General features: G+C 41.6%; 2 protein-coding genes across 4 annotated transcripts; both read right to left on the bottom strand.

The window, feature by feature from the left end:
• Window positions 1-29,696: 29,696 nt before the first annotated feature.
• Window positions 29,697-121,926, bottom strand: camk2a (calcium/calmodulin-dependent protein kinase II alpha). Of its 3 annotated transcripts, none has more exons than XM_010894679.5 (19): window positions 121,560-121,926; window positions 117,613-117,707; window positions 93,388-93,447; window positions 76,942-76,996; window positions 69,123-69,188; window positions 66,950-67,022; window positions 60,473-60,575; window positions 53,453-53,536; window positions 51,895-51,989; window positions 51,286-51,408; window positions 50,931-51,014; window positions 50,294-50,336; window positions 46,503-46,540; window positions 45,377-45,409; window positions 44,859-44,907; window positions 37,802-37,877; window positions 33,980-34,074; window positions 32,856-33,084; window positions 29,697-31,046 (listed from the first exon to the last, which is right to left on the bottom strand). In XM_010894679.5, exons 1-19 carry the CDS (start codon window positions 121,619-121,621, stop codon window positions 31,043-31,045), a joined length of 1,467 nt encoding a protein of 488 aa, XP_010892981.1. In that variant the 5' UTR covers window positions 121,622-121,926; the 3' UTR covers window positions 29,697-31,042. The 3 variants fall into 3 exon arrangements, with proteins under 3 accessions (XP_010892981.1, XP_010892980.1, XP_010892982.1); XM_010894678.5 differs by having other exon boundaries at window positions 32,843-33,084; window positions 121,560-121,909; XM_010894680.5 differs by lacking the exon at window positions 45,377-45,409 and having other exon boundaries at window positions 32,843-33,084; window positions 121,560-121,906.
• Window positions 121,927-122,599: 673 nt separating this feature from the next.
• arsib (arylsulfatase family, member Ib) lies at window positions 122,600-140,569 on the bottom strand. The gene is made up of 3 exons (XM_010894681.3): window positions 139,925-140,569; window positions 136,045-137,419; window positions 122,600-122,734 (listed from the first exon to the last, which is right to left on the bottom strand). Exons 1-3 carry the CDS (start codon window positions 140,230-140,232, stop codon window positions 122,600-122,602), a joined length of 1,818 nt encoding a protein of 605 aa, XP_010892983.3. The 5' UTR covers window positions 140,233-140,569.
• Window positions 140,570-144,179: the final 3,610 nt, after the last annotated feature.

Below are 144,179 nucleotides of genomic sequence, written 5' to 3'. Positions count from 1 at the left end.
TACCCGGATCCTTCTTCTATGCAGCCATGACATTGTAATTGATGCAGTATGTGGTCTGGCATTGTCATTTTGGAAAACGCAAGGTCTTCCCTGAAAGAGACGACGTCTGGATGGGAGCATATGTTGTTATAGAACTTGGATTTAACTGTCAGCATTGATGGTGCCTTTCCAGATGTGTAGGCTGCCCATGCCACACGCACTCATGCAACCCCATACCATCAGAGATGCAGGCTTCTGAACTGAGCGCTGATAACAACTTGGGTTGTCCTTGTCTTCTTTAGTCCAGATGACATGGCGTCTCAATTTTCCAAAATGAACTTAAAATTTTGATTCGTCTGACCACAGAACACTTTTCCACTTTGCCACAGTCCATTTAAAATGATCCTTGGCCCAGAGAAAACGCCTGCGCTTCTGGATCCTGTTTAGATACGGCTTTAGATAATGGCACGGTGGATTGTGTTCACCGACAATGTTTTCTGGAAGTATTCCTGAGTCCATTTTGTGATTTCCATTACAGTATCATTCCTGTATGTGATGCAGTGCCGTCTGAGGGCCCGAAGATCACGGGCATCCAGTATGGTTTTCCGGCCATGACCCTTATGCACAGAGATTGTTCCAGATTCTCTGAATCTTTGGATGATATTATGCACTATAGATGATGATAACTTCAAACTCTGCAATCTTTCTCTGAGAAACTCCTTTCTGATATTGCTCCACTATTTTTTGCCGCAGCATTGGGGGAATTGGTGATCCTCTGCCCATCTTGACTTCTGAGAGACACTGCCACTCTAAGAGGCTCTTTTTATACCCAATCATGTTGCCAATTGACATAATAAGTAGCAAATTGGTCCTCCAGCTGTTCCTTATCTGTACATTTAACTTTTCCGGCCTCTTATTGCTACCTGTCCCAACTTTTTTGGAATGTGTAGCTCTCATGAAATCCAAAAAGAAACAATATTTGGCATGACATTACAAAATGTCTATATTCTACTGTGAATTAAATATAAGTTTATGAGATTTGTAAATTATTCCATTCCTTTTTTACTCACAATTTGTACAGTGTCCCAACTTTTTTGGAATCGGGTTTGTAGTTAATATATTTATTGTAACAAATGTGGCGCAATGCAGAACTTGCAGTAGTGGGTAGAAGGGCTACTTGTGTGTGTTACTGCTAGCAAGCACTTGGGCAGGAGAAGTTAACATGACACTTACTGTCGACAAGCCATATGGTTATTCAATGGACTATGTCATGGACGTATTCTGTGAATGGTTTCTCCCTCTTCCCAATATGATAGGCGGTCTTAATTCATTATTCAATTTGTCTATGCGCCACCTCTTTCATTCTAAACAGGCAGATGTTCATTGGTGCAGGCGCAGGGTTGTCAGCAGCCAGGTTGGCTGCAATATACGAGACATGCTGCAGGGACTTAAGAGCAGGTTTTCCCTTAATAAACGACCCTGTCTTATCGGCCTTCGTCAGGAACATAAAGGGCAATACGTGTCCATTGTCATTATAGTTTTCGACCCATAGAACCTGTTCTTTCCACAAAAACAAAAATGTTCGCATTTGCTTTGCCTCGTACGATATCATATTTGGGTCCTGTTCTAGAATGCACTGTGAACTATGAGCCATCGAATATTATTGGTCAAAAAGAAGACTCCGGTACTGTACCACATCGAGGGGGACAAGAAGCGCTACACACATATTTGAATGCAAGAACAAGTGAAAATCGAAGCAGGAAGAGTGACAAAGATGACAAGCAAACATTTTAATATGATACTTTTAATTTAAAAGGGGAAACAGGCCAGTGACGGTCTTTGGGGAAACGGGCCAGTGATGGTCTTTGTCTACTGGCCCAACATTAAGTCTAACTGCCCCCGGGCCAGCGGGCCATCATTAATGTTAAACACTGTATGTACAGTGGGAAGTGAATATGTGTGCGATGAGGCAAATACAAATGGCAATTCTGACAGTGCATTGAAAAATACTGGAAGTGAGCATGTGCAACTGAGAGGCAGGGATAGCAGCAATGAGGTTCCTGAGGTAGACACATACACATAACAACTGAAAAACCCCTTATCAGACTTTGCAAGTCAGAGTCCAGGAGTACAAGGTCCCTGAGAGGCACTAATAGGCATTGGGCGGTAGTGCCTCTCAGAGGCCTTGTTGCACTACTGAGCATGCTAGTGCTAAAACGAAGAGACCTTTGGACAAGGACAGCAACAAGTCTTTCAAGCCTGGTACTCCAGAGGTGTGGGCAAAGACCACAAGGATAATATGATAAATCCATAATCCATTTCTGCTGCAATCCTTAATCCATTTCTGTGATACATTTCATTGTATCACAATAAATGTGAACAATTAAATAATTAAACTTATGTGCATGCAGTCCAATATGTTTATGACACCCATAATCATTGTTCTATTAATCATTGATATCAGGCCACAAACAACCATGTGGAACAGTTCTCCCATTCCAAATATGCAAAGCAAACAATATCTATATTGATCACATTTGTATTACATTATTTCATGATAAATAGGTTATTTGATGGTACTTACCAGCCTTATATTTGGAATCCTATTGTGCTCCATGTTGTTAGCATTCCTCCTTTGCGTTCTGGAAACTCAGCTATCCAGCATGTGAAAACTGAAAAGGACTATGGCTACATTGAGTAAAAGTGTTTTTACGTTTTGCCATTTTATACTAATAATAATACTTATAAAGCTGTTGAAAACACATACTATCTTTGTCTGTGCGATGTGTTAGCGTGATCTGTTAGCATGCTATGTTAGCATGCTACATTAGCTTACTCCCTCTGCCTCTTTGTGTTCAAGTCACTGAGCACATACAGAAAAAAGAACTCATTATGTCCCATCCCTCATACTGATTTGCTGGAATACATAAGAGTTACCTTCCTCTGATTGGGTCAAAGAAAATATTTTGCATAGCAACATCCTTCCATTGGTCGATTGGGCATTGGATGCTGTCATGTAACAGCCCGTCCATTGGTCAGGTGCACTAGGGGTAGGTTGCATTTGGACTGGATGACGACAACCAGGAAATGCCCCACATAAACAAAACGCATACAGCTCTTTTCAGCGGAATCTCAGGAAAACAGCGAAGAAAAAAAATTCTTGTTATCATAAACTGTTTTGAAGATATTTCATTTTTACGGGAATTTTAGGCATAAAAGTCCTCCCCGGCCCTCAAAAAACCTTATCCTAAGAGTCAAGAATGGAGAAGGTCACACCAAGATCTGGGGCTGATTTGGCTTCTCTGGACTTGGTCGACTGTATATAACCATGAATTGCGAGTTATACCAGGAGATTCTTAAACAGAATGTCAGGCTATCAGACAAGGACCTAATGCTGGTTTAAAAGAAATGTTGTCAGAGACTGATACGTGACTATGAGATGCATTAACTTTATTGCAAACTCTATTACCCCAAAAAACAAGCAAGGTTACACTCTACGAAAATCCTAGACCAAAATTTGTAGATCATCTGGACACTTTTGGTATACTATTTCCAACGCACCATGGTTTAGGACAAAAAATTCTTAAACAAATTTACTTTTTGTAAAATAATTTAATTTAATGATAGTGATCATATGAACCCATTTATTATCACATAGATGTCTCTTTTTTAAATTAAAATGAAAACAGAAATTAACCAAATGGCTCTGATCAAAAGTTTACATATCTTTGAATGTTTCGCCTTGTTACAGACACACAAGGTGACACACACTGGTGAAAATTGCAATTAAAGGTGAATTTCCCACACCTGTGGCTTTTTAAATTGCAATTAATGTCTGTGTATAAATAGGGAATGAGTTTGTTAGCTCTGACGTGGATTCACTGAGCAGGCTACTGAGCCATGGGGAGCAGAAAAGAACTGTCAAAAGGCCTGTGAATTGTTCATGATACAAAGAAAAACCTACAGGAAACCTCAGGAGAAATACAGGCTGCTCTGGAAAAAGACGGTGTGGTTGTTTCAAGGAGCATAATACGATGATACTTGAACAAGTTAGATGGTCGAGATGCCAGAAAGAAGCCTTTAGCGCCAATGCCACAAAAAAGCCTGGTTACAATATGGCCGACAACACCTTGACACGCCTCACTGCTTTTGGCACACTGTAATTTGGAGTGATGAGACCAAAATATAGCTTTATGGTCACAACCATAAGCGCTATGTTTAAAGAGGGGTCAACAAGGCTTATATAGTAAACAGAATACCATCCCTGCTGTCAAGCATGGTGGTGGCTCACTGATGTTTTGGGGGTGTGTGAGCTCTAAAGGCAGCATGAATGCAGCATGTTATCAGAAAATACTGGCAGACAATTTGCATTCTTCTACACGAAAGCTGTGCATACGACGCTCTTGGACTTTCCAGCATGACAATGACCCTAAGCACAAGGCCAAGTTGGCCCTCCAATGGTTACAGCAGAAAAGTAGAGAACCAACTATTTGTCTTTTTTCTCTTAACTCCAGAGTTTTGATTTAAAACAAGCTTGCAGGCAATTGTTCACAGCGACATAGAGAATTGTCATTACAAAAACCAGGCACTGTACAGCAATGTGGGTGAGGCCTACCTAACTGATGCCAGGGTGGTAAATTGATGGTTGCTAACATCTTTGAAGTCCATGCTCTGATACTTCATTTACAGGTGTATCTCAAAACTTTCTTGATATTGTGTATAAGTTCATTTTCAAATCAAAAAGTGACATCTTCATATAATCTTGATTCATTATACATAAAGTAAAACATTTCAAGCCTTTTTTGATGATTACAGCTTACAGCTCATGGAAATCAACAATGCTGTAAAATATTAGAGTAAAATATGTATAATCCAGAAATGTCTACCTGAGAAGACCTTTATTCAGCAAATGTACTCCCTTCAATCTCTCAGTCTGGTTCAGTACACACAACCACAATCATGGGGAAGACTTCTGACTTGACAGTTGTCCAGAAGACACTCATTGACACCCTCCATGAGGAGGGTAAGCCACAGAAGGTCATTGCTGAAAGGGCTGGCTGTTTGCAGAGTGCTGTATCAAATTATATTCATGGAAAGTTGACTGGAAGGGAAAGTGTGGTAGAAAAAAGGTGCACAAGCAACAGGGAACGTGGATGAGTTTCACAAGGAGTGGACTGAGGCTGGAGTCAGTGCACCACCCACAGATGTGTCCAGGAAATGGGCTACAAGTGTTGCATTCCTAGTGTCAATTGTAGATATATTGATTTTATAAGTTAGTGAACTATTGTAAGACAAGACAGAAACCACAAGGGGGCAAGAAGATGTTTGCATTTATCCTTATAAGGGTTAGAACTGGAATTGGACTAATGGCACACTTGCTTTGCTAACTTAACACCTCTATCTTTTGGGCGTAGTTGAAGTATAAAATGCTGTTTTGACAGTTGATCCTTAGACATTGTGCGGCGACACTTGTCTCCAAAAGCTTTTGTAATAAACGGAATATGCGGTACGGTATTTGACCTGACTCCTGGTGTTTTATTCTCCTTTCCAACAAACCAACTCGGGGAAGTGTTGACTTCAACAATTTTGGGGGCTCATCCGGGATTGGAAAAAGGAGAAGGAATTCGATCCAGTCCAGTTAACCTACACGGGATTCACATGTTCCAGCGCCGGCGTAAGCAGAGCCTGTTATATCTAAATCTGCATATTGGCTATGAACTAAATTGTGAACCCGTGGAGATTGTATTGGGACACTGGATTAAATTCAGGAGGTCAGAGGAACGGTCTGTGAGTTAGAGTCTCACTGTAAGTGGGGTTAGAGGCCCTTTAACGGTGTGTGAGTTAGAGTCTCACTGTAAGTCGGGTTAGAGGCCCGTTAATCGTTCTGGGGTTGACTACCCCACACCACTTCCCGACGGGGACGGTGGAGGTTGCGAGTTAGAGTCTTGGCAACCAGTCGGGTTAGAGGCCCGAGGACTTAGGGGCACCTCGAAATATTTAGCGTGAAGTACAGTCGAATAGTTTAGAATGGACAGGGAGTTTGAGAGAGAATTGGACGATAATGGGTGGGGTCCAGGTTCCGGGGGATGGAAGAAATTGGGGATACAGGTGGCAAATGTAATGACAGTTGTAGGCCAGATGGACCCAATACAGAAAGAAAAAGAAGAGATAGAAGAGAAATTGCGACAAGTGGTGAGTGAGGCAGGATTAAGGTTGGAGGAAAGGAGACCATTACATGTTATTCTGTGGAATAAGGAGAAGGATTGTGCCAAAAATCGAGATAGAGTTAGAGACAAGAAGGAAACAGCAAATTTGGTCAAGAGAGGGAGATATAGAGAACAGGAGAAGGAATGGGAAATGCACAGAAAATAATGGTGTAAATTAGCAGTGTGGTGTCAGGGTGTAGACCATTTGAACAAAGAGAAAAAGGAACAGAAAATTAAGGAGGAGAAAAAGGGATAGATAGAGAGATAGAACCCCCAGCATATGAAGATGACCCGGTGTTGCCTAGTACACCGTGTGTACCACTGTATCCAGTGTTATGTTTAGAAAGTGGGATATTGTCTTTAGACCCACAGAACAGCAAGCCCGTAACTCAATTCACAGGAAAGCAAGATAAGAGAAAGTTGAGCAGGAAGGCGGAGTCAGAGAGCGAGACAGACACTGAGGGGGAGGTGAAACCGTTCAAGGCAAGGGCAGAGAGAGAGTACGGGAGGTACGAGGAGAGGAGCGAGAAGGGGAGACAACTAGGAGAGAAAAAACAGGATGAGATTAAAGGGGCCAGAAAGAAAAGGTTAGGCAGTACTAAAGGCAGGTCGGGTCTAAATTCATATATGTAGGCCCTGAAGGGGTAGCGGCAGATGTACAGTTGACAGTTGGCCCTGCATCCTAAACACCAAGCAAAAGACCTGGGGCCCATGGTTAAAAGGGCGGTCGAATGCACTGATTGGACACTCACTCAGGCGCCAAACGTATGGTACTCACCCAGCTGTAAGACGTATCGGTTAAAGGCACCAGGATTGGTTATATTTAGAGCGAATGGAGATAACTCGGGATCATGGGAGGGAAAAGATGGATCACCCTGTAGCCACGGCCAGACTTAATGAGTTACCGGGCTCACTGTGGTCCAAGGGCCCCACGGATGTGGGGCTCACCGATTGCCCACCGGTCACCTTTAAAATCGGACCGGGAGAGCCCATATGGCTGCCCCAATACCCACACAAACCAGAGACAGGGTTGGATGTGACATTGAATGTTTTGTGGCCCACAGGGGTGTTAGAGGAGTCATTACCGCGTGGAACACGCCTATCCTCCCGGTAGAAAAGAAAGGGACAGGGAAATACCGTATGGCCTATGATCTCAGAACTATTAACAACATTTTACTCACACCCACTATACCGGTACCTAACCCGTATGTGGCACTCACTAATTTGACCCCTGATCAAACATGGTTCACCTGCATTGACCTGGCTAATGCTTTTTTCTGTCTCCCATTAGCAGAGGAACTTCTTGATATTTTTTCTTTCACACATAAGGGTCGACAATGGCGATACACGAGACTACCACAGGGGTTTGCGCTTTCCCCTGGTATATTCAACCAGGTACTGAGAGAATCACTGCAGGAATTCTGCCTGCCAACAGGGGTAACTTTGGTCCAGTACGTAGACAACCTGCTGCTGGCGGCCCCAACGGTGGCCGCCTGCATCCAAGCTACAATGACGGTCCTCACCAGACTGGCAGAGAAAGGGTTCAAGGTGTCAAAAGAAAAGCTACAGCTGGTAAGGACGCAGGTCTCCTTTCTGGGCAGAGTAATCTCGCAGATGGGAGCGGGGCTTTCCCCAGCTCACCGCACAACCATCCTCCACCATCCTAAATCCACTACTGTACAGGAAATGTTGTCATTCCTGGGGCTCACGGGGTACAGCTGCAATTACATCCCAAACTATTCAGGGCTCAAAGAGCCACTTAGAGCGCTAGTTAAAGAGCAGGGAATGCGTAAACTTAAAGCCACTCTCAATTGGACTTGCCCGGCCATCCAGGCCTTCATTTTGCTGAAACAACAACTAGCCACCGCAGCTGATCTGGCCATACCCGACTACACAAAACCCTTTTTTCTAGATGTTTCTGAAACAGGACAAGTCATGAACGGGGTCCTGTTTCAGAAAAAAGGGGGAGATAGGAACATCCTTATGTACATAAGTGTAGGATTTGACTAAACCGAGAAAAGGCACCCCACCAGCACACAGCATGCAGCGGGGGTAGCGAGACTCATTCAAAAATGTGCACACATAGTGATGGGGCATCAACTTCAGATACAACACACAGTGTAGTGGCGTATGTAAATTCACAGATGTTCACTATGACTTCCCTCAGGCAACAACACCTAAGGAAAATTCTCGGGGCTCCAAATTTGATTTCCACACATGAAGGGATAAATATGGCAGACCGAATGGGGACAGGGCTATCACATGAGTGCGCGCAAGAGGTAGTGAGGGAGAGTAAGACACGAACCGATCTGGAGGCAGAACCCCTCCCAGGGGCAGAGGACTTCTTCACTAATGGGTGCTGTTTCAGACACGAACAAGATGGGCTGAGGGCGGAGTTTGCGGTAGTGAAACTAACACCAGAGGGTTTAGTCACACTGAAAGCAGAGAGGCTCCAGGGGCTGCAGGTAGCCCAGAGAGCAGAAGTGAGAGCAGTGATAGAGGCCCTCAGGCAGGCCAAGGGAAAGAGAGTAAACATTTACACAGATTCGGCATACGCAGTAGGCGCAGCGCACGTGGAGCTAGGACAGTGTTTAAAAGCTGTGTTTAGAACAGCAGGAGACAAACCGATTAAACACGAGGCAGAGATGAGAGAACTAGCCGAGGCCCTAGACCTGCCCGAAAAGGTAGCCATCATAAAATGCAAAGGACACGATAACTCAAATAATGTAGTAGCTCAGGGAAATCAAGCGACAGACACAGCAGCAAAACAGGCAGCAGGGTACACTCCGCGAGTGATGGTGGTAAGAGCAGAAGAGGAAGTGGGGTGGGGAGAAGGCCCTGAGAGAGAAGAGCTAGTGAGACATCAAAAGGGGGCTTCCCCACAAGAGAGAACAATGTGGCAACAGAGAGGAGCAACAGAGACAAGCGGGCTCTGGAGAGGGCCAGACGGTAGAGTAATACTTCCGCCAGCCATGCGGGGAGATACATTTGCAGAAGCCCATGGGTTGGGCCATGTAGGGCCAGCACAGATGTTGAGGAACTTGTGCCATTGGTGGCACCCGTTTATGGTAGACATGGTACATAACTACACTAGGACATGCACCATCTGCACACCACAATCCAAAACCGACGATCAAACCTGAGATTGGGGTGTTCCCCATGACGACGAGACCTGGACAACAGATAGTGATAGACTACACGGACATGGGGGAAACAGTACGGGGGTGCCGCTACATGTTAGTGTGTGTGGACATGTTCACAGGGTGGCCAGAAGCCTGGCCGGCAAGAAGGGAGGACAGTCAGACAGTGATCAAGTGTTTAGTGAACCAGTACATTCCCAGACACGGCTTCCCAGAGAAAATTAGGTCAGACAATGGGACTCACTTTAAGAACAGTGATTTACAGAAGGTAGAGAGCTTATTGGGCCTTAAACATACACTTATGTATACACTGTATACCATCCACAGTCCCAGGAAAAGGTAGAAAGGATGAATCAAAACTTAAAAAACAAGTTGTCTAAGATATGTGCACAGACTAAATTGAACTGGGTGGATGCACTGCCACTGGCACTCATGACGATTCGATGCTCGTTAAATCAGACCACTGGGTTCACCCCATACGAGCTGCTGACGGGGAGACAGTTTCCAGGACCAGCCGCGGGGGAAATGTGGCCCAAAGATCACAGAGTGTATTTTGATAAATTGCGAGCTCTCATTTCAGAATTCTCCAATAGAGTCGGAGAACGGAGGAACCTGCACCCGCTGGACCAGAACCTGCCCCAGGCGGAGTGGGTGCTGCTGAAGGTCATCAAGCGAAAGTGGTCGGAGCCAAGGTGGACGGGTCCTCATCAGGTGGTGGAGAGAACGAGCCATGCGGTCCGCCTGAGGGACAAAGGAGAGACGTGGTACCATTGGAGCCAGTGTACACCAGCACAGGAGCCAGGGAGGTCGCTGACGGACCTCATCCAAACCGGGAAGGAGGAGCTTTCCCCAGTGTGGATGGAAGGAGGACCAGCACCAGCCGGACCGGTGCCAGGAGCGGACCCCAGGACACTGCGGGAATAGACTCTGTAACAAAAGGGGGTATAGGACACCGAGTGGCTCATACCACTCGTACCAAGATGACAGGGTTACAGAGAAAGGTCTGAGGAGATGAGAATAGAATGAAGTGGTACATGGACATTGGTGGAATAATGATGTGTGTTGTATGTTGTTACAGGTTTCCCAGGTTGGCATTGGGTCTTCATTCCCCCAGCGAAGAGGTTCACGACCCCACCTGAGGACACCTGCTTGAGGAAATTTGGGGGCATTGAATTGGACTATGTCAAGGGGTCACATGCGAGCATTCTGGGATACATAATCCGCTGGAGGAATGGCTGACCTCGATGTTCGGCCAGTGGAAAGGTTTGATAATGTCTGTTCTTTTATTGCTTGCTACATTTGGTGCTATAATGGTTACTTGTGGGTGTTGTTGTATCCCCTGCATAAGAGGGCTCGCCATGAGAGTGATCTCTACAGCCATTGAGAAGGCTCCAGGACCGCCACCAGGGATGCTGATGCCTCTACTGGAGCAGCATGACCCGGGAGAACTGGAGCTTGGCGAATAGGGGTGATCTCTCTGGGGAGAGATCAAAAGGGGGAATTGTAGATATACTGATTGTATAAGTTAGTGAACTGTTGTAAGACAAGACAGAAACCACAAGGGGGCAAGAAGATGTTTGCATTTACCCTTATAAGGGTTAGAACTGGAATTGGACCAATGGCACACTGGCTTTGCTAACTTAACGCCTCTATCTTTTGGGCGTAGTTGAATTATAAAATGATGTTTTGACTGTTGATCCTTAGACATTGTGCGGCGACACTTGTCTCCAAAAGCTTTTGTAATAAACGGAATATGCGGTACGGTAATTGACCTGACTCCTGGTGTTTTATTCTCCTTTCCAGCAGGATTCCACCAACATTACGGGTTACTGGTTTGCTGCCCATGGTACTACTATGCTTGATTGGCCAGCGAACTCACCTGGCTTGAACCCCATACAATGCATGAAAAGGCTTGTTTGGGAGTATGTCCATACAAGTAAACATCTTTGTAATGATGGCAGATAAAAGGCCAGTACAGAGAAGTTGCGATTTATAAAACGATTTCTTGACATTTCTGGAATCTCCTCAAATATTGCACCTGCAAATTAGTTCTTAACACGTCTTTTGTCCTCATTCTAATTTCAATAGATTACACTCAGCAGGCAACCTAAAGTTAAAAAGCAGTATACTTAAAGTGTTGTACTTTTGGACAAAAAATGTTAAAATGTTGTATATAATATAATTTCAATCCAATAAGTGTATCCATTTTAAAACACTGAAATATATATAGTACATTATATGGTTTTAAAATAAAATTGCAAGAAAAGTTGATCTAAAATAATATTTCTATTGTTTGCAAGTGTGGGGCTGTTAACCATGACAAAAAAGGAAAAATAAAACAACAAAGGAGCCATTGAATAAAATCCTTTATAAAAAGGCTGGTTGGGGATTCAGATTCACAAGAATAATTATGTTATATTGCAAAGTTCAAGAAACAATGTCAGCAGAACAATGGCAAGATCCTTGTTTGGATACACAGTGGGGAGAACAAGTATTTGATTCACTGCCGATTTTGCAGATTTTCCCACTTACAAAGCATGCAGAAGCCTGTAAATTTTATCATAGGTACTCTTCAACTGTGAGTGATGGAATCTAAAACAAAAATCCAGAATATCACACTGTATGATTTTTAAATAATTGAACTGCATTTTATTTCATGACACAAGTATTTGATACATCAGAAAAGCAGAACTTAATATTTGGAACAGAAACCTTTGTTTGCAATTACAGAGATCATACGTTTCCTATAGTTCTTGACCAGGTTTGCACACGCTGCAGCAGGGATTTTGGCCCACTCCTCCATACAGAACTTCTCCAGATCCTTCAGGTTTTGGGGCTGTCGCTGGGCAATACAGACATTCAGCTCCCTCCAAAATTTCGCTCCAGGACCTTGAGATGCTTCTTACGGAGCCACTCCTTAGTTGCCCTGGCTGTGTTTCGGGTCATTGTCATGCTGGAAGACCCAGCCACGGCCCATCTTCAATGCTCTTACTGAGGGAAGGAGGTTGTTGGCCAAGATCACGCGATACATGGCCCCATCCTCCCCTCAATACGGTGCAGTCATCCTGTCACCTTTGCAGAAAAGCATCCCCAAAGAATGATGTTTCACGGTTGGGATGGTGTTCTTGGGGTTGTACTCATCCTTCTTCCTCCAAACATGGCGAGTGGAGTTAAGACCAAGAAACTCTATTTGTGTCTTATCAGACCACATGACCTTCTCCCATTCCTCCTCTGGATCATCTGCAAACTTCAGACGGGCCTGGACATGCGCTGGCTTGAGCAGGGGGACATTGCGTGCGCTGCAGGATTTTAATCCATGACGGCGTAGTGTGTAACTAATGGTTTTCTTTGAGATTGTGGTCCAAGGTCTCTTCAGGTCATTGACCAGGTCTTGCCGTGTAGTTCTGGGCTGATCCCTCACCTTCCTCATGATCATTGATGCCCCACAAGGTGAGATCTTGCATGGAGCCCAAGACAGGAAGATTGATAGTCATCTTGAACTTCTTCCATTTTCTAATAATTGCGCAAACAGTTGTTGCCTTCTCACCAAGTTGCTTGCCTATTGTTCTGTAGCCCATCCCAGCCTTGTGCAGGTCTACAATTTTATCCTTACACAGCTCTCTGGTCTTGGCCATTCTGGAGAGGTTGGAGTCTGTTTGATTGAGTGTGTGGACAGGTGTCTTTTATACAGGTAACAAGTTCAAACAGATGCAGTTAATACAGGTAATGAGTGGAGAACAGGAGGGCTTCTTAAAGAAAAATGTGTGAGAGCTGGAATTCTTACTGGTTGGTAGGTGATCAAATACTTATGTCATGCAATAAAATGCAAATTAATAATTTAAAAATCATACAATGTGATTCTCTGGATTTTTGTTTTAGATTCCGTTGAAGTGTTGAAGTGACTCACAGTTTAAGTGTACCTATGTTAAAAATTACAGACCTCTACATGTTTGTAAGTAGGTGTCACGCCTTCGGGGGGCGGAATAAGGAGGAGCAGGAGAACGGCGTGATAGTAGTATCTTTTAATACTATAGAGTGAATATATATATATATATATATATATATATATGTCGATACACAAAGAGTAACACAGCTCTTTGAATATACAGAGACAATAACACACAAAGACAGGGGGAGCAGAGGGAACATATATACTGGGGGGAATGATGATGATGAGAACCAGGTGCGCTAAACAAGACACAGGTGAAATGCATGATGAGATGGACGGTGGTGTCAGAAGGCCGGTGACGTCGAACGCTGGAGCCTGTCTGCCGCAGGGGGAGGTGAAGCAGCAGAGGGCGCAGTTGTCACAGTACCTCCCCTCTGACGCACTGCTCCACTCCCCCGGCCGGTCCTGGCAGTAGGACCGGAGGAACCTACCCACTTCCTGGTTTACCCGCTCCACCTGCCTGTTGGACTGGGGATGGTAGCCCGAGGTCAGGCTGACCGAGATCCCCAGGTGCTGCATGAAAGCTTTCCATACTCTGGATGTGAACTGGGGACCCCGGTCAGACACGATGTCCTCGGGCACCCCATAGTGCCGGAAGACGTGTGTAAATAGGGCCTCCGCGGTCTGTAGGGCAGTAGGAAGGCCGGGCAGAGGCAAGAGGCGTCAGGACTTGGAGAACCGATCCACAACGACCAGGATGGTGGTATGGCCCTGGGAAGGGGGAAGATCAGTTAAGAAATCAACCGACAGGTGGGACCATGGTCGTTGTGGAATGGGCAAGGGGTGCAACTTGTCCACAGGTAGGTGCCGGGGTGCCTTACTCTGGGCGCACACCGAGCAGGAAGAGACGAACACCCTCAAGTCCTTGGCTAAAGTGGGCCACCAGTACTTACCGGGCAGGGCAGGCACCATTGGCCCGATACCAGGATGACCGGAAGAGGGAGATGTATACACCCAGTAGATGAGGCGGTCGCGGACAGACGCCGGCACATACGCACGACCCTCATGGCATGTGGTCAGAGAGGGCTCGTCACGCTGTGCTTTAGCGATGTCCGCGTCCAGTTCCCATACCACCGGTGCCACGATGCACGACTCCGGGAGCACGGGAGCGTCATCCACTGGCCTCTCCTCCATGTCATGCTGGCGGGACAGCGCGTCGGCCCCGACGTTCTTACTCCCCGGCCTGTAAGTAAGAGTAAACACAAACCGGGTGAAAAACATAGCCCACCTTGCCTGGCGAGGGGTCAGCCTCCTCACTGCCAGCATGTACTCCAGGTTCCGGTGGTCCGTCCAGACGAGGAAAGGGTGTTTAGCCCCCTCTAACCAGTGCCGCCACACCGACAAGGCTCGAACCACGGCCAGCAGCTCACGATCACGTCGTAGTTCCGCTCCGCCGCACTGAGCTTCTGGGAGAAGAAGGCACAGGGACGGAGACAGGAAGGACACAGACGACTGGAAAAACAGACACTTCTCGGCTTTCACGTACAGGTCATGCTCCAGCAGTCTAACAAGCACCCTGCGCACTAACGAGACATGTTCGGCGCGGGTGGCAGTGTAAATCAAGATGTCATCGATATACACCACCACGCCCTCGCACAACATGTCCCGGAACACATCGTTGATGAAGGACTGAAAGACTGAAGGAGCATTCATCAACCCGTACGGCATCACTAAATACTCATAGTGGCCGGACGTGGTACTAAAGGCTGTTTTCCACTCATCCCCTTCCCGGATAAGCCCCAGGTTATAGGCGCTCCTGAGGTCTAATTTGGTGAAAAAGCGGGCCCCGTGCATCCTCTCCACCTCTGCAGAGATCAAAGGGAGAGGGTAGCGGAACGGAATGGTGATCTTGTTCAGCGCCCGGTAATCGATGCAACAAATCGATGCAACAAAAACTAATTGACATAATATTATTTTGGCCAATACCGAGCATGTGCTCTTTTACCATTGACAGATACATTTTTAACCCTAAACATAGCTATAAGAGAACCAACTGTTATGGAAATTCTTGAACTAATGTACATTTGAGAAATTTCTATTACCTGGTATTTAACTCTGGTCTTTGTTTGTGACACGTCTGTATAATATCAGAGGATTATTAGGTCCTCTGACCATCTGTTTATCGGCTTAAACCAATAAGGGTATCTGTCCTTTGTTCCTTAGGAATGTGACACTTGGGGGAAGTACGGTCATTTGGCATGTTTAGGTAAACACAACAGTAAACACCTAGGGCAGGAAGGATAATGTGGGGGGACAGCCCTCCCTTTAGGTAAAACCTATTTGACATAAGACAGCAGGGCAGTAACTTATCACACCTCTTTTAACTGTAATAAATACTGACTGTTCATGTATTTACCTCAGATTCCTCAGAGGATTACTCTGTAAGCTTTTGACACGTCTCTCTATTTGCAAATAAACTGTTAATTGTGCCAAGAAAAGTTTGTGTCTGTACTCCTTTAAGAGTGTACATTGACGGAATTACCATCACACAACCCACCTCAATCTATTTTCAGTATTTATATGTGGGTTTTAAGAAAAATGCTGGTAATATGCAATATGCTAAATATGCACGGAAATCTACACTGCAGTAGACATTAACAATACAATAAACACTGACTGTTTTGTACTATTTTAGTTTAAAATTCCCTGTTACGGGACATAAGATTGAAAACATTCTCTGGTATAATCTATTGAACTGATCATGCTAACTGATCAAAACCAATGTAATGACTGCACACAGACTCGTTGGATGGATCCAAGCGCTGAGCGCAGGACCCTTTTATTAGGTAGAAAAAACAGCAGAGTAATAGGAACAGGCTGTGGCAAAGTCAAATGGCAGGCAAATGGTTGGTAACTGGCGAAGCACGTAGGTAGGAGGCTGAAGCACACGTGGGGAAATCCAGAGGGGCGGTCAGTAGGCAGGGGAAGGTCAGGATACCAAACAGACTTATTTCAGTACTAGGCACAGACAATGGAACGCTCAGGAATAGAAGGCTCAGTAGAGTTGCAAACAAAAAAATACCTCACAAGGACTGACAGCAAACACAGAACTAATATAGGGGACACAGGTGCAAACGATAATGGGAAATGGATAGGCTATGTTCAGAACAACGAAATAAAACAGGGCACATTCAAGACCTCACAACAAATGCATATCCTTTTTATGTTTTTTGGATTGTGATGATAGCTTGTGGCTTTTAAAGATAATACATGCAGAACTCTAGTGTAACAAAAGTGAATCACACAATACTTAAGTACGACTATACAAAAGGCAGTACAAGTTTCTATGCTGAAAGGTTATGGCCCGTGTATATCAAGTGTCTCAACATAAAAATGTCAATCTAGGATTAGGTTCTCTGTTTGTAATCCATTCCTATGTGAAAAACGGATCCTACACCAGCACTTCTACTAAGGCACTGTTATAAATAAATGCTTAGAATTCAAAGCATTCAGGTTGCCTAATAATACATGTCACGGGATGTCCATGGCAAAACAGTCACCAGAAAATATATTATCAAATTCTGTGTGAAACTCTGGGTAAGAGCTATAATTGTGTGGCACCTAAAGTACGGATCCACTTGTATAAACAACAGGCCTTCGGCTTAGGCCAGATAAATCAGTGAAGCTTACTTCAACTTTTTTTGGGTGCAAATGATAGATGAATCAGTGCAAAAACGCAAAAATATTCTAGTTTGTGTTGTTCTGCATTTTTTAAATAGCGCTGCAGTTGAGAAAATGTTGTCTGTTCTTTGAGAGAGATCCACTTTGGTTGTTTGCAACATTTGTAAAACCTTTTTGTTTGTGGCCTTTTTTGACTCATACAAGGACAACACACTTTTCTTATCAATCAAGAACAACCGTGCACCTAGAAACTAAACTAGAAGAAAAACAATCAATACTGTACTTTGGCTCTTGCAAGATGGCTTTGTGCGCCATTGTTAAAATGGCGACTTTCATGTTGTCCTTAGTAGGTAAACCATGAGAACCCATTCTAGAAAATAATTATATTAAGTCCTCATCACTGTCGTCCTCTGTTCCCTCGAGTGCCTTTTCCACGGATGATCTCTCATTTGCAGATAAGTAGTTGAAAAAGGAGGACATCAGGATGTCTTTGTCCAATGAGTCAGTTCTGTGGGTGCATGCCAAAATGAAAGTCTTAGAGAGTCTAACTGGAATAAGACCATCATCTATTGCCTTTTGCCCAAAATCTTCCTACAACTTGCCATTCAACATCTGATAAATCTGTCCTCAGGCTGGGCACACGCTCCTCTTCCCCCTCACAGTTTCAGGAATTCCTCCAAGAATGAAGTGTAAACCTCCCTCGACACTCTTATCTACAGCCTTCTCATTTTTTAATTCCATTTGTAGCTGAACACATAATATCACTGTCCATGAAAACATCCTTAAGGTCCTGAACAACCTTTACCCGGCATGTGAATGCGAACCACATAGGTTGGGGATTATTTGAGTCCTCAGGTGGTATTGAGGGTGGAGGAACGATGTCTTCTAACACTGCAGGCTGATCTTCTGTTGGTGTATTCTTTTCTGAATTCTAGAAACACAGAGGGAGGAAGAATTTTTAGAACATTAGGCATGTAATTAGCAATGACTACATCGGTACCAAAATGAATATCTCAATCCTCTCCTTAAAAATTACAGGTTACTTTCCACCACTGTCATTGAGTGTTCTTTGATATAGGTTAATTGAAAGCATTAGTAACTGTATCATCACCTATCTAAAGCCTCAACCGAAGTTTGGACAATAGGATGGCTTTTTATTCACACTCACCTCCACTTTCTCCCCTGTGAGTCACTGCACATAAGGTGTACGCTGCATGTATGTTGTGGTCCCTCAAGGTCCCTGAGCTACTGTTTAGGAGGGTAAGGCCACCTGGAGTCTGCACTTCACTGTCTGCTGGATGATCCCATACAAAATCTGAAAGGTTCTATTGAGCACAAATTATTTAAATTATTAAAGTGGACATAACTTGTAACATTTACAAGAAACAAATGCATCATTTCCTGTTAAACTTTAGAATGATTAAATACTCGCTGTCCAATTGTATATAAATGTTTTGGCACCACTGGTCAAATGGTTTATGTTCAAATTAATTTTCATGTGTAATCTACTGGTCAGGTCAATCTCTTTTCACTTTAATAATCACTTCAAGATATATTTTACCCAGGAGTGCCAAAACCTTGGCATACAACTGTATTTCAGAATTAAACTTGTTAGGGAACGCTTTAAAGAATGCAAAAATTTTAAGTCGGGCAAAGAATCAACAATAAATGCAGTTTGAGCATCCTGGAGTAAATACTAATTACATATTAATTAGAAATCTATTAGTGAACAAGCAGTGCTGACACTTTTTCACATCTAGTAAGGAACAAAATAAATATCTATTTGGTACCATATACTGGGTGAGCATTACAAAATTAATAATAATTTTAATGTAATTAATATACCTGGAAAGATTGTGAAGGACTAAATCTCTTAACATTCATCTCCCCGTCTGGGTATTTAACTTTGATGGGACACCTTGCATCTTGTGGTGGCATCACGGCCTCTTTCTGCTATTACCTAGACAATACATTTTTTTAAAAAGGAAAATGTTATGTTACAGTGGAAAATACTTTCAGAAAAGAGTAAAGAAAACATGTTTTTAGTATGCATGTTTGCATATGTTTTTAGTATACATCAGGTCCTTCAGGGAACAATGTAATGTTTACATGTGATGTGGTAATGTTAACTGTAAGTACTTTTCCCTTTTCATACTGCTGATAATCTCCTCCACGACTTTTCTCAACCTCAGAAAACCTTGAAGGTCTTGCTCGATGTCTAGTTCAATAGGAAATGATGTCATGCAGCTGACTAAGCAAGGATCTTAAGTGGGCAAATATGAGATGCTAATATTCCCTTAAACAGTTTTATAATAATAATTTAGATAACACATCACAAAAGACAAGTGTAAAATAGAAATAGAAACATCACTGAGCACTAGGGGTACCCATGCGGATCCGGATTGAGTGCCCTTTACAAGAGAAAAACATGCAGATTGCCAAAAGTTTGAGTCTACTGGAACCTGTAGTGAGTGAGCTTATTTAGAGTTATTCAGAGGTTGAGTATAGTAGGGTTTATTACCTATTGCTATGGTGATGGTGCAAAGGTCTCAGAAGATAGATCTACATCAATGTTGTAGAAGCAGCAGTAGAAAACTTAACCATGAATCACTGAATCAGAAAACATTTCCATACATTATAAATGAGCAAGACACAACAGGTAGTCTTACCTGTAACATCTTTAGATATTTTAGTTAGCTAGCATTAAATAAAAGCATCCTTGACATAACGAAAGTCATTGTTGCATTTTGTCCTCAAAAGACTTGCAAATAGGCAGGTTACTAATGGTAGGAGGAAAATAAGTCAAGCACACTACTTCAAACTGTTAGGGGTTTAAACATAGTAACAGTTCTTTCCTTAGCACAAGGTAAAGTTCAATGGCCATGTATGTGTAACCGGGCCCAATAGAGGGCTAAGCCAACATGTTGCTATTTAACAATTGACAACGCCACCTTGGGACTTGCAAACTTATTTTGATATCAATTGGTACCAATTCCAGGGACTTCCACTACACAGGCAAACCCACATAAATAATCAGAGACAAGGTTGGTTCAAGCCACTCAAATATGATTTATTATACTCCAAATTCAATATTCATTTGACCATAACTATAAAAATGAGTTAAAAGCAGAACCAATGTAGTAAGGGACAAAACAAACAACAATACCAGACACAATAGGAGAGGAGAATGTCTATGGTAAACTATTAACGTGGAAATCTTTTCAAGTGGGTGCAATAATCATCATGGGTGGATCGTAAAATAAAAGACAAGGAATAAAAAGGTACACAGCATACAGATATCACAGAAAGCCAAATAACGCACTAAAACCATGCACAATTACTAATAAATTAGGCCAGTTATACGTCACCACCTCTACAATAAATTTAAGCAACCCCTAAGTTTCTAAAAGATAAGTCAGATTAAAAGTCACTAATCCTAAAACACGATCTCCAAAATAAATGACCTCTCCTCAATAGAAACATACAACGAAAACGTCACAATACATAAACAGACAAAGGTTCCAGTACCGATCAATTAAAATTAATAAGCTAAATGAGTGAGTGTTTACTCAACCTAGGCAAAACAGCAGCGGCGCTGTGCACTAGAGCAGAACAAAAACAAAGTCAAGATCTGTCCCAGCATAACGAAACATACAGAAAAAGTAACAATCAACAAAACAAGAGTACCTTGGCTGTCTCTCCAGCGAACCCACAAATCACATAGAGCCTCAATCTCGAACAGCACACGATGCACACCAGGTAGCGACAACAGCAGGTAAAGTCGGAGCTTACTGAACGGGCATTTATTTCCGTGTACCTCACGTGACCTCTCACGTAACGGTATACTTAACCAACCTGTTACATTCCCATCCTCAGGAATAACGCGATTGCGCTCTGCCATGAAGCAGGAACACAATGTAAACACATCCTCATCACAAGCTATGGCACTGCGGTGAATACACTGAGCCTAGCAGCTGGTTAGGTCTTCTTGTGACATGCCACACAAGTAATAATGTGTGTGATACAACTCTGGAACTGTATACATAACATTGGCTGGCCATTGGGACATTCTCATTCTTTGAGGGGCAGATCAGGTGACTATTCCATGTCTCCATTGTAGTATCCAATTCATCCTGCAGACGTTGAATTAATAAGGTATAATAAAAACATAAAGCCCAATAAAAGATAAATTACTAAATCACTTAATTATGTTCAAGTTGGATGGTTCTCTGGTATAAAACACAAGTAAGCCTGTTGACATTGCAAGTATAGAAAGTAATTTCATTAATTTTAATTAAGTAAAATTTTGTCTTGGGTGAACAATAAAATAATGCTTGTATTGCAGTGTCGTTTTGGTAGTCTATATATTCACAAATTAGGAAGTACACAAGTGCACTCCAATGTGTGTCTTTTACCTGTACCAAGCCCAGGAAGCAGAACAGCATAAGGTGATTGTCCAAGAAGTCTCAGTCAAAATGACCTTCATCATTTAGTGTATGGATGTAGTAAATGTAGGTTATATTGTGTCGCTTTGGTGATTTATGACCCTGGTGGGCGGGGTTTCCAGATTGATTTGACAGGTGGGCGAGACATCCGGTTAGCAGGGTGGGACTTCCGGTATGACATATGGACTGCCCGTATGACGTGTGTGAGGGCAGAACTTCTGGAGTGACGTATGCATGTCCGGTGACTTTGTAATTAATGATTACATTGATGTGTCCATGTTTGATGTTTTACAACGAGTGATAAGCACCCCGGACGAATGTTATAACAGGTTCAATATGTTTGATGTGTATTAATGGGGTCTTAGGGTTCCGGAATATTTAATTCCCAGGCAATAAATAAATGTTATATCAGCGGCAAGATGTTTGGTGTTTAACAAATGGGGCGCCAGGGTTCAGCAATGCTATAACCCCCACCGGACATTTTATAAGTGCTACAACAGATGTCCTACAACCGGTGTGTGCTAACCTTTCATGTTTTATGTGCTGATTGGCGTTGTCTGTGTATTTAAACCACGCAGATCCCAGTGATGATCATTCAGTATTGCCTGAGTAAACTTACCTACACATTACATACCATGGCGGATTGTGCAGCGATCAGCGTTTTGGGTGAAACACCATTGAAAGCTAACAGCTTAACCGCAGCTCAGCAAGTCGGCACGAGATTACAAATGGACCGCAGAGACGCAATTAACATGCCAGCCCCGAACAAACCGATGCAGCGTTTAACCCGAATCCATCAACTACACCAGGATATGTTGGCACAGGAATGGAAATTGGATGACCGTCGGATCTGTGGATACATTTTCAAGCCAGAGATACCGTTTTATGAATTACCCGAAGGCCAAGAGTTTAAGGCTGGTGTGACTGATCAAGTGATTTTTAATGCCAGTTTATGGGGGCACCTTCCGAAATGCGTTTTATTTTGCGGCCAAAACAAGGTCCACATAATACAGTAGATGTACTGTTTAAAGTTGTCGAGGGAATGAAGCAGTATGACTCTGTTAGATTGGAACTATTTCCAGAAAATGTCAGCGGGGTAGATTGTGACTGCGACTGCGGACTGTTCGACAGACCCTGAAGCCCTGAATTAAGCCAAAACTGTCCTCAACACAGCATAAAAGCAGACATACCGCCTGTGACTATCAAGCAGTCTGAAAGATTTTATGAAACATGTCTCAAGAATACAACCAACCGATTGAGGCCACAAGTTTTAAAGGTCATCCAAGCAACATTGGGTATGATTCTGGAAAACGTTGTTACAGCTTTTCTCCACAAAGCATGGATCGGATGTGAAGTGGACCACCCAAGCCAGAGAAGACATTCTTGACTTGATCCGCCTGATTATTTTTTTGAGACCCATTGTGATGACATTAAGGAGACAGTTTTAACACTGCGACTGTGTTGGTCAAGGCTTTGAACACATTGTGGTTTCATGCACCGCAGACCGGTGTTCACGTGGCCGCTGAGAACTTTCTGCATGAGCTCAAGTTGGAGCCGAACATCACACAGAGACTCAGTGAGAACAGGGATGAATACATGGATACATTTAATGAGGCTGCTTTATGCCACGCAGTTACGTCTTGGTGTGACGAAAGCAAAGAGTCTGCTGTCTAAGGATGGATAACTTCAGTTGTCATTTTTACATGTATCTAAACAAATTCTATGTGGGTTTATTGATTAAACAGTTGATGCACAAAGCTATCAAGAGATGTATTGATGTTTGTAGACCTTTTAATAACCGAGACCATGGTGGTATAAAACGTTTTAATAATCTGAACAAGCATTTGGGAACAGTCAAAGTTGAGAAGAGCGTTTACAAAAGGCTATGAAAAAGGGTACACAGATGAATATTTTACAATAACAGAATGCATTCCGCGGGTACCTCCTGTATATAGAATAAAAGATTACGATGGTGATGTGATAGTAGGGACCTTTTATGAACAGGAATAACTGAAAATAATCATGGCTAAGGACAAAACTTTGAAAGTGGAAGCAGTTCTGGATGAGAAAATACAGAAAGGGAATAAAATAAGTCTTGTGAAATGGCTTGGTTGGCCTGAGAAATTCAACAGCTGGATACCATCGGAAGAAGTGGTTGAACCATCGGAAGCGCCCTCTCCTGTCCCGGCCGCCCCGGCGCCCTCTCCTGTCCCGGCCGTCCCGGCGCCCTCTCCTGTCCCGGCCGCCCCGGCGCCCTCTCCTGTCCCGGCCGTCCCGGCGCCCTCTCCTGTCCCGGCCGCCCCACCGCCCCACCCGTCGGCTCTTCCGGCCACCGCCCCACCCGTCGGCTCTTCCGGCCACCGCCCCACCCGTCGGCTCCTCCGGCCACCGCCCCACCCGTCGGCTCCTCCGGCCACCGCCCCACCCGTCGGCTCCTCCGGCCACCGCCCCACCCGTCGGCTCCTCCGGCCACCGCCCCACCCGTCGGCTCTTCCGGCCACCGCCCCACCCGTCGGCTCCTCCGGCCACCGCCCCACCCGTCGGCTCTTCCGGCCACCGCCCCACCCGTCGGCTCCTCCGGCCACCGCCCCACCCGTCGGCTCCGCCGGCCACCGCCCCACCCGTCGGCTCCGCCGGCCACCGACCCACCGTCGGCTCTCCCGGCCTCTGACCCTCCGCTGGCCACCGACCCACCGTCGGCTCTCCCGGCTCCTGACCCTCCGCCGGCTCCTGATCTTCCGCCGGTTCTGCCTCCCCGGCCTGTCCCGACGGCTCCGCCACCCTGGTTAGTCTCGGCTGTTCCGCCCCCTCGGTGGGTTTGTGCCGATGGTGGTTCTGTGCTACCCCGCCCCTCCTCCCTTGGGTTGGGGTTCGTCTTGGCCCGTCCGGTGGCCGGGCCTTTGGGGGGGGGTACTGTCATGGTGCGGTGAGCAGCAGCGCCACCGTGCCATAATTTCTCAGGTTCCCATATTCTCACGAACACATCCCGGACTGTCACATGTTTTCAATCCTTCACACCAGGTCCCAATTTGAATCGTTTGTATGTGTATATATGTTTCCCCTCTGCTCCCCACATGGTGGCTCATTGTTCTTGTCATGTTTGGATGTCTTGTGTGTTGCCATTATTGTAAGTACTTGTACCATTTCATATTGTCGTTTTTTGCTGCTTTAGTCAGCCCTTTGCTTCGTGTGTTTTTGTGCTCTGTGTTTTGTTTATTTCTTGTCAAATTAAAGAATCCACACCGACTACCCCTGCCTGCACCTGGTTCCTTGTTCAAGCAACACTGCACTACACCACCTTTTGTGACAACGAGTTTGAGCTATACCACAAATTTTGCCAAAGGTATAGATTTAAAAGGTGATTGGGAAGTATCTTTGATAGAATTCCAATACCCGCATATGTGGAAGACTTTTACATGGGCTGAAAACGCATTTGAACTACATGACTCGAATAACGACAAAACTTGGAAATATGAACTCAACACTGGTTATTACAGCAGCATATTATAACTAGTGACAGAGATCAACAGTTATATAAAACCACATGGTGTATGAGCAGGGTATGATGAATTTAAAAATAGAATGTTTCTAAAAAGCGAACCCCATTTTAGTTAGAAATTTAGTGCAAAACTGGAACAGATATTAGGCTTAAAACAAGGCGATCGGTGATACGCCCCATGGTATGGACCATTCCCCACAGATATTCCGGCAGGGTTTAACACCCTACATCTACACAGATATAATTGATTATCAACGAGTTGGTGACAGTCATGTCCCGCTGTTGAGAACTGTACATATTGCAGGGAGAAAGAACGAAGTTGTCACAGTGACATACCACAAGCCACACTACGTACCTCTTAGTAAGAGTCAGTGTGATGAGATCTGTATTGAAGTCAAATCTGATCAGAATCAGCTGGTTGCATTCGTAGTGGGGAAGGTGATAGCAAAATTACACTTCAGACCCGTCAAACAATCTTTTAGACTGTAAGATGCAGCCTCAGAAACTCTATGATGATCCTAAAAGGTATGTTGAATACTATACAACACAGGCCGGTAACGGTTTACCGGGGTATCATGGTAGCGCTGCAATGTATGGGGCTGGTCTAGGGGGGCCTTTTCCAAGGGCTTTTCCAGATGGCAATACCTTTGTTGAAGCGCGGGTTCTCAATAACAAAACCACATCTGAAAAATGCAGCTAGGAATATAGTTGGCTATGTTGTCAGCAGTGTAATGTCACGACAAACAAAACAGCAGGACGGTTCAGGATTGATGGTTATGACTCGAGGTGTTAGAAAGACACCACCTGGTAGGAGGAGCCTACCAAAGAGTAAAAAATGCACGAATGAGACAAAAACAAGAGCCACAGTTAAAAGAAGACACACCTCGGAGGACACTCAAAGGGAACACGGCAAAGTTGATTAAGAATATATTTTAGAAAGATGCCACTCCTACACTGTATGACTGGTGGATGTATGAAAACAGAGTTGGATTTATTCACAGTTCCTTTCACACAGACATCTATTGAGAAAATACATACATTGAAATACCAACCCTATCAGCAATATCAGACGCAGCCCCTCTGGAGTTCTTTATTACTGGGAATGGCAAAGACTACGTTGATCTAAACAATATTTTGTTGTACCTACGTGTAAAAGTCACCAAACCGGACGGAACTAATATTGATGCCGGAGCACGTGTTGGGGTTATCAACTATCCGATAGCCACCCTATTTCCACAAGTGGATGTCTCCTTGGGTGATCGTTTAATTAGTCAGAGTAACAACACATACCCCTACAGAGCCGTTATAGAGAGCATTCTGAGTTATGGATGTGATACATTAAAGACACAGTTTTCAGCTGGTTTGTTTTACAAGGACGCCGCAGGTCACATGGATGTTATGGACCCTGCAGGCGAGAACGATGGACTCACAAAAAGGGCTGCCTATTCCGCGGATAGCACAACATTTGAAATGATTGGCCTTGTTCATAGCGATATCTTCTTTCAAGAGAAACTCATGTTAAGCGGCGTTGACAGAAAGGTTAAGTTGGTCCACGGTAAAGACGAGTTCTGTCTTATGGGGACAGGGGATGTGCGTTATCGGTTGCATATATTATCTGCATCACTATTTGTCAAGAAAGTGTCTGTTTCACCAGCTGTGAAACTTGGACACGCTCAAGCGCTACTCTCAACCACTGCCAAGTATCCAATTGAAAGAGTGTGTATGAAGACATTTAGTTTACTGGCGGGGGGGTCGCATTTGCAACCAGGAAAACCTATTTTTAGGACCTCTGCCAAAATGTATTGTCATTGGATTGGTGGACAATGACAGTTTTACAGAAAGTTACACAAAAAATAAATTTTATTTTAAACATTATAATTTTGAGTTTATGGCTATGTATGTAGACGGTCAGCAATTTCCTAGCAAACCATTCCAACCAAATTACACAACTGGGTCAGCAGTGCGTGAATTTTACCAATTGGCCTTAGCTTCAGGAAATCACCTAAAGGACCAAGCCATGGCGATTGACAGGTCTGACTTCTTACACGGCTATGCCCTTTTGCATTCAACTGTGCACCGGATGAGGAATGTGGTCAGCACCTATCCTTGATCAAGTCAGGGAATGTACGACTTGAGATGAGGTTCAGATAACCACTACCCCACACAATTAATTTAGTTGTTTATTCAATCTTTGACTCCATTATTGAAGTGTCAAACCGGCAACAAATCATGGTTGACTACTATTAGGATAACGGTGTGGTCATTTTTTCTTTATTTAATCAGAGATCTGTTTGTTAGGTTGGATGAAAACCATTAAGAGAAATCCCGCCCTAATTCCTAAAGTTCGGGGCTTGGCAGCAAGTGAGAGCCAGGCTACTCGGCCATGGCCTAGTGGCCCACTTGCCCTGGCCCGTGTCAGTAGACTTTAAGGTAAAACACCAGTGTTTGGCACCATTGAAAACGCGGCCCAAATGTGCAAAGAGGCAGATAAAATGCACAAGGTGTTTGTGCAACTGAAATGCAGGAATAGCAGGGGTGAGGTTCCTGAGGTAGACACGTACCTGTAACAACTGAAAACTTTAATTATCAGACAGAGCAAGGCAGTGTCAGAGTAGTACAAGGGAGTAGGGCAACAAGGTCCCAGGGGGCTGGGGGTGGTATGGTAATTGCTCAGCAGGGTTACAGTAGATGGAAAGAAACTGTTCCTGAGCCTGCTTTTGCGGGACCGAAGAGACCTGTACCGCCTGCCTGATGAAAGGAGAGCAAACTTTTTGTGGCATGGATGTGAAGGGTCTCTGATGATCCCGCGTGCCCTGTGCAGACATAGCTTCTGCTGGATGTAATCCAGAACGGAGGAAGCATATGTTTCAATGGTGGCTTGAGTGGCAAAAAAATTTCAGTCTGTGTGTTGAAACTGGTGCTGTAGAAGTGAGTCTGACCGTTCTGGCCACTTTGACTGGTGGTTTCACACGTTTGATGAGGGGTAAATACTTGGGGAGTAGAAACAGTAAAATATGTTACCCCTAGGTGGGGGAGGGTTAATGGCTTTGTAAGCCTCTGGAATGTTTATGTACACATGGTCTAGTGTTTTGTCACCTCTGGTGGGGCAGGAGACATTTTGGTGGAATTTGGAAAGTTTTTGAGATTTTAAAGTTTTGCAATTCCCAAAACACCATCTGGGTGTTCCATCTGCTGTTTACTAATGGCAGCCTGCAGTTCTTTCATTGCTAGCTTAGCATTTGCATCCGTGGGTATGTAGACTGCCATAACAACAATAGATTGAAACTCCCGAGGCAATTAAATAGGCCTGCTTCTAATTATTAAGTATTCCAGATTGGTTGAGCAGTGACTCCTGGTTAAGTTAGAGTTTGTACACAAGGTTTTGTTTACATAAATGCAAAGTCCATCTCCTATAGTCTTACCGGAATCAATTTCAATCCAATCTGCTCTGAAGACCATCTCGGCCATCCAGCTCAACTGGGTTTCGGGTATGTTGTTGTTAAGCCATGTTTCCGTGAGAATCATGACGCTGCAATCCATAATGGGCAATGCCAATAACATCTCCCGGGTTGTCCTCACAATCTCTGGTGGGAGGTGAAAGTTGTCAAAAACTCTTCCTGTGCATTGTGCTCTGATGTCCATGAATTCTTGTCGGCTATAGAGTGTTTGCTAGGCTGTACTGAATGAATAAGCTAAGAACCATTAGGTTAATTACTGCTAATTTGCAACAACTGGGTAGACACTGATGCACACGCACCGCCATCTTGGTTGTATTTAGTTATAATAGTTTATGTGTAATAACTTTTATGGTAATGAGTTACACCAAAGATTGGAAAGCAGCTTTCAGCAGACACTCTGATTACCCTGACAGGGCTACAGTTCTCGTATTAGACTAACGGGGGTACCCCAGATATTACTTACCTATATGTGGTTAATTCATTACGTTAAGTGTACTTTTAATGTGGGTGTCCCACCTTGCTATCTTAAGATGAATGTACTAATTGTATGTTGCTCCAGATAAGAGCATCTAAAAATTACTAAAAATGCAAATGTAGAAAGTAGCATTATTCCAAAGAGGCAGAAGAAATTGGTCTTGATAATAAAATAAAGAATTCAATTAATTGAACAACATTAGGATTGAAGACCTGTTTGTCTGGTAGGGGAAATGTTTCTACTGTGAAAAATGTGCAATACCTTAACATGATGTCTTTTTATTTACAGCCCCACATTCACAATATATTAGAACAATTGCAAATTACTATTTTGACCCTTTAGAAAATTATTTTTTGAAAACACACATCAACTTCAGTACATTACAAACTTGCATGCCTAAAAAAAAGAAAGCGTTACGTATTGAGAATAATAAAAAGCATACTATATGCCGTGCTTCTGTACAGTGCCATAAGGTCGTCAGTTGTGCTCCTGTCAATGGTGTGAGGAAAGAAACAACAGCAATATTCGAGCAGCAGTGTAATGGAAGTTCTTATGCTGTATTGAAGCGGCAGTTGGCCCGGCCATTTTCACAATAAGACTAAACTACTGTATAAAACAAGTATACAATCTGTAGAATCAGTTCTAGAAAAGACACACAGAGGATTTGGCTGTTTTATCCTTTCCTATTAAATATTTTGAGGATAACCTTTGTCATATTCAGCTGATTCGTTCATAAATTACAGTACTAAATGTGATATAAATCTGTGTTGAACTACTAAGAGTATACAACATTATATATATATATATATATATATATATATATATATATATATTAAATTAATTTCTGGCAGTTTTCACAGCACAATCAAACATCCTGTGAGGCATTAATTGTTAGCACATAGCGAAATATACTTTAGCTTATAGAGTTTTATAATTTTTCCAGTCTTTACATTCTTCTGGCAGTAAAAAGAAAAAATATTAAAATCTCTGAAAGTACATCTGAAATGTCATATTTGACAAATTAGAATACTAAAACACAAGCAGCGAGAACCAGTGCTCATTTTAAACTCATCTTGCATGCAATACACAGTGATGTTAACATAACTGATGAATGAAGAAATAGAGGGAATGGAACACATCAATCAAACAGTCACTAAAAATCATTCCCATTTTAAAATTCACACCAAATCTTTATCACTATTCAGTATAAAAACACCAAATCTAACTTATTGCAGAAAAACCTGGGGTGGCGTTAGTGGACTTTTGCCAATTGCTTTATACTTTGTACTGAAGTAGGCAGAATACTGTAATTTACACTGTCTGTTGCAAGTTAAACTGCTCTAACAAGCAATAGTGTTTCTAGTGATAATGCTTAAAAGTGGGGAAGATCTATGTACCCGCAGTCCTCATTGGAAGAACCTAAAGAAGTGCTTTGAAATTACTTCCACAAACAGTGTTCTACATTTAGTCATATGAAGCTCAGAAATGGCATTATGTTGCCCAAGCCATATTATTCTATGAGGTAAATGGCTAATCAGATTGATGATCAGCCTTTTTACCATTTAAACTTGTGAGGGAGGAAGAAAGTATTTGTCGTTTATGTTAAATGTACTCTTGAAGCGTCGTGATCACAGGGGTGGCAAAGTATCAACTGTACACCATGAGACATTCACGATTGAAAGGAACATTTCACTTTCTGTAAATTGCCCATTTGTCCTGATCCAATATGTTTCAAGATAATAACAACTACCGATATTGGCTTCAAGGAAACAGTACATGTTTAGTGTTTCCATCATAGTCCAGCTTCAGAGAATTAACTGCATCTCCCTGTGCAATGGTTTGGTGCAATTGCATTGAAAAGGTTACGAGTGAGAAAAAAACTGTACAGTGGATTGTGATAACATGCGAGTGCTTTAGAGATTTAATCCTACTCGTATATCTATTGGTACTAATTTTGCCTCTGTCAAGTAGTATGACAAGATAAACAACGGTCAGAGCAGGATGGACAGAGAGACAGCACAACAAAGGCTTGAATGTTCCGGAAACGCACAGCATATATACAGTACATCAGAGCATGAAATACAATGCGACTGGCTTGGGACGGAGTTGAGAGGAGGCGCAGATTGATTTCAAGTAAAGAGATGCGATGAGACGGGCTCTTCGTTCTTCAGGCTGGTCGGTGGGCGTCCCTCTGTGTCCCTACGTGGCCGGCTGATCGCCCGCCGGTGTTACTCAGAGAGACGTCTCACTCGAACCTTCCCGCTCTGGGTTCAGCTGGGGTCAGAGGGGAGACAGACGGAAGGAAGAACTTTTAAAAAACTACAAAAGACATCCGAACAGGGATTTTATCAAAGCATGGGTCTCGTACTAAGACACTAAGACGGTTTGTATCCGTAATCCATCAGACTGCTGAACACCTGACCTGTCTGACCACTTACACTGCTGAACACCTGACCTGTCTGACCACTTACACTGCTGAACACCTGACCTGTCTGACCACTTACACTGCTGAACTGGGCAAACCTGCATTCAAGTCTTCACTCAACCATAGAAACAGCTAGGCACACACACACTTGTCTTTATATATGACAATATTATTTGTTTTGTCATTATTTTATTTCAGTTATTTTACCAGGCAATTTGACTGAGAACCAGTTCTCATTTAGAGCAACAGCCTGTGGAATAGTTACAAGGGGCGTGGATGCATAACAAGGGGAGTAGATCCAGCTAATTGGTAACTGGATTAGGTAGCCATGTTGGCATATGTATAATTTTTATGTAATTGTACATAAATGTTTGTAGAATTGTCAAGCAAGAACCTGCAAGTAAGAATATCATTATGTACAATGCCTCGTAAAACTTGAAAGTAGTATCTTTGGTATGGATTAGTCGAGGACCTAGATGCAATAGTTAAGTCTACCATCAGATGTCAGGCTTGCTCTGTTCTGAATGTTTCTGGTGTACTGTATATTAGTGGTGTGAATCATGAACAATTCATTCTTTTTTAACTAGTATTTTCAGTGAACTGGGTGTACTTAATCACTACTCTAGAAGATTCATCCAAGTGAATCACTTTGCTCAAGAGAAAATCAGAGAGATTTAGGCTGCCGTGAAGTCAGAATGAAAACTCTCATCACAAATGCTTAACAGCTGTCAGATTTCACAATGACTGGAATAACTATAATTTCAAAAATAATTTTTGATGCAAATATGTATGCCTGCTCTTCAGTTTTAATTATGTTTTCAAAGCCATTTAGCTAGATTCCATTGATGATGAAAGATTTAGGACACATAGCCATCATCTTTAATTATTAAACATTTTTAAATGGCTCTCATTTAAGCATACTTAATAAGCATAAAATGTGTCATTCATAAATATAACTTATTTACCTACAGAGTAACTCAGTGAATATGTTTTACATAGTTAAACATAATTCTAGGTATGACAAACATCTATATCATCTATATCAACACAGTCATTTTTTCCCAAACATCCAACTGTGAGGCCTGTAGAGGTAAGAAGTAGGCATGACACAGCAGATGCCTATTCAGCTCAGCTCAACCACGGCTACAACAACAAACTAATTTACAGCTTCATCCACAACTACAACAATAACCTCATTTACAGCTTCAGCCACACCTACAATAACAACCTATTTTACAGCTTCAACAACAGCTACAGCAACATCAGTTACAGCTTCAACCACAGTTACAACAACCACAACTAAAACTTAAGCTAATTCTGAAACAGGGTGTTCCAGTGGTCTGACCCAGAGTGCCTCAGGCTTTGCAGGAAACAAGTATGAATCGTTATGATATTATAGCACTTGATTTTTTTTTGCAGCCTAGGATGTGCATTCTCCTTAAAAAAAATAAACCAGACATGAACAGTGAATTATATAACTTTTTTTATTGTTCAATACAGCCTACTACATTTCTCTGTGGTATTATGCAATGAAGACCAAATAATTTGGCCATTGTCGGAAAAAATAAACAAGGTCAGTATGCCCATCATTTAGAATGCCTATCACTACTGTAGATAGTGAAAGGGGAGGTGAGAAGACACTCACCAGACTGGCTTACTTGGTGATGGCGGAAGGTGATCCGGAGCGGTGGAAGTGGACTATCTGCCACTTGCCATCACGGCGGTGCCAAATGCGCGTCTCTTCAGACTGGGCGGTGCGAGGCATGCCATTGGTGTCAATGTACTGGGTAATACGGATGTAGGCAATGCAGGCAGCTTCCTCTCCGATCAGGTGGATGTGGGGATTCAGGATGGTGGTGTGGACCGGCTTACTGTTCTTTGACCATACTGAATGGGGTGGAGTAGTGAACCAACAATCAAAAAATATGACTGCAGGAATGAACTCTGTGGTGTATGATCTGGTACCCTAGGCCAGAACCTCTCACTCATTAATAATAGGGCTGGGCCTTTATCAGCGCTTTACAGAATTCACATTTGAGACATTGTCAAGAGAGCATGTCTTTCCCCATGCCCCTCTGATTATGTCTTTCTTCCTTTCTCTCAATTTGTCTCTTCCCCTCTGTCATTTTCTCAATCAGTCCAATCAGGCTCATTACAGTGGTTTCCTCTGGCTGGTAGAGCAGTGGCTGATGTGAGTGGAGCAGAGCAGGGTTGATGCATTACTCATCACAAATGAGAAAATCAGGGAGCAAATGAGCCAAAAACGTGGCGTCTGCAGTTACGGCTGACTAGCCACTGGAGTGGCTAATGAGCGCTATATTCACTTAGAGAAAATGACCACGCTGTTCTGCTCTTCACTACTTCTTGTAATCCTAACCACATACTGTATAACGCACAAGAAATATCCCTTGGTCAGTTTAATGGATATTGTGAGCCATAGCTTGCTGTCACATATGAGGTTCTAGTAAAGCACAGTCTAAACATATGCGTATTACTGTATTGTATTCTTATATGTTATTCTTTTATACCACCATAGTACTATAGTATCACTCTCCCATGCTGGGAAATAAATGTGTTATTCCTGCTGGATGGAGATGCATATAGTCCCCTTGTGGAGAACCATCTGACTTCATATATCATATATCCTCAAAATGTCAACAGTTTTACAGCAGCTTAATGTACATTAGGCATACTATATAATTGTACTGTAAAATGTACTAAATAATTTCAAATGATATAAGATAGGTGTGAAAGAAGTACAGGAAGAGGCAGAGCAGCTTACAGTTTTCAAAGTAGAAGCGATGAAAGTCCAGACCCTCCACCAGGTTACCCAGGGCCTCTGGCTCAAACGCTGTCACACTGGGGTCACACATCTTACTACGGAAGAGATGGAGGAATAGAGATGTATACAGTGATTGAGATAAAACGATGGGGATAAATAGGAGAAAAGAGAAACTGTGTTTTGGTTTGGTGAAGCGACCAGACAGAGTGACTAGGGCAGTATTTTGGGGCATGTGACTCGACACAGTGTAAAAAGAAATCAAATGACAGGATTTTCTGTGTCCACGGCTATCACTGCAGGGTTGTAGAAGGGGTGAGTCTGCAGGGAGCAGATTCTTTCCTGGCCCTGATAATTGGCAGACGGTGCAACCATGAATGTGGACCTATAACAACCCATATACCAGCGCACAAAAAACAATCCCCTTGTGCCCTGGATTTGCAGACCTCAGTTTTGAACAGGTGCTCTGATGAACCCCCAGCTCCAGGTTTATGGAAGGCTGTTGCTCCCCTCGGGATGCCAAGTTTGGAGAATAACGTGGTGCTGAACAGAACCACAGTAGCTCTGTCCAAGTATTCACCCTACTTGGACTTTTCCATATTTTATTGTGTTACAACATGAAATCAAAATGTATTTAATTTGGTCCTTAATATACTCTCATGATCCATGATCTTGGATAGGGACCTTTGGTAAACAGCAATTTCCAAATCGTTCCACATATTCTCAATTGGATTGAGGTCCCGGTTTTGACTGGCCCATTCCAGGACATGTATCTTTAGTTTTTTTTAACCACAACAGTCTGGCTTGGCTTGTATGTTTGGGGTCATTATCATGCTGGAGGGCTATTGTTGCAGTATGCATTGTGTCTCCCAGCTCAGCTCTGGAAGACTGTAACTCCTTTAAATTCACAGTTTTGGCATATTCTCTACATTTCTTATTAATGGACTAAATTGTGCTCTAGGGCAACATTAAATACAGTATCTCGCAAAAGTGAGTAAACCCCTCACATCTTTTCATGTGACAACACTGAAGAAATGACACTTTGCTACAATGTAAAATAGTGAGTGCACAGCTTGTATAACAGTGTAAATTTGCTGTCCCCTCAAAATAACTCTACGCACAGCCATTAAGTGAGTACACCCCTAAGTGAAAATGTCCAAATTGGGCCCAAAGTGTCAATATGTTGTGTGGCCTCTATTCTTTTCCAGCACTGCCTTAACCCTCTTGGGCATGGGGTTCACCAGAGCTTCACAGGTTGCCATTGGAGTCCTCTTCCACTCCTCTTTCCACATGAAATGTTTAGGAATTGCAACCATTTTCATACACAGTCCCTTTACTTCAGGGAATCAAATGGAATTAGAAATAATAACAATCATAAGTACAATTTTCATTTTTAATAATTTGTCTCTTTCTGCTTTAAGTTTTGTCTTTCACAAATGAAATGCATGCTCGATCGGGTTGAGATCAGGTGATTGATTCAGCCATTGTATAATATTCCACTTCTTAAAAAACTTCTGGGTTGCTTTCGCAGTAAGTGAAGCGGCGTCTAAATAACTTTGCTGAATTTGTCTGAATCTAATCAGACAGTAAATCCCTAAGCATTTCAGAATTCATCCGGCTGCTTCTGTCTTCTGTCATGTCATCAATAAACACCAGTGAACCAGTGCCATTGGAAGCCATACATGCCCATGCCATCACACTGCCTCCATCATGTTTTACAGATGATGTGGTATGCTTCGGATCATGAGCCATTCCAAGCCTTTGCCATACTGTTTGATTCCCATCATTCTGGTACAGGTTGATTTTAGTTTAATCTGTCAAAAGAATGCTGTTCCAGATCTGGGCTGGCTTATTTAGAAGTCTTATCTGGCCTTTCAATTCTTGAGGCTTATGAATGGTTTGCACCTTGTGGTGAACCCTCTGCTCTCGTGAAGTCTTCTCTTTATGGTTGACTTGGATAATTATATGTCTACATCCTAGAGAGTGTTCTTCACTTGGCTGGGTGTTGTGAAGGGGTTTCTCTTTACTGTGGTAAGGATCCTATGATCATCCACCACTGTTGTCTTCCATGGACGTCCAGGCCTTTTTGTGTTGCAGAGCTCACCAGTGTGTTTTTTTTTCTCAGAATGTACCAAAGTGTTGATTTGGCCACTCCTAATGTTTCTGCTTTAGTTTTTCTTATTTTGCTGCCTGAGGATGGCCTGTTTCACTTGCACTGAGAGCTCCTTTGACCACATGTTGTGGGTTCACAGCAGCAGCTTCCAAATGCGTTTACCACACGTGGAATCAACTGTAGACCTTTTACCTGCTTAATTGATGAAGAAATAACGAAGGAATAGCCCACACCTGTCCATGAAACAGCTTTTGAGTCAATTGTCCAATTCATCCATTAAAAAAGAGGAGGCTGCATATTAGAGAGCTGTAATTCCTAAACCCTTTGTCCAAATTGGATGTGAATAACCTCAAATTAAAGCTGAGAGACTGCACTTTAAGAACATATTTTTTAACTTGAATATCTTTTGGTAAACAACCAAAATAACAAAACTTGTGTCAGTGTCCAATTCTTTCTGGACCTAACTGTAGGTGTTTTGAATCTCAAATCCCATGAATCATTCGAACCATTCAACTAAATATCCGACTTCTAAAGACAATGGGTTGCACAAAAGCTCATTTGGCTGTGTTATACCAAAGGGCATGAATATGTATGCAATTAAATCTTTTTTGATTTGATGTTGTAATACAATAAAATGTGGAAATATCCAAGAGAGGTGAACACTACCTAAAGCCACTATATATCTGGCACTGTGCATTGGGCCCCAGGGAGTCACAGTATGGTCTATAGAGGCTATTTATCACCCTTACATTTTGATTCAGTTCAAAAGCTGCATCTGCTTGCATGTAATGCAATAAAATGGTCTGGTTATTCATGTGGGTCACATGAGGAATTTTATCATGTGCATCATCTTTGAGCTGGCATGCACAGCTATTCATGATCAAGGGATCAGCTTGTTTAGTTTTCAAATTGCCTTGATTGGTCATGCAGACGCTTTCTCCCTCCTTCATTAGAGGAATCCAGTGCCAGACAGATGCACATTGAGTGATGTTCTATCTGGAAATCAGTGGGGACATAAACCTAAGAGCTATTCCTTCACAATCACTTAAAACGGCCATATTACATTAAATATATTCTGGATCTTAAAGGGACCCTTCATGATTTTGGCAATTAAACCTATTTCTTACATACCCATTCATACTAACTATTGGAATCCACTTGAATGTGTCAGCATTTTTAAGAAATTTGAAGTTAGCATATCTTTAGAAACTGTTGGAAGACACTACAAAACAACTGGCCAGTTCTTCTCAAAAGCAGCAACAAAGATATTCTAAGTACTTCCAGGTTGTGTGCTGTTTCATCTGTAGTCTTACAATGCCATATAGTATTTGATATTATAATTTGACTGATAATCATAAAGAATTAGATTTTCATCCACATTTGGTCCTGTGGTCAACCTAAGCAAACAATGTGCTGCCTTCAACTTCCTTTAACATGCATGCTGACTCTTTGTGAAATAGGACAAAAGCTCAGTTTCACAAATACAAAAATAAGAATTTGGAACATATAATTTTTCTAAAACAAAAAAAAGACTGAGCATAACATATCATACAAAATGGATGACATTATACTCTGTACCATATTATGCATGTCTAAAACCAAATGAATTTAGAATTAAGCTAACAATACATTTGTATCAATATAATTACATAGAGTAATTTTGCATTTCCACTATATAACAATTGAGTAAACAGTAAGTTTTGTTTACGTACGTGTAGCTCTCAAAGTCTCCATTGCTGATGGCTTCTATGAGCTGCTCTGTCACCTTGATGATCTCCTGTTTCCTCACTGTGAAACACATATACAGCACAAAAATAAAGCTGAAATACACGACTGAAACACACAACTCATTTACACCAGACACACACAGCCAGGACCGCCTCCATCCACTTCAAGGCCCCTGCCTTGACAATTTAACAATTAATTTCCAAAATTCTACCCATTTTACCAAGGGTAGAGAGAGGTTTTAAAGCTAATATCCAATACTCATACACATTTTGCCATGACTTACTCCATGTTAATATAATACTGAGTGTGTCACATTAGGATCATCTTCTACCTCCATTAAATATTTTTGTCCATGCAGCCCATGAACTATCTTCCTTTAAAACATTTTGAAATGTTCTGCACGTGTGCTATTCTCTATACATGTGGAGAACAGGAGGGCTTCTTAAAGAAAAACTAACAAGTCTGTGAGAGCCAGAATTCTTACTGGTTGGTAGGAGATCAACCCATTTAGCTGCATTTGTGGCAATATCAGATTTCACTGCTAGTGAGCAATTGTTCATCAAAGTAGGCGATTGCAAGATTTGAATGAAAGCACGTGATTGAGTTCCACCTTTGGGCATAGCTTCTGGTAAAAAAACAGTGTTTGTTTCGCATTCTCCGATGTGTCAACCCATGCCATTGTTTGCAATGATAAAAAAATAACTGTCTGTGTCTTGCAAGTGTTTGATATGCTTTCTTAATCAGCTGACTGGTTGTGTTCATGTTTGTCATAGGTTACCTGTTACATGTTAAAACAGAAAGGTTTGTTCTACAGCATGTCAAAAAGCTTAGAGTCCTAGCCTAGGCAACACTACACAAAGATGTCTGATCATCACAGAAGCTACCTTCTGAATATATACGCATGTGCAGGAACTTCAGGACCTATAGACTGAAGGAATGAGCTGGAAAAAACTAGATACATTGCTAATCCTTTTCTTTTTTCTGCCGAATAGATCCATAAATCAGTCGATAAAAGCGAGAATGACAAACAAATTAATTTGGGTCCCCCTGGAGTTCTGGGCCCCTGCGCACATGCCCTGCACGACAAGTTGGTATATGGCCATCATTACTTGTGCCATCAAGTTAAGATAGCTGGCTAGACAAACTATGAATCTGAACATTTACATGGTTAACTGTGTGATCATTTAATAAGGGTTCCCCTAGCTGCCAATGGCCCTAAATGACCCATTATGTCACTTATGCATGGAGCCCTGCTGAAATAAACAGGAATACACTGGAAAGTACTAACGCAGACCTAACAATTGGAGCTTTTGCCCAGAAACTTAAAGTTGTTCAATTGAAAACTTGAGTTGAGAAGTTGAAAGAAATTCTGCCATTCTGCCCTTGAGCAAGCCAGCTAACCCAATTTGCTCTCTGGCCACTTCTGGAATGGTTGGGTTAACAACATGTTACAAACCATACAATCCTCTTCCCGTAAGTCTCCCACATGCCTTTCTGGCGAACACTAGCTAAGATTAAATTGGAGTTTTCATGTTTTTAGATGACAGGAGTCAAACCCAGTGTGGTCTTCTGGTGTTGTAGCCCTTCCACTTCAAGGTTCAACACAATGTGCATTAAATTGGGTAAAATTTTTAAATAGATACACACATATATACATATACAGTTGTGCTCAAAAGTTTGCATATCCTTGGAGAATTGATAATATACAGCTCCGGAAAAAATTAAGAGACCACTGCACATTTTTCTTTACTTTCCCAAAAAAATTGAAAAGGAACGTTTTGAGTGAGGAACAGAAGCGTTCAATTTGCGGTGGTCTCTTAATTTTAACCCTTCTGTTTCTCACTCAAAACCTTCCTTTTCAACTTTTTTGGAAAGGAATGAATGAGGTGCAGTGGTCTCATACATTTCTCCGGAGCTTTATGTACCATTTGTAAAAAAAAACATGAGTGAGCATGACCCCTGTTCAGGTGGTATAGCTGCCCATTCATCTTGGCAAAATGCTTCCAGGTCTTTGGTAATCTTGCATGAACCACACATTTGAGATCTCTCCAGAGTGGCTTGATGATATTATGGTCAGGAGACGTGATGGCCACTCCAGAACGTTCACCTTTTTCTGCTGTAAACACTGGAGCGTCAACTTGGCCTTATGCTTAGTTTCATTGTCGTGCTGGAAAGTCCAAGAGCGTCCTATGCACAGCTTTTGTGCAGAAGAATGCAAATTGTCTGCCAGTTTTTTCTGATCACATGCTTCATTCATCTTGCCATCAATTTTCACAAGATTACATGTGCCTTTAGAGCTCACACACACCCAAAATCTCAGTGAGCCACCACCATGCTTCACAGTGGGGATGGTATTCTGTTCACTATAGGCCTTGTTGACTCCTCTCAGAACATAGCGCTTATGGTTGTGACCATAAAGCTCTATTTTGGTCTCGTACACTGTCCAAATTACAGTGAACCAGAGGCTGTGAGGCGTGTCAAGGTGGTCAGGCATATTGTAACCAGGCTTTTTCATGGCATTGGTGCAGTAAAGGCTTCTTTCTAGCAACACAACGTTGTGTATCGTTGTGTTGTGCTCCTTGAAACAACTACACCTTCTTTTTCCAAAGCAGCCTGTATTTCTCCAGAGGTTACCTGCATCCCAAACAATTCTTCTGGCAGTTTGGCTGAAATCTTTCTTGGTCTACCTGACCTTGGCTTGATATCAAGAGATCCCAGAATTTTCAACTTTTCAATAAGTGATTGAACAGTACTGACTGGCATTTGCAAGGCTTTGGATCTTTTTATATTACTTTCCATCTTTAAAAAATTCACGCAGGTCTTTTGACTTTTCTTTTCTGCCCCCAATGGCTCAGTATCTAGCCTGCTCAGTGCATCCACGTGAGAGCTAACTAACTCATTGACAATTTATAAATAGACACTAAGTGCAATTTAAAAAGCCACAGGTGTGGGAAATGTACCTTTAATTGCCATTTTCACCTGTGTGTGCCACCTTGTGTGTCTATAACAAGGCCAAACATTCAAGGGTATGTACACTTTTAATCAGGGGGATTTCTGTTTTCATTATGATTTAAAAAAAAGGAGCCAAACAACTATAACGATAATAAATGGCTTCATATTATCACTATCCTTAAATAAAATACTTTTAGTGCTTTTTTTGCATGATCAGTCATATTTTCAAAATCAATGCCAAAATTGTAAGATTTCTGCCAGTGTATGCAAACTTATGAGCACAACTGTAGCAACATGAACTCAGTACAAGGGGATTTTAGGCAAAGACCTGTCAGCCTCTGCCAACAGGCTAAAACTGGGTCAACTTTGGATCGTCCAGCAAGTCAACGATCCAAAGCAACCTCCAAATCCACATGAAAATAGCTAAATGACCATAGGATAGTATTGCAGTGGCCATAACAGTCCCCTGACCTAAATCCCATTGAAAACCTGTGGTGTGAGCTGAAGAGAAAAGTCCACAAGCGAGGACAAAGCTTTGTGGAGAGTTTCTGTACAGAAGAATTGTCTCAAATCCCATCCTATGTTTTTCTCACACCTTATTAAACCCTATAGATGATGACAAGCTTTTATCTTGGCAAAGGGAAGGTGCACAAAGTACTAAATGCAGAGATGCCAATAAGTTTGGCAGCATTTTTTAAAATAATTTAATAATGTCCTTTTTAACTTTTTTCATTGAACAGTTTTCACTAAATCATACACATTTCAAACAACTGGAGATGTTAACAATCAGCACAGAAGAGGACATGTGTCTATATTGATCCCACACACAGTGAGGAGGATGGTTCGAGTGGCCAAAGAATCTCCAAAAATCACAACTGGAGAATTACAGTCGATACTTTGTTTAAATTGCGTGGGAGTCGGGGAAAGTGCCTAAGGAGTGGGAGACTGGGGGGGTGGTTCCCCTGTTCAAAAAGGGGGACTAGAGGGTGAGTGCCAATTACAGGGGTATCACACTTCTCAGCATCCCTGGGAAAGTCTACTCAAAGGTACTGGAAAGGAGGGTTCGGCAGATAGTCGAACCTCAGATTGAAGAGGAACAATGCAGATTCCGTCCTGGTCGCGGAACAACTGACCAGCTCTTTACTCTTGCAAGGATCCTGGAGGGGGCCTGGGAATATGCCCATCCAGTCTACATGTGTTTTGTGGATCTGGAGAATGACCGGGTCCCCCGGGAGATACTGTGGGAGGTGCTGCAGGAGTATGGGTTGAGGAGGTCCCTTCTGAGGGCTATCCAATCCCTGTACGTCCAAAGTAAGAGCTGTGTTCAGGTTCTCGCTAGTAAGTCGGACTCGTTCCAGGTGGGGGTTGGCCTCCGCCAGGGCTGCGCTTTGTCACCAATCCTGTTTGTAACTTTTATGGACAGGATATCGAGGCGTAGTCGGGGTGGGGAGGGGTTGCAGTTCGGTGGGCTGGGGATCTCATCGCTGCTTTTTGTGGATGATGTGGTCCTGATGGCATCAACGGACTGTGACCTTCAGCACTCACTGGACTGGTTCGCAGCCGAGTGCGAAGCGGTTGGGATGAGGATTAGCACCTTTAAATCTGAGGCCATGGTTCTCAGCAGGAAACTGATGGTGTGCCTCCCCCGGGTAGGGAATGAGGCGTTACCCCAAGTAAAGGAGTTCAAGTATCTCAGGGTCTTGTTCGCGAGTGAGGGGACAATGGAGCGGGAGATTGGCCAGAGAATCGGAGCAGCGGGGGTGGTATTGCATTCGCTTTACCGCACCGTTGTGACGAAAAGAGAGCTGAGCCGGAAGGCAAAGCTCTTGATATACCGGTCAATTTTCCTTCCTACCCTCACCTATGGTCATGAAGGCTGGGTCATGACCGAAAGAACAAGATCGCGAGTACAAGCGGCTGAAATGGGTTTCCTCAGAAGGGTGGCTGGCTTCTCCCTTAGGGATAAGGTGAGAAGCTCAACCATCCGTGAGGAACTCGCAGTAGAGCCGCTGCTCCTTTGCATCGAAAGGAGCCAGTTGAGGTGGTTCGGGCATCTGGTAAGGATGCCCCAAGGACGTCTCCCTAAGGATGCCCCAAGGATGTTCCAGGCACGTCCAGCTGGGGGGAGACCTTGGGGTAGGCCCAGGACTAGGTGGAGAAATTATATTTCGACACTGGCCAGGGAACGCCTCGGGATCCCCCAGTCAGAGCTGGCAAATGTGGCTCGGGAAAGGGAAGTTTGGGGTCCCCTGCTGGAGCTGCTGCCCCCGCGACCCCATACCGGATAAGCGGATGAAGATGAGATGAGATGACTTTGGTCTTGGGGTCAGAAAGTCTCTAAAACTGATCAGACGCCACCTACATAAACACAAGTTAATGAGAGGGTTGCCGTAAAAAGCATTTACTAATATCAAACAACGAAATCAGTTCAGATCATATGAGACTAAAGTCAAAAAGGAAGGTTTTGAGTGAGGAACAGAAGAGTTAAAATTTAGAGACCCACTGCAAATTTAACGCTTCTGTTCCTCACTCAAAACATTCCTTTTCAACTTTTTTGGAAAGGAAAGAGAAAGGTGCAGTGGTCTCATAATTTCGTCCGGAGCTGTATACATATCCTCGAAGAAATTCAACACAGTTTTCACGTGGCATAATGCATTCTTTGAGGTGCTACTTCAAGGGTAGTTGGAGTAAAGCGTGTGCCTGCTAGCGTAGGTGGTGCTTGCGTGTGTACCGTCTGTACGTGTGTGTGCGTGTGCATATGTGCGTCCGTCTGTGTGTTTGTGTGCGCTACCTACTGCCTCCCCGTGCTCTGCTGAGTGTGTGGGGGATGTTCTCTGCCCACACTGAGGGCTCCGCCGTGCCAGCAGATAGAGCTTTACTCCCACCAGCTCTGGGTCGCAACTCTGAGTTGGGAAAGCAAGGTTGCGCCTTGCATATGTTAAAAAGGGGACTCTCACTGGGGTTACATCCTTGCAGTTAGTCCTTCAACTAAGTTCTTTCTTCTCAGTAAAGTCACAACGGACCGAATTCAGGGCACCTGAGAAATTCATACAAAAGTCTAATACCGCCGTAAAACTTAGATAACATTTGTCGTGGGCTTTAAGAGAATGATTGACAGTGAAACCAAACACGTGTTTGTACCATTTTTGATGAGCTTTATAAAGACTTTGACCTCTATCCCTCTATGTTTCTCTCTTTTTTTCTGGAGCCTTTCCTCAGCCTCATATCATCACCACAGAGAATGCTTTCCTATCTCTCTTCTCGCCCACTCTCCACCCACACAGTCTCCACGCATCACCCTAATCACAGCTCTGCCACAGATAATTCTCCTCCCAGGAGAAATCACAATGCAATTTTCTGGAAACACGCTTCTGGGAGAAGATATAAAGTGTTGAAATTTAAACATTTGTTTAAAAAAATATATCAATGAGATGCTGTAATCAATGAGGACAATTACCTCAGAGGCCTCTTTTCTTCTCTTCAAGTGGGTGAAAGGTGATGTTTTACTGACAGTCTTTTTCAACTATTAATTCTTATAGTGTTGAAGATGTATGCTCAATGGCAGGAGCTCTGAATGACATAACCTACAGTTATTTCCCCCTGTAAATGCTTATCTAACCGATTTCACTCATATTCATTCATGAGAGTATTGCATCAGTCGAGCTGTCAAATGTTAATCAACATGGCGTCTTTTTTGCATTGCGCTATGATATGCTCTTTAATATGGACCTAGACATTTCTACGGCGGTCAGTACTGACAGTAGACTCGTCACCAAAAACATACGGCAGAGATTCTTGAACTTGTTCTCCCCGACTGTTAGCTTGTCATTTGGTACCCATGTCAGGGCACTGTAACTGAAGTAAGAGCTAACCTATTCATAGCTGTGTTGTGCTGGTGTTAGGGTTATTTATAACGTTTCTGAGAGTCACTGTCAGAGCCAGAGAAAAGCCATGTCTCCACGGCTCCCTGCGTGAGTGAGGATGCAACATACAGGATGCAGACTTCCTTCTAGCTGTCAGCCAGTCCGATTAACGTCCAGCGTACTAGTGGTGTGGCCGTGAGAGGTGACAAGAGGGCGATAGCCTTACCTCTGGTGTCTTCATCCTCAATAGTGGTGTTGGTGCTTTCGGAGGATTCCTAAAAAATGACACAGGCAGGTTCAGAGATTCACAGTGAGAGGGGTTTTTGTTCTCTCCACACAAGGGTGAGTGGAAGAGCCACCCCACACACACGTGCACACAGACACACCTTGGCAGATGCCCCCTCCCTGTCTGCACCTTCAAAATAGAGAAAGAGAACAGGCTATTTGGTTATTCAGAGGTAGGGGTGGTTAGAGGGGTTGATGAGGTGTGGCAGGGCCAGAGCATGTTAAGAACAGCAGGATTAGGCAACGCTAGGGATGGGATGTTCACACACACACAAAAAAAAAAAAAGAAAGTCCAGCTCCATTTTGAATGACAGCTTTATCCGCTCGATACATTTGGTTCGTTTGGATTTTCTTTTATTTTTTGTTGAAAAAGCTAGTCTCACTTTCCTTGATAGGCGGAAAGCCGAGCGCGGCCGAGATGCGTGGTCAAGAGGGAAGGGGGGAGATAATTACACTCACCATCAGCTGGACGCTGGAACTGGACTTCCTTTTCTGGAAGAGAAATGAGAAGAGGTTAAACAGGAACGCACAGGATGAGACGGAGATGGAAGCCAGGGAGCGACAGAGGGAGAAGACGGAGACCTCCATGCTGTCGAGGGAGGACACGTGTGTGTGGGTTTTAGTCTGGGGGTGTGTGTTTGGGGTTCATATTGCCACGGTGCCCTTGCCATCTCCCATGGAACCTCTCTGAGCCATCTGGTCGGCGGGCGTTGAGTTAGGAAACCTCCGGCCTGTGGTTGGGGAGGAATGCCTTTGATAAGGCAAAGCTGGCAAGGCTAACAGCATGCTTCACTAATCCCAGTATCAGACACTCTGGACTGGACTGGCTGCTCCCTAAGGTCCCTGGGGAAACCCAGGAATACCACAGATGGATTGTACCCCTAGTGTTTATGCAGTAACACACAGACACACACACTAAGAAAACCCATTACAAGCACAAACAAATAACTCAGAAGGTTTGACAGGATCACCAACTGGATCATAAGTAAACTGTCATGAATGCCATTGGCAACCTGTAGATGTTGAACGTTAAATGATGTTGCAGCCGAGCACGTTGTTGAACAGAGTGGATATAATTCTTCTATTCCCCTGTGTGCAGCGTATTAGTAGGGAATTAATATCGGGGCAGTGTCAGGCTGAAAGAACTGACTGAATATATTTGTGCATCCGAACAGTGTGAGGATGAATGAAAACAATGGCGTCTCTCCACCCCATTGCTCAGGCTCAGCCACATCGAGGCTACGGGTTCAAGAAGACACACACAGGGAAGCAGGGGTAGTAAACAGCTACTGTACTGGCGCTGGAGGAGATCAGAGCTTCTGGTTAGGGGCCAGCATGTTCAGAGAGTACGGAGAGCCAACAGTCAAACCTCCGTTAAATCCCACGTTGTACTTGAATCTGAGCTCAAATGTTTTCAAAGAGCATTTTTCATTATTCCACTTCGCGCTCATGGTTTGGAAGTGAAAATACCTTTCATAGTGCTGAATAATGGCCAGATGTCAAAATAATAATTGGACAAACAGCTAGCCCCCACACAAGAACGTCCCTTCGCCAGGCTGACCCCGCTGCGTGAGGAGAGCCCTACCTTTACACCATCGGTCTTCTTGTTGGCCTTGTTTCCTCCTACACGGGACAAAAACAAAAAAAGACACAGTGCGATCAGAAACGGCATGAACGCCCAGAAGAGGAGGGCGAAGGGCATGGCCAACAGTCTCAGTGTCCTCAGAAAATGACGAAAATCCGATCCATATACGATTCCCAAAAATCAAATGTGATCCTCCTGATGTCTGCGTATCAGAACTTCAAACAGAGAAATAATGTCAGATAAAGGATCCCAACCCAACAGCTCTGGTCATTCAACTGGCGAAACGAGAGCATTTGGGGAAACACAGCACCATGAAATTAGAAAAATTTGGCAACGGTTTAAAGTTACACTGAAGACGGTTGAGCACAGACTGGGTTCTGCTAGGCTGGCCCCAGTGGGTAACAGGGATCCTTGATATAGGAGCACTTGAGATAGCCTGGGTACATTCCTGCCCCGCTCCCTCACTCTCTAAAGTTTGGCTGTGACCCGTACAGTACACTGTAGACTGTTTTCCGCTTGGTCGTCTCCACTGCCTTGTCCTGCTTTAATAGTCTATTTGATGCTCTAAATGTCGGGTAGCTGAGCGCGGGGGTTCCCTGACTTTTCGTCGACATGGCTCCTAATTTTAGCCCTAGTGGAGGCAGCATGGAGCATCTCGTCAGGTGGGGCGTAAACCTGATCCCCTGCCTTGCACCCCTCTAAATTCCTAGCCCCCGGTGACCCTGTGACCCATCTTTACCCTACTTGTAGTGGTGGGGGTGGGGGCTGCATGCCAATGGGGTTTCCGATCTGCTCCTGTCAGCAGTGGAACAGGAAAATACAAATCTCACCAGTAATCATCTTGAAAGCAAATCTTGCCTCAGACCAGGGTCTACAGAACACATAGATCGCAACCGACAATAACAGCAGCAGCTAATTGACTAGGAAAGGGCTATTAAAGGCTAAAAAGGGAAGATTCGGCTGCAGACAACTTTGTTTATAGTTGCGGCTTTGTAAATAGGCATGAAGCAGTAACCTGGCTGTATTTCTGAGGACTGTGGTTGTCAGCATCTATTTGGAGGGGAAAGTTAAATGGGGAGCGGAGGGGGGGATGAAATGGAAAGATGAATGGTAGTACTTAGAAGCGCTGAGATCGTTTTACATCCACAAGGTCTCTAAGGTCAACGCTGTGGAGGCTTGGCTTTCTGACAGAATTCCCTGGCAGGTGGGAGATATGTCGTGGGGGTCTATTCCTGAGTGCTATGAGAATGCTTGCCCATTTAAAGATGGCCCCTCGCTGCATTTACTCTCCCCTGGCCATTCCCTTTAGGACCTCACATTTAATATCAGATAGGTTCTAATATCAGAAAGAAAAACTCTTTAATGCCGGTTGAAGATTCATAGAGCCAGTGTAAACTGTGAGACTGGAAGGGGGATCCCTCCATGTCTGCATCTGTGAATGCGCCTACATTGGTTCTGGGCTGGTGTGGCCTCATGGTGTGACAAGAGCCTGCCAAAGACACACAAGGCTGTACGCCAGATGGAACGCCGTCCTCATTATTTAGAAACAACGTTCCAACGCGACTGTGTCTACGCCAGTCTCTCCTTGCGACAAAGTGTATAAGAATGTTCAGGACTGTTGATCAAACATTGCAGACTATTCTAACACCGGCACAATAAATACCCACACGTTGCATGCGCCACTGCTGGATTCCATGGCAAAGAACCGTCAGAGGGAAGGCATGTCGGGACTGAGGAACCAATAACAGATGGCTGGGCCACAGTAAGTGGGTTGTGATGACATTAACACAAGCACCTTCATCAAGCAACAATCTACATTGGGACATCTCAACACCAGATGGCGAGCCTCTTCCAGCCACCCCGTCATTATCAAGCTATTGTTTTACAGAGCAAGCACAAAATGTCCTGGAAAGATTTTAGTGACCAGGAAAGAAATAATACAATATGTCACTTCTCCACTAGTGATGGTGAATGTGCTGGTGAATCAGGACCACAGCGGCTGACAGGAGGGTCGAAGGGCATGGGAATGTGTTCTGATGTGTGACAAGTTACTTCCGCAAGCTGTCATCATCTCCTTCCTGGTCCACAGGACCAGTCATCTGAGACCATGACACTTCTCTAAAATATTGACTTCCTTAGAGACATTGTCAAATGGTCCCAAATAGTTCAATTTCAGCAGAGATGCAGGCTTGAATCCCGGTACCACCTGTTAATTAACCATGTATGCACTTTTTGATGTCAACTAAACAGCATTTATGTATTACAACCCCGTTTCCAAAAATATTGGGATGCTGGGTAAAATGATAATAAAAACAATGCAATGATGTGCAAATCATTCATCCCTATATTTAATTTAAAATAGTACAAAAACATATATAATACATATAAAATGTTGAAACTGAGAAATGTTCTGTTGTTGGAAAAATACATACACATTTTTTATTTGATGCCAGCAACACGTTTCAAAAATGTTGGGACAGGGGCATGTTCACCGCTGTGTTGCATCACCTCTTCTTTTAACAACACTCTATAAGTGTTTGGGAACTAAGGAGACCAATTGCTGTAGGGTTTCCCATTATTGCTTGATATAGGATTTCAGCTGTTCAACAGTTTGGGTTCTTGTTTTTGGTATTTTTTGTTTTATAATGCGCCAAATGTTTTCAATCGGGGACAGGTCTAGACTGCAGGGAGGCCAGTTTAGCACCCAGACTTTTTTACTACAGAGCCATGCTGTTGTAATACGTGCAGAATGTTGTTTAGCATTATCTTGCTGAAATAAGAAAAGCTTTCCCTAAAAAGGAAGGCATTATTGTTTCAGCATAAATGGTGCCTTCTCAGTTGTGCACTAATTCACTCCCATACCATCACAGATGCTGGCTTTTGAACTGTGCGGTGATAAGAAGCTGGTCCAGAGGACGCGGCATCGATGATTCCAAAAGAAATTCCTACTTTTCTTCAGACCACAGGACATTTTCTCACTTCACCTCAGTCCAACTAAAATGAGCTTGGGCCCAGAGAAGGCTGTGGCGTTCTGGATCTTGTTTATAAATGGTTTATTCTTTGCATGGTAGAGTTTTATCTTGCATTTGTGGATGCAGTGACATACTGTGTTACTGAGCCCATGCAGTCATTCCTATTACAGAATTGTGTCTGTGCTGCAGTGCTGCTTGAGTAACCAAAGATCACAGCCATCCAATATTGGTTATCAGCCTTGTCCCTTGTATACAGAGATTTCTCCAGATTCTGTACTGTAAATGATTAACCCCAATCTCTGCAGTTTTACGTTGAGAAACATTATTCTTAAATTGTTGCACTATTTACCTGCGCTGTCTTTCACAGAGTGGTGAACCTGTTCCCATCCTCAATTCTGACAGACCCATCCTCTCTGGAGTGATCTTTTAATACCCAAACATGTTACTGACCTGTTAGTTGTGTGATATTGCACCAGGTTAAGTTTTTTAGCATTACACAACTTTTCCAGTCTTTTGTTGCCTCTGTCCCAACTTTTTTGAAACATATTGCTGGTATCAAATTCAAAGTGGGCATATATTTTTCAACAAACAATAAAATGTTGCAGTTGCAACCTTTGATATGTTGTGTTTGTACTATGTTCTATTGAATATAGGGTTTGAATGATTTGCACATCATTGCATTCTGTTTTAATTAAGATTTTGCATAGCGTTCCAACTTTTTTTGAACATGGTATTATTATTACTAATGACAAATAGCAATTATTATAACTATATATTATATTATGAAGCCCATTATCATAATATAGGACTGTTACTTACCTGAGAAATTCCGAGTGGCCAACATGGTGGTGAGGATGGCACCCTGTAAAAATAGAGTTGGATGGTTGCATAAGATGAAAGAACAACTGAGTTCAGAACAAAATACAGCTTGTTATGCCACCATGTTCTTGGCAACTAAGATTGGCTGGAATATATTTTCTACTGCTTGTAGCTTCCTAATATGTAATGTCAACAGCTTGGAATAGCTGCTTGCTGTCAAGGAAAATAACCTAGAGTACAGCAACAGTTGCTATGTCTTAGAAGCACAAACGTTATTTTTTTTGGCAAATTGACAAAATCACTTATCAAAAAAGTGTCGCTAGTACTGCATGAACAATATGACACAGGCATGTTTATGTAAATTAACTTGTTTATGTTTCCCCCGTGCTTTATGTACAAAGTGAAGTAGATCGTTTTACATAGAACAAATGAAATAGAGATGTTCTCACATCTTGTACCATAAAGGGCTTTTAAGGTTTTTGCCTGTAACAGATTGCATTGTGATGGCTATTTTTCCATAATATATTACATTTACATTCTCATTTGAATCACATTTATTATTTGATACCCTGGACAATACGAGTCATGTTCCAGTATCATATCTTCACTTAATTCATCTCCTGTCACTTGTTTATACCTTGAGCTTCCTTCTGGCGTTGAACTTTTTCAGGCACTCCACTGTCTCCTGTCTGTGCATGCAGGATGCCACCGTGGAGCGGTGCTGTAGAGAGAGAGACACACAGAGAGAGAGAAACACAGCGAGAGAGAAACAGAGAAATAGAGAGAGAGAGAAGAGAAATAGAGAGAGAGAGACACACAGAGAAATAGAGAGAGAGAAGAGAAATAGAGAGAGAGAGAGAGACACCCACAGATAAGAGAGTGAGAGAAAGAGAATAATAAGCAAAGAAACATGTCTGGCTGAAACAGGGAAGATTCTTACTGCACACTGTTTTCCATGTGTTAATAAATGGAGAGCCACGTTCTACACTCACAGAGATCCAGGGGTGTTTGAGGACCTCAGAGGCTGTGATACGCTTGGCAGGGTTAATGGTCAACATCTTGTTGATGAGATCCTTCGCCTCTGGAGTAACTGTGTCCCACTCAGGCGACGGGAACTGCAGCACACATTAGTAAGTGAACAGTTCTTTATATACAAATATTTCATAGTTATAAAAGGCAAGTGAATTATCCAAACAATAGCATTAAACATATAGTGCTCTGTGTGGAGGAACAGGAAAGGGCAGTGTGCCATGAGCTAATATGCTAATACTGCAATCGAAAAAGAAAAAGCATGGAAAACTTTTTTTTCCCAGTAACCATTAGTAGGCACTGAATTCCAGATGATTTATCCCTTTGGAAACTTCATAGCAGCAGTGGCCAATGAAAAAATTAAGGGGGTAGAACAGGGTTATTCAAACCTTACCCTATGAGGGCCAGAGCCAGCTGGTTCTCTGCTCTACCTCATCATTAAGTGCACCTATCTGGTGTCCCAGGTCTAAATAAGTCCTTCAGTAGGCGGTTGCAATGAAAAAATGGAGCGTTACTGGCTTCGAGGCCCAGATGTGAATACCACTGAGGCAAACAGGAATGATGTGACTCACATCGTAGGCCCCAGCCTTGATCTGCTGATAGAGCCTGTGCTGGTCCTCATCCCAGAATGGAGGGTAGCCCACCAGCAGGATGTACAGAATAACACCTGACAACAGAGACATGGCACATCACTCGATATAATAATGGACTGTCAAACACTGAACATTGAACCGACAACTCTATGGTGTATTGAGTGTGTGTATAAATGTTTGTATAGTGTGTAATTCATAACCCCGACGGCCCACAAGTAATATTTTGGGAATGCTTGAAACACAGCACTAAGTCTGTATAGGTCAGTCTCCATCAACCTAGCATAACAGGATTTTGCAGTTTTCATGCAGATTATTTATAGGATTGAGGTTGGTGCTCTGACCATTCCAGGATAATAATCCTTCCTTTTGCAAGCCATCTGTTGGTTAATTTGGCCATGTGCTTCAAATCATTGTTGTGTTGAAAGGTGAAATTCATTTTTAACTTCAGATTTTTGTCAGAGGCCCTTAGGGTTGACGCCATTCAGTGTCCCCCTTAACCTGACCAAGGTCCTTGTCCCCACTGTAGAGAAGCAGTCCCATAGCAAGGCGCTGTTGCCACCATGCTTGACAGTTGGTAATCTGTACTTATTGTGATGAGGAACACTGGCTTTGAGCCAAAAATCTTTGGGAATTGAGGCCAAAACTACCCGTCTACACTGTCTCCTTCCTTCGCCCTCAAACTTATGTCTCTTCTGACTTCCTCCAGTGTCTGCACTGCTCACAGATCTTGAAGACCACCTACATCCCAAAGCAGCTCAAGGAACATATAAAAAAGGAAGGGAAATATAGCGGTGCATGGTGATGAGCTTCTCTTAATTCTAAATGCCAATGAGCACAAAGCAATAGCTTGACAGAAACATTTCAAGGATTATTTATATGTAATCCAAAGGCAGATAATCCAAATGGAGCTTTCAAGACAGATTGTAAAATGCTCCTGTATGACCTCATAACACCAACATTTTAATTCATATGGTATTGATAAGCATGTACAATGTAAATGTTATCCATGCAGTGAGGTTTCAGTTCAGTGAAAATTATATCCATGCAGTGAGTTATTGGTTCAATGTAAAAGGTATCCATGTGTGATGTTTCAGTTCAGTGTAAACGTTTTCCATGAATTTAGGTATCAGTTTGATTGTCCAACCAAATAGACCAAAATATGTCGAATTGGAACATAAATTCAATCTTGTTTTTTGACACAGTGGCCTGTGGTAATGAAGGTACATGGAGAGTTCGGATCAACATATTGCTGTCCTTTCTACTCTGCTTCAACAGAGAGCTCAGCTCTGCACCTTGGGATGAAAAAGACAGACAACCATATATAAACTGACATACTAAATCATCTTTTACAAGGAGCAAGGTAGGTTTTTATCAACACAGTCTCTAAAGCGATCCCCTGTTTGTCAAAATGAGATAACATACAGTTTTTGATGAATGGAACCCTTCACAGAAGATGTGAAGTCTATTTTACACTTTCTATAAGAAGTAAAAAAAACAACAAGGAGAGAGGTGGATATCTGAACGTTTTCCTGCTTACCGCATGCCCACAAGTCTACAGCTTTGCCATATGGGTCCTTCCTAAGAACCTCGGGAGACAGGTACCCAGGTGTCCCTGCAAAGCCTGCATCACATCCAGACAGAATGGCGGTAAGTCAGGGAATATACATCTCTGTTGAAAATGGTTGGCAATAAACTTTGAAAAATAATGTTGATGCTGTGTGAAATACTTGAATGGGCTGTTGGGCAGTGGATGTGCTATGCGTGGAAATACAATTAATTCCATAGGACTTGAGTGCACTCCTACACAGTAGATAGAGACTTCAATAGAACCTGCCTGAACTGATATACAGTAGGTGGAGAGTTCTATAGAACCTGTCTGAACTGATATACAGTAGGTGGAGAGGCCCGCAATGGAATTACTTGGCGCCGGCCGAGAAGAGCAAAAGTCTCTTACTGAGTGAGTGACTGACTGACACAGTACCTCTTGTTAAATAGCGTAGTGGTTAGAGAAGCGGACCTGTGAACTATAGGTCCTGAGTTTTTATCTCCTTGCAGGCGAAGCGAAGTACGAATTATGAATTATTCCGTATAGACGATTCCGTACAGACGAGTTTTGAAGTACGCATCCGTGCATGCGTTTTGGGTCAGGATGGACAAACACATTTGCTGGCTACAACATACAGTAGTTACGTCATAGTAAGCCTTAACTGAAACTGTATACGGTTATATTGCAACTGTTTCTGGCATGGAAACGTTTATCTTCAGTCTCGCTCGCAATTGTTCAATTCTTATGGTTATTCCTAGGAAGTTAGTAGATACTAGTAGGCCTATTACTGGATAATAAACTGTTAAAACGGCCAGTGGCAAAAGCCATACAGTTCATAGACGCTATGGTGGAGGTAAACGTGTAATGCTGTGGTGTAGTGATTAAAGACAGTACCTCTCTTGTAAAAGACCTGAGTTTCAATCGATTGAGAGCAATTACTTTTATTATTTCTGATAGAGTCTTTTCACTTGATGAAAAAGTTATCTTTATTGATAGTTATTGTATAAATGTCATTCACAAATGGTAGAAAAAAGTATGTTGTTTTGTCATGAAAGGAAAAAATATGTTCTTATGCCATGAATACGCTGTTAAAACGACCAGTGGCAAATGCAATACATAGACTCTATTTGTGGTGGAGGTAAATTTAGTAAGAAATATTAGTCAGTTTAACTGTATCATTGTCATTCATGAATGGCCAATTAACTGTTAAAACGGCCAGTGACACCTAGCAAATGTATAGCTCCATGGTGTAGTGGTTAATGACATTGCCTTTCATTTGGGCAACTTGTTCGAATCTTGAGAGGGCAACACTTCGTATTGCGGTCTGGCTGAACTAGGCTTGCCTGGATTCTTGTTACAGTGGGGAGAACACATTTTTGTTACACTGCGGATTTTGCAGGTTTTCCTACTTACAAAGCATGTAGAGGTCTGTAATTTTTTATCATAGGTACACTTCAACTGTGAGAGACGGAATCTAAACAAAAATCCAGAAAATCACATTGTATGATTTTTTAATAATGAATTTGCATTTTATTGCATGACATAAGTATTTGATCACCTACCAACCAATAAGAATTCCGGCTCTCACAGACATGTTCGTTTTTCTTTAAGAAGCCCTCCTGTCCTCCACTCATTACATGCAGTAACTGCACCTGTTTGAACTCGTTACCTGTATAAAAGACACCTGTCCACACATTCAATCAAACAGACTTTCTGCAAAGGGGACAGGACGACTGCACCGTATTGAGGGGAGGATGGATGGGGCCATGTATCGCAAGATCTTGGCCAACAACCTCCTTCCTTCAGTAAGAGCATTGAAGATGGGTTGTGGCTGGGTCTTCCAGCATGACAACGAACCGAAACACACAGCCAGGGCAACTAAGGAGTGGCTCTGTAATAAGCATTTCAAGGTCCTGGAGTGGCCTAGCCAGTCTCCAGACCTGATCCCAATAGAAAATCTTTGGAGGGAGCTGAAAGTCTGTATTGCCCAGCGACAGCCCTGAAACCTTAAGGATCTTGAGAAGGTCTGTACTCCCTGCTGCAGTGTGTGCAAACCTGATCAAGAACTACAGGAAACGTATGATCTCTGTAATTGCAAACAAAGGTTTCGGTACCAAATATTAAGTTCTACTTTTCTGATGTATCAAATATTTATGTCATGCAATAAAATGCAATTAAATTATTTAAAAATCATAAAATGTGATTTTCTAGATTTTGGTTTTAGATTCCGTCACTCACAGTTGAAGAGTACCTATGATAAAAATACAGACTTCTACATGCTTTGTAAGTGGGAAAAGCAGCATGTTCTCCCCACTCTATATATGTGGTTGTGTTTGTTGCTTAAAGGGGTCCTTCACATTGGGAGACCCTTGGGTAGTTTGTATCATGTTTGACAGATTTCTAGGTCAGTGAAGTTTTTTCATGACATAACTGGCCAGAAGGAGTGCAGGAATGGGATTTGTGCTCTTAAAAACTATGCTGAAACTTGTGTTATGAACAGACAAATACAGAAGTCAATTCTACCGCAAAATTTTAATTCATTTTTATCACACATATGTATCATGCTAACCTTAGTAATTAGCAAATTAAGTAGGTGCGCTTTGGTAAAATTCCCCTTAACATTCAGAAATGGTCCTTTTCACACATTCGTATAAGCTGGACACTATATGGCCAAAAGTATGTGGACACCCGACCATCTTTGCAGCTATTACAATTGGTACTCTCCTGGGAAGGCTTTCCACAAGATTTGGAAGTCTCTGTGGGAATTTTTACCCATTCTTTACAGTAGGCACTATGCATTCCAGTGAATAGTGAATAGTGAATTTTTCTGGAATCTGCCACACCCAGATTCGTCTATCAGACTGCATGATAGCTGAGCGTGATTCATCTCTTCAGATAACAGTTTTCCACTGCGTCAGAGTCCAGTGGCACCATGGTTTACACCACTCCAGCCGGCACTTTGCATTGAGCATGTTGATGTGAGGCTGCTCAGCTATGGAAACCCATTTCGTGATGGTCCCAACACAAAGTTCTTATGCAGATATTGCTTCCAGAGGCAGTTTGGAACTGTGTGGTGAGTGATGTAACAGATGATAGGCGATGTTTCGCGCTGCGTTCTTCAGCACTCGGGGGCCCTTCTCTGTGTGTTTGCATGATCAACCACTTCGTGGCTGGGCTGTTGTTGCTCCTAGGTACTTTCACTTCACAAATAAAACATTTACAGTTGACATGGACTTCCAAAAACTGACTTGTGGCAAAGGCAGCATCCTATGACAATGCCACGTTTAAAGTCACCAAGCTCTTCAATATGACTAATTGTACTGCCAATGTTTGTCTATGGAAACTTCATGGCTAGGTGCTAGTTTTATGCACCTGTGAGCAATGGGTGTGGCTGAAACACCTGAACTGAATTACTATAGATGTTCACATACAATTGGGCATGATGCACATACATTGGAGTTGATGTCCATAGAAGCATCATACTTAGATTTTTAACCTCAATAATGTGTAAAATGCACTAAGAAATTATGTAAGTGAATGTAGGTCTAATTTCCCTCAGGTCAATTTATGAAAATAGTCCAAACACCAAGGCAAGACGTTGGCCAGATGTAATTTTACTAGGGCACTACACTGTGTAGTAGATATTGTGCGCCATGACTAGGTGGGATGGTCTTCCTAAATCAGATTACAGAAAATGTTACAGATTTACGAAAGATTTACAAAAATAAGACTGAAGTCCTGCTTACCCAAAACACTAATTAAACAATGTGAATGGCCAAATCAACCTTTTAAACTAGACTTTTAATGTAACCGGTTAGCAAGCAAGCAAATACATCTTTTGGTGGGTTTCATATTGTTCTGTTTGAGGGTTTGCAAGCCAGCATTCTACTCAGTCCATTCTCAATGAATAGTGATGATTTTCGTGAATGTAACAGTTGAATGTAGAAAGAAGTATCTTCAAATTCTTTAATGCGCCAAACACTTTAAATTTTATAGCATTATATAAATAAAATGAAAGCCTAAAGTCTTCCTAGTGTACACTTACAATTGACAGGATAGTGCCTTTGTATTCGGTCACAAACACATTGCGTTTCTCACAGTGGTTTTACATGTGGTGTGTATCCTTATTACCATCCCTGTATGATCAGACATGTTTCTAGTGCACTTATAAGTCATTAAACTCCCTCAGAAGGACAAGGAGTTCTATATTTTTATATTATATTTTTTTCAATGATTCACCACATCTTCTCATGTTCTGGACATACTTCAGAAGAACCACTAAACAACCCTTGGGAGAGACTATGCAGCACAAATAATGTGGATTGATTATCCCAGATAATTAACAAGTCTGACTGCTAAAGCAGATGGATTATCAATCATCAGCCAGAGATAAATAATATTATTCTGTTTATTCACCAGACATGAAACCAGCCTGGGGTTTTACATTGTGAACATAGAACAGGTTGAAATATTGAGACATATTTATATTAAGAAATTATGAAGCATCATGTTGTGTGGATAGCACAATCGTAATGAGCAGGAGTGCAAGATTAGACAGCTTCACCAGATGTTGTTAGAAAACATAAATATCTGTCTTTTGCCTAAACTGATTGGGATTCATTTATTCTTCAAGATGATAAATTATTCTGAAAGGTGTGCCTTTAAAAAGTAATAGTGGTTAAAGTGTCAACTTGTGTATTTTTTCTTAAATGTATTAAATATAATTAGATCCTTCTCCAGGTGTTTTTGAACGCAGCATAATGCCAGACACAGCCTATTTATGTATGTGTTTATTTATTGAAAAAGAAAATACACCATTAGCTGATCACTGATATTCTATTACTTTTTTGAAACAAGGGTACCAATCGGTCAACCCCAGTGATGTAATTTATTCATTAGATACATGTTAATTGCAAGTTTTTTTTTATTTGTCTTTGCCTCCAAGACAAGCCTGACATCAGGTAATGGGGACCCAAATAAAAGAATTAAATTTAAAAGAATGTATTTTTTATTAAAAAAGGACCTCCATCAACTCCAACAGAAACCAAACATTAGAAAATAATTAGCATAATGAAGCATCGGACAGATACTGTGAGGCAGGACTGAGCAAATTCTTAGTGTCATTGGGTCAGCAGAGAGAGACCTCCTTGCTGATTTTGGAAAGCTTCTATCCCAGGGGCTCATTAAATATTAAATATATTTAATATCATAGATTTTCTTGCAACTTCATGAAGACATCAATCACTAGACAGCACCAGTCAGTTAGGTCAGTTAAGTCAGAAATGAAGAAAAATTTGATGGTTTTACACAGCATGCCCCGCCTTTAATGAGTCTGGATGGACCACTATGGTGATATTACTATTTTAATAATGGAATTAATAAATGAAAACACAAGCAAACAATTTATTTGTCTTTCTCACAGGGTAGTCATAGCGAAGTAAACATTATGTACCGTTGCCTTTCTATGCTATTTTTCCTATTAGTTTGTAATGTATCCCTGGAACAGCTTTAAGAATTTTTTTCTTGGATTTATTGAGGATATTTAAGGCAAAAAATGTGTTTGATTGGATTACACAGGAGTCTTTGAATTATGTATTTCCGTATGAAAGTTATTTGTGCTCAGAGAACTCATTCTTTCTGTTTCATGACTATGTGATCCCTTATGCAGATACCCTAGTGGAAACAATTACATTATACATCCTAAATCTTGCTTACTGCAGGCCGCCCTGCTTTGGAAGCCAGCCCTTATTTGCATTTTTTTATTTGTGTGTGTATGTGTACCACCTTTCAAAAGTTTGGGGTCACTTAGAAATGTCCTCATTTTCCATGAAAACATTCCTGGAATTAGTATGAATAGGAAATACAGCAAAATGAATAGGAAATATAGTCACTGACAATTATTTTCTATTGAAATAGTAACTGTGTCCTTCAAACTTTGCTTTCGTCAAAGAATCCTTCATTTGCAGGAATTACAGCCTTGCAGACATTGTCATTCTAGTTGTCAATTTGTTGAGGTTATCTGAAGAGATTTCACCCCATGCTTCCTGAAGCACCTCTCACAATTTGGATTGGCTTGATGGGCACATCTTACGTACCATACGGTCATGCTGCTCCCAGAACAGCTCAGTAGGGCTGAGATCCGATGACTTTGCTGGCCAGTCCATTATAGACAGCATACCAGCTGACTGCTTCTGTCCTATATTTCCTAAGCACTGTACACAGGGTATGGTAGTGTGTTGCAAAAAATTGAACTATTGCCTTCCTTCTTCAAGCTTCCTTTCACCCTGTACAAATCTCCCACTTTACCACCACCGAAGCACCTCAGACCATCACACTGGCTCCACCATGCTTAACAGAGGGCGTCAAACACTCATCCTGCATCTTTTCATCTATCATTTGGTCGGCATCTCACAAATGTTCTTCTTTCTGATCCGAACACCTTAATCTAACCTCAAACACAAAGTTGCACGAGATCTTCAGTTTCTTGGCTAATTCTCGCATGGATTAGCCTTGATTAATCAGAATAAGAATAGATCCGAAAGTTAGTCACTTTTGAGATTGTAATTGAACCCGCAATTGATGAAGCTCCAAATACTCAACTAGTCAAAAAGCAAATTTTATTGCTTCTTTAATCAGCAAAATAGTTTTCAGCGGTGCTAACTTAATTGCCAAAGGGGTTTTCTATGATTAAATAAACTTTTAAAATGATAAACTTGGATTAGTGAAAACAACATGCCATTGGAACACAGGACCAATGGTTCCTGATAACGGACCTCTGTACACCTATGTAGATATTCTATTTAATATCATCCTTTTCCTGCTACAATAGTAATTTACAACATTAACAATGTCTACACTGTATTTCTGATAAATTTATTGTTATTTTATTGGACAAAAAAAACAAGAAATGACGTTTTTCTTCTGAAAAGACAAGGACATTTCTAAGTGACCCCAAACTTTTGAGCGGTAGTGTATGTGTAATTCTCATTCATATCAGCCATTAGCCATTACCGAACCAGGCCTGTTGATCACCCTCAACCTCGATGGCCAGGCCGAAGTCTGCCAGCTTTACTGCAGCTCCCTTCGACTTAGAGGCAAGCAGAAGGTTTTCAGGCTGAGGACAAAAAGAGAGTCAATCTATCAGTCAGAGCAGACAGGAGACTTGAGCCCAATGTTAGACAGACAGGATTCTGGACTTGAATTGATTAAATAGTGGTCTGTATTCATGTGATTGCAACATTACAGAACCCTGACAAATCCAACCGCCCACTCAGCCACTTCCATCCTACGCAGATGGAAAAATGAAAACCCCCCCAACACACACAGAAACACACACACACACACACAGACACTTTGCTACTGCTATGAGATGTTATCTACCACCTGATACACATAGACACATACCACATGTGCACAGCAAACACATACACACACACAAACACACACTTAACATCACAGCCTGCGCAAATCCATTTTATCACATAATTTTTCCGTAAGCCCCAGGTGCTGGGAGATGTGAAACCATGTGAATGGAACATTTATCTCTGGGGCAGAAGGGTATCTTTGTACTGGAATTTGTTAGTGCATGTTAATAACAGCTCCTCCATGAACTGCCACCTTAACGTGGTGGAGGGGTTTGAGTACCCGAGTGACCCTAGGAGCTATGTTGTCTGGGGCTATATGCCCCTGGTAGGGTCTCCCAAGGCAAACAGGTCCTGGGCGACAGGTCAGACTAAGAGCTGTTCAAAAACCCTTTAATGATGGAAAACTTTTGAGGACCGTGACGTCGCCCGGTATGGCGCAGCCGGGGCCCCACCCTGGAGCCAGGCCCGGGGTTGGTGCTTGTATGCGAGTCCCTGGTGGCCGGGCCTTTCCCCACGGGGCCGGGCCGGGCTCAGCACGAAGGAGCGACGTGGGGCCGCCTTCCCGTGGGCTCACCACCTGCAGGAGGGACAATAGGGGTCGGTTCGTAGAGGATCGGGCGGAAGTCAAAGGCGGTGGCCTCGACAACCCGATCCCTGGACACGGAAACTAGTTCTAGGGAAGTGGAACGTCACCTCGCTGGCGGGGAAGGAGCCTGAGATTGTGCGTGAGGTTGAGAGGTTCCGACTAGAGATAATCGGGATCACCTCTACGCACGGCTTGGGCTCTGGAACCACACTCCTTGAGAGAGGATGAACTCTTCACCACTCTGGAGTTGCCCATGGTGAGAGGCGGCGGGCTGGTGTGGGTTTGAGGCTGGTGTGGGTTATAGCCCCCCAGCTCTGCCGCCATGTGTTGGAGTTTACCCCGGTGAACGAGAGGGTCGTTTCCCTGCGCCTACGGGTCGGGGATAGGTCTCTTACCGTTGTTTGTGCCTACGTGCCGGACGGCAGTGCAGAGTACCTGACCTTCTTGGAGTCTCTGGGAGGGGTGCTGGAAAGTGCTCCGACTGGGGACTCCATCGTTCTACTCGGGGACTTCAACACCGACGTGGGCAATGACAGTGACACCTGGAGGGCCGTGGTTGGGAGGAACGCCCCCCCGATCTGAACCTGAGTGGTGTTCAGTTATTGGACTTCTATGCTAGTCACAGTTTGTCCATAACTAACACCATGTTCAAGGCTGTCCATCAGTGCACGTGGCACCAGGACACCCTTGGCCGTAGGTCAATGATCGACTTTGTTGGTGTTTCATCTGACCTGCAGCCGTATGTCTTGAACTCTCGGGTGAAGAGAGTGGAGAGCTGTCAACTGATCACCACCTGGTGGTGAGTTGGATCCTATGGTGGGGGAGGAAGCTAGACAGACTCGGCAGACCCAAGCGTACTGTAAGGGTCTGCTGGGAACGTCTGGCCGAGTCTCCTGTCAGAGAGATCTTTAACTCCCACCTCCGGCAGAGCTTCGACTGGATCCCGAGGGAGGATGGAGTCCGAGTAGACCATGTTCTCCACCTCCATTGTCGAAGCGGCCGCTCGGAGCTGTGGCCGTAAGGTCTCCGGTGCCTGTCGAGGTGGCAATCCCCGAACCCGGTGGTGGACACCGGAAGTAAGGGATGCCGTCAAGCTGAAGAAGGAATCCTATCAGGCCTGGTTGGCTTGTGGGACTCCTGAGGCAGCTGACGGGTACCAGCAGGCCAAGCGGACTGCAGCCCGGGTGGTTGTGGAGGCAAAAACTCCTCCTGGGAGGAGTTCGGTGAGGCCATGGAGAAGGAATATCGGCTGGCCTCGAAGAGATTCTGGCAAACGGTCCGGCACCTCAGGAGAGGGAAACAGTGCCCTACCAATGCTGTTTACAGGGGAGGTGGGCAGCTGTTGACCTCAACTGGGGATGACGTCGGGCGGTGGATGGAGTACTTCAAGGGATCTCCTCAATCCTGCCGTCACGTCTTCCATTGAGGAAGCAGAGGCTGAGGGCTCAGAGGTGGACTCGTCCATCACCCGGGCTGAAGTCACTGAGGTAGTCAAGAAACTCCTCGTGGATGAGATCCGCCCTGAGTACCTCAAGTCTCTGGATGTTGTGGGGCTGTCTTGGTTGACACGCCTGTGCAACATCGCGTGGCGGTCGGGGACAGTGCCTCTGGGATGGCAGACCGGGGGGGTGGTCCCTCTTTTTTAGAAGGGGGACCGGAGGGCGTGTTCCAACTACAGGGGGATCACACTTAGCCTCCCTGGGAAAGTCTATGCCAGGGTACTGGAGAGGAGAATACGGCCGATACTAGAACCTCGGATTCAGGAGGAACAATGTGGTTTTCGCCCGGGCTGTGGAACACTGGACCAGCTCTATACCCTCTACAGGGTGATGGAGGGTTCATGGGAGTTTGCCTCAGTCGGAAAAGGGTGGCTTGCCCACTTCAGGTTGGTGGAGAGTGCCTGCCTCAAGTGGAGGAGTTAATTATCTAGGGGTCTTGTTCACGAGTGAGAGAAGGATGGAACGGGAGATTGACAGACGGATCGGTGCAGCTTCTGCAGTAATGCGGTCGATGTATCGGTCTGTCGTGGTGAACAAAGAGCTGAGCCGCAAGGCAAAGCTCTCGATTTACCGGTCAATCTACGTCATGACCGAAAGGACATGATCTCGGATACAGGCGGCCAAAATGAGCTTTCTCCGCAGGGTGGCTGGGCGATCCCTTAGAGATAGGATGAGAAGCTCGGTCATCCGGGAGGAGCTCAGAGTAGAGCCACTGCTCCTCCACATCGAGAGGGGTCAGCTGAGGTGGCTTGGGCATCTGTTCCGGATGCCTCCGGAACGCCTTTCCCGGGAAGGTGTTCCGGGCCCGTCCCACCGGGAGGAGACCCCGGGGAAGACCTAGGACACGCTGGAGGGACTATGTCTCCCGGCTGGCCTGGGAACGCCTCGGTGTCCCCCCAGAAGAGCTAGAGGAAGTGTCTAGGGAGAGGGAAGTCTGGGAATCTTTGCTTAGACTGCTGCCCCCGCGACCCGGCACCGGATAAGCGGAAGAAGATGATGATGATGATGTTAATAACAGTATGAAGATGTTAGTAAGTACAACCTTGTTTCCAAAATATTTGGGGTGCTGTGTAAAATATAAATAAAAACAGAATGCAATGATGTGCAAATAATTTAAACCTTATATTCATTAGAAAATAGTACAAAGATAACATATACAATGTTGAAAGTGAGACATTTTATTGTTTCTTGAAAAATATAGAGTTGTGCTCTATATTTGCATACCCTGGCAGAATTTGTTAAATGTTTGCACTGATTTTGAAAATATGACTGATCATGCAAAAAACTGCCTTTTATTTAAGGATTGTGATCATACAGTATATGAAGCCATGTATTATCACGTAGTTGAATGGCTCCTTTTTAAATCATAATGATAACAGAAGTCACCCAAATAGCCCTGATGAAAAGTTTACATACAGCTGAATGTTTGGCCTTGTTACAGACACACAGGGTGACAGAAACAGCCACTCTGGGGAGATCTCAAACATGCGGTTCATGCAAGACATCCAAAGACTTTGCATGACCTGGAGGCATTTTGCCAAGACGAATGGGCAGCTATACCACCTGCAAGAATTCAGGGCCTCATAGCCAACTATTACAAAAGACTGCGACCTGTCATTAATGGTAAAGGGGACCGAACATAGTATAAGAGCTTAATGTATGCAGACTTTTGAACAGGGGTCAGTAAATTGTTTTCTTTGTTGCTATGTTTTGTTTCGGTTATGATCTACAGTTGAATGTGAATCCCATAAGAAATAAAAGCTCATTCTTGTTTTCTTTACAAATGGTACATATATTATCAATTATCCAAGTGTATGCAAACTTATGAGCACAACTGTATACCTACTTTTAATTTGATGCCAGCAACACACTTCAAAGAAGTTGGGACAGAGGCAACAAAAACTGAAACTAAACCTGGTGGAATATCACACAACTAATTATGTCAATTAGTAACAGGTCAATAACATGATTGGGTATTAAAAGATCATTCCAGGGAAGATGGGTCTGTCAGAATTGAAAATGGAGAGGGGTTCATCACTCTGTGAAAAACTGCGTGGGCAAATAGTGCAACAATTTAAGAATAATGTTTCTCAATGTAAAATTCCACAGAGTTTGGGGATCTCATCATCCACTGCACATGATATAATTAAGACATTCCAAGAATCCAGAGAAAATCTCTGTATGAAATTGATGAGGGCGAAAACCAATATTGGATGGATGTGATCTTTGGACCCTCTGGCAGCACAGCATTAAAAACAGATATCATTCTGCAGTGGAAATCACTGCATGGATTCAGGAACACTTACAAAAATTACTGTCTGTGAACACAGTATGTTGCTGCATCCACAAATGCAAGTTACAACGCTACCATGCAAAGAAGAAACCATATATAAACAAGATCCAGAAATGGCAGCGTCTTCTCTGGGCCCAAGCTCATTTAAGGACTGAGGCGAAGTGGAAAACTGTCCAGTGGTCTGACAAATCAACATTTTAAATTGTTTTTGGGTCTCATGGGCGCCGGGGCCTCCAGACAAAAGAGGAAAAAACCCGGCTTCTTATCAGCACATAGTTCAAAAGTCAGCATCCCTGATGGTATGGGGGAGCATAAGTGCACATGGCATGGGACAGCAGCTCTTTATAATGTACAATAACAAATGAGGCAGTACACGGTCCTTGAAAGTACATCTGTCCTTGACTGATACTAAAACATAGCAGCTAATTTGTAGCAATGTATCCTGGTATAATGAAGAATGTGTGGGGGGATGCTTCCACTTTAAGTGTAAATGTGAATTCACAACAGGATTTATAGGCCCCTTGTGAAGTACCATTCAAGGCCAGTTAAAAACAGAACAAAGACTTGATAGTGGTGGCACTGTTAGTAAATGCTGAGTTTATGATCACCCAAGTCTTAGTGGTGCAAAAGCTGAATGTTTTGTAAAGGTTTTGTTCCTGTGTCTGTCCGCATAGTTTTTACTTCTCCTCTGGCTCACAGCTGAATATTTTGTCTGTTACAGGAAGCTGATCGTCACACATCGGGTTACCAGTGACAACCAGGTGCAACCCAGACGAAACAGTTAGGACAAGGATTGTGCTCAGGTTCAAACCACCCTGTTTCATTTAAGGTTTCAGAAGGTTTTAGTCTGAAAATGAATCAGTTTTAATGGGACATGGTGATGACAAAACAAACGTGTACTCACTGTCGGCCACAGCAGTGTTGTACTATCCAAAACAGCTTGAATAAATGATCTGCCTAAATACGATAATAGAACTGCAATTTAAGAATGCAGTGGAGTCTGTTGATACTGAAGCGATGAGATCTACAGGCTTTGTTGTGACTCATTCTGAAAGAAGTGACAGGAGGACTTTCCTACCAATCAAGTTGCAGGTCCAACCAAACTGACCTGCTCATACCTTCTGCTGCTGAATCTCCCAAAATACATTCCCCTGAACTGAATAATATATGACTCGGGACTAGTGCTTGAGGCAGGTAGTATTATTCACCCATACGGAGCAGACTAAACCTTGTGTATAATGTTTCCCTCCTCTTCCTTTTCCCCGCCTCTTCCCGTCAGACCTCTTTGTGAGAGCAGTGTGGGGGTGTGATGGCTGGAAACAGATCTGCTGCCATGCTATCCCATCCCCCCTCCCACGCTCACTGGAATCATAGCGCAATTATGTCACACATTTCTCTGAGGTGGTCTTCACACATCCCGGGAGAGGAGCCATTTACTAGCAGAAAACCTTCAAATCACTGTCCAAATGGTCGTTAGCTGCCTGAGCAAACAGTGATCACGTTAAGTAGATGGGTCCTTGTTAACCATATTAAAAAGAAATGGCTATTGTGTATTTCAACTAACAAAGCTATCATGTTATCAGATTGTTTCAGTTAAAAATCCTGTGTGTATCTGGTGTGTACCAATATCTACATTTCGATGTGAAATCAAATGTCAGAAAAGTCATCGCAGTTAGTATTTCACACTGGATGCATAGTTTGTGACTGGAGAATACAGTCTGTGTTTTTTTTATTATTTGACCTTACCTTGAGGTCTCTGTGAACGACTCCCATCTGATGACAGTGAAGCACTGCCTCCAGAATCTGCTGAATACAATGACTGTGAAAAAAGGAGAGCGACAGAATGAAAACAGAGCACAGGGAGTTCAGAGACGCTAAACTGAGTGATATGGATATGTTTTCCTTAGTATTCTTTCGACTTCAGTGCCTGAGATTAGAGAGGATTTTTGGGAAGGGTAGTTCTCTGAGCTTAAGATACTTTGAAAGAATTTAGTGTTAGCCCGCTCATCAAATGTTAAAATGTAAAGATATGTTGGTTGCTTACCAAAAATAGGGAGCTGCACAAAGCAACTAATGTCATTACTGCTATTACGTGTTTAAAACATAGAGGTCTATTGCTTTTATGTTCCTCTCAATAAAATGACTAACCACTGTCCCTCAAAGGTCCGCTGGACAAGCAGCAGTACAGTCTTTTGCAAGATCATTCATTGTACACTACTGTTGAATAGTTTGGAGTCACTTAGAAATGTCCTTGTTTTTAAAGGATTTCTTGCATGGAATAGCCTTTATTTCTCAGTACTGGACTGGTGAGTTTCAGAAGAAACTTCTTTGTTTCTGGCCATTTTGAGCCTGTAATTTAACCTACAAACGCTGATGCTGAAGATATTGAACTAGTCTAAAGAAGGCCAGTTTAATTGCTTCTTTAATCAGAACAACAGTTTTCAGCTGTGCTAACATAATTGCAAAATGGTTTTCTAATGATCAATTAGCCTCTTAAAATGCTAAACTTGGATTAGCAAACACAACGTACCATTGGAACACAGGACTGATGGTTGCTGATAATGGACCTCTATTTGCCTACGTAGATATTCCATAAAAAATCTGCTGTTTCCAGCTGCAATTGCCATTTACAACAAGAATGTCTGCATTGTATTTCTGATCAATTTGATGTTATTTTTATGGACCAAAAATTGCTTGAATTTCAAAGAACATTTCTTAGTGACTCCAAACTTTTGAACGGTAGTGTATATACACACAGTATTTCAAGATATATTTTGGTGCGTAACAGAAACAGAAGTTAATAGTTGCTCTGCGGTACTCCACATTTCATGTGACAAACTAATTTTGACAATATATTGTTGGCAGAGCTGGCTAATGAGAGATTATATTTCAGGATCCTGAGCTCACAGGAGGAACCATCACAAAAACTCCTCTCCTCTAAAATCGGGTACTGAGGCAGTGTGCATCCAGATGTTTTTTATGGCCTATGCACCTCTGAAATGGTATGAAGACACACAGATGTGTTACAATGGGCAATTACTTCTCCCAAAGCTATCGATCAACAAAGCAGCATGTGCCAAACTCTGTCTGATGAGTTTCTGCGTGTTGAACTGGGAATCAGTGTGATGCTAATTAGCCACTAGACTCAGCTGTCAGTCAAGCAGTGGAGTGGTGAGATCCAGGTCTCCAGAGAGCACGCTAAACCCAGAGCAAAGCGTAAATTGATTGGAGGACGCTACTCCACAGCCATCTGTTTCCATTTGTTTCTATATTCATTTGTTTTGTATCCCCGTCGCTCTGTCACCGCAAATCAACGGCCTTGTTACTCGTTTTCACCAGAGCAAGGCAAAGTGGGATGATGCCCTACTCTATCAATAAATGGGTCCATACAGGTAAACCATAACAGGCTACAGAGAATACAGAGTCAGAGTAAGCCATCTGACTGTGACTCCATCACAGCAAAGGTTTGAATAAAATGCATTATACAGAATATTAGAAATCTATATTTACATCCTCTGGGACCTCTGAATAATTCACTTGAGGGAGAAAATCCCTGTACTTCAACTTCATGTTAAAGAGGACCATGAATCACTGATTAGGTCTTTAAAAGCCACTACACATTTCACCCAACTTTACTCACCACCAACATAACAATTTATGGAAGAATTTAAAGCAAGTGATTATTACCTGAAATCAATTGGTTATGGGGAAAATAAATAGGTTAACAACAGCTAGATTCATAGATTTTTTGTTAGCTTAGTTACCTTTAGTTATATATAGATAACTGTTTATCTTGGCCCTTAGACTACTTTCATGGTGGGCAAGTTGAACAAAAGTGTGAATGTTAGTTTAAATTGCTATTCTCAAGTAATCTGTGTTTGGGTGCTGGATGGGTTTGCTTTGTGTTGGTTTCACTGACCTGGCGTCGGCCTCGCTGTAGTACTCTCGAGCAACAATGTCTTCAAAAAGCTCGCCGCCAGTCACCCTGTGGAACCGAGAGGACTGTCAGGCTTCCTGTCTCAAGAACTTTCGTCTGACCGTGGTAGCATGGAGCTAATGTGAGAGACATTACCCTCCTCATATCAGCCTCTGAGAGACACTGAAAACATCAGTGTTGATGTTGAACTACATGTGCCTCCACTGGTGCCTACTATGTTGATGTGAGAAAAGGCACCATTAACAAAAATAGAAAAAAATGCATTCCCTTGTGGTTGCAAAGTATCAATCAATCAAACGTTTTTATAAAGCCCTTTTTACATCAGTGTCACATCCTGGCTATGCCCCTAGCCATCTCTGCGCTGGGCATAGTCAGGACCGGACAGAAGGTGGTGCCTCTTGGCACCTCTATCCATTTTGGTCTCCCCAATTGGAGGCAGGTGTAAATCGGTGCCTCCAATTGGGGATCCTATTTATGTTCAATGTTTGTCCACACCCGGTGTGGTTCATTTTGGTTTTGTGCTTGCTGCACAACGTCAATGGTTGTGGCTTTGTTTTTGATCTGTTTTATTAAAACGTATGGATTACCACACTCACGTCTCTGTGCCTGTGTCCTACCTCCGTAACCGTGACAATCAGCAGTTGTCACAAAGAGCTTTTACAAAACACCCAGCCTGAAACCCCAAGGAGCATGCAACAACAGGGTTGATGCACAGTGACTAGGAAAAACTCCTTAAAAGGACTGAAACTTAGGAAGAAACCTAGAGAGGAACCAGGGTCTACGGGGTGGCCAGTCCTCTTCTGGCTGTGTTGGGTGAACATTTTAAGAGTACAAATTGTAATAATTAATAAATGCATCTGTCCTGTGGCCGGAAACTGTAAAACATAATCCAAGTCAGTAGCATGACCAGATGAACAAGGACAGGGACAGTCAGGGGTGGGGGGGGGATTAGTCAGTGGAATGGCAGCTGAAATCATCAGGTAACATTAGCTACTTGAACACAACCAGAAGGACTTTGGACAAGGACAGCAGTCTAGTAGTCCTGAGGTCTGTTCCAGGGGCTCACGTTCTTCCAGGTTTAAACGGAATAGGACACAAGGAAAATTTTGAGAATGCATTATTTAGATTTACAAAGGATTTACAAAGGGAAAAGAGAACTGACCCTACTCCCCCAGCACAATAACAAAGTAGCATAAAACCTTGGGACTAAAACAGGGGGGGTTCAGTGACACTGAGGCCTTATCTGAGGGAAACACCGGACAGGGCACAACAGGCAGGAAATTAATCCACCCACTTTTCATCAACCAGAGAAACACCAATCAACTGCAACCACCCTGAAAGTGGGCAGAGTATTGCCCACAGAGTTCACTCCCATTTCACAAGGACAGCAACGGAGAACAACAGTAATTCAGTGACTCCGCCCCCGAATGGCATTGGAGAGAGGACATCCCAGTGGAGATGAGAGCAAACCTGGCAAGACAGCAAGGGTGGAGAGAATCAAGCCTTTCCGTTCATTTTCACACCACTGGGCCTGACTACAGGTATCCATAAACCTTGCTGAAATTATGAGTCTTTAGTAGACAATTAAAGGTTTGCACCAAGTCTGCGTCTCTAACCTTAATCAGCAAATCATTCCACAGTAGTGGAGCTCTGCAGGAGATAGCCATGCCTGCAGCTGTTTCTTTAGAAATTCTAGGTACAATTAGGAGGCCTGCATCTTGTGATCTTACGTCACGTGTAGGTATCTATGGCTGGAAAAATTCAGCGAGATCAGTAGGAGCTAGTCCATGTATTGCTTTACAGGTTAACAATAAAACCTTAAAACCAGCCCTAGGGCTAACAGGCAGCCAGTGTAGAGAGGCAAATAACGTGTAATGTGTCAAATTTTTTTGTTCTAGTTAAGATTTTAGCAGCTGTGTTCAGCACTAAACGATGTTTATTTATTGATTCATCAAGGTAACTGGAGAGAAGAGCATTGCAGTAATCTAATCCTGAAGTACCAAAAGTGTGGATTCGTTTTTCTGCATATTTTTTGATAATAAAATTCGGTAGCACTTTATTTGGCAGGATGGAAACTACAAGGTAATAACTGGGTAATTTCCAGGAAACAACATAGAAACAAAGAGGAAACAACTGGGTAACAACATGATAACTACACATCAATAGTAAACATGTTTCTGTGGAAAATAGTAAGTAACTGCTAGGAATGTTACCAACACTAGGTAAGAGCATGCCAGTCACCCATTTATCGTTTGTTTGTTTATGCTGAAATAACAAGGAAACTGAAAGGAAAGTTCCACGAAACAACACGAAGACCACTACAATCAGGTCAGAATGTGGCAGTTACCCATCAACTCCTGTATTAAATGTATTTCCTGACATTACTGTTATTTCAGCACAACTTGATTATTAAATTCCTCTGTATTTAAAATTCTACACTGTGTAGTTTTACAGCAATGCTGTTGTATTATTAATGTGCAATATAGCATTAGCCTTCTCCCTTTTCAAACATATTTCATGTGTATTTCGAGTGTTCCAAACGGTTCCTTGGAAAATCATAGTTTTTTCCAAAAACGTTCATATTGTTGCCTCTTGTAATGATCTGAGGTCTCAGGAGGATAAAGCAAAGACCTCCCCACCTATTACCTTGCTTTTTACCAGTTGTTTCCTTGCAATTTCAACACTGTTTTAATGTTCCTTTCTGCGTTGTTGCATTGTAATGGCCAGGCATTGTCCCTGCAAACTCAAGCAAAGATCTTTCCTCCTATTTCCAAGCAATTTACCAGTACCCTACAGTAGCTGCATCTAGGTGCAACTGTTAGAATTGTCAAAAAGTATTTTGTTGAAGCAAGACAGGCATCTTTTATTTTTAAATGTAGGATGAACATTTGCTTTAAATGTATTTAAAATAAAATGTTTAATCATTTCATGCATTTTGTACTTGTATAATCAAACAATATACAAAGAACAAACCTACTTTCCGTAATGCCTTTACAGAGGGACAATTTCTTTCCCTTCTTTTGGCATCTCCTTTTCTCCATCAATCTGACTCCAACCACTTGGATAACCAATGACTTTCAGCTAGAAAATACATAGATAGGCTTATGTGAATACTTTATCTCCATTTATTTTGACCTAGGCACCACATAGGCACCACAAAGCTAACAATAATTAAATAGTAAGCATGAACATGTGATTAGTACTATAATCATTATTTGTAATCTTGTACACATTAAACCATAAAGCCACAATGCCAATTAATTTTATAAAATGGACCAGTACTTTAACCCTGTAAAGCCTGACACATCAAATAGCGGCCTGAAAATTATAATCTTTTTAAAGTGAAGTGTTTAATGGACCCTTTGAGAAATTATCACAATTCTCTTAAAATATAATTGACATATATGCTTTTTTTATTTATTTTTTTATCATATTTGATTCATCGGGCATTTATGGCAATTTATTGATCACTAACATTTTATTTTAGAAAACCACATAGACATTATTTATTGCATTTGGACCATTTCAGTTGGTCGACACTTTCATCTCAAAAGTCTTCCTCATCCCTACTATCTGAGGTTCCCTCAGTAAGCATTGGAGTCCATTTCTCATCATTCTCATCTGCCCCATGTCACATGAATTGCCATCCATAGTCATGCTGATGACATTTTGAACACTGTACTTCTTTCGCCATCTAAAAATACATTGCATACTCTGAATTTCATTGCATACTCTGAATTTCTTCTCTGAATTTGTCAATATAACATACAGATTATGATACCCAAGGAGTTATTTTTGTGGAATTTGATGATAAAAAGACTTCATCATGAGAGTGGGTTGCATATATAAGAAAAAAACACAAATATCTCAATTTCCACTGTAAATATATCTTAACATTACAATGTTTCATTAGTTTTATAAAACAATCTAAATTGTGTATTTGGCATTATGGTAGGCATAAAGCAGATTGCATCATGAAATCCAAAGTTAAAAGTTGAGGAGTTATATTCTCTTAATATTGCTTTTGGTAAACAAAACAAAACTGTCAATAACAAACCCTAGTACAGGTCCAACAACCTAAGTAAATACTGGTGAATTGCATAGTAATACGAGAACAGCCATTTGAATTGCAACTACACAAGGTAATATGGAGCTAACAGGTAAGTAAAGGGGATAGTTACAGAAGCATAACTGTACAATTCAGATCATTACTAGCGGCAACAATAGGAACGTTTGTGGAAAGAACAATGATGTTCTGTATTGTTTTACTATGCTTACTATTGCTGAAATTAACCAGGTTGTTACCAGTTGTTTCCTCTTTGTTTCTAGGTTGTTTCCTGGAAATAACCTAGTTATTACCTCATTATTTCCATCCTGGAAAAGAAATGGAAAAGAAAGCCACTCGTGAAACATATTTTATATGTTCATCCAAGGATATATCAGGCTGGGGATTACGCTGAGGTTTTTCAAAGTTTTTAGGGATACGATCAAACAATCATCAAGGTTCACTTTGTTTCTTGGGTCCTAAAACAAGCATTTCTGAGTTTAAAAGTAAAAAGTGGTGTCATCCAATTCCTTATGTCAGAAACACATACTTTCAAAGTTGTTTCATCGAAATATACAACTGTGTGTTGTCACTATAAAGTACAGACTTGATGGACAGTTTCCCAGACACAGATTAAACCTATTCCTGGACTAAAATGCCATTTCAATTGAGGTTTTAGCATAATATTTAGTCCCAGACTAACCTTTATCTCTGCCTGGGAAAACGACCCTGAGGGTATAAATCCTCCAAACTACAAACTTTTTGAAAAGAAATCCTCCAAAATAAATGTATTTTCTTCCTCAAGGCAACAGACTCTTGCGTAGTGTATTGCAATGAATAAAAGGGCTTGAGTGCTGACATTTCACGTTCCTAGTGGCCTTCAGATAGGGAAAATTGCCTTATCAAATTGTCACACTCATTGTATAGGTGGGTGTGAGGACATTCATCCATCAGACTGGCTCCAGGGAAAGCCTGTGAATCCCAGAGCAGAGCACCCTGTCTGGCCTGCCGCTTCCTCGGAGCTGGTGAGTCACTGTCACCCTGGGACACAACCAGATGCTACCCAGTCATGCCCTTATACTCTCCCAGGATTCACACATTAACTGGCACACACTGACAAAGTATTGCCAAATAGATAAACAAGGTATAAAAACATACACAGCATCATCAATAATTTAAAAAATATACCACGCTAATCCCAATATACCACGGGTATGAAGCAAAAATTCCTGTTTACACTTCTATTTATGTTGTTAACCAGTTAAGAATAGGAATCAGGCACTTCAGGCGTTTGTGGTTAATGAACAATAGACCAAACCCTCTGGTAAGCTTACAGAAACTATCACGTTGATGCGTTTCATGTCAACATGTACTATATTTTCTTTTCTGTACTGAAAGTGTCCTAGTGTCAAAAATTTGACTGTTGAAACTTATCTGAGATGCATTATAAGAGGATTAATGAAGACACGCTAAAAGACAGTTTTTTATTAAAATAATATTAATTAAATAATAATCAGGGCTGATATTTGTTATTCAATCTCATGTAGGCCTACCTGCTAATAGTACAAAGATTCAAACAGTTTGCTATAAAAACATTTCCCTTTCAGACCCCTTTCAGAAGGGGATTTCTTTTTTATTTTCAGTCTCATATTTTGTCCCTTTGAAACGTTCACTAAGTAGCTGTCAGATCCACAGAGTAAAGCTAATGTGATCTCTGACACAGCCACACCAATTAAAGAGAACCTATGGAGTTATGCACACATGCAACTTCTTGTTAATGCCCTGCTGTTTGAAATCAGATGACAACACTTTGCATCTGTCATCAGGATCTTTTCTGAAACATTTGTATTGCTGCTCATTGTCTCCCATCAGAAAAGCAGTTATTTTTCATTCAGAGACATGCACATGGCAGGTGGAAAAAGACACTTCATGATAGAATTATCTTAGATGTGAAATCCTGTAATACAATTATAATTTTCAGTTTCTAGTTTATGTCATGAAAAGCATTATACACTTACAGGGGAATGTGACCACGGTTGTGCAGACAAAAATAAACAGTTCCTTGACAAAAAAAAATCATGATAGTTTTGCAGCCATTGGTGTTTCAGTTCTAAAACGTTATTTCTAACAGTGACTTTTACAGAATTATTAAAGTGCAGCAAGAGGGCTCACTTGTCATTTTGAACTGTCAGATTTGAACCATAGCAAATAGTGTGTGGCATACTAAGGGGGTTGTTGGTACAAGGACCTGTGCATATTGCAGATATTCACTTCAATTGATAAACAAATTGAAATATTTGAGGGGGGAGAATACAAAATAAAAAACTCACAATAACCTGGTTGCGTAAGTGTGCACACCCTTAAACTAATACTTTGTTGAAGGACCTTTTGATTTTATTACAGCACTCAGTCTTTTTGGCATAGCACATCTTGACGTGGCAATATTTGCAGACTCTTCTTTGCAAAAGCGCTCCAAATCTGTCAGATTGCGAGGACATTTCCTGTGCACAGCCCTCTTCAGATCACCCCACAGATGTTCAATTGGATTCAGGTCTGGGCTCTGACTGGGCCATTCCAAAATGTTAATCTTCTTCTGGTGAAGCCATGCTTTTGTGGATTTGGATGTGTGCTTTGGGTTGTTGTCATGCTGAAAGGTGAACTTCCTCTTCAGCTTTCTAATGGACGCCTGAAGGTTTTGTGCCAAAATTACCTGGTATTTGGAACAGTTCATAATTCCCTCTACCCTGACCAATGAACCAGTTCCAGCTGAAGAAAAACAGCCCCAAAGCATGATGCTGCCACCACCATGCTTCACTGTGGTTCTCTGGGTGATGTGCAGTGTTGTTTTTGTGCCAAACATACCTTTTGGAATTAGAGCCAAAAAGTTCAACCATGTACTTTTGGGTGACTTGATGTTTGTTTTTGCAAACTTCAGCCGGGCTTGGATGTTTTTCTTTGTAGGAAAAGGCTTCCGTCTTGCCACCCTACCCCATAGCCCATTCATATGAAGAATAAGGGAAATTAGCACACAGCCAGTACTTTTTCATTAATTTAGGAGGGACGTCCAGTTCTTGGTAATGTCTCTGTTGTGACATATTTTCTCCACTTGATGATGACTGTCTTCACTGTGTTCCATGGTATATCTAATATTTTGGAAATTATTTTGTACCCTTCTCCTGACTGATATCTTTCAACAATGAGATCCCTCTGATGCTTTGGAAGCTCTCTGCGGACCATGGCTTATGCTCTGAGATGCAACTAAGAAAATGTCAGGAAAATCCTACTAGAACAGCTGAACTTTATTTGTGATTAATCAGAGTCACTTTAAATGATGGCAGGTGTGTAATGACTTCTATTTAACATTCGTGTGAATGTGATTGGTTAATTCTGAACACAGCCATATCCTCAGTTATAAGAGGGTGTTCACACTTATGCAACCAAGTTATTGTAAGGTTTTCATTTTTCCCCCTCAAAGATTTCAGTTTGTTTTTCAATGGAATTGTTCCCAATATTGGTCACATTAATAGTGGAAAAGGTTCTGACATGATTTATCTTTGTCTCATTCTTTTACTTTACAAAACCCTGGCATTTTAACAGGGGTGTGTAGACTTTTTATATCCACTGTAGATGGTAGTTCCCTGTGGTTCACATCAAGGCAACTCTCAGCCTGTGTCATTAATCTCAGTAATTCCTTCTGTGTGTATGAAAGCAGATGGAAATGTGCAGTGGATGTATTCACTGCAGTGCATTACTCACAGGTCAAAGATCAGGTAGTGATGCCCCTCCTCCGAGATGCTGTCATGGAGACGCACTGGAGGTTAAAAAGAGATAAAAAAATGTTTTTGTTAATGCCAGTGAAGTGCAAGGAATGAAAGCTCTAACATTCTCCACATGCATTACCATTTACTAAATTACACACATTAATAATAATAAATAATAATAATACATTTTATTTGCTGGAAGCCTTTCTGAACACTCTTACATAATGTAAGTAGTACATTCTAAAAATGACATACATAAAAGGAACATTTTAAAAAGGGGGAGGAGAGGCTATGGGATAAAAACAGGATAAGGGTTACAGTTAGAAAGGTGGTGTAAAGTTTACAAGCAAAACACAGAAGGGAAGGGGGAGGGACTAAAAGGTTGAACACAGAAGGGAAGGGGGAGGAACTAAAACTTGAACACAGAAGGGAAGGGGGAGGGACTAAAACTTGAACACAGAAAGGAACAGCTTTGTAGGTGAGGAAAAGCTTCTTAAAATCAATGCGGTAGTGCACAGGGAGCTGTTGTAGGTGGATTATTTGGGACCAGTGAGAGTTTACTGGTGAGTTAATTAGGAATACAGATGAGGAGTTGAAGTAACCCAGTCAGGTTGTGATGAGGGCATGGACAGTGAGGATGGAAGATGGAATCGAAAGAAAGGGAACTCGCCAGAGTGACACAGAGGCTTTTGACACGACCCTTGACCCTCTATGGTGATATTGAGGTTGTGCTGTTTGGAGAGGGTGGAATTGGAACCACTGAGCATGATCTTTCTTTGTCACTGTTGAGTTTGAGCTTTGTGCTCATCCCAATATGTATATCGGTGGATGACTTCTTTCATCTCCCTCATCAAGGCCATTGATGAGGGAGGTAGGAGGAATGGGACATGTGCAGTTAGGTCCATAAATATTTGGACAATGACACAATTTTCATAATTTTGGCTCTGTACACCACCATAATGGATTTGAAATGAAACAACCGAGATGCCATTGAAGTGCAGACTTTCAGCTTTAATTCAAGGGATTGAACAAAAATATAGTATGAAACCTTTAGGAATTGCAATGATTTTCATACACAGTCCCCTTATTTCAGAGGCTCAAATGTAATTGAACAAATTAACACAATCATACATAAAATGTTCAATGACTGCTTGAAGTCTGGAACATGGACATCACCAAAAGTTGGGTTTCCTCCTTTGCGATGCTTTGCCTTTATTGCAGCTGTTTTCAGTTGTTGTATGTTAGTGGGTCTTTCTGCCTTAAGTTTTGTCTTCAGTAACTGAAATGCATGGTAGATCAAGTTGAGATCAGGTGATTGACTCTTCTTTGCCTTAAAAAACTCCTGGGTTGTTTTCGCAGTATATACATATGTAAAGTGAAGCGCCGTCCAAACAGCTTTGCTGAATTTGGCTGAATCTGAGGAGACAATGCATCCCTGTCTTCTGTCTTCTGTCACATCATCAATAAACACTAGTGACCCAGTGCCATTGGAAGCCATGCATGCCCATGCCATCACACTGCCCCCACCGTGTTTTACAGATGATGTGGTATACTTTGGATCATGAGCCATTCCAAGCCTTCTCCATACCTTTTTCTTCCCATCATTCTGGTACAGGTTTATCTTAGTTTCATCTGTCCAAAGAATGCTTTTTCATAACTGGGCTGGCTTTTTTTCATGTTTTCTGGTCTTCATGCTTATGAATGGTTTGCACCTTCTGGTTAACCCTCTGTATTTAATCCTGTGAAATCCTCTCTTTATGGTAGGACACATATGTAATTTTGCTTGGAGACAGGGTTGAGACTTCATATTAAACAGGTGTGTGATCAGAGATCGGGAGCATAACATAAATTCAGATCCATACCAATGGAACAGACTAAATCTAAAATGTTATTTTTTTGTGAGGGGAAAGAGTGTTATCAAGTCAAAAGTAATGACATAAAATCAACAGTAAATATATAGCTTGCAAGGGCATCAATGCATATATTTTAGTGTGTATTAGATGTGTTTTACATTTTCTCAAAACTATGAACACACTTCTCAAATCTCACATAATTTTCATTAAAACAGAGACATCTCACACAAAATGAGTTATTTTAATTTGCTTTAGTACTTTTAGTCCATACAGAATTCACTTTTAAAATAGTTAATATGCAAGGCTAAAATTAGCAAAATTACCTATAACTATGAAAAGTAATTTAAATCAATCCTTACACAATGGACAAATACATATTAACTACAACCTTCAATATAGCCTAACACGGTTAATCCAAAGATTCAGAAAGAATGTCACTCAAGAGCAAGAAAATCTGAAAAGAAAAGGCTTTATGTAACTTCTTCCATTTTGTCCTTTACAAATGCAATTTAATAACAACATCGCTAACAAATCATTGCAGAAACAAAGCAGTGTCAAATTATTGATTATTCTTATTACTAATGTCACCGATGATCTACTGCCATTGGTCCTACTCATGGAAAGGCCATGATTGTCAACATGGTTCATAATTGTGGAGCAAAGTTAATCTAAAGCTATTCTTTGTATTCCCCCTGTGAACTGCTCCCTTCAACACGCATCTCAACCCTTGTTTGGTTCATTTTTACAAATAGCAAAGGATACCTTTTTTAAGCATCAATATGGACAGATAGCTGATGTCCTTTGTAAAGTGTTATGTTTACTGGTTTTCTAAAATTGTGCTTAATATTGGCATTGTCTGTGAATGTAATGAGATAATGCTAATTGCTGCGCAAAAAAAGAATACTGCTACGCTCATTAGGTTATAATGGAGATCAACTGAACATCAGTTTCACTGAAACAATCTTAGAAATTGGGAGAAACGGTATCTTTCATACAAATTATTCTTTGCCCTCAGCCACCACATAAATACAGGTGTGCTCATAAGTCTGCACACCCTGAAAGAAATTGTGAAATGTAGGCATTGATTTTGAAAATATGACTGATCATACAAAACGGATAGTTATGAGAAGTTTAAACTTCATTTGCACAAACATATATACTGGTACAAAGCACTTGCACATACATATATACTGGTACAAAGCACTTGCACATACATATATATACTGGTACAAAGCACTTGCACATACATATATACTGGTACAAAGCACTTGCACATACATATATACTGGTACAAAGCACTTGCACATACATATATACTGGTACAAAGCACTTGCACATATATATATACTGGTACAAAGCACTTGCACATACATATATACTGGTACAAAACACTTGCACATACATATATACTGGTACAAAGCACTTGCACATACATATATACTGGTACAAAGCACTTGCACATACATATATACTGGTACAAAGCACTTGCACATACATATAAACTGGTACAAAGCACTTGCACATACATATATACTTCACTTGCACGTACATACTCTCACCTAAAGGATTATTAAGAACACCATACTAATACTGTGTTTGACCCCCTTTCGCCTTCAGAACTGCCTTAACTCTAAGCAGCATTGATTCAACAAGGTGCTGAAAGCATTCTTTAGAAATGTTGGCCCATATTGATAGGATAGCATCTTGCAGTTGATGGAGATTTGTGGGATGCACATCCAGGGCACGAAGCTCCCGTTCCACCACATCGCAAAGATGCTCTATTGGATTGAGATCTGGTGATTGTGGGGGCCATTTCAGTACAGTAAACTCATTGTCAAGTTCAAGAAACCAATTTGAAATGATTCGAGCTTTGTGACATGGTGCATTATCCTGCTGGAAGTAGCCATCAGAGGATGGGTACATGGTGGTCATAAAGGGATGGACATGGTCAGAAACAATGCTCAGGTAGGCTGTGGCATTTAAACAATGCCCAATTGGCACTAAGGGGCCTAAAGTGTGCCAAGAAAACATCCCCCACACCATTACACCACCACCACCAGCCTGCACAGTGGTAACAAGGCATGATGGATCCATGTTCTCATTCAGTTTACGCCAAATTCTGACTCTACCATCTGAATGTCTCAACAGAAATCAAGACTCATCAGACCAGGCAACATTCTTCCAGTCTTCAACTGTCCATTTTTGGTGAGCTTGTGCAAATTGTAGCCTCTTGTTCCTATTTGTAGTGGAGATGAGTGGTACCCGGTGGGGTCTTCTGCTGTTGTAGCCCATCCGCCTCAAGGTTGGTTGTGGCTTCACAAATGCTTTGCTGCATACCTCGGTTGTAACGAGGGGTTATTTCAGTCAAAGTTGCTCTTCTATCAGCTTGAATCAGTCGGCCCATTCTCCTCTGACCTCTAGCATCAACAAGGCATTTTCGCCCACAGGACTGCTGCATACTGGATGTTTTTCCCTTTTCACACCATTCTTTGTAAACCCTAGAAATGGTTGTGCATGAAAATCCCAGTAACTGAGCAGATTGTGAAATACTCAGACCGGCCCGTCTGGCACCAACAACCATGCCACGCTCAAAATTGCTTAAATCACCTTTCTTTCCCATTCTGACATTCAGTTTGGAGTTCAGGAGATTGTCTTGACCAGGACCACATCCCTAAATGCATTGAAGCAACTGCCATGTGATTGGTTGATTAGATAATTGCATTAATGAGAAATTGAACAGGTGTTCCTAATAATCCTTTAGGTGAGTGAATATACTTGTACTAAACACCTGTGCATACATATATACTTCATTTGCACATACATATATACTTCACTTGCGCATACATATATACTTCACTTGCGCATACATATATACTTCACTTGCGCATACATATATACTTCACTTGCGCATACATATATACTTCACTTGCGCATACATATATACTTCACTTGCGCATACATATATACTTCACTTGCAGATACATATATACTTCACTTGCGCATACATATATACTTCACTTGCGCATACATATATACTTCACTTGCAGATACATATATACTTCACTTGCACATACATATATACTTCACTTGCACATACATACATACTTCACTTGCACATACATATATACTTCACTTGCACTTACATATATACTTGTACTAAACACTTGCGCATTCATATATACTTAACTTGCACATACACATATACTTCACTTGCAAATACATATATATTTCACTTGCACATACATATATACTTCACTTGCACATACATATATACTTCATTTGCACATACATATATACTTCACTTGCGCATACATATATACTTCACTTGCACATACATATATACTTCACTTGCACATACATATATACTTCACTTGCACATTCATATATACTTCACTTGCGCATACATATATACATATAGAGGCATTTTGCTAAGACGAATGGGCAACTATATGACCTGCAAGAATTCAGGGCCTCATAGATAACTATTACAAAAGACTGCACACTATCATTGATGCTAAAGGGGGCAATACACAGTATTAAGAACTAAGGGTACGCAGACTTTTGAACAGGAGTCAGTTCATTTTTTTCTTTGTTGCAATGTTTTGTTTTATGATTGTGCCATTCTGTTATGACCTACAGTTGAATATGAATCCCATAAGAAATAAAACACATTTGTTTTGCCTGCTCACTCATGTTTTCTTTACAAATGGTACATTCAACTCCAGAATTAAGAGATTGCTGCACCTTTTTATTTCCTTTCCAAAAAAGTTGAAAAGGAAAGTTTTGAGTGAGGATTCTTTTTTTGCAGGGGTCTCTTAATTCTTTCCGGAGCTGTATATTACCAATTCTAGAAGGGTATGCAAACTTTTGAGCACAACTGTACAATGACTCTACTGAAAATTCACTTCCAACTGCAAAGAGGATTTTAAAAGACTTTGCATTATGTTATAAACTGTTCACAGTGGCTAGTTATTTGGCCTCAGATCATACATGGTTTACCACCATCAACGGGTGTCTCTTTATTCTACAACAAAAGTGTATGATACCATATATATTTTCACAATAATTAAAAAAAAGAAACCAGGCCTTGTTCAGCCGGCCTGAAAAAAAAAAGTGATAATGTTTGATGCCCACCATGGATTCGAATCCAGGTCTCCTAGATACAAGGCAGTGTCTTTAACCACCACACCACAGCCCTAAACTTGTGCTGGGAGGGCTTTCAATGTTAGATCATTAACATCACGCAGAGTATCAATATGTCGCTAGATACCATGAAGCATTGTGTTAAACTGAGTAACGTTTCTTATTAAGTTTGCCTCCACCACAAATAGCGTCTATGACTTGTATCACTGTTGCCACTGGACGTTTTAAAAGCTTGTTAGCCAGTAATATTTTTCTAGACACCATAACGCATTGTGTTAATCTGACAAACGTTTATTATTAAGTTTACCTCAACCACAAATAGCATCTATGAACTCTATGGCTTATGCCACTGGCCATTTTAACAGCTTATTAGCCATTCATGAATGACATTGATACAATATCTATCAATATGCTGTAGGTGACAATTACTGACTTTCTCGTCAAGTGAAAAGACAACAGAATCGTGTAGCCAGCCAAGTTTTAGTCTATCCTGAACAAATCCTAATATCCACCGGAACTGTTTTATTTTAGGCTCCCTATAACATAGCTTCTGAAGTTTCTACCCAGTGAAGTTTTTGTCTGTCCTGAACAAACCCTAAGGCATAATGTGTCATGACTGTGACGGAAGTCAAACACAGGACTTGTTGATCCATAGTCCATGTCTCTACCCACTACACTATTTAACAAGAGTCAGCCAGTAAGTATCCTCAGCCAATCTTGCCTCGTTGTCATGTCATGTACAAGATCCTAGGGCTTGTTAAGATTATGCTACATTTTCCGAGACATGTCGAAAAAGACTTGAGACGCAAGTTGTGTTAACATGTAGATATCGATAGCTCAAGACGCAATCTTCCGAGGTAACATGCTCCACATTTTGAATAGAGCCAGAGTTTTGCAAGTGTGAAGACAACTGTTACTGTGCAGTGCGCACCCATATTACTTGGGAGATTGACGGCCACAATCCTGCATGGCACATCTTTGAACATGTCAATGTAAATTCAAATCCTATTCAGATGATTATGCGAACTAAAATAAGTCTTTCTATTGTTTTAGTTCCACTCATAATGTCAGTACAGTGTCATGAATTTTATTGAGATAATTGTTTTTCTTTCTCTTCCTCATCCAACTCCTCTCATTCTTCATCTTCCTCTACTTTTCTCTCTGGTGTTGTCATCCATTGTACCCAAAGAAGCAAGCTTACCTGTGGCCCTTTTAATTCATGCCAACATCCTGACTGCTTTTTTGACTAATTATGCTTGTTAGTGTTCACACCCCAACAATTGTGTTTTGAGAGTGTTAGAATTGTGATGATTCAAGTTTGGTACATTAAATGGTAGTGTTTTCTAAATGACAACTTAGTGACAATTGTGTTTTCCAAAGATTGTTGTGTGTATGGTTTTTGCAAAAATGGTTGAATGAAACAGACGTGTGTGAAAAGAAGGTCTGCCTTCTGGAAGTTTGCAACATGCTTTTGTGTAAACTGCTCATAGAACCAGTTTTATTGTGTCAGCGTAAAATCACCTATTAGCAGAACATTGGAAGACATGTCAGAGACTGATGTGATTAATAAAGACAATTCACTTAAAAACAGATCAGATGATTTATAGGTGGCCTATAAAAGGTTCAAAAGTATCGATAGTTGATAGCCAGCAAGTTTTACAGCCAAACATTTAAAGGAAGAATACTAAAGTATATGGACAGGTTTAACTTTGGTAAGGTCACAATACAGTACAGCAACACAACTCCATTTTTCCAGTAGTGCAAGGTTAGCTGTTGTAAGATTGATTATGATGGCAAAAAACTATTTGGCCATTGCTGTAGCTCAGTGAGTCACAACATTTCAATCGTCCAGTCAATCCACTGTGTGCTTCAAATCAGTGTGCTTCAAATGTTAGTATTTCCAGACGGTCTGAGGTTTGTTATACGGTAGGCTTAATTGTCGTCATGTAGTGCACACTGTTGGTTAATTACTTTAGTCAAGCTTAGATTGTGCTTCTGGTGTTCTTTGTCTGTCCTTATCTCCATAATGAAGAGGAGAGAAGCTCTCTCTTTAACTCTCTCTCTCTCTTTCTCTCTCTCACTTTATCTCTGTTTGTTAAATTGTTCTATCTACCAGTGCCCACCACCTCTTCTACCCTCCCCAGTACGCTGAGTGTTGAGCTGCTCTGTGAGCATGTGTGTGGGCGTGTACGCACCAAAAGTGAGCGCGAGAGGACACGTGTGCGGTTGTGTGTGGGCGCTGAGATAGAAAGAGTAACAAGAGGAAGACTGCAGAGTCTATACCCTCACCTGCCAACACCAATGCAATCATTACATAAGCCTGAAACAGCAATTTCTGTTAACACTCGTTGATTTGCATTTGCCACTATCAAAATGGCTAAATAACACTTTTCTCTGTTTCTCTAGATCAGGGCTTCTCAGTCCTGGTCCTGGATATCTACCATCCGGTAGGTTTTTTTTTCTCCAACCCCAGTTGTAGGTTTTTTTTCTCCAACCCCAGTTGTGACTAACCTGACTAACCTGCTTTTCATCCAGTTCATTATTAGAACCAGGTGTATAAAATTAGGGTCGGTTTTCAGAACACTTAAAGCTAGTGTAATTGACAAAATGTTAATTTGTGCCCAGATAGGATCTAGCAGAAAAAGTAGGTCAAACTTGAGCCACTTAATGATGATGGTGGCACTATACTGGCCTCTCACTGTCTGAGTCTAGTTCTTTTGGCAGGGCTTTCCCGAACTGCAAAGAGGACAATCGGTCCACTATTTATTGGATTGTTAGCACATTTTCACTGATGCGTATCCTCCTTGAGGGCTCTTAATGAAAGTTTTTTGATCATTTAGATACTTTTAATGAAACTGGTATCCAGTTATTCTCCATTATGACTTAATGAACACATAACATTTTTTGCAAGAATGTTTTTTCTCAGTGCCTCAAAACTGCAAATGCTAATTTTTAGCAAAATTGTATCCTCAACTCTATAAAATACACAAAATCTCAGTTGAGGAAATCATAAACTAAAATAAAACATTTGATCATTAACTATTCCATTACGTAAAGGTCTTCTGCATGTATAAAAATGTCTTTGCACAATTGTTCAATCAGTAATTAGTTAAAAGAGGTCACATTTGACTTTGCAAAAATGGACCAAGCAAGAGAAGGGAAGAGGGGTTCAGATGTGTGGAGGGGGATTTGCTCTAAGGGAAATAAAAAGAGATATAGTTTTAGATTACAATCATTGTAAGGCTTACATGAGTAAGGCTGAGCAGCGGGTCCAGCCTTGTGTCAGTAAATCGACAGTGTCATCAAAAGTAAGTGTTTTCAGGAAACAATATTGTTTATTTGAACAAATTGTCAATTGTCAAAACAATGATCACAAAACACAGAACTCAAAAGCATTTTTCAAAACACATGTATTTGCAAAATTAAATATTTTTCAACAGCATTATATATATTAAAAATAAACGTAATATAAACAAAACAATGCTAACTCAATTAAAATATAGTTCATATGAAATTTTAAAGCAATATCTTATGTGTAAATCCCTTCTTGAAAGTGATTAGCCATTGCCTCCTATCATTTTCATTCCCTAGACAGGTAGCATGTAAAAACAGGGTACCAATTGTTCACTACCCATTATACTGTGCTGCTTGACCAAAACTCCTTGAACTAAACACCTTAAAGTGAATTTTGTGTTCATTGACGAAATGTCTATTTACAGTTTTGCAGAACAATGCTAAGGATTTGTTATCACAGTACAAAGGCAAGATAATGATTACAAGCACTGTACATTGATTTAGGGATTTGATCCTTACTTTTATATTGTTGATACTTATGTTTGCCTTCTAGAAAAATACATGTACGCAATTGAGAAAATTGTAAAATCATGGCACAAATTCAAGTAGTTGCTTCGAAACACACAAATTGTTATCACATGAAAAGTCATTTCAATCAATCATTCCACAATGGCCCAAAATACTAACTACAACTATCAATATATCCTAGACGCTATATGGCCAAAATATGTGGACACCTGACCATCACACCTGTATGAGCTTGTTGGATATCCCATTCCAAAACCATGGGCATTAATATGGAGTTGGCACACTTTTGCAGCCACAATTTGTTTTGCATGGAGGTACCCTGTATGTGCGTTTGTGTTTTTCCCTTCCTGCCGTTTCCCCTGGTGTGATTTACGTTCCTGATTGTGCTCGTTGGTGTTTCCCACCAGGCAGTCATGAGTGCATCGCCTGACTGCTGAGGTGGACCAATCAGTGGACACCCCTCCAAATTGCACCACCTGTTCCTTTTTCCATTAACCAATCGCATCACACATCCCTGGTTTAAAACCCAGTCAGTTGGTTCTCCCAGATAGACTCTTTTTCTTTACCCCACATGGACATAGACACCCTTTTTGATAGACAGACACTTTATTAATTCGTACACCTCTTAGTTTAGCGCATACGTTTCTCATTGTCCTGTTTCATGTGAGTATGTATATATATATATATATATATACTTATTTTTGCAAGTCGCCCTTGGGCATACACAACCCGCAGGAAAACCTTGTCCAAAAACAAAGAACTGAGCGGACCACCTACTGTATTTTTGTATTGCTTAGTAGTCAGCTAAGCGTTTCTTGAGATAGGCAAGTTTAGGGGTGTTTGGACTGTATTTCATTTCCTGGGTCCAGCTCAGCCCCTTTTCCCTACCCCTTTTACTGTGTGTTTATAAATGTATGTTTGACGGTAGCCCTGGTTGTTTGTTCTTACTGTTCATTTACACTGCACCTACACTAATTTGCATGAGTTTTATGTTAAGGGTCTCTGTACCATCCACCTGAGACTGCTAGAGCCACAGGGTTAGTAACACCAGTCTTCTGGGAAGGCTTTCCACAATATTTTAGAGTGTCTCTGTGAATTTGTGTCAATTCAGCACAAAGAACATTTGATAGGTCAGGCACTGATGTTGGATGAGAAGGCCTGGCTCGCGATTGCCGTTCCAGTTCATCCCAAAGGTGTACAATGGTGTTGAGGTCAGGGCTCTGTGCAGGCCACTTGAGTTCCTCCACACCAACCTTGTCAAACCATGTCTTTTTAGACCCCGCTTTGTGCAGTATGCTTTCCCAAACTGTAGCCACAAAGTTGGAAACCCAATTATCTAAAATGCTTTTGTACCCTGTAGCATTAAGATGGCCGAGCTAGGCCATGGAGAATCATTTTGTGGAGACTCATTTTCCAGAGGCAGATGCAACAGATGATAGGTGTGCACTTCAGCACTCGGCAGCCCCGCTCTGAGTTTTCATGGTCTACCACTTCGAGGCTGGGTTGTTGTTGCTCCTAAATGTTTCTTCACAATTATAGCACTTCCAGTTGACCGGGGCACATCTAGTAGGGCAAGTTTCACAAAGTGACATGTGGCGAAGGTGGCATCCTATGACAGTGCCAGGGTTAAAGTCACTGAGCTATTCAGCATGACCCATTGTACTGCCAATGTTTGTCTAAGATGTCATGGCTATGTGCTGTATTTTATGTTCCTGTGAACAATGGGTGTGGCTGCAACACCTGATATACATAGTAATAATTAGTATGGGTGTGCACATACTTCTGGCCAATGTGCCCAGAGATGTAAAAGTACTTGGTTGTGATTACCAGTTTTGGGAGGTTCCTAAATAACACTTAAAATTACCAGGTAAAAGCAGTTTTTATTGTATTACCCACTGGTTATTTATGGTTATTTAAACTCCCTTTACCTGGTAATTTAGGTCTTAGGTACAAACTTTCTAAATTACCAGGTGCTGAACCTGAATTAAAGTGGACCTAAATTAAAGTGGTGAACACAGTCGAACTCAGTCGAGTAATTTTACTTTGTACTTTTTACACCTTGTATTGGTTGATACTAGTACATAAACATGTTATCACAGTATGGGCTTTTTTAACCAATATTTTTTTTTAATTACATTGAGCAATGCAGAGCTTCACTGAAGACCAGAAATACCCAGAAAAAAGACTATAGTATTTCACCTTTATCCATTTTCTCCTTTAAATGCTCTATATTCTGTAAAGCCATTCAATATTGGTTTTCGGCTTTGTCCCTTGCATACAGAGATTTCTCTGGATTCTCTGAATTTTTTAATTATATTTTGTAATGTAGATGATTAGATCCCCAAACTCTTTCCAATTTTATGTTGAGAAAGACTATTCTTAAATTGTTGTGTGTTGAGTGGTGAACCCCATCCTCAATTCTGTCAGACCCAACATCTCCGGAATGATCTTTTTATTCCCAGTCATGTTACTGACTTGTTGCCAATTGATATAATTAGTTGTGTGATATTCCACCAGATTTAGTTTTTTTGAGTTACACAACTTTTTTGGAACATGTTGCTGGCATCAAATTCAAAGTGGGCACATATTTTTCAAGAAACAATACTACGTCTCAGTTTTAACATTCGATATGTTGTCTTTGTACTATTTTCCATTGAATATAGGGTTTAAATTATTTGCACATCATTGCTGTTTTTAATTACATTTTATGCAGCATTGCAACTTTTTTGGAAATTAGGTTGTAATTTTGTTTGGTATGATATATTGAGTTTTGCATGTTTGTTGAATTGTTTACTGTTTGCCATAGATATTGTTTGTGAAATAAATTAAAAACTGTTTAAAAAAAAAAGAATATTGCTGTGCTTATTTGGTAATAATGGATTTGGACTAAACTAATCAAGCAATCCAGAAAAACTATGACTATTTTGGAAAAGTGAATTCAGGCTGGAAAAAATTTCCCAAGCAATTGAGAACCTTTTGTTCACTAACCACATGTTTAGGCTGTTGTCAACCATCTATTTGAAGTATTCCTACAGGAAAGGTTAACAGAAAAGTGGAGATGTCAATAACGAACTGAATGAAAAAAAGCAGAGATGTAACAAACTGAATACTTATGTGACCACCTGAATAGAGAAATAACTAATTGATTAGAGATGTCACAAACTGAATCAAGATTAAACTAGCTGAATATATACAGTAAGAGTAACTGTACAGGGATAGAGTGGCTATAGTACTCCCTCCCATAAAGCAATATGGGAACACAATCAGATTTTTTTCATAATTCAGAGCTTCCACATTGATGCATCAACTATACCTAGCAAATCACAGTGCCTTGACAAAAGCCTGCATCCTCATATGGAGGGACTACTCAAAATCCACCAAAAGCACTTATGACATTCATAAACATAACAATACAGTACATATGGCAGACTTAGAGGACACTTTGTTAAAACAACATGGAGTTCAGTATCTAGAGTTGCAGAATATTGCATTTGTCTTTGCCATTAAAGGATGCAATTGTGGGATGGAGTTTTATCATATCATTTAAATGGTAATAGTTTTCAAAATCATTTCTCAACATGCCATATACATTTTGGCACAACAATCTGTTTAATATAAACATAAGTATGTCCTTTCTTCAAATATGCTTACAGAATTATGTAAAAGAAAGATAGCACATACAAATGTAAAAACAGAGCCATGTAGCAAGAAAAAAAGTGCAAGGAGAAGACCAGACTTCAAGTGAGTTGTCTGTCTTTGAATGTATTCAACAAAATAGCTACATACTAAATATGACTTATTCTAACATTTATTGAGTAAAATTAAAAAATATATATTTTTAAATAAGTGTGGAGGTGTATGTTAAACGTACCATCTGAATCTAGAGTTTAATTTCAGCATTCAGCTATCCGATGTTATATGCAGCATCGATTTAAAATATTAGATAACAACCCTTACATATCAATTAACATTAACAGACAGTCTCTGGCAGAGAGTCAGGATTGACACTATCCCCACTGCTACGGTTGCAAGTAGAACGTAGAAGGGCAGGACGTTCATTTACTCCTTGAAAGTCTGTGAGGTGAGGGCCAATGCAAGCTTTGGCTTCATGTAGGCCTACCCCAAGCTCTCCAGAAACGAAAATATACAGAAGCGATACAAACATCAGACAAAGCACAGAAATCTCTAAAACAAGGGTGAATTTGGATTTGGCATTTATTAGATGGCGAGAGATGAAATTTGTATGAACAGTGATGCAAAGTTGACTACATTTCTACTTGACAAGGCTACATTAGATTTAGCTAGTTGGCTAGATCGTCATGAACTGCTATGTGTAAGTTACTCGATTATTATGAAATTATTAGACGTAGAAAGTCATTTGATATTCTTGTTAATTTTATTTCAGATACATTTCTGGAAGGTTTCTTCAGTCTTTGGTAGAGCCTAGTTATGTGTTTGAGCAGACACTCCTTTATTCCATTTGCTGCTGGTAAATAGACAGCAGGTGTTCTCTGCAAAAGATAAAGAAAAACTGACATGCATTTTTTGACCAAACCTAAAACATAAGCAATTATTGCTGGGAAGAAGCAATTCAATTGCCTTTTAGCTAGATTTAGCGTTGTGTAAACTGGTCAAAACATACATATTAGTGTTTAACTATTTGATTACATGAGAAATGTTTGGGTCTTTTGCCACCTTTCATAATGCTTTAAAACAGCAGTTATTTTCAGACTAAATAGCCAATACCTCTATTCGGCTTCATAATATTAATATTGGGATTTATATTCAAACACCCACAAAACACTAAAATTCATGTTGGGTGCACTAATCTTTATAGTTTGATTACAGAGTCTTTCTGTTTTTACTGTATACTATTTTAAATGTTATGTAGACTTTCTGTGATATCTGGGTTTGAACACATGTTTTTGCTGTTATTTCATTTTTGCTTTAGTTTGGGTCATTGTCAACTGTTGCTTGTGTCCTTTCCCCTAAGAGTTGAGCCCAAAGAATTAAACGCTCCCATAATATGACACGTTTTCCCCAAAAAACGGTCCTATTCTGTGACTACTGAGAACCAAATGTACCAAACCTGGCCCCTAGCCCTTGGCGTGTTGAGCCTGAATTATGACTTTCAGTGCCAATTCATCCAACATATTGGCTCTCTCCTCTCCTCTCCTGGATCGACGTGGGCGGACATTGGCTTCTTGGAGAATAACCGCCCCCGGAGGAAGACTGCCATGCAAAGACTGTGCCAATAAACAAAACGAGTCAGAGCTCTCACTCTCAAGGCTGCAAAGTCCATTCTGAGACTCTATCTGGTGCTCTGCGTAACTACACAATCTCAGTAAACATGGTAGACGCGGAGAGCACACTTGGATATGGGCCAGTTTTATAATTGTCTGTGATGGCTGCAGGTTAGTCCTCAGGAACAGAGAGCACAGATCCGGCTATGTCTCTCAATGCATCCAGCTGATTAGCGAGGAAAAAAAGGAACCTAGCGTACGTCAGAGCCTGTACTGTATATTTCAAAGCAAACCCCTTTTTGCACAACCAAGGTCAGGACCTGTACATCGTCAGGGGAGATGTTGACGCCATTATGCAACGCTCTTTATACCGTTGAACCGTAGCGTGCGCAGGGTAATTTCCCACGAGGGCTTTCAAACGTGTCAGAGTCAGATGGGCAAATCTTCAGCTCGATGTCAGATACGACATATTCCAATCCCGAGCAACTTGTACAGATTTAAAGGTTGAGATTTCAGCCTACCCCTCTCACCATAACCTCCGATGGATTAAGAACAGCATCTGACCAGGGGGCATCCACAGGTCGCACGTGAATACTGATTCTCTGCCTTCCCTTTTGGCCACTGAGTTAGTGTGGCATGGAGCCGTTCTGTCCCTCCACCTCTCGTTTATATCGACCCTGGCGCTTCAAACATGGATGGAAATATGTATGTATAAATAATGCAGTTGATCTTTTCTGCTACAGCGAGCGGGATGCATTATTAAACAATTGTAGGACTAAGAAAAAGAGAAGAGTTCTTCTCGGCCTGTTAATCAGTAAATTACACAACTTTGTCCTGAGACAGCTCTGACGGTGTCATGCCTCAGGGTGACACCAAGCAACGTTCCTTTGCTAAAGAGGCAACAAGCTGTGTCTTTTTTGGATGACTGTTGCACTTTCACTGGGTGAACAGTTTTGCTTAATTTAGATTTATATTACATCGATGCTACACTATATTAACCAGTAAAATGAGAATGCTGTCAAAACAATCTAGATCCAAGGTTAGTGAGGTATCTTTCCCAATCTGAGCCTCTTAATATCAGGTTGTTTGACAAAATGTACAGTGTAGCGTAATGCCGTTAAATAGATATGTAAGCTCTGACCTTTCCGTCAAGCAAAGTCAAGCAAATACATTCACATTCATTTTTGCCTTCAGGGAGTGGGAAACTCAAACACATGTAAGTAAAACGCACAACTCTTAATTGATGATTATATCGTAAAGGAAATAGAATATGCATACATTTCAATGGTAATAGTACTGTGTGTGGTTCCTAGTCATCTTTGGCATATTTGATGAGAAAGCCAGCATGACCTAATTGGTCTACTGAACTATTAAACTCACCAATATTTGAGTGCTTCAGCAGTCGGCAGATCCTGGCCTCTCTGTCCAGCTTCTGGTGGTCTGAAACACAAAATATGTACAGATTAATCTGTTTCTTGTCCAGACTCAAGCCTCTTTGTCAAGTTCCTGGTCAATTAGAGATGTACAAAACTGTTTAATACTGCCAGTTCAGAGCTGATCCAATCCAACCCGATTGTGGCCAAGAGCAAAGCGATGATTTTTTTGTCTACACATAATTCCTCATGTTAGTCTAGAAAGAAATGTCTGCTAAATGGCTGAAATGCCAAAATAAGTGCTGGTGTGGCTCTGGAGCATCAGCTCTGGGGCCTGATTGTGGACTCTCTCTGAGACAGTTATCTGTTGTTAAATCGGTCCACATGAAACATTTAATAATGAAATAACCTCAACTTGGGTCACTGCCGATAAGGCACCGGCTTGTGTGCTAACTCTGTTGACGTTGTGAACATCCGGTGTAACCCACTCACCTGAAAGACTTGCATGTGGGTGTGATATTGAGAACATGGTGTAAAAGCACACTGGCAAGCAGGTCCTTAGTATGCATCTCTAGACAGTAACTCAGTGGTAATGCTCATGATATAACTGGTAAAGTATGCTACACGTTAATGGTCGACAGAGATGATAACGATGGTGGTGTGTGTGCGGGGGTGGGGGGTATGTGTGGATTTCAGTGGGTGGGAGGCAGGGGGTCATTGTGGGCTGGAGTTCGTGGTGGTTCAGGAGGAGAGAGGCGAGGTCATATCGCCACAAGCCACTCTCCCCACTAATGAAGGTGAGGGGGTGGGTAGCCAGCGAGAAAACAATGCAGCTTTGCCAAATACCACCTTCCTGGCAGAGATCAGCAGGCTTTCTGCAGTATTAATTGGAAGACGGGTAACAGAAGACCCCTAGTTTCCTCCTAATCTCTACCGCCCATTTATACAGTCCTTTTCTGCCTGGTAAGCATAACGTCCAATCAGGGAGAAAGGGGTCTGTATCGTGGTTACATTACCAAAGCCAAGGCCCCTTTATCAAGTTTATGAGATGCGTTTGAGATGAGAAAAACTAAGCTTCCTTTGTCATCCACAAATTTCTTGTTTGAGCATGGAGCATCAGGAAAAAAAATCCATGTAGAAACTACATTTATGACAGTAAACAAATAACATTCTTTCCTTCTTCATAATAGTTGTTAGTGTACCTGTGTTTTAGGTCTATGACAATCTCCCCCTGCATCTATCCTTCTTGTACCCTACTATCCACAGTAATCTATAAGCAAAGATATGCTCTGGACTTTAAAAATGGTGTTGCTAAGCAACCCTGCAGAATATACCAGAAATAGAATTATAAGATATTTGAGTTTAGAACAACTACAGATGGAAAAAATCACATAGAATGGAGATGTGCTATCCCCGTAGAAATCCAGCAGGGGAATATTAAAAGCCCAATAAAAAAACTCAACAACAATGATAACAAGTCAAGTGTAATATACAAGGAGTGTGAGACAAAGATGAACCTCGCAAAACCGTTGAACCAAGATTTATTGTAAAATAACAATCAAACAGGAAGTGACACAGAAAGCCATGGAGTAATAGACCATCCTGCGTTTCAAATAGACAGTTGTACTGCAGGGCTTGTCTGTAGTCTTAAATGTTTTTAAATGGACTTTGCAAGGCTGTATATTCAACACATTGCAATGTTCACACCTCGAGAAATATACAGGATGGCAGCCTAGTGATTAGAGCAATGAGCCAGCGACTGACTTATCTGATCCCCTGTTTAACGCGAGGCGTCAAGGACGTTGGTAGATCTGCCCATGAGTAAAGCACTTGCCAGTCTAGAGTCAATGTCAATAATAATATCCGGACCAATATGGGCCTGACTCTGGACAAACACCTGCACCCTTTGTCTCCATGAATAAGAAAAATCAATACACCTGAATAGTTTTATGCCACAAGTGATTTTCCTATAACAAGTACATATTTTGGTGTAAAGCTCTTTAATTGTGAAGTAAGATAAACCGCTCACTCTTTCACAGATGATTTGGGTTAAATGTTCTGACCTAATCTTCCAGGCCCAGCAGTACATAATCAGAATGATATTAAGCCGCCAGCACTATTCCGTCAGATGTCTTTAGCTCCTCCATGCCATTCATTTACCATTACATAACATAATACCATAAAATCAGTCAGACTAACAATACAACAACCAGAGGTGTAACAGTGGAGTAAACTAAAGTGATTACCCACCTTTCTGATGACATTTCTTAATATGCATATCTAACCACCACTATGTGGAAAAATACACTGAATACAGCTATCATGGTTTTATCCACTTATTTTAGCACTGCACCAACAAATAAACAACAAGCTAAATGTAATGTGGCTCCCCCTACCACAACCAACTAACCCAACCATCTACATATATAAAATAACATGCTTGAAAAGGACAGTCTCGTTTCATTGCAAAGTTGGGCCCCTATGCAGTTTATTTACAATAAATAACATTCCAGTTTCTGCAGAGCTTCCTGGCAGAGGACTGAGCAAGCAGCTGATTACGGATTTTTAAAGATCTCCCACATAGCTTCCAATCAGGGAAAAAACAGTAACACTTCACTTGAAGTGTAGTGTCATAATGTGTTTATAACTCTGTCATAACCATGTCATAACACATTATGTCAGCTGACATAACATGTCATATCCTGTCATAAGATGGTTACGACAATGTAATGATACATTTTTAATGGAATATCTACATAGGCGTACAAAGGCCCATTATTTCGAAATATTATGACAAATATTGCGTTATTTTATGACTGGTTATGACACCTTCACAAGACTGTCAAACCTTAACCATTAACCATTCTGTAACACTAGTCTTCTTATAAACAGTATTTCTATGTTACATTTCATTTTAATTGCATTATATCAATATAATGATGCATGAAGTCAGATATTGACCTTCCCCAATGCTTTGTTTCTAATGACTGGAAAGCCAGCAGTAGTAGATTTCAGGAGCAGGACATGACATCCTCTTTTGACCAACACACTGATCAGCCATAACATTATGACCTGCCTAATATTGTGTAGGTCACCATTTAATCACCAAAACAGCCCTGACCCATTGAGGCATTGACTTCACTAGACTTCTGAAGGTGTGCTGTGGTATCTGGCACCAAGACGTTAGCAGCAGATCCTTTAAGTCCTGTAAGTTGCGAGGTGGTATCTCCATGGATCGGACCTGTTTGTCCAGCACATCCCACAGATGCTCGATTGGATTGACATCTGGGGAATTTGGAGGCCAAGTCAACACCTTGAACTGGTTGTTGTGTTCCTCAAACCATTCCTGAACCATTTTTGCTTTGTGGCAGGGCGCACTATCCTGCTGAGAGAGGCCAACTCCTTCAGGGAATACCGTTGCCTTGAAATGCACATGGTCTGCAACAATGCTTAGGTAGGTGGTACGTGTTAAAGTAACATCCACATGAATGGCAGAACCCAAGATTTCCCAGCAGAACATTTTCCAAAGCATCACACTGCCTCTGCCGGCTTGCCTCCTTTCCATAGTGCATCCTGGTGCCATGTGTTTTCCAGGTAAGCGACGCACACGCACCCAGACCATCCAGGTGATGTAAAAGGAAACGTGATTCATCAGACCGGGCCACCTTCTTCCATTGTACCGTGCTCCAGTTCTGATGCTCATGTGCCCATTGTAGGTGCTTTTGGCAGTGGTCACAGGGGTCAGCATGGGCACCCTGACTAGTCTGTGGCTACACAGTCCCATACACAATAAACTGCAATGCACTGGGTGTTCTGACACCTTTTTATCAGTACCAGCATTACATTTTTCAGCAATTTGATCTACAGTAGCTCGTCTGTTGGATCGGACCACACACGCCAGCCTTCGCTCCCCACATGCATCAATGAGCCTTGACCACCCACGACCCGGGTCGTGTTTAAGGCCGGGTGTCTCTGTAAAGCACTTTGTGACAACTGCTGTTGTAAAAAGGGCTTTACAAATACATTTGATTGATTGATTGACTGATTGACCCTGTCGCCGGTTCACCACTTTTCCTTCTTTGGACCACTTTTGATAGGTACTGACCACTGCAGACCGGGAACACCCCACAAGGGCTGCAGTTTTGGAGATGCTCTTAGACAGTCATCTAGCCAACACAATTTAGCTGATTCTTAGATATTGTTACTGTTGTAAATCATTACTGTTGCTGGAAAAGGGCAGATTTTTATGGAATATCTACATAGGCGTACCGAGGCCCATTATCAACAACCATCAGCTCTGTGTTTGTGTTTGCTAATCGAAATTTTAAAAGCAAGCAAGAAAGTTTATTTATATAGCACAATTCATACATCGAAGCAATTCAATGTGCTTTCCAAAGAAAAATATATGAAAACAATAACATAAAAACAAATACTCAAATGAAAACATCAAAGCAAATGAAAACATCATAATAATAAAAAAAAATACAATAAGAAAACATTTAAAGACTAAAAGTGGGAAGCTATAAGGCTAACAATTAAAAGTGGGAAGCTATAAGGCTTGTAGGATTACAGTGTGGTTAAGTTTAAGTGCTCAGTCATAGGCACGTGAGAAGAGAAGTGTTTTTAACCTGTATTTAAAAATTGATACGTTTGGGGCACGTCTAAGATCTTCTAGTAGCTTATTCCTGTTTTGTACAGCATAAGTGCTAAACGCAGCTTCTCTATGTTTAGTTTGGACTCAGGGCTCTACTAGCTGACTTGTGTTCATAGCTGACCTGTGTTCAAGAGCCCTGCTTGGTTTATATTCTACAAACATATCAGAAATGACCACCTAACACCTCCAACTTGCTCGATTGCACAGTCAGAATTGACATTTGTACTTGCATTTGCCTCATCGCACAACTATCCATTCCCACTTGCACATACATATACTAAATACCTCCCCTATTTGCTTTCATTGATCATTTAGAAATGCCATTTTGCACTGCATTCCCCATCGTTGCACAACAGCCCTGTGTGCACAATTATTAGGCAAATCGTATTCCTCAAGATTTATTTTATTGTTGAACAAACACAATGCTCTCAATCAATCTAAAATATAATTGAACTTCAAACCTGAATGTTTAACAAAGGATTTAAAAAAAAATCTTTCTCAGGGGAATACATAAGTGTGCACAGTAATTAGGCAACAATTAGTGTGCAGAATTATTAGGCAACTAAATTACAACTGAGTATCTACTTTTAGAAATATGCACAGGTCCTCAACTGGCAGCTTCATCAAATAGCACCCACAAAACAACAGAATCAATGTCAACAGTGAAGAGGCAACTCTTGAATGCTGGCCTTCTGTTTTAGCAAAGAAAAACCCATACCTCAAACTGGCCAATAAAAAGAAAAGTTTAAGATGGGCAAAAGAACACAGACACTGGACAGAGGAAGAATGGAAAAAGGTGTTATGGACAGACAAATCAAAGACACAGTTTGAGGTGTTCACAGAGAATACATTTCGTGAGACATGGTGGAGGCATTGTAGTGGTCTGGGGGTGCTTTGGTAGTGGTTAAGTGGGAGATTTGTACACAGTGAAAGGGATCTTCTACAACAGGACAATGACCCACAGCACAGTTCAAACTGCGTAAATACTATTTAAGGAAGAAACAGTCAGCTTGTATCCTGTCTATAATGAAGAGGCCAGCACAGTCATCAGATCTCAACCCTAATTGAACTGTTTCGGGAGCAGATTGACCTGATGGTGCATCAGTGCCCAACTTGTAGGAGGTGCTTCAGGAAGCATGAAGTGAAATCTCTTCAGATTACCTCAATAAATTGACAACTAAAATGCCAAAGTTTAGCAAGGCTGAAATTTCAGCAAATGATGAAAGCAATTATTATTTCAATTTAAAAGTATTATTTCTAACCTTGTCTGTGACTATTTCCAATTAATTTTGCTATATGTGGCAATGATTCAACAAGGTGCTGAAAGCATTCTTTAGAAATGTTGGCCCATATTGATAGGATAGCATCTTGCAGTTGATGGAGATTTGTGGGATGCACATCCAGGGCACGAAGCTCCCGTTCCACCACATGGAACAGGAAGAGCACTGCCGGACAAGCTCGACTGATATTCACCAGAAAACACCAGAAATGGCAGGTCCACCATTGGTGCCCCGTTCTCATCACAGATGGAAGCAGGTTCACACTGAGCACATGTAAAAGATGTGAAAGAGTCTGGAGAAGCCATGGTGAACATCCTGCTGCCTGCAACATCATCCAGCATGACCGGTTTGGCGGTGGGTCAGTGAGGGTCTGGTGAGGCATACCCTTAGAGGGTCGCACAGACCTCCATGTGCTAGCCAGCGGTACCCTGACTGCTGTTAGGTACCAGGATGAAATACTCAGACCCATCGTCAGACCATATGCTGGTGCAGTGGGCCCTGGGTTCCTCCTGGTGCAGGACAATGCCCAGCCTCATAACAATCAGTACTTCTGCGGCCTCTGGTTGAATAACTTTAATTGGTCATCTTTAAATGGTCTATGCATTAACAAAATAATGAATAGTTTGCTGCAATGCATATAACCTAGTTAACATAATTACAGTTGTGCTCAAAAGTTTGCATACCCTTGGAGAATTGGTAATACATTACCATTTGAAAAGAAAACATGAGTGAGCAGGCAAAACATGTCTTTTATTTTTTATGGGATTCACATTCCTGTAGGTCATAACAGAATGGCACAATCATAAAACAAAACATGGCAACAAAGAAGAAAATTAACTGACCCCTGTTCAAAAATCTACATAGGCCCTGAATTCTTGCAGGTGGTATAGCTGCCCATTCATCTTGGCAAAATCCCTCCAGGTCAGGCAAAGTCTTTGGTCGTCTTGCATGAACCGCACGTTTGAGATCCCTGCAGAGTGGCTTGAGGATATTAAGGTCAGGAGACTGTGATGGCCATTCCAGAACCTTCACCTTTTTCTGCTGTAACCACTGGAGGGTCAACTTGGGGTCATTTTCATGCTGGAAAGTCCAAGAGCGTCCCATGCACAGCTTTCGTGCAGAAGAATTCAAATTGTCTGCTTGTATTTTCTGATAACATGCTACATTCATTCCCCATACCTTTAGAGCACACACACCACCAAAACATCAGTAAGCCACCACCATGCTTCACAGTGGGGTATTCTGTTCATTATAGGCCTTGTTGACCGCTCTCCAAACATAGCGCTTATGGTTGTGACCATAAAGCTCTATTTTGGTCTCGTTACTCCAAATTACAGTGTGCCAGAAGCTGTGATGCGTGTCAAGGTGTTGTCAGGCATATTGTAAGCAGGCTTTTTCGTGGCATTCTGGCAACTCGACCATGCAGCTCCCTGAAACAACCACACCGTCTTTTTTCACAGTAGCCTGTATTTCTCCCGAGGTTACCTGTGGCTTTTTCTTTGTATCCTGAACAATTCTTCTGGCAGTTTTGGCTGAAATCTTTCTTGGTCTACCTGACCTTGGCTTGGTATCAAGAGATCCCTGAATTCTCCACTTCTTAATAAGTGATTGAACAGTACTGACTGGCATTTGCCAGGCTTTGGATATCTTTTTATATCCTTTTCCATCTTTTTAAATTTCCATTACCTTATTACACAGGTCTTTTGACAGTTGTTTTCTGCTCCCCATAGCTCAGTATTTAGCCTGCTCAGTGCATCCACATGAGAGCTAACAAAGTCATTGACAAATTTATACACAGACACTAATTGCAATTTAAAAAGCCACAGGTGTGGGAACTTCACCTTTAATAGCCATTTTCACCTGTAAGGCCAAACATTCAAGGGTATGTAAACCTTTGTTCAGGGCCATTTGGGTGATTTCTGTTATCATTACGAGCCAAACAACTATGTGATAATAAATGGTTTCATATGATCACAGTCCTTAAATAAAAGACATAAAAGACAATAAAAGTCATATTTTTTAAATCAATGCCAAAATTTCACAATTTCTGCCAGGGCATGCAAACTAACGAGCACAACTGTAGCTAAATGTGGTAATGAATAGGCTACAGTTTGCTGTAAAAGTACAACCTATACCTTTGAAATTGTCAATGCAATTACATTTTTTCTATGTTTATTTGAGCTCAGTCATAGCTACCCAAGTACACGGTGCCCACCTACAAAAACAAACTAACACTTTGTAGGCGTGTTTCCATTGTGCTGACTGACTTTGCGCCAACCATCTTCACAACTTCATTGATATGTTTACATTATGGAGATAGAACCAACACTGAGGGCGCAAACATTTCAACTGAGGTTGGCTAAGCCCAACTTTGCCATTTAGCCTGGATAGCTAGCTAACAAGATTGAAAACTGTTCAGTAACTTGTAATTTTTAAAATCTGCTAGCTTGCTAACTACCTAGTAATGCTACCTGCATAACTAAGTTAGCCACCCCTGCACATTTGTTACATTCTGTTCTTAGCTGGCTATATGTTAACGTGTATAAAAATCCAGAAAATCCTAAAAAGGGCGATACTGCTCGCTATAAGAAAACTAGATAATCATGTTGGGGAAAAATACCACAAGCTTATTTGCTTACCTTCAATTACTTACTGAGTTTCCTGGTTCTACCCTAGCACTCACAAACCTGATAAAAATTGCACCCTAACATTTATACACTTAACTGACCTGAATAGGGAAACACTGGGCTTGGCCTAGTGAATTCCTGCTAAAAAGAAATGTAGTAAAACCGTATAGGTATCCTCAATTTGTCCCCTAAGTGGAACCTTTGTTTAAATAACTATTTGCATTATAAGGATCTTCAAATAAATCCCTGTATATATTTCTAACAAGAACACTATATAAAGGGTTCTACCAAGAACGATTTTTATAATCTAATGGTGTCAAACTGCATGAACTTCTTTTAAATCAGCAGCATGGTCATTGCACTGTACCCCCTTGAAGCAATATTTTTTTAAATCACCCAGTTTTCCTTACCAAATAGGCCAAGGTCCCCTACATTAAAACATACATTTATATATTATATGATTATATGAAATTATATTAGTGACATTTAATACTATAATTATATATTTAAAATAAATGTATATTCACTTTTATAAAAAAAAAACATGAACGTTGATATCCAGAAATCTAAAACTGTTTAGCAATTGAGCCCAGTTATTGATGGGTACAGATCAGATTTTTTAAACGAAGCTGTCTGAATTTTGGGGGTGTAGGGTTCATGTTAGCTATTTGTCACAGGAGAAGCATCATTATAATAATCATACAAATCATATAGGCCTGTCATCTAGCGGTACATAGTTGGTGATCACAAAGAGGATGTGATGTCCTGCTCTCGAAATCTACTACCACTGGCATCCCAGTCATGAGAAAATAAACATTCAGGAAGGTATATATCTGACATCACTTCATGCATAATTATATTAATATACAGCATTTATAATGAAATGTAACATAAAAACATTGTTTATAAGAAGACTGGCATTCCAGAATGGTCTGTAATATTCTGACAGACTTGCATAGGTGTCATAACCGGTCATAATAAAACGCAGTATTTCACTGTAATGTCATAATTTCTAAATATATGTAAATACAGTGTTGTGACCATGTTATGACAGGATATGACATGTCAGCTGATATAACATGTTATGACATGCTTATGACAGAGTAATGACCATGTTATGGCACTTCAACTAAAGTGTTACCCCTAATTCTTACCCTGACCGTAACTATAACCTTAACCTAACCCAGTCTTCAATAACTTTTACGCCTTAATCTAACCCTAACCTTAACTGCTAATCCTAAAATCCTAAAAGCATCCTAAACCTATCCCATAAGCCCAGAAAAGTATTTGAAAAAGTCAGCACAGCAAAAAGTCACTTTTCCTCCCAACCCTAACCCAATCTTAATGTTGAGAATTTTGGTGAATTTTGAGCCTGGAAGTGTAGGGCAACTAAAACAAATTCACACACACCTGTAACCTAAGGGACATCAGAAACAAGTACAACAGTTTCAGCTAATTTAGTCGAGAGTAACAGCCAACAGTCTGTTGAAATTCCAGCACAGATAAGAAATAGTCTGTTACATATTGTGTGAATTCTATAAAATTATTGTCTGCTGTTGAGTCCTGCAAAGCACTTAACACCCCAACAACAACTGCTCTACAGGTGACCAATTTGGCAGACCCCAAGAATATTGTAAATCAAGACTGGACATGAATCCTGTTATGAGGTGATGAGAGTTCAGCCACTTAGGTCAACCATTGTTTGCCAATGCAGTGAATGTGAAGAATGTATCTCACTGTGTTTAATAGCTAGCTAGCTATCCAAACAGTTATGGAGGAATGATTACATAAATATTTCAAATGAACTGCCAATATGCCAATGTTCCACTCATTGCAGTTAATCCACAGCCCTACACTAAACACAATCAGAAAATGATAGGATTCTCGTTGTATTTTTAACAAGTTCTGATGCTGTATCATATAACACTCACAGCATTCCAAAATAACAACAATTGGTTATTTTATTTGATATATTTATATAAAGACAGTTTGAAATGCAAGCTCAGTTCAGGCAACTGATCTCTTTGCTTTCTGCCTTCATTGTGTTGGTAGTAAAACTGTTATAATATTAAACTTCAATTAAGAATTGAGATTTAAGATCATTGGAATGAACAAATTGTGTCATCTAAAAAAAAGAGTGGAGGCCATTTTTGAGTGTAAAGGGTCAAAATGGGATTCTGATTAGAGTTGTTTTAGAGTTTTTTTATTTATGAAAAAGCTCATAACTAATATACATATATATTTACAAACATGGGGGTTGCACTAAAAGTGTGAACATATGGCCACATGTAAAAATGGGTGAACGGACCCTTTAATGTGTGCTACCCTGCTTGCACACTTTATACCTCTTTACGGCATATTCAAATGAAACACATTACATACTCTCATAAAAGCACATGCATCCATGAATACAAATAAGCAGAAAAATCTGAGAAACTAAAAAGAATAGAGAATGAGAAAAACAGGCAGCGGGAGTTTTGGTGCTCACTGAGGAGTAGCCTGTGTCAGTCAGTCACAGACCAACAGGGAGAGATGTGTCTGCTTGTGATCTACACACCCTGACACAGGAACAACAAAGAGAATACCAAACAGCCTTCCTCCCCTCACAACGCTGCACGCAAGCTGACAAACCACCCCTCGAACAAACCTCTAGCTAGACACAGTGTGGAGGAATGGACAGAGCATGAGACACCTTGCTAGGTAAAGTTAAACAGGTTAGATAGAGAGTTAATCATGCTAGATGGAATGCTAGGCAAAATTAAACATTTAAAGCAATGTGGAGAGTGAAACATGCTAGGTAGAGAAGTAAACATGCTATGTGGAGAGTAAAATATGTTAGGCAGAGAGGTAAACATGTTAAATAGACAGTAAAAAAAGTTTTAAAAAAATACATAGGTAGAGAGAGAACCATGCTACATAGTGAGGTAGGTACAGAGTTCAAGGTCCAGCAAACTTGACCGTGTTGTAACCCAATTGACTGGCTCCGCTGACTTTTCACGGATGTGCACTTGAAAGAAACTTTGATGTCATACAGAAATACTGTCAACGACAGCAACAGCACTGCATCCATGTGCAGTGCAAAACCAGGCACAACGTTAAGTAGCCTTTTCCCCGAATCAGACCAATACTTGGGAACACTAGTTATACCAGTAAACACTAATATGTACAATCAGGCTCTGGTCACTGGCGGATCCTGTTGCTGAGTTAGTTAGTTGGAGAGAGCTACAGCTTTAACAAAAACTTGGCTCAATCTGACCACTAATGGCTAAACCTGTTGAACATTTGTAAAACTGTCAGGAAAGGACTCGTCGCTGCAACATATATTGCATGGTTGCAATGGCTCTCTCCAAATGTAATGCATTTCTACCTGACTCTTGGGCTTTTTGGGAACCTTAGTAAAGATACATTGCTACAGGCTCTATGCCAGATATGACAATTCCAGTGTAAAATGGACAGAATTAGAATTCAAAGAGTAAAATGTTGGCATAGGTGAGCAACACTATATACAAAGGTATGTTTTGATCCTTCCTAGAATAATCTCAGAAATGTATTCCCTGAGTAAGTTAGACCAGAAGGTTTACCATCCCGTTAACCATGCTGGAGAGTTTAGGGGCCACATAAAGATTTGTACTGTACTTCTAGCATGAATTAACAAAAGACATCTGGAGTTAATGTTTTAAGACAATTATTACAAAATAATTGTTTCTACAAAATTCTTCGGAGTGCCTGAGATATTCCCCATTGAAACTTTGTCGGCAGGTTTATCAGTTTGCCTAGAGGTGCAGTCTCATTATATTCACGTCAGACACACTCAGAACAATCCCCCACACCCCACACCAACCAGGAATAGCTAATACTATTCTGATCTCGTTCGGTAAGGGAAGAGGAGGAGAAAAGTGGTGTTATTGTTTAAATTGATTTACAGTATGTACATTATTTTGACAGGATTCTACACAGTGCCCCTTAAAACATGGTAGATAGTGAACCATCTTAGAGAGATAACCATGCTAGGTCTAGAGTGAACCATCTTAGAGATTTAACTATGCTAGGTATAGAGTGAACCATCTTAGAGATTTAACTATGCTAGGTATAGAGTGAAACATGTTAGAGAGTTAACCATGCTAGGTATAGAGTGAACCATCTTAGAGAGTTAACCATGCTAGGTATAGAGTGAACCATCTTAGAGATTTAACCATGCTAGGTATAGAGTGAACCATCTTAGAGAGTTAACCATGCTAGGTATAGAGTGAACCATCTTAGAGATTTAACCATGCTAGATATAGAGTGAACCATCTTAGAGAGTTAACCATGCTAGGTATAGAGTGAACCATCTTAGAGAGTTAACCATGCTAGGTATAGAGTGAACCATCTTAGAGATTTAACCATGCTAGGTATAGAGTGAACCATCTTAGAGAGTTAACCATGCTAGGTATAGAGTGAAACATGTTAGATAGAGAGGTAAACATGTTAAGTACAGAGTTAAAGGGGCAGTATGTAAGATTTGAACTTTACTACGGGCATAAATACAAGCAAAAAGTGAATCCTTAAAAAACACACTGGGTCGCGATGAAGGAAATATATTAAAGATCAAATTATTTACTCTACATTGAGTAATTCATTGAGAACAAAATTACATAACAACATTCAATGGAATCCAAAATCACCAACCGATTGAGGGCTGGACTCAAATTCACACCAAAAATCAAAGCAAACAACTGAAAACACAGGCTGTTCCAAATTGCGTGAAATTTCATCACGGCAACTCATAATGTGACTCAGTAGTGTGTATGGCCCCCAAGTGCCTGTATGCACTCCTGACAACGTCTGGGCATGCTCCTGATGAGACGGTGGATGGTATCCTGGGGGGTCTTCTCCCAGTCCACATGGAAGTATTATACACTCACCTAAAGGATTATTAGGAACACAATACTGTGTTCAACCCCCTTTCGCCTTCAGAACTGTCTTAATTCTACGTGGCATTGATTCAACAAGGTGCTGAAAGCATTCTTTAGAAATGCTGGCCCATATTGATAGGATAGCATCTTGCAGTTGATGGAGATTTGTGGGATGCACATCCAGGGCACGAAGCTCCCGTTCCACCACATCCCAAAGATGCTCTATTGGTTTGAGATCTGGTGACTGTGGGGGCCATTTCAGTACAGTGAACTCATTGTCATGTTCAAGAAACCAATTTGAAATGATTCGAGCTTTGTGACATGGTGCATTATCCAGCTGGAAGTAGCCATCAGAGGATGGGTACATGGTGGTCATAAAGGGATGGACATGGTCAGAAACAATGTTCAGGTAGGCTGTGGCATTTAAACAATGCCCAATTGGCACTAAGGGGCCTAAAGTGTGCCAAGAAACCATCCCCCACACCATTACACCATCACCACCAGCCTGCACAGTGGTAACAAGGCATGATGGATCCATGTTCTCATTCTGTTTATGCCAAATTCTGACTCTACAATCTGAATGTCTCAACAGAAATCGAGACTCATCAGACCGGGCAACATTCTTCCAGTCTTCAACTGTCCAATTTTGGTGTGCTCGTGCAAATTGTAGCCTCTTTTCCTATTTGTAGTGGAGATGAGTGGTACCCGGTGGGGTTTTCTGTAGCCCATCCGTCTCAAGGTTGTGCGTGTTGTGGCTTCACAAATGTTTTGCTGCATACCTCAGTTGTAACGAGTGGTTATTTCAGTCAAAGTTGCTCTTCTATCAGCTTGAATCAGTCGGCCCATTCTCCTCTGACCTCTAGCATCAACAAGACATTTTCGCCCACAGGACTGCCGCATACTGGATGTTTTTCCCTTTTCACACCATTCTTTGTAAACCCTAGAAATGGTTGTGCATGAAAATCCCAGTAACTGAGCAGTTTGTGAAATACTCAGACCGGCTCGTCTGGCACCAACAACCACGCTACGCTCAAAATTGCTTAAATCACCTTTCTTTCCCATTCTAACATTCAGTTTGGAGTTCAGGAGATTGTCTTGACCAAGACCACACCCCTAAATGCATTGAAGCAACTGCCATGTGATTGGTTGATTAGATAATTGCATTAATGAGAAATTTAACAGGTGTTCCTAATAATGCTTTAGGTGAGTGTATATTGACATATATTTCAAAAACATATTTTTAGTATGTGCTTATATTTTTTTTAAACATATACTAATATATGTATTATATGTATACTAATGTATGGCCATATATTTCATACATATAAACACAGATTTTTCAAATATTTTTTAGTATGTTTTAAATACACGTATATATATTTACATAAACAACAAAATTATAGTTAGTAATATGCATTTAGCATTTACATCTGTCTGATAAAATTCCATATTTGTATTGTTTCCTGTCACGTGTTTATTATGTTGTCTAGTTGTTTACTTTTACAGAAAACTACATTCATGCTATTGTGTTAAAATGTATGCATATTGTTTTCATAATGAGTCTTTTTTTAAATGTAAACTTGGACTATGAAGTGGTTCATTATATTGAAACTGAAAAAGGTGCTATATGCTGCTTGACAGTGACTAAAGTCAAAACTTGATCAGTAAGAGTGAGGTGTATTTACTAAACATTTATCATTATATTGGGATACAACGGCAGTTGTATGATACTGTGAACACTGTGCGACCCTCCAAGGATATGCCTCCCCAGACCATCACTGACCCTCCGCCAAACCGGTCATGTTGGATGATGTTGCAACATGACGTTCACCATGGTTTCTCCAGAATCTTTCATGTCTGTCACGTGTGCTCAGTGTGAACCTGCTCTCATCTGTGAAGAGAACAGGGCACCAATGACGGACCTGCTGATTCTGGAGTTCTCTGGCAAATTCCAATTGAGCTGCATGGTGCTGGGCTGTGAGCACAGTTCCCACAAGAAGTTTGGGCAAACATGTGCACCAGTAGACCGCTGGAGGTCGTTTTGTAGGGCTCTGGCCGTGCTCCTATTGTTCCTCCTCACACAAAGGAGCAAATACTTGTCCTACTGTTGGGTTGATGAATTTCTACAGCCCTGTCCATCACACCTTGTGTAATGGACCATCTCCTGTTATCTCCTCCATGCTCTTGAGACTGTACGGGGAGACACAGCAAAACTTATAGCGATGGCACGTATGGATGTGCCATCCTGAAGGACCTGGACTACCTGTAAAACCTGAATGGGTTGCACGTACCACCTCATGCTACCAGTAGTGACAAGGACATTAGCAATATGCAAAACTAGCGAAAGATCAGTCAGGAAGGAGATAGCCATTGTCTGTGGCAACCACCTGCAAAACCATTCCCTTTTTGGGGGTTGTCTTGCTGTTGCCTCTCCAGTGCACCTGTTGTCACTTTCATTTGCACCAAAACAGGTGACGTTGATTGTCACTTATACTTCTTAACTGGACAGATTGGTATCCCTATAGTTTAATTGACTTGGTGTTGTACTACAATTACGTGTTCACTTAATGTTTTTGAGCAGTGTATTTTAATCCCAGGGATTTGACACAGTGCCCCTTTTCACACATTGGAAAGAACTTTGTTAGGGCATTCCACATTCCACAACATTTTCCAAGAGATATCGATGAAGACTCACGACTAGATATTAAAAAAGACTCAAGACTAGATTATTTTGTGGTGACACATTTTCAATAGAGCCCCCTCTTGTTTTGTAAGTGTGAAGACAATTGGGACGGAACTGTTGAAGTTTCTGTGGAACATTTTGAACATGCTGGTGTCAAGTCAAATGCTAAAATAATTCTATGTAGTAATTTCTTCTCTCTACTAATCTAAACAAGCCTTAGCTATGGAAAAACACATTATAGGTAGAGATGTAAACTTGTTAGACAGTGAGTTAAACAGGATGGAAATATGCAGGATATATTACTTGCAATTTAATTGGCTAATTTTGTCTTCCAACCTCCTCTATGCCCTCCATCTCTTTAACCCTTCCTCCCTGCTCTCCTCTCTCCCTCTGCCTCATCCCTCTCAGGTGAATGAGCAGGCCTACGCCAGTTCCTCTGAGGGCCCTCCAATCAGGCTGCACCGAGCAACCCAACAGGGCCTCTCGATCTTGTTCAAATGATGTGTCACCATTTGCCCTTCACAAGAGAACGGAGTAGGAGGATTCTCCGCAGTCGGCCCATCTACCATAACTATTCTGGAGGTTGATGTCCGAGTTATAGCTCGCTAGTCCCTGTGATGAGACTTGTAGTGTAGTTGTTATACAATAGAACGTTATACATTAGGCCATTCTTGTTCAGTACAAAGTACCTATTTTTAGTACCTATTCATGCTCACATTAGCATCGGAAATATCAAACAAGAATGGCCTAATGTTGTAACATTTTGTGCTTATCTGGACAAGAAAGTTTGTCATAAATGGTTTGCATTGGCAATAGCAATAACTCAGGTAAATTCTCTGGAAATATCAATGTCCATTTAAAATGTACAATGCACTGCATTCCATTTTGTAACGATAGTACCGATAACAATTAAGTGAATGTTGATGTTGTCTTTTTCTGAGCCACCAGTCGGCCCAGGAGCCTTTTCTTCAACAGCATAGCTGCTTGTTATGAAGGGTATAACACAAAAGAGGGCACCAAAACCTTTGACGACTTTCAAAGGGAAGAATTGTCACCTCATTATTAACGCCTCGAAACATTCGATTCATCACTGTCTTTCTCAGTAGTCTCCCACGCAAGACACAAGTGACATGGTATCACAATGAATGTGCAAATTGGAGGGGATAACATTGTACAAACCTCCAACACAGGAGCAGCTATACATTGAGCATCTTTCCCACCTTGGTGACAATTAAGAAAGGTAACAACAAATGTGAAGCAGATGACCTGGAGAGCCAAGTTAACGGACATTACTTCAGTATGACACAACAAAAGTTTCAATCACAGCCACATAACATGCACTGTTTGGAACCGCTTCAGGGGCCCTAAAGGCCTTGTGGGTAAAGAGTATGGTTGTGCGGAGACAGGAGGGATTGGGAGTGCCAGGTAGAACGTGTGTTGTGTGTCAGTGGCGCGGAGGTAGGCGAGGAGGTAAAGTAAGGCAGTTTGCTTCATAGAAGAGGGGGTGGTGGGGATGGGGGCTGATTGTTCCTTATTAGTGTCAACCAGGGAATTTGCAGGGGACACAGTTGGATTCAAACCAGTTGGATTCTGCTAGCTAGTAAATTAAACAGGAACACATTTCCCCCGTGTTGGATTAGGATTGAATTTGGGGCCTGGCTTTTCCCCGGCTGTACTGTCGGTGTGTACAGGAGAGATTGTCAGATTAAACTGGCTGTTGTGGCTACGTTTTCCTCCCCTGCCAGTCTTCCATAGCCGAATGACTTCAGACAACAGTTGCTGCCATACAAAGGGAGCCTCTCAGGCTTTCATGCCTCCACAGGCAGCCGTGTTCTGTGTTTCGACTCACAGGAGCTGAGTGGGGGTGTGTGGCTGTGATATACAGTCAGTTCACTCTTACTGATCATGAGTCCATGAATTTACATTTTATTTTCAAACACGGTTTGATTTTTTCTCAGCTCATGGCTACAGCATAGAGTTGGGATGTTAAACTAGAGATTATTTGTATAATCCTGATTATCTGAAGGAGAGAATGTGGTACAAGAGAAATATGGATTACTCGCTCTCACCTTGTGCACTGGACACATTATTTAGCCGCACCTTTCAAGGCCAATTATAGTTCATCTTCGGGGTGGTAGTATCCAGCGCTGTCCCAATCACATTTAGTCAGGTCCGCTCGCAGCTTGAGAGAGCGAGGCCATCATTGTGTCATACCTTCAGTCCTTCAGGGTACCATGGTTATATAAAACTTAAAGGACAATTTCACTTTTTACAACTTAATGTTCGATGGTAATGATACCAAGGGAACAGTACATGACTCAGGAGAAACTGTAATCAGTGGTTCAGTTTTTTGTAAACAGCAGCAATTGCAAACATCAGGACATTTTTGCCACTAGATCAAAATGAATAGAAGCATCAGCATGTTTTACAAAAACTTTCAAAACACCTGAAATCAAATATATATTTGGGGATTTGGCCATTAAAAACAAACATTCCCCCATTATTTCCACAAATGTTTAGCTAGTGGTAACTAAAGTTAGCTTAATTTTGCTGTGGCCCATATACTTCTTTTGGGGTGAAGAACCATAACCAAAAGTTACATTTTTCTTTAAAGGTATTCTTGTTAAAGCTCTGTGGTAAGGAAATGGTCTAAATACAAACAAGGCTTGGAACAGTCGTCTGCTTGTTCCAGAGGTTTTTGCGAACACTATAGTCCACAGCTGAACTAGACAAGGTTGTCTAGTTCATCGACATGAGCCCATCGACATGAGTCTCAGACTCGAGTCCCCATCTCCCATGACTCATGGATGGCCTATGCCATATCCTATCAAATTAAGCCTCTGAACCTGAGCACGTTTAAGTCTCATTTAATGGCCTTTGTTTGTCACGCTCCTATACCTGAGACTGGGTCACCAAAAAGGGTTACGCTTTCACACCACTGTCAATCCCATGCATATAAAGTCAGTCATAGCACAACCAAACTGAGTAGACATATTAACGATGGCTCCACAAAACCAGACAATTTCTTTCTTCCCTCACCTATAACACCTGACTTGTTGAAGTCAGCTGAAGTCAGAGAAAGGCAGTAACACAAGCCGTGTGTCAAGTTTAAATGGCTGCAGTTAGCACATACTGAATCAAACAAGGACGGTAGAAGCATGGCCAAAGACAAAGAATGCAGTGGAAAGCAGAGGAAAGCAATTAATGAAGTTGCATGATAAAGAAATGATCTAAAATGCAAACCAAGCCTGGTAACCTTTGACTTCTTACTCTCGGGCTTTTCACTCATTGTTGACAGTCACATAACAAAAAAACACCAGGTGATCGGGGATATGTTAGCAATCTTGATGATCATAGGCTACCCAATGATCTAAACTACAATGGACAGCCATTCAATTTGTAGATTGGTAAGAAATGCTGAAATGTTTTGTTTTTGTAAAAGTGTTGGTTTCGTTGCAATCTGAAAATCACCCAAAATGATTATTAACATGAAACTGCAGCCTAAAATACATGGCTCACAAAAATTAAGGGAACCTGAATCACACATCAGGTCTTGATGAAGGAAATACTTTACAAATCAAAATGTTTTTTGTACATTGTGTAATTTGTTCAGAATAACATAACTTAACAACAGTCAATGGAATGGAAACCAAAATCACCAACCAATTGAGGGTTGGATTCAAACACACATCGAAAATCTAAGTAAACAAGTGAAATCACAGGCTGTTCCAACTTGCATGAATGTCATCATGGCAACTCATAATGTGACTCAGTACTGTGAATGGCCCCCACGTGCCTGTATGAACTCCCAACAACGTCTTGGCATGCTCCTAATGAGATGGCGGATGGTGTCCCAGACCTGGACCAGTGTATCAGTGAGTCCCTGGACAGTCTGTGGATCTACTTGGCGGTGTTGGATGCACCGATACATAACATCCAAGAGGTTTTCAATTGGATTTAGGAGGGCCAGTCAATGGCATCAATGTCTTCATCATCCAGGAACTGCCTACACACTCTGGCCAAAATAGGGCTGGGAATTGTCCTGCATGAGGAGGAACCCAGGGCCCACTGCACCAGTGTAAGGTCTGATGATGTGTCTGAGGATTTCATCCTGGTAACTAACAGCAGTCAGGGTACCACTGGCTAGCACATGGAGGTAAATGCATCGCTCCAAGGATATGCCTCCCCAGACCATCACTGACCCACTGCCAAACGGGTCATGCTGGATGAGGTTGCAGGCAGCATAACATTCACCACGGCGTCTCCAGACTCTTTTACGTCTGTCACATTCTCAGTGTGAACCTGCTGTCATCTGTGAAGAGAACAGGGTGCCAATGGCATAAGGTGAGAGCAATTGGCTGTGGCCACCTTCTGCAAAACCATTCTCTTTTTGGGGGTTGTCTTGCAGTCGCCTCTCCAGTGCACCTGTTGTCACTTTCTATTGCACCAAAACAATTCATACTGATTCACATCACAATGTTCCTAACTGTACAGATCGATATCCCTGAAGTTTAATGGACTTGGTGTTATACCGTCATGATTACGTGTTCCCTTAGTTTTTTGGAGCAGTGTATATTTAGGTATCCTACAGTACAGATCTTTGACAAATGGAGACAAATTCAAAGTGGAGGAAATCCATGTTGACAATTCTCCAGCTTCCTCAGTAGTAAGAAGTTACCTCAGGCTAGAATACCTTCTCTCTGGTGAATGAAAGATTTCTTTCACTCTTTCAGTTTTTTCTCTTTTTCTCCCTCTGTCACTCCTGCTCCCTTTCTGAGCAAAGCCACTAACAGAAAGGGAGGAAAGGAAATCTTTTATGACGAACTTAGCTTGTCCTTTGTCTCTTTTTCTGGAGCATTCTGCAGGTCCAATGCATTTTCTCTGCCCATCTGCCCGCCAGCAGCTCAGTGATACAGCTAGCTGCATTGGGACATCCTTGTAAACAGAGATTCATCCAAATCACAAATGTTTTTGACGACTGCCTTTGAATTAGTAGCCTAGCAGCTAAGTCTCACTATCTTGAGCTTAATAACATAGATCAACGTTGTGTCAGGGCAATTAAAAGGATTTTGTATGTAAATATGTTCCATCTATTTATTATACTAGCTTACATTAGGTTACATAATGAATAGAACATTCTTAAAATATCATTGTGTATATTGTCATCCATCATAACTGAGAGCATAATTTAACAAGAATTGCATCATCTTACGTCTTTGACAGCGTGTAGTTCTTAGAATACAGAACTGAAGCAATTTGCTTTGTTAAACTGTTGTGTAATTTTTTCTAGTTTTCCTGTAGTAAATACTCCAGCTTCTTGCAAGATATGCCATAAATTAGCATAGCCAGTTCAGCCAGGAAACTCAAGTGGCAACTGGTCAGCAATGCATCAGCTGATGTCAGATCGTTCCTATCACAGTATCTGATTTCCAACCTGTGTAGTTAATTATCAGTTTACTCACTCAGTTACGATATGCTGATGGTCATACGACCACCCAGCTCCACTTGTTTGTTTGTTTCTCTTAACTTTTTTGTGTACCTTGCTCATTGGCTGTGGGGACTGCTATTAATCATATCACGGTGAGATGTTATGATTGGTATAGTACTGTATACACGACCGTGTGATGGCAGCGAGTTACCCCTGAGGAGCAGAATCTAATGCCAAGACAGGGTATTGTACATTACTGTGCATAGTTCTCCAATAAATGGTGAAACTAATACTTGTGGTTTTCTATATTTCTTTCTAACTCTTCATATTTATTATTTCCCTTTCCAAGTGATCCTATATAGCTTAAATTATGTTGAAAGCGGAGATGGCTAATCTAATGCTATGAGGGTTCCATCTGCAGACATCCACTCCTAGTATGTCTTAATTGTCTTTGCAGAGTGTTTAGGTTCATTATGGTGGTGAAAAATAAACGTTCTTTCTATGACTTCTTCAATCACTTTGGTTCCATATTACTCTTCAGTGGATTTCCTTCCCTCCCTCAAGGGAGAGACCATTAAGCATTTTTAATCAGATAGAAAGACCTTTTGGATCTTCCACTGCCTCTCTTCAACTTTCCCACACATTTCTTTTTGATATTTCTTTGGGCCTTCTCACAAAATATAATTGACCTTCTGGATATCACAATAAATTCTTGTAACTTTTTATTGAATTCATGTTTTATTTGTATTTATTCTAATGCTATATATTCAGGTTTGTTTGGCAAATAAATCCTTAATAAACTCTAGAAATCTCTCATCTTGATAAATAGCTTTAAACAATTTTCTCAGGTTCCTGAAAACTGCACAGTAATGTAAATATTGGAGATATATGAGTTTGTTTTGTATATGACTCTAAGACCAGGCTGCACTGTACTGTTCATTTACATTGTTTTAACAGATGCTGCTATTCGAAGTGACTGACATTTGTGAGAGCACACATTTTCAAACAGTTTTTTTCCTATGCTGGCACCTCTTGGGAATCAAACCCACAACCCCGGCATTGTAAGTATTATGCTCTATGAACTGAGCTATACACAATTGAACTCCATGGATTTTTCAGTGCTGTTATTTTCTCTGTTATTGCTCCTGAACATATGAACCCAAATTTTAGCTCTCTAAGTAAAAGAAAATAGTTGTCAGTACGATTATGTAAATGTGAAAATAGCACAAACTATCATACCTGTCATTCCTTCCTGTTACACTCGTGTATTGTTTCAAAATCTGTAGCAGAAATGTCCACACATGGCCATTTCAGTGTCATCACTCAAATCCCTAAATGCCAATTAAGCTCAGCAAGACACAAAATGAATGCATGTGGATGTATTTACACAGATTTCAACTGCTTGACATCATTATGGTGGATCCCAAGGAGACATGATAACTTTTAATTGAGCTTGGATGGATTCTTTAGACTTTTGATTGAGTGTGTGCATGCAGTGGATGTGTACATTATATATTTTTATACAAGGTGTATTAGGATTTTCTCTTTATATAGTTGATGACAATTATATCAAAATAATATTGTGTAGGAGGTGTGTTTCTAATGACAAGCATAACTTCAAAGCATTTCAATTCCCCCATAGACAGACGGTAGGATGCTCTGTTCTCTATATAAGGATGCCTGATTGTAATTTGATCATCCAGTTGCATGAACTCACTGTTTTTTTAAAGATAAAGAATATTTCGCTGGAATTTTATGCTTCATTTAGTAGAGGCAGTAGTGAAAAAATTAGAGATTGTCTTTCGATGAAATAGCAGAGGTCTGGATTTGTAACCGTCATCAGTAAATGTACCTCCGCAGGCAAAATGTTTGTCATTTCCTCATACGATTTGCAATTTGATTGCCCATAACAAAAATCCATCAACCCCCACAAAAATTGTCCATTACAATTTACATTTCCTGTTGCTGCAAGATTACCAAGTGGTTCCAACTGAAATCTGATGTGCACTACTTTTGACTGGAAAAACTGATTTAAAAACAATTTAAAGAGAGGAACTTACATCTAGGTTTGGGGTCACTCAAAAGCCTTGATGCCTGCCACCCTCAAAAGTAACTGCCTACTCTCAGGCAAAGGCTCTCACCAAAGCAAATGTTAAGATTAGAATTTATTGAGCAGATTTAGTAGGGCTGCCTTCTTGGGAATAGAGAGAATGTGAGAGAAATGAAATAGAGAAATGAAAGCTCTGATACTGTGAAAATTCTGATATTCATTCAGTTTAAACCTGAATAACGATACCAACTGTGAGCCAGCTGCGTTTTCCAGATCAGTCAGTCCCATCAAAGGGCTCTGGCGACACGGAAAGAAATCACCACTCCACTTACTGGAGGAGAGCCAGTGGATTCACAATGCAGAAAACACAATAACAATCTTTATGAGCCACCCCACCCCCCAACACCCCCAGTTACTGTATTTGACCTTTCAAATTTCAAACTTGGAATTTCATGGCTAACTGAGGCATGATAGTGATTTTATAGATTCTGCATATATAAACAACGTATTACACATCCAGCCTGTTTTTTTTTTTAAATGTTGTTGTTATTCGTCAAAGTCCCAGAATGCATCTTGAAAGCACTGATGTTGGAGTGGGACAAGAGAGTCACTTACCTCTTGCAGACAACTTCTTGGTATTTATGATCTTAGCAGCATATTCTTGCCCTGAGGCGATCTTGACACACCTACGCACCACTGAAAATGCCCCCCTGGGTAAAGCAGGAAACAAACATACAATGATCTGTTACAGTTACGCTGGATATTTATTTGTTTTTTCTTAAATGGAACATTTGTGCACCTAAAATGGTTAAAACATCATTCATTTCATGGTCAATATGAAAGTGCAAGTTGAGTACTCACCAAGGCTTGTCCTCTTTCACATTCTAATTAGAAAAATAAATTGCTTAACTTTATTCCCAAACAGTTTTAGGGGATTGGCTGTGTGTTTGTGTTCCCACGCGTGTCTGTGTATATCTGTCGGTGTATATCCAGACAAGACAGTCAGTTCTGGCCAAACCAGATTGAAACAGCCAGCATGGTCTCTGTCCCAGCACCACATCCTTGGGGTAATCTATGGCTCTGCTCTGGACGGATGGTTAATTGAGTTTCTTTGTTAAGAATAGCTTGTGAGTCTCCAAATGACACTGACTTTGCGAGCTGCCTAATGGATCCCGGTTGAGATAGGGCTTCACCCTGACTACTGTCAGCACCCTAATGAAACAGATTGTCATTCAACGGGACAACGGGATGGTCAAGATCCTCAGATAATCCTATATAAATTGTGGTGACTTTCACTGTCCAAAAAACTGCTTTTTAAATGGGAAAACTTAAATCGCATTACATTGATAATGTCAACATTTTGTCTCTGATGATTCACCAAAAAGGATGTCCTGAACAAGCGTTGTCAAAGTAAACGCTAATAAATATTTTGCTATGAAATGTGTCCATGTTGAACTATTATACAGTGGCTTGGGAAAGTATTCACTCTCTTTGGAATTAATGTCAAAGTCGAAAAATGCATTAATTCATTATAAATACAAAACAGAAAATAATGGATTGCATGAGTGTTGACCCACTTAAGAAAATATTTGCTAGAGGCACCTGCCGCCAAGAGTCTATTTGAATAAATGTCTACCAGCTTTACACATCTGGACACAGACATTTTTGCTGATTCTTCTTCTCATAAAGGCACTTTTTTGAAGCAACTGGGATACACAGTGTCATGGGGATTGTACTAGCCAACTGTGGGACTTCCAAGTGACAAATACACTTCAACACCATGCACTCCAATACAGTTCAACATCAAGTCAGTTTAACTTCAGGAATATCAATCTGTCCAGTTAGGAAGCATAAGTGATTGTGAATCACCTGTTTTGGTGTAAATGAAAGTGACAACAGGTGCACTGGAGAGGCAACAGCAAGACAACCCCCAAAAAGGGAATGGTTTTGCAGGTGGTGGCCACAGACAATTGCACTCTCCTTGAGGAGAGCCGGACAGGGCCGTGGAAGGGCATCAACCCAGCAGAAGGACCGGTATCTTCTCCTTTTTGCGAGGAGGAACTGGAGGAGCATTGCAAGAGCCCTATCAAATTACCTCAAACGGGCTACTGGTGTGCATGTTTCTGACCAAACTGTCAAAAACGGTCTCCATGAGGGTGGCATGAGGGTCTGACAGCCTCTAGTAGGACCTGTGCTCACAGCCCAGCAGCTTGATTGGCATTCACCAGATTACACCAGAATCAGCAGGTCCACCATTAGTGCCCCGTTCTCTTCCCAGATGAGAGCAGGTTCACACTGAGCACATGTGACAGATGTGAAAGAGTCTGAAGACGCAGTGTTGAACAACATGCTGCCTGCAACATCATCCAGCATGACCGGTTTGGCGGTGGGTCAGTGATGGTCTGGGGAGGCATATCCTTGGAGGGTCTCACAGACCTCCATGTGCTGGCCAACAGTACCCTGACTGCTGTGGCCAGAGTGTGTTGTCTGTTCCTGGATGATGAAGGCATTGATGCCAGTGACTGGCCCTCACGTTCCAGTTGAGAACATCTGGGATGTTATGTATCGGTGCATCCAAATCTGCCAAGTAGCGTCACAGTCTGTCCAGGAGCTCACTGATGCCTGATCCAGGTCTGGGAGGAGATCCCCCAGGACACCATCCGCCGTCTCATCAGGAGCATGTCCAGACATTGTCGGGAGTGCAAACAGGCACGTGGGGGCCATAAACACTGCTGAGGCACGTTATGTGTTGCCATAATCAAATTCATGCAAGTTGGAAAAGCCTGTTATTTCAATTGTTTATTTAGATTTTCGGTGTGAGTTTGAATCCAGCCCTCAATCGATTGATGATTTTGGTTTCCATTGACTGTTGTCATGTCATTTTGTTCAGAAAAAATTACTCAGTGTACAGTAAAGATTTTGATCTTTAATATATTTTGTTCATCGAGAACCAGTGTGTGATTTATGTGTTCCCTTACATTCTGAGCAGGATATATTAAAACTGAAATCATGTGAAACACTGTGGGAACACATGAGTGGACACCATTCAACTAATTACCTGAGTTCTAAAGAGTTTTATATTTTTTGTTTTAAATTAGATTTCAGGAAATTTAAGGATTTATTTTTTACTTTGACATCATGGACTTCTTTTGTGTAAATCGGTGCCAAAACCCCCTGATTAAATCCATTTTGATGTACTGTTGTAACACAATAAAATGTGGCAATTCTTTTGAGAGCCACTCTATTGCTACTCTCAAATAATGGCTTTGGCTGCTTGTGTGTGTGTACACATGTTTGTGTGGGTTTCTGTGTGTGCAGGAGCGTGGGTGCGCGTGTGTGTGTGTTTGCATTTATGGACATAAAAACGAAGAGAAAAGAGAGAAGAAAAAAAAGAGCAAGAAAGAGGGAGAGAGACAGCATAGCTGTGTGGGTGCGGGCCTGTGGGAGACCCTTTCAGGATGTGTCACAATCCTCAGGGGGGTTGAGCACTCTCTGTTCCTCAAAAACACAATAGCCAGGTGGAGTGTATCTGACGAAGGGAGCACCGCTACACCTTTCATGTGGCACCAATCAAGTATTTTAATCCAGCACAATGTAACAGCTACACCCGTGAGGGCTGTCTGAAATACCTGGTTAACACAATGGACGGCTGTCTGAAATATCGGGTTAACACAATGGACGGCTGTCTGAAATATCGGGTTAACACAATGGACGGCTGTCTGAAATACCGGGTTAACACAATGGACGGCTGTCTGAAATACCGGGTTAACACAATGGACATGGAATGAACAAATTCAATGAGTCGTCTTCCATTTCAATTCAATATTTTTTGACATGGTGGTGCGAACTCTTCGAAGCCTGTCAGACAATCGTCATTATTGAGCTGTCTACTTGCAGTTGGAAATTGTGTGTGTGCGTGTGTGTCTCTGTGTGTGTTACCACTGAGAAGATGAATGTGAACCAATAAGCACACATGAAATATTTAAGTGTTGTCTTCTCGGCTCAATCTGTTGAATCTCCAATAAGAGTGCCATCATCCAGCTTCCTGTGTAAAAAGCTACTTATGTCAGATCACTTTTGTCTTCTGATAAAAGCTGCTCCTCTGTGTACATCACTCCATTCAGCCACATGTTATCTGTCTAGAGTCCTGAAATAATTGTCTTTCCAACAGAGCAGAGACTTTTTTTCCCCCAGAGTTGGCACTGCCACCTGTTCCCATTAAACTCTTAGCACTAACCAATCCTCACTATCTCTTTTTCTCTCTTTGCTTATCTCTATTTTAGTCCCTCATCCTTCTCTTTATTTTCTCTCATCAAAATTACATTTACTCAACCAAAAGACCTTTCCCCCCCTCATACCATGAATTGATTTCTCTGGAAGTGTAATGTTATTCAGCTCAGCCACCAAAATATCTTGTCGACACTGCCTCCCTCTCTGGCTGTGAAAATATCCCTCTGAGTCAGAATGAAATCTTTCTTCATTGTAACACAGGCTCCGAACGCAACACCAAATACCAATTTGGATGAGTAAAAAAAATATCCATAATCTCCCATGAAACTTACTTGCCCAGTTCCTCAAACATCTGGAATTCCTCAGTGAAGCGGGTGCAGGTAATGGTTGCCATGCTTGATCTGAGGAGGTGGGTTTCTTGTGATCCTTTAGTTGGATGCTTTTTGGAGCGGACTGGAAGCGACAGACAGAGAATGGGTTGGAAGCCTTGATGAGAACCAGGCGTCTCTATCACTTTCCTGATCTACGGCGTGTGGAAGTGGAGGGGGGATGGCTGGCTGACAGGTTTGCTCCGGCATTTCGCCCGCCCGCTTCTCTTAGCTCCTCCAATCGCAGCTCTGCCTGCGCTCCCTGAATACACAGCTCCATTGTCATGGCAACTGCATCCCGCTCCTCTCCAAAACGTACACTTCACAGACAGATGAGCAGGAGAGTAGAGGAGGCAGCTACGCGCGCTGCCGTTTGAACATATGGCTGGGTACATACATGAGCCCAAAATATAAACATGCGTGCACAAACACACGCACACATATCCAATTCTAATATTGACATGCAAATCTACAATACCATCCACAGCCATTTGAATTCCCTAACGTAACTAATGAAGCAATCAAATGCAATCACTTTTCATTAAGCAATAATTGCGGAAGTCCCGAAGTCCTTTTATATTACAAGGGAAAGAACGGCAAAGAATTGTGACCTGTCTGGAAACCAAGTCACACAGCCTGGAGGAAATATGTATATCCAAGAGGAACAGAATATCTAAAGGTTTGTTGCAGATGATACTTGCATTTCCCTCATAGTAATTCACAACACATACAGCCACCAATCCAGTCAGGCCACTGTGAGACCTCGTGGGAATGGATTAATAGCAACAAGCTTGAGTATGGTCTTCGTCGCTGGTGACATGCGCAGTCTGTTCCACGACACAGTCAGGAGGTTCATTAAGATTTCATCACAGCCAAGCCCCCCTCTATCCCAGCTGACGCGCCGGCTGAACAGAAACCCCCGGGAGGTATACAACAAACTCCCCCCCCCCCCACCCCCCCGAGCCACACCCGCACCTGGCCTGGGGCTTTGTGACTGACTTCTATTAAGGCCACGCGTCAGCCTCCAAGCTTTGTCGCCGCCTTTGCCGCTGCTCCCCTTCTGCTGTCCTACCCGAAGTGAGAGCCGATGAGGCAGAGTGTTCACGGCCCGCTGGGTGGGGGAGTATCTTCTCTGGAAGCTGGGGACGACAAGAAAGGAGGATGGTGACTATCAGAGAGCGTGACATAAAACAAGTGATTCCACTTCTCTGAGGGAGAGTGTGTGTGGGGGGGTGGGCGTTTTCTCCACATTTTCATGGGATACAATTAGCGGATGCTCTTATCTAGAGTGATTCCATAAGTGCCTTCATGTGTGGGAGCTAAAAGACTGCGTAGCATCATTGCCAGAACGTTCCATCCTGCTAATTAACAACTACAGTGGAATACTTTCTCAAGGTTTTTGGTTAGCATTTGCTCACTTTTTTTATATCATCTTTGTGTTCTCAAAAGATGTCTATTTAATCTGGAATGTTTCAATGATTTATTTTGACTATATTACCACTCACCATATCACAAATACCCCAAATGTTCCTTCATTTTAATGGTTTCTGTTAGCGATCAATCTCCTACTCAACTACGCCACAGCATCAGTGGGAGAGTCGAAAATGTTAATGTGTCCTCCAATCTTTCCAAAGTATGCTGCTTCTTTTCACTCTGTTCCCTCAACCAGGAACACGAGCTGGAGGTATGCATTCCCCAGCAATCTGCCACAAGGATTCGCAAGGCCGCAACATGAAAAGGCAACCCTGCACCGACCTCCACTTGTCCACCCCAGGCACTGAGCCAATGCTGTGCCACCCTCTGTTGGAGCCCCAGGCATGACTGGTAATAAGCACCTTTTGATGAATCCTTTGGTATTTGTTTCTTTATAAATATGAACTCCTGATCCGGTCAGAAAATGTTCCACAGTTTGGATCTTTGTCAACACTCGACTAATAAAACAAACATAAAGGTAATGTTTTTGGATGGCAATTTCTTATGGAGGACAAGTACAGTCTAAATGTGATATGCTTTCATTCTTTTCCAATAGGCAAAATCCAGGTAGATACATTTTCAAATAATAGCCTCTGGGATTAATGGAATGTTAGGTTCAGTACTTCAAATCAAGTTCAAACAATCAGCCATCCCAAAGGCTTCAGGCCAACATTTAGATGGTGGTCAAAACTGTGTTAAGGATCCTATTGCACAAGGGTTCTGGCACTGAGAATCTGGAATGTTTTTATCATCCTTTATGTCCCCCTTTGCCAAATGGAATAGGTTTTAATATAGGATATTAAGATACATGTGGGTTTGATCAAATATTGCAATAGAAATTGGAGTCCTGGTCATTAATCTTCATTAGCAAAATAAGGGTTTGGAATATTTCCTAATGGCAAATCTATTCAATGAACCCAGATCCACTGTTTGTTTCTGGTGGATAATCCATTGCCTCAATCAGAGCAACCTGCTCATGTTGTTAAATTTTGAATTATAATGTGCTTGGAACACATGTCTATTCAGGCAACTCACAGAGCTGCTAACTTGCCTCCTGTAGTGAGAAGAAGGGCTTTGAAGGACTCCCTTGATGCATTAAGTCACCAGTATAATAATTGCCCAATTTTGAAAACATAAGGAACCAACAAAGCTGTGTATGACACAGGATCATGACTGTCCCCAAGTGTTGAAAGACGGTATGACGCTTCCATCAGCATACTGAGTTTATGTTGAATCAGAGTTAATCACATTCAGAGGCACTGAAGAATAATTATTGTAACCAATCTAACTTGAGTGCAAGTTTTCCTAGAATAGGCCTAATTACAGCGAGTGTTGCTAGGGTATCATTTCTAAAGATGACAGGTCCCTGTGCAGCTTCTATCCCCAAGCCATAAGACTTTTATGCATCAATTTACAACAAATACTCAATGGCTACCCAGGCTACCCATATGGTCCCCTTTACTATTGACATGCACACACACTGGACAGTACCCACACACACACACACACATACACCCACACACACACACAAACACAACCACCACACATTTTATATTCATCACATAGGCAGGTGTTTATTTCATCACATAGGCAGGTGTTTAAATTCCACCAACTTGAGTGAATTTGGGCCCCCACCCAGAACAAATGATATATTTTGAGTCAATTTGAAGCATGTTGGGTGGGCTGGTGATGTCATGACCTATAATTTAATGTCTAAAATATAAAACACCACAGCAGCACAAACAAAACTATTAACAGCACAAACCGGCACAAACTGAGCACAAAACAAAGAGGCCTGTTGGAGGATGCTGGGGGTCTGAGTGACCTCAGAATCGATTAATAACTAAAAAACTGCAGCAGCCCAAATTAAATTTGTAATGGCACAAACCAGCAAAACAGAACACTTAATAATTAAGCCTATTTTGCCAAAGTTGTGCATTGGGTGGGGGGCCAACTTCACGCATGTCCCCAACTTGTTCATCTACACCACCATTCAAAAGTTTTGGGTCATTTAGAAATGTCCTTGTTTTCCATGAAAACATACATGAAATTAGTTTGAATAGGAAATACAGCAAAATTATTAGGAAATATATTAATTGACAATGATAGAATCAATGATTTTGTTTCCTTCAAACTTTCGCCAAAGAATACACAACAATTTCAAGTTCAACGTTTATTTATCAAATGCACTGAATAACCCAGCATCATCCTGCATAATAAAATTAATGTGACATGGCACACGACATCTCTGTAGTAAGAGTTAATATATAAAGCAAAAATATAGCAATAATATACACACGTAGAAGTATTGAATATTATGAATATAATGTGTAATATGCCTATGAATGGTACAAACAAAATAATATTCTATGTACATGGAAAGACATCAGAGCATCCGGAATGTTCATGTGTGATCAATATGATCATAGATCAGTGTTTCTGGTTAAAGAGTCTTATAGCCTGAGGAAAATTCTCAGTTTGTTAGTCTGGAAGTGCGTGCCCTGATGGTCCGGTACCAGACAGCAGCAGTGTGGACAGACCATAGCCTGGGTGGCTGTAGTCTTTGATGTTCCACGCTTTCCTAAGCCATCGTGTATGGTAGATGCCTTACACGGAGGGTAGATGGTAGCCAATGACACAGCCTTCACCACTCTCTGGAGGGACCTGCGATCCACAGCGGAGCACCTGCCGTACCAGGCAGTAATGCAGCCTAAGAGGATGCTCTCAATAGTGCACCTGTAGAGGTTGGTGAGAGTTTCTTCAGAAATGCCAAACTTCCTGAGTCTCAGGAAATATAGTTTTGGGCAGTTTTCCCTTCCGAGTTCTCTTGCCTGGACCAAGTGAGGTCATTTTTGATAAACACGCCGAGAAAGTCGAGACTCTCTTCACTTCAGCTCCATCGATGTGTATGGGTCATGACCCCCACTCCCTGCCACTTCCACAATCATCTCTTTACTCTTGCAGACGTTGAGAGAGAGGTTGTTGTCCTGGCACCATGTAGCCAGGATCTTTACCTCCTCCTCTGTAAGCGGTCTCATTATTGTTGGAGATTTAAGGATGGTGTTGGAGCTGTGTGTGGCTACGCAGTCATGCTTGAACAGGGAGAACCGGAGGGGACTGAGTGCACAGCCCTGAGGTTCTCCAGGGCTCAGGGTCAGTGCAGAGAAGGTGAGGTTGCCCGTTCTCACCACCTGGGGTCGGCCCCTAAGAAAGTCCAGGATCCAATTTCAAAGGAAGGTGTTAAGTCCCAGGGTTCTGAGCTTAGGAACAAGCTTAGCGGGCACAATAGTGTTGAATGCAGAGCTGAAGACCACAAACAGCATCCTCATGTATGTGGGAGAGGGCGGTGTGTGTCGTCAGGACAGAGTGTAGCCATCCTGGTCCTCAGCAAGCCTTCCAGGAGGAATGGTGTTGGTTGCCTCCAACCTGTGCTGGACACCCAATTATAGATTACCAGCTGACTGCTTCTTCCCTAAATAGTTCTTGCATAGTTTGGGGCTGCACTTTGGGTCATTGTCCTGTTGTAGGAGGAAATTGGCTCCAATCAAGTGTCACGGAGTGTCATGGAGTTGCTAAATTAAGTAATAGCCTTCCACCTTCAAGATCTCATTAACCTTGTACAAATCTCTGATTGTACCACCAACAAAGCACCCCCAGACCATCACATTTCCTCCACCATGCTAGACAGTTTGCATCAAGCACTCCTCCAGCATCTTTTCATTTGGTCTGTGTCTCACAAATGTTCTTTGTGATCTGAACATCTCAAACTTCGTCCTTGATTTGTCTGTCCATAACATTTCTTTTCAATCTTCCTCTGTCCAGTGGCTGTGTTCTTTTGCCCATCTTAATCTTTTCTTTTCTTTGGCCAGTCTGAGATATGGCTTTTTCTTTGCAACTCTGCCTAGAAGGCCAGCTTCCCAGATTCACCTGTTCACTGATGACATTGAGACTGGTATTTTATGGGTACAATTTAATGAAGCTGCCAGTTGAGGACCCTTGCGTTTGTTTCTAAAACCAGACACTCACTTGTTCACCAGGGCTTCCCACTCCTCTCTCTATTACCCACCTCGTACCCATGCACTTTGACCAGGTTCTCTGTATAATAGTCAAGCTGCTGTCATTTAATGCTGTTATTAGTTGTGCCAGGGGCAGAGCTGAGCTTTCTCTCCCATCAGTGCAAACCTTTGCCGCTGAGGCCCCACCCACCCTTCTTTGCTAAACTTTTTCTTTGTCTTTCCGACATTGACTTCCTTTTGTTTTTGTATTTTCTTCTTGATTTTTGGGGTTCTACCAGGAAGTTATTCTATAGCTCCAGAATTGTAAAACATATTGACATTTCTTGATCTAGCAAATAATATCTCACAGGTCCTGTCCTGTGTAACGCAAGGTTACTGAACATTTTAATGGGTTTTCAAGATGCATTAATACTGAACGGCCCATAGCAGATACCCCCATAAGCAGCCATCTGGGGCAAGGCAGCGTATTTTCATGCGTTTAATGCGAATTCGCGCAGGAACAGTGCAAATTCCGGCCCGTTTCGGTGCAAATATATACCAACTGACTGAAATTAAAATGATTGGCCCGACAAACCAGTCATTCTGTTCTCAAATCCTCAAACGCTTTGCCTATGATACAGTTGTGCTCAAAAGTTTGCATACCCTTGGAGAATTGGTAATATATGTACCCTTTGTAAAGAAAACATGAATGAGCAGGCAAAACAAATTTTTATGGGATTCACATTCAATTGTAGGTCATAACAGAATGGCACAATCATAAAACAAAACACGGCAACAAAGAAAAAAATGAACTGACCCCTGTTCAAAAGTCTGCATTCCCTTCGTTCTAAATACTGTGTATTGCACCTGCAGGTGGTATAGCTGCCCATTTATCTTGGCAAAATGCCTCCAGGACATGCAAAGTCTTTGGTCATCTTGCATGAACTGAACATTTGAGATCTCCCCAGAGATTGATATTAAGGTCAGGAGACTGTGATGGCCAATCCAGAACCTTCATCTTTTTGCTGTAACCACTGGAGCGTCAACTTGGCCTTGTGCTTAGTGTCATTGTCGTGCTGGAAAGTCCAAGAGCGTCCCATGCGAAGTTTTAGTGCAGAAGACTGTAAATTGTCTTCCAGTATTTTCTGATCACACGCTGCCTTCATCTTGCTATAAATTTTCACAAGATTCCCCATGCCTTTAGAGCTCACACACCCCCAACACAACAGTGAGCCACCAACATGCTTCACAGTGGGGATAGTATTCTGTTCACAATAGGCCTTGTTGACCCCTATCCAAACATAGCGCTTATGGTTGTGACCATCAAGCTCTATTTTGGTCTCGTCACTCCAAATTACAGTGTGCCAGAAGCTGTGAGGCGTGTCAAGGTGGTCAGGCATATTGTAACCAGGCTATATTGTGGCATTGGCGCAGTAAAGGCTTCTTTCTGGCAACTTGACCATGCAGCTAATTTTTGTTCAAGTATCGTTGTATTGTGCTCCTTGAAACAACTACACCATCTTTTTCCAGGTTACTTGTGGGTTTTTCTTTGTATCCCAACCAATTAATCTGGCATTTTTGGCTGAAACCTTTCTTGGTCTACCTGACCTTGGCTTGGTATCAAGAGATCCCTGAATTCTCTACTTCTTAATTAGTGATTGAACAGTACTGACTGGCATTTGCAAGGCTTTGGATATCTTTTTATATCCTTTTCCATCTTTATAAAGATCCATTACCTTGTTACACAGGTCTTTTGACAGTTCTTTTCTGCTCCCCATGGCTCCCCATGGCTCATCCACGTGAGAGCTAACAAACTCATTGACTATTTATAAACAGACACTAATTGCAATTTAAAAAGTCACAGGTGTGGGAAATCCACCTTTAATTGTCATTTTCACCTGTGTGTGTCACCTTGTGTGTCTGTAACAAGGCCAAACATTCAAGGGCATAGGTCTTCAACCCTCTCCTGGGGCCCCCCCAGCCATTCCATATATTATATGTATCCCTGAGCTAGCACAACTGAATCAACTTATTAACTAATTAACAAGCCCTTACCTGTTGAATCAGGTGAGCTAGTTCTGAGCTAAAACTAAACTGTGAGATGGCTGGGGGGTCCCCAGGAGAGGGTTGAAGACCTATGTTCAAGGGTATGTAAACTTTTGATCAGGGCATTTTGGGTGATTTCTTTTATCATTATGATTTAAAATGGAGCTAAACAACTGTGATAATGGTTTCTTATGATCAATGATCTTGCATGATCATTCATATTTTCAACATCAAGGCCAACATTTCACAATTTCTGCCAGGGTTTGCAAACTTATGAGCACAACTGTAATATCAGAAGCAAAGACCAAATAGAAGACTGAAAATCAGAACAGTGTGAACTCTCAGACACCTAATCATACAACCATCCTGGGGAAAATAATTTTACTTCCACTTATATACCAGAGGCACTTGGTACCTAAGAGGCATTTCTGGCTCCTTTACATCTTCCCTGAAGACAAATGTGTGTGCGTCCATAGGTGTTTGTGTGTGTTTTGGCAGTCTCCTAGCACGTTGTGCTAACAATGTTTCAGACCTTCACTTACTCAGTAGTGCCTCATCCTGTAAAATCTAAACATCTCCATGGCAACACAAAAGTGTGAGTCATCATCGGTTTTGATCACGGGAGCACAGCTGGCCTCTCTCTCTCTCTTTCTCTCACTCAGTGTTTATGTATTTTATGTGCGAGAGAAAGTGCCAGGACTCTGGCCTGTCCCTCTCTGATTTGAATTCAACGGTAGAACACTGATACTCCAGCGGAGCCATTGGGAGATATCACTAGTGTAGGTGATTAGGCAGACGACCATATCCAACACTATGTTGCCGCTCTTCCACCTCCACCACATCCATAGCAAAAAGCCCACGACCAATCGTAAACACATCCCCCGTTCCTTAACTTAACAACATTCTCCAGTGAATGTCACGGGTACCCCAGGGAGTGCCAATGCTTCTTCCTGCAGTGCAGATCCTGTGGGATACAGCTACCTGACAGACAGGATTTACATCAGCGGCACCTAAGCCACACTGTGATGGTAGGCTCAGTGTCTCCTGGAGAGCTGCCCACTGACATTTTGTCCTTATCCAGGCATCCTGTGGAGACATGTTCCCTTCACTGCCTGTTGAACTGGATAGCTGTCTCACCTTAGAGTACATTGAAGGTTTGAAAAGTCTTGCTAACTCACAATGAGTGTAACAGAGTTCAATTTCATTTAATGGAAATGAGTGGGTATTCATTCGAAGTATTAAGCTTCAATCACTGACGAATGCTGTGTAGACCAAAGTCAAACGGAGATCAAACAAGTTTGAGCAGATTGTTCCAATGCTATTTGACCATGATTGATGGGCTGTTTATGGTGTACAGGCAAAACGCAGAGGTGCGTGAGAGCAAGTCATCCCAAAGGTAATGTCTGACTATCCCCCAGGCTCCATGAGGTAAATAACGCTTCTAAAATATGTCAACGTCAACAACCTTAACAGTCTCCATTAGGAACCGTGCAGAGGACTACAACCTTGTTCCCCCATTGTTTCATGTTGCCAGGTACACAAGACACTGACAGTGTGTCTAATTAATAAGCACACTATGATCCAGAAAGGAATCCCTGTAAGACCTGTTGGCTCACATTATTGGATTACCTCTGGATGAGAGCATTAGCTACAATTACTCAGAGGAAAACTCATTGACTACTGAACCAATAGCATAATCGACAGTTCAACAATGCTAACAGGTTGATGGCCTGAGCGAGAAAATGAAAGAGATAGAAAGATGTCAGAAACCGGAGGTACAGAGGTGGAAACAGATTTGATCCGAACTGATGTTAATGGTCCAAACCTAGACTCAGGGAGCAGAGAACATGTTTTGGCAGAAGTCTGCAAAGAATGGTAACAAGAGAAGAGACAGAGGCATGCCGGTAAGGCAAAGTGCTGGATCGGATTAGGAGATTCAGACTGAAGGGCCTGTGAATGCAGTTTGGAATACTGCTACAGCATACCATAGAATGGATCTCTGAAAGAGAACTGGCAGGGTCTTCAGACAGCTCGCTGTGTAAAGAATTTCTTGAGTGAAATTTCCCTCTGGATACCATATTTCAATTTGGGGAAAAAAATCTGCATCAGTCATAAGGAGCAAGCCAAGATGAGAACAATGAGGTCAGTCCTAAGCGTAGAACAATGGCATTTAAGAATTAAGGAGGCCTGATTCAGTTGGCACAGCACTTATACCTCAGACAAGTTAACAGCTGCAATGAGCAAAGAACTTTTAGGTGTTCCTTTTCTGAGCACTCGGTAATAGAAATATTCCATCTGGAAAAAACATTATCCTCTGCCACATTCCCATTTCTCTTCAGAGGTGTCAAATATTCCTAGCAAGGATTTGAAACAATTACCAATCTTCAGTGAAAGAGATTCTAGAGGGCTGTTAAGAGTTGTCATCACAGCTGGGTTTTAATGCAGCTGGATAGGGTACAGCTTTTTGTGTTGCAGAATCTTCTGGAGTCATTGTCTAGGATGTTAAGGGGACCCAATGAAATGTCTGCCAAATGTTTTATGACAGCAATTAGGGTTAACTGGCTTGCTGTGTGACATAACAGATGTTTCACCTTAGTTACTGCAACCATTTGGCTACCTGCCACCCCGCTAATTATGGACTTGTCTCAGTGGATTAATAATAGGAGGAGATATGTAAAACAGATGTCATACAGGTCACTAATAGGAGGAGATATGTAGAACACCTGTCATACAGGTCACTAATAGGAGGAGATATGTAGAACACCTGTCTTACCGGTCACTAATAGGAGGAGATATGTAGAACACCTGTCTTACCGGTCACTAATAGGAGGGAAACATAGGGGAGATAATGTCTCAAACTTGTCAAAACATTATCAATGCTCCTTTTCATACTGTTAAAGGTCACATAAGGATTTTAATTCACACAGTAAAACCTATCTCTGAAGCACAAGTTTAGGGTTCAGTATATTTCATTTCAAGAAAAACTGTGGAAATATTTCTCGCATTAACTTCGTAAAGTAAATGAGAGATGATTATTATTATTGACTCCCATCTCTCTGAAGGGACACAAATGATGTTCTCGGTGCTGACTCAATTAAATGGCTGGTGAGTGTGTCTATGGTTCACTTCAGATGCATTCAAGGTTTTCAACATATGCTCCAAAGTGCTCACTCACACACACAGCCGCACACAGCTGGACAAAGATCGTCTGTCATCCCTTCCTGCTCTATTTAAAGAGATGTCTGCCCTATTCCCTTATCTCGTCTGGTCATTCCTCGCCGGCCGACTCCCCGCCACGCCAAGAGGCCCCCTGCCACCACCCCCACCATAACACAGTCTAACCATCATCCGCAGCTGTCCCTGTCAGGAAACGCCAGCCCGGCGCAGATGCAGACTGACAGCACTACTCTGTGCCCACTTCAAAGTGCAAGAACGTCTCTTCAACCCACATACAGAAGGGCTCCCAACTGTCAAATGTCTTGATTTTCAGTGACAGAAGACATTTAGTGTTGACCTTCCTTTTGGTTACAAACTGTCTGAGTGACATGCTCTAAAATAGCATGTATTTTCAAAATGTCTTAATTTGTGAAATAAAAAGTATTACGTATTTTAGCCAATGTAAAGGAGAGGAAAGAAATAAAAGTCCAGTAGAAAATTGTATGATTAATACGTTCCAAAACATGTTGCTTAAACTTTCTGTGCATGAGCCTAATTACAATAAATTGCTTATTATTTTGATAAGACTTAAAAGAATAAGCAGTGATTATCAAGAACATTATCAGTAAGATATCAAACTATCAACTTACATATGCTTAACTGAACAGTTGTGGTCAGAGATCCAGGCCCAAGCATTTCCTTTGGTCATTCACTTTCTCTTGGATGCCTCAGATAAAGAGATTCCGATAACTACTGTTGAAAATCCACTTGAAAAAACAACACTGCCTTACTATTTCAGTTGAGTTGTTCTCTTGGTGTGCTTCATAAAAGATTGCATCATGCTGTGTTCAGGGAAAGATGGAGAGAAGTGAGTCTAAGACTGCAGTTATTTCGGTGAATACTTAAAATGTTTTGATGGAGTAGACTCCAGCTGTGTAAAGGAGAATAATACTGTCATTTGTCTTTAAAAGGGAGCAACAGCACATTTTTATAGTGTGCCTATATATGTGACTAACTCTCCCTGGCTTAGTGCTGGACTATCTGATCCAAGTGCACACCTCTGTCACTGAGGACAGTGTGTTAGGACAACACCACATCACAAGGTTATACAGTGATACTCACTCCCTGCAGTGCCTCATACCACTGTATATAATGAAGCAAATATGATCAAATAAATACTAGTTGTCTCATAGGGAACACACAAGAGTAATCAATTGTGAAATACATTTTATGTGATGAATTTGGGTTGAGGCCACATGTTACTTTCTCATTCTGAGAAATCTGCCAAGCTAATAGGGCCAAAATGTAGTAGCTTGTGCAACAAAGCCCATGTTTGTGCAACAAACACATGATGAAACTGCACACATATAACTACAAGAATATTCAAAACCAAACACCTTTTATGGAAGGTATTTCTCTATCTTTTTTTTATCTATGTTTTGTCTCCATAAAAGGTAACTTGCGTAGTTGCATAGCCTATTACTGGATCCTTAATCCAATTCTCCTGCCGACTGAAAAGTCGTTGAAATGTGTTCCATTGCACACTGTCTATATTTCAACAACAACAGATGTCCTGAGTGGATCAAATACTAACTAAAATGTACAAAAGGTGTCCATAGCTAAAATGGTGACCACCCAACCTAAATGTGTCACATAAAATGTATTTGATATACCTCACAATCAATTATACTTAATGAATTTAGAATGTTCACTGTGACAGTTTGTTTGCTGTATTCACCAAAGTTGAATGAAACCCTGCAAGTGTGTACAGTGATGGATTTTTTTTTTAGCCCTTACTGATTTTGTACATTTGCCCATTGACAAAGAAATGATCAGTCTATCATTTTAATAGTAGGTTTGTTTGAAAAGTGAGAGACTTTTCAACAAAAAAACAAAAAATCTAGAAAAACACATGTCAAAAATGTTATAAATTGATTTGCATTTTAATGAGTGAAATACAGTGGGGAAAACAAGTATATGATACACTACCGATCCAAAAAAACAAAAATCCAGAAAATCCCATTGTATTATTTTTAAGTAATTAATTAGCATTTTATTGCATGACATAAGTATTTGATACATGGAAGTCTTGTTTCCACCTCCATGTTTGACGGTGGGGATGGTGTTCTTGGTGTCATAGGCAGCATTCCTCCTCCTCTAAACACGGCGGATTGAGTTGATGCCGGTTTTGTCTCATCTGACTACAACACTTTCACCCAGTTCTCCTCTGAATCATTCAGATGTTCATTGGCAATCTTCAGTCGGGCCTGTACATATGCTTTCTTGAGCAGGGGGACCTTGTGGGCACTGCAGGCACGGCAGTCCTTCACAGCGTAGTGTGTTACCAATCATTTTCTTGGTGACTATGGTCTCAGCTGCCTTGAGATCATTGACAAGATCCTCCCGTGTAGTTCTGGGTTGATTCCTCACCGTCCTCAATATCATTGCAACTCCACGAGGTGAGTTCTTGCATGGAGCCCCAGACCGAGGGAGATTGACAGTTCTTTTGTGTTTCTTCCATTTGCGAATAATCGCTCCAACTGTTGTCACCTTCTCACCAAGCTGCTTGGCGATGGTCTTGTTGCCCATTCCAGCCTTGTGTAGATCTACAATCTTGGCCAGCTTTTTGGTCTTGGCCATGGTGAAGACTTTGGAATCTTGATTTGATTGATTCTGTGGACAGGTGTCTTTTATACAGGTAACAAGTTGAGATTAGGAGCACTCCCTTTAAGAGTGTGCTTTTAATCTCAGCTCATTACCTGTATAAAAGACACCTGGGAGCCAGAAATCTTTCTGATTGAGAGGGGATCAAATACTTATTTCCACTCTTTAAAATGCAAATCAATTTATAACATTTTTGACATGCATTTATTTTTTTGTTATTCTGTCTCTCACTGTTCAAATAAACCTACCATTAAAATTATAGACTGATAATTTCTTTGTCAGTGGGCAAACGTACAAATTCAGAAGGGGATCAAATAATTTTTTCCCGCACTGTATATAACCTTGTGATGTAGCATGCGCTGTTGCTCTACCACACTATACCAGGGAGAGAGTCACGCATCTTCGGCAGCTCAGTACTAAGCCAGGGAAGTTTACATACATAAACACATTCTTAATTTGCCGTTGTTCCCCTTTAAATTCCCTGCCACAGGCTCTTTTTACATTCTTGGTAGATTACAGAACAAATTATTTACTTCAGAGTGGAGAAATGCCATAACCTACACAACCCCTTCAAAACGTATCCAAACCATTGAATTCAGGACTAAATAATTTCACTCACGGCCTTCAGTTTTCATTAAATTGTGCACAATTGTTTAGCAGAGAGTGTGTAGGTTGAAATACCTTCAAGGATATGAATATGACATCGTCGGTCAGTCTTTTGTTAAGAAGTCAGTAGTTATTCTCAAGAATTGAAGAGAAGTAAAATGTTAGTTTCTGTTTAAAACAATTGTCTCTTTACTTAACATTTTCAAAAAACATTCCAAACACAGCTTAGTCACTCCTGAAATAGGTGCTGTAGGCACAGCATGTTCAATGTATGCTGTAGGCACAGCATGCTCAATTCACTTAGCTACACACTACAAATGGATAAGATATAACGTTCAACAAATACCAGGAACCCAATAGTCCTAAATCTAAACACTTATAATGGGGTAGTGAAAAAGCTGCACTATAGTAAACATAATGTCACACACATAATGGTGTTGCTGGCTCAGAGTATGACTGCAGTGTAAAAACCATAGTCTGCATCAGATTCGACTGGACATTATTCTTACATTCAGTTTGTTGAAAAAGGATCTCAGTTTGCACAGCTTTTTCTTCTTATTCCTCCCTTTCTTATAGATGCCGTTCCACTTCAGCTCGTCCTTGTCCGACCCGACCCAGGGTACCCAGGCCCCCCCGTTGCGGTCTGGGTTGGCCCGCGGGTCATCGGTCGGGAACCTGACGGGAACGGCGGTGCGGTTGTAGTGGGCAAGTCGCGCTAACAGCTGATCGACCACATCAGGCCTCTGCTGTGCCATGTCTCTGCGTTCGTACGGGTCGCCCGTGATGTTGAAGAGCCACACAGACTTCCCTGTTCCCCCGGCGTTCCGCTCCAGGTTCCACCAGCTGCCTGGGAAGTTGGCCAGTACCTGTGGTGGGATCCAGTCTCCATGGCCTGGGTCCCCTGTCAGCAGCTTCCAGTCCCCCACCCGGATGGAAGCCTGAACCGTGGTGTCCCACACATGCTGGGCCTCCTGACCAGATCCAGGCGCTAGGCTGGAGCGCTGGTAGAGAGGGTCGATATTATGGAGGATCTCCCGGCGCGGAGACTCTGTGCCCTCGCTGATGGTCGGCCACATGTTATAGCCATCCAGACCCTCGGTCAGTGAGACGTTCCCCCCAGCTAGACCCACCAGGGTGGGGTACCAGTCAGTGATGTGCAGAAGGGCCTTGGAAACCCTCCGTCTGTGACGCAGCAGTGGGCTGTGGACGAAGCCAACCCCGCGGACCCCTCCCTCCCAGTAGGTCCCTTTACGCCCGCGGAGGGGCCAGTTACTACCCCCGGTGAACGGCTGGGCACCGTTGTCGGTGGAGAAGATTAGCACGCTGTTGCGGTAGTAACCGTATTTGCGCAGGGCGTAGGTGACATTGCGCACGGCCTCGTCCACGATTGACACCATGGCGGCATACTTCCTCCTGGCCACATTTCCCATCCCCCGGTAGGGGTAGATGTAGGCTTTGGGCGACTGCAGGGGCGTGTGAACGGCCTGGAGAGAGAGGAACATGAACAGTGGCTGGCGGGCGGGGTGGTGGGTGGACAGGATCTTGCGAACCCTCTGGGTGTAGAGGTGTGTGGAGAACTTGCCTCCTCGGCCCCAGGCCACCGTCTCCCCCTCGTGGAGATCGTAGCCACACAGGCCGGGACCGTCACAGGAGCCATATGTGTAGTAGTCCACGCTGCCCGTCAGAGATCCAAAGTAGCTGTGGAATCCGCGGCGCGTGGGCAGACACTCTTTCCGGTAGAAGCCCAGGTGCCACTTGCCCACCATGTGAGTAGCGTAGCCGGCTTCCTGCAATCGCTGTGGGAGCGTGGTCATGTCCAAGGGAAGGCAGCTGGGCTGACGTGGCCGGATGATGGAATGCTGAAGCCCTGTGTGGATCTGGTATCTGTGGAGAAAGAAGAATACGTCCAATACCAAAATGTTAGTCATCTTAATTGATTGTGCACAACAAACACATTCAGTGCCGGAGCTCATGTTGAAATATAGTTAAGTGGCTGAGAACTCTCCTGGTGAAGATATTCTCAGTCAGTAACAGTTGGTGATCTACCAACCATGTAATTAGTAGTGGTTGGCAAATTTTGTTTTACAGACATGAAAGGCAGCTAATGAAGTCAATTAGTCTTTCAAGGAAACACATTTTCTGCCAGAATTAATCTTGTATGAAGTGTGTCACAGCTTGTCTCCTGCTAAGGGGAATGCTATTGGGAAACTTTGTGAGGATATGAGTAAGCAAAGGAATGTTGGAGGAATCTAAAGAACGAGTACAGACCCCTTCTGAACTAGAGTAAACGTGACCGTGTCTGATGTTGAGGGGCTGCGGCCATTAACAGGAATAAATAAACATTCCACGTTAAAGTAGCGCTATTTTAGTTTTCATCAGCCTTGAAACATTGAACAATTTCAACTAGCGAGTAGAACTTCAGCATGTGCTATGAAAGCTTTTGGCCGGCCACCCAGTGTCTTTTCTCGGGCAAAATTTGGGTGGTCTGCACTGGAGGAAGCAGACACCCTTCACTTCCTTCAGACAAGCCCCTTCCTACCACGAACCGCAGCGAGTCTGAAGAAGCAGGCACATGGCGAGTGTCCACTGAGAGTTGATCTATGTTACACGGATCTACACTCTCCACTCCTTCAACACAACTTTAACAGTCAATGGGCCTGATTCTGAATGGTGTATAGCTATTATGCCATTTCCTTGTTTTCATATCTCTTTCAGAAACAAAGGGAACGAGTCATCTTCATTCACCGGTGGGAAAAAAAGATCTGGCTCCTGTTCATCCTCCTCCCTTGTAATATTCATTGTGTTGCTGCAGAGAGAAAAGCAAATTAAATGATTCTTCGAAGCAAGGGAGATCCAGACTCTAAGGTTCACAGCTTCCTCACGAGTTATATCCCCTAGTGACAGGCTGCCAACCAACACCATTAAAGACACACACACACACACGCAAACACACATGGTTCACATGGCCCAACATCTGTTAGACAGCAGCAGCTGTGTGATTTGTCAACATCAACACTCCTGAACATTCGATCAACTGAAAACCACAGTGAGGAATGGCTAAGAGTTCCTCGTCCATTTCCACCAGCAATGTTTTGCAAGTTTACTTGGTAAAAACCTCCTTAATTCCTGCACTTCAAATGTTTAGACATGTCAGTGAGTACGATGATATCTTTATTAAGGAGATATAAAATTTGCGGGTTTCAGAAAAAATTCTGAGGAGGCAAAGGCTGTTTACTCATCCTCACATGGTTGCATTTATCCGGTCTCTGCTTGCTAGAGCAAATTAAACAGTCCTCTATCCATTGTTTCACAATCCCGGCCTCTCACTCTGCAGCTCTCCACATCACTGTCAACAACAGATGTTTTCTGTTCATCTACCTTTTGCAGGAAGTGAAGCACCTACACTTTCCTTCTTAACTCTTAGAAAATATTGCTATCTATCAAGAACCTAAAATGGTTCCTCATCTGTACCCATAGGAGAACTAATGAAAGATTGTTTTGGTCCCTTCTAACATTTCCACTGCAGAATTTACATGGAACCCAAAGGGGTTCTATTCAGAACCAAATGTATTTCTTTAAGGAACCCTAAAGGCTCTCTGATGAGTGTTTGTCAAGTATGAGACAGTGTTCCTGAACTCTTTTTTTTAGATGTGTTCAGTGTGTCTTGGCTCTCAACTGTCACTTTGTTTAGCTTTTCAAACCTGCCTTCATTTTGTGACAGTTCGTCTCTTACCGGTCTGACTAATCTGTTATGACATACTGTTGCTGACAGCAATACTTTCAGGATATGTTGCTATTGCTCAGGATACATCATTAGTGCAAACATTTACATACCAACAGCTGTTTTTTGTCTGTACAGCAAGCATTTCTAAATCATATGAAATTTTATGGGCCACATGCTTAAGTATAGACTAACAGTCAAATGCTTATTTCGAGGTCGTTTTCCAAAAGTGCTGTTAAGAAAAGGGTGAGCAAAACATAAATTAAAAATGTAGTTTCTCTAGTATATAGGTCTATAATTGGTTAGCTTGCAATTCACCAAATATGCGTCATTGAGGATAATGCATCCCACAAGAAACAATTGTTACGAGAAACTAAAAGAACAAACTGCACTAACATTGTCAGAAATATGAGCGCGAAAAAGTTGTAGCTTGATGCTGGTGTGATCGACTTTCAGAGTCGCGTTGCTTCAAGTCATACTCTGCCTGTTTCAACAATTTGTCGTAATTTTAAACCTAACATTAACCACACCGTTACCCTCACGATTAACGCTAATCTCTAATTAACTAAAAATATATATATATATTACTTTGTGGCTATGGTATCTGACTTTCTGTTAGTAGAATATGACTTTCTGACTTTGGAATCTGACTTCGCTTAGATGCTTACCTGCCCGTCATCAGCTGACTGCGTGACGGAGTGCAGATAGGTTGAACATAGTAATTCTCCAGCTTCACCCCTTCCGCAGCAAGTTTATCCAGGGTTGGAGTCCTAATGTCCGGGTTGTGATAGCCTATGTCATTGAAGCCTTGGTCATCCGTCAGAATGAATATGATGTGTGGTGGTTGCTTTGGCTCAAACGTAATGGAGGCATCGTTTTGAGTGTGCTCCTTGATTTGATTCGACTTGGTCCATTCCATGGATAGGTGGCCAAAACTTAGCAAACTGACCATTGACAGGCTGGTAAGTGCGTGCATTTTCACAGCTTTATAATGTACTTGGACATTAGAGTCGCTATGGTGCTTGTTCTAGTGTCTCTGGCATTTTTCTCAGTGTCACACACATTCTTGAGAGACACACGCGTAAAGAAACCTAAGATGCAAAGTGGAAACAGATTCTCATTCGTCATGACCTTCTTCTGCGCGTACTATGTCCAAGCTTCTCTCCTGTAAAGTTGGACTCACATTTTGAAAGATACTCCTGCACATCATAACTTTTTCAATCACGCTGAAACCCATACCCCAAAGTATGGTTTAACATTTCCTTGCAGTAGTCTACATTATACTACATTATTCACTATTCCCCTAGCTGTTGCTGTGACTCCTCCCGTGTCTCATCGCAGAATTTGAAACAAGACCCTTTATGGACCCACCCCTCTGCATCTGGGAAAAGGCAAGTCCGTTGAGTCTAATCTCAATATTTATTTTTGTCTCAGCTGTGGAACATTCAATGAAAAATGTGCATTAACTTTCCCATGCAACACATTATTTATATACCATCAATGAAACGTGAAATGAAATGTTTATCGATACAATTCAAATAATAAAAGTTAGAATGTGAGTATGCATGTAGCCAACCTACTAAAATTAGGCCCATGGGGGCTCAAGTAAACCCGTATTTCTACAATTCACATTTTGTTAGACCCCTTGGCTTTGACACACAGACTATTAACACGTGAGTGAAGAAAGTTAAAAAAAAACAGATTTTATTATAAATGTTTTATTTTGACCTATAAATAGATACAGTATAAATAATGTATTTGTGAATTTAGGCTGGGTGTCTCTAGGAACTTTGATAACTTCTTAAGTTAAACATGCTTATAAAAATACATTTCATTTGAACTGCAGTTTAAATATGACATTTTTTGTTTAATCACAAAAATATTTCAAACAAGTTCCTTATGTCAAATGGTCATAACAATGTCTTAAACCACTATCACATGTTACTGTAGCTTTTGCCTGTTTATATTGAGCACATTTAAGGTGATTATTTAGAGACCATTTCAAATGTATATTTCCCATTTAACTTTTCCCATTTAACATTTCTAAGTATGAAGCCCTAGAAAAAGTGCTGCTTTGTTGTTTGAATCCCAGATTCCACATTGTTTTTACATTCCATTATTTTACATATTAGTCCTCTAACAGGCACAGTTATACACAGTTTCATCTTGAGATAGCCAGGTGGGACAACCACACAACCCAGTAATAGTAAGTACATTGTACTCAATGAAGTAGCTATCAGCAAAGTCAGTGCTAGAAGGGGAGGAAAAATAAGGTGCAAGCAGTAGTTTACTAATGTGGCTTTGGGATTTGACATTATTTAGAAGGGTGGGGTTTCAGAAATGATTCTTAAAATGGCCAGGGACTCAGACATCCTAGCATCACAGAGATGCTGGTTCCTCCAGGGAGGTGCCCTGACAGATAAGACATTAGATTCAGCAGAGCCAGAGTTGCCTTTGCATAGAGGTGGAATGGCCAAGAGATCTGATATGGCAGACCATGGAAATATTACTATATAAGTATACGTCTGAAGCCTTGAAAGCAACCATATTATGTCTTAACAAAAACATTTAGACAATTATATAGAAGATTCTGAAAAAAATAACAGTTCAAACAAACCTTTAAAATGTGTTTTTCCTAGATCAATAAGTGTTTTTCGAGGTTGAAAAAAGAAATGTTTGTACCTCAAAGCATTTGAAAATGCATAATCTTTCGGAAATGCAATGTTAACACACCATGTTGCTCTACTTACACCTAGGTGGAGAAATGCATTTCTGCATGCCTGGCAGACAGCTTGTCAAATCTCAACAAGACATAGCTGCTCTTCCTCTGAGGAAAGGTCTGTCCACTCCAAGACCTCTCCATCACCACTGACAACTCCACAGTGTTCCCCACCCAAAATGCAAAGAACCATGGCGTGATCCTGGACGACGTCATTATCCATGAAAATCAAGGCGGTTACACGCTTCTGCAATTTCATGCTCTACAAAAATCATGAAGTACAAACCTACTTAATACAGGAAGCAGCACATATCCGAATCCAGGCACTTGTCGTCCCACGTCTGGACTACTGCAACTCACTTTTAGTCAAATTGTCCCATCAAACCCCTGCAACTTATCCAGAATGCATCAGCCCATCTGGTGTTGAACTTTCCCAAGTTTGCCCATGTTCTTCTTTACCCGAGCTCTTTGTTTTGCCACCTCTGATTTCTTACCTACTTCTGTTGCTATTACTGGGGTTGCGTAGTTGCCACACCTAGTTATCTTAAGATAAATACATTAACTGTGGATCAGAGCGTCTGCTGAATAACTAAAAAATAGTTTAAATGGGAAATCTGGGATTCAAACAACTGAGCAGTTCTTCTGGGCAACTGCTATGGGTTGCAGCTGGAGAAGTGGAACCCATCAAAGTTATAAACAGAGCAATGGACTCAAAATGAAATGTGTTGGTACCAATCCCAGATTGCCCTTTTAATGGGCAGGATTTAAAAGCTGTTGAAGTCAAGAAACATATTTTTAAAGGCATGACCCCAAATACAAAATATTTTTGGCAGGTACGTAGTGTGCAAGCATAAATTGTCTGCTGACATTTCTACAGTGTGTTAACCTTGCAGGCTTGGTCCCCTAATATGAATACAATCTAATTGAGACTTGAGTTATAGTTAAGGAAAAACGTATGCAGATAAATGTATAATTGTATGTTGAAATAATTTATATTATTTTACCTTACAATTTACATTTAAATGTATGCATTTCAGGACATACTTTACTATAATGTTTTGAGCATCAACTTCCATTTTTTTCAAACCAAAACTAGTAAATTAATAGTTAACACTACAGGTCAGCATAAATGTCAGCTTTATGTTTTTTATATACAACCCTGTTTCCAGAAAAGTTGGGACACTGTATAAAATGTAAAGAAAAACAGAATGCAATGATGTGCAAATAATTTAAACCCTATATTCACTAGAAAATAGTTAAAAGACAACATATCAAATGTTGAAAATATATATCCACTTTGAATTTGGTGCCAGCAACCTGTTTCCAAAAAGTTGGGACAGGTGCAAAAAAAGACTAATGCTAATGTGAGATGTTCCTGGTGGAACATCTCACAACTAATTAGGTTAATTGGCCACAGGTCAGTAACATGACTGGGTAAAAAAAGAGCATCCCAGAGATTCACAAGTAAAGATGGGAGAGATTCACAAGTAAAGATGGGAGAGATTCACAAGTAAAGATGGGAGAGATTCACAAGTAAAGATGGGAGAGATTCACAAGCCGGATGGTCCCGCTCCTCCTCGCCATGAGGAAGTGGCATCCAAAGTTTTGATCATCAGACCGCAGGACAGTTTTCCACCACGCAGGCATGGTGCAACAATTTAAGAATAACGTTTCTCAATGTAAAATTGCCAAGAGTTTGGGGATCCCATCATTTATGGTACATAATATCATTAAAAGATTCAGAGAATCTGAAGAAAGTTCTGTATGCAAAGGACACGGCCAAGAAGCAATATTGGATGGTCATGATCTTTGGGCCCTCAGACGGCACTGCATTAAAAACAGCCTTAATTCTGTAGTAGAAATCACTGCATGGGCTCAGGGACACTTCTGAAAACCACTGTCTGTGAACACAGTACTTCGATGCATCCACAAATGTAAGTTAGAATTCTACCATGCAAAGAAGAAACCATATATAAACAAGATCCAGAAACGCTGCCACATTCTCTGGGCCCGAGATGGACTGAGGCGAAGTGGAAAACTGTCCTGTGGTCTGATGATCAAAATGTTGGATGCCGTTTCCTCATGGCGAAAGAGGAGCGGGACCATCCGGCTTGTTGTCTGTGCACAGAACCACACCCCCATCAAATGCTATGTGGGTGTGATGGGGCTCTAGTGCACATGGCATGGGTTACAGTAGAGCACCC

This window comes from Esox lucius, chromosome 7 (genome assembly GCF_011004845.1).
Source record: "Esox lucius isolate fEsoLuc1 chromosome 7, fEsoLuc1.pri, whole genome shotgun sequence".
Classification (NCBI taxonomy): domain Eukaryota; kingdom Metazoa; phylum Chordata; class Actinopteri; order Esociformes; family Esocidae; genus Esox; species Esox lucius.
Note: the sequence above shows the minus strand (reverse complement) of the source record. Positions and strands in the feature narration are given on the sequence as shown.

What these genes read in the sequence shown, in the direction of transcription:
- camk2a (XM_010894679.5), bottom strand. Translation starts at nt 121,621, where the DNA reads ATGGCAACCATTACCTGCACCCGCTTCACTGAGGAATTCCAGATGTTT. An exon ending in AGAAGACCGATGGTGTAAAG is followed by an intron (nt 45,410 to 46,502) that starts GTAGGGCTCTCC and finishes TTTCTCTTCCAG; the next exon opens with AAAAGGAAGTCCAGTTCCAG. An exon ending in GGAGACTTTGAGAGCTACAC is followed by an intron (nt 34,075 to 37,801) that starts GTACGTAAACAA and finishes TCTCTTCCGTAG; the next exon opens with TAAGATGTGTGACCCCAGTG.
- arsib (XM_010894681.3), bottom strand. Translation starts at nt 140,232, where the DNA reads ATGCACGCACTTACCAGCCTGTCAATGGTCAGTTTGCTAAGTTTTGGC. An exon ending in AGTCAGCTGATGACGGGCAG is followed by an intron (nt 137,420 to 139,924) that starts GTAAGCATCTAA and finishes CTTTCTCCACAG; the next exon opens with ATACCAGATCCACACAGGGC. An exon ending in CCTTTTTCAACAAACTGAAT is followed by an intron (nt 122,735 to 136,044) that starts GTAAGAATAATG and finishes TGTCGTCCCCAG; the next exon opens with CTTCCAGAGAAGATACTCCC.